This window comes from Arachis stenosperma, chromosome 8, assembly GCF_014773155.1.
Source record: "Arachis stenosperma cultivar V10309 chromosome 8, arast.V10309.gnm1.PFL2, whole genome shotgun sequence".
NCBI classification, from domain to species: Eukaryota; Viridiplantae; Streptophyta; class Magnoliopsida; order Fabales; family Fabaceae; genus Arachis; species Arachis stenosperma.
In genome coordinates this window covers 19,913,592-20,056,775 of record NC_080384.1, presented here as the reverse complement: position 1 = coordinate 20,056,775, position 143,184 = coordinate 19,913,592, and the positions used below count along the sequence as shown (strand labels likewise).

At 33.8% G+C, this 143,184-nt stretch overlaps 14 protein-coding genes, 2 non-coding genes and 1 pseudogene across 41 annotated transcripts; 8 read left to right on the top strand and 9 right to left on the bottom strand.

Annotated features, from left to right (window-relative positions):
* Window positions 1–695: 695 nt before the first annotated feature.
* LOC130945542 (protein FAR1-RELATED SEQUENCE 5-like) lies at window positions 696–10,672 on the bottom strand. Its single transcript, XM_057874249.1, has 3 exons — window positions 9,974–10,672; window positions 9,701–9,904; window positions 696–806 (listed from the first exon to the last, which is right to left on the bottom strand). The coding sequence occupies exons 1-3, from the start codon at window positions 10,670–10,672 to the stop codon at window positions 696–698; spliced, it is 1,014 nt and encodes a 337-aa protein (XP_057730232.1).
* Window positions 10,673–10,888: 216 nt separating this feature from the next.
* LOC130945541 (protein FAR1-RELATED SEQUENCE 11-like) lies at window positions 10,889–11,626 on the bottom strand. The gene has a single exon (XM_057874248.1). It carries the CDS (start codon window positions 11,624–11,626, stop codon window positions 10,889–10,891), a length of 738 nt encoding a protein of 245 aa, XP_057730231.1.
* Window positions 11,627–12,574: 948 nt separating this feature from the next.
* On the top strand, window positions 12,575–18,868 carry LOC130943426 (uncharacterized). 24 transcript variants are annotated; one of them, XR_009071802.1, is made up of 11 exons: window positions 12,575–12,790; window positions 12,875–13,125; window positions 13,295–13,403; window positions 13,483–13,563; window positions 14,812–14,876; window positions 15,648–15,805; window positions 16,262–16,370; window positions 16,597–16,681; window positions 16,922–17,001; window positions 18,053–18,225; window positions 18,316–18,868. XR_009071802.1 is itself a non-coding variant. In XM_057871299.1 (5 exons), the coding sequence occupies exons 1-5, from the start codon at window positions 16,761–16,763 to the stop codon at window positions 18,450–18,452; spliced, it is 387 nt and encodes a 128-aa protein (XP_057727282.1). In that variant the 5' UTR covers window positions 16,688–16,760; the 3' UTR covers window positions 18,453–18,868. The 24 variants fall into 24 exon arrangements, 2 of the variants coding, with proteins under 2 accessions (XP_057727282.1, XP_057727283.1); XR_009071806.1 differs by lacking the exons at window positions 15,648–15,805; window positions 16,922–17,001 and having other exon boundaries at window positions 18,053–18,112; window positions 18,184–18,225; XR_009071795.1 differs by lacking the exon at window positions 15,648–15,805.
* Window positions 18,869–31,167: 12,299 nt separating this feature from the next.
* On the top strand, window positions 31,168–32,239 carry LOC130945540 (isoflavone reductase homolog; annotated as a pseudogene).
* Window positions 32,240–33,517: 1,278 nt separating this feature from the next.
* On the top strand, window positions 33,518–40,431 carry LOC130945011 (uncharacterized). Of its 2 annotated transcripts, XM_057873648.1 has the most exons (12): window positions 33,520–33,891; window positions 35,458–35,632; window positions 35,795–35,878; window positions 36,129–36,370; window positions 36,501–36,744; window positions 36,855–36,934; window positions 37,132–37,216; window positions 37,669–37,800; window positions 37,888–38,001; window positions 38,561–38,608; window positions 39,332–39,419; window positions 39,709–40,431. In XM_057873648.1, exons 1-12 carry the CDS (start codon window positions 33,749–33,751, stop codon window positions 39,798–39,800), a joined length of 1,527 nt encoding a protein of 508 aa, XP_057729631.1. In that variant the 5' UTR covers window positions 33,520–33,748; the 3' UTR covers window positions 39,801–40,431. The 2 variants fall into 2 exon arrangements, with proteins under 2 accessions (XP_057729629.1, XP_057729631.1); XM_057873646.1 differs by lacking the exon at window positions 39,332–39,419 and having other exon boundaries at window positions 33,518–33,891.
* Window positions 40,432–55,094: 14,663 nt separating this feature from the next.
* Window positions 55,095–59,603, top strand: LOC130944314 (protein phosphatase 2C 50-like). Its single transcript, XM_057872588.1, has 5 exons — window positions 55,095–55,274; window positions 55,855–57,176; window positions 57,268–57,585; window positions 57,678–57,783; window positions 58,816–59,603. Exons 2-5 carry the CDS (start codon window positions 56,274–56,276, stop codon window positions 59,148–59,150), a joined length of 1,662 nt encoding a protein of 553 aa, XP_057728571.1. The 5' UTR covers window positions 55,095–55,274; window positions 55,855–56,273; the 3' UTR covers window positions 59,151–59,603.
* Window positions 59,604–60,735: 1,132 nt separating this feature from the next.
* On the bottom strand, window positions 60,736–66,440 carry LOC130944519 (aminopeptidase M1). The gene is given in 20 exon segments (XM_057872868.1): window positions 60,736–61,105; window positions 61,201–61,278; window positions 61,372–61,446; window positions 61,559–61,626; window positions 61,716–61,830; window positions 61,906–62,083; window positions 62,326–62,423; window positions 62,516–62,637; window positions 62,723–63,014; window positions 63,100–63,282; window positions 63,480–63,593; window positions 63,793–63,909; window positions 64,076–64,180; window positions 64,297–64,450; window positions 64,766–64,859; window positions 64,933–65,100; window positions 65,103–65,118; window positions 65,261–65,363; window positions 65,761–65,906; window positions 66,126–66,440. Coding segments are annotated over 20 exon segments (2,628 nt in total). The 5' UTR covers window positions 66,342–66,440; the 3' UTR covers window positions 60,736–60,919.
* A 3,920-nt stretch (window positions 66,441–70,360) lies between these two features.
* Window positions 70,361–72,784, top strand: LOC130945539 (uncharacterized). The gene is made up of 3 exons (XM_057874246.1): window positions 70,361–71,887; window positions 72,179–72,235; window positions 72,326–72,784. Exons 1-3 carry the CDS (start codon window positions 70,361–70,363, stop codon window positions 72,782–72,784), a joined length of 2,043 nt encoding a protein of 680 aa, XP_057730229.1.
* A 4,702-nt stretch (window positions 72,785–77,486) lies between these two features.
* Window positions 77,487–80,449, bottom strand: LOC130946818 ((S)-coclaurine N-methyltransferase-like). The gene is made up of 8 exons (XM_057875676.1): window positions 80,191–80,449; window positions 79,999–80,107; window positions 79,275–79,499; window positions 78,670–78,769; window positions 78,476–78,586; window positions 78,276–78,359; window positions 78,128–78,186; window positions 77,487–78,029 (listed from the first exon to the last, which is right to left on the bottom strand). The coding sequence occupies exons 1-8, from the start codon at window positions 80,381–80,383 to the stop codon at window positions 77,837–77,839; spliced, it is 1,074 nt and encodes a 357-aa protein (XP_057731659.1). The 5' UTR covers window positions 80,384–80,449; the 3' UTR covers window positions 77,487–77,836.
* A 1,318-nt stretch (window positions 80,450–81,767) lies between these two features.
* Window positions 81,768–81,841, bottom strand: TRNAI-AAU (transfer RNA isoleucine (anticodon AAU)). Its single transcript has one exon. It is a non-coding gene; the product is annotated as a tRNA-Ile (tRNA).
* Window positions 81,842–82,017: 176 nt separating this feature from the next.
* LOC130946417 (probable WRKY transcription factor 50) lies at window positions 82,018–83,886 on the bottom strand. The gene is made up of 3 exons (XM_057875162.1): window positions 83,624–83,886; window positions 83,043–83,184; window positions 82,018–82,569 (listed from the first exon to the last, which is right to left on the bottom strand). The coding sequence occupies exons 1-3, from the start codon at window positions 83,874–83,876 to the stop codon at window positions 82,449–82,451; spliced, it is 516 nt and encodes a 171-aa protein (XP_057731145.1). The 5' UTR covers window positions 83,877–83,886; the 3' UTR covers window positions 82,018–82,448.
* Window positions 83,887–95,210: 11,324 nt separating this feature from the next.
* LOC130944058 (25S rRNA (cytosine-C(5))-methyltransferase NSUN5) lies at window positions 95,211–98,887 on the top strand. 2 transcript variants are annotated; one of them, XM_057872193.1, is made up of 13 exons: window positions 95,211–95,534; window positions 95,610–95,668; window positions 95,761–95,811; window positions 95,926–96,061; window positions 96,158–96,243; window positions 96,527–96,625; window positions 96,771–96,824; window positions 97,248–97,392; window positions 97,622–97,683; window positions 97,830–97,917; window positions 98,156–98,230; window positions 98,305–98,466; window positions 98,572–98,887. In XM_057872193.1, exons 1-13 carry the CDS (start codon window positions 95,273–95,275, stop codon window positions 98,712–98,714), a joined length of 1,422 nt encoding a protein of 473 aa, XP_057728176.1. In that variant the 5' UTR covers window positions 95,211–95,272; the 3' UTR covers window positions 98,715–98,887. The 2 variants fall into 2 exon arrangements, with proteins under 2 accessions (XP_057728176.1, XP_057728175.1); XM_057872192.1 differs by having other exon boundaries at window positions 98,551–98,887.
* Window positions 98,888–99,572: 685 nt separating this feature from the next.
* On the bottom strand, window positions 99,573–100,409 carry LOC130943760 (17.9 kDa class II heat shock protein-like). Its single transcript, XM_057871771.1, has one exon. It carries the CDS (start codon window positions 100,254–100,256, stop codon window positions 99,780–99,782), a length of 477 nt encoding a protein of 158 aa, XP_057727754.1. The 5' UTR covers window positions 100,257–100,409; the 3' UTR covers window positions 99,573–99,779.
* Window positions 100,410–112,168: 11,759 nt separating this feature from the next.
* LOC130946790 (17.7 kDa class II heat shock protein-like) lies at window positions 112,169–112,749 on the bottom strand. Its single transcript, XM_057875635.1, has one exon. It carries the CDS (start codon window positions 112,658–112,660, stop codon window positions 112,169–112,171), a length of 492 nt encoding a protein of 163 aa, XP_057731618.1. The 5' UTR covers window positions 112,661–112,749.
* An 8,208-nt stretch (window positions 112,750–120,957) lies between these two features.
* Window positions 120,958–122,521, top strand: LOC130944970 (uncharacterized). Its single transcript, XM_057873590.1, has one exon. The coding sequence runs from the start codon at window positions 121,342–121,344 to the stop codon at window positions 122,386–122,388; it is 1,047 nt and encodes a 348-aa protein (XP_057729573.1). The 5' UTR covers window positions 120,958–121,341; the 3' UTR covers window positions 122,389–122,521.
* Window positions 122,522–124,488: 1,967 nt separating this feature from the next.
* LOC130943586 (protein SAWADEE HOMEODOMAIN HOMOLOG 1-like) lies at window positions 124,489–127,561 on the bottom strand. The gene is made up of 9 exons (XM_057871521.1): window positions 127,226–127,561; window positions 126,941–127,026; window positions 126,811–126,856; window positions 126,631–126,724; window positions 125,986–126,049; window positions 125,575–125,626; window positions 125,314–125,457; window positions 125,102–125,221; window positions 124,489–125,014 (listed from the first exon to the last, which is right to left on the bottom strand). The coding sequence occupies exons 1-9, from the start codon at window positions 127,280–127,282 to the stop codon at window positions 124,970–124,972; spliced, it is 708 nt and encodes a 235-aa protein (XP_057727504.1). The 5' UTR covers window positions 127,283–127,561; the 3' UTR covers window positions 124,489–124,969.
* Window positions 127,562–134,654: 7,093 nt separating this feature from the next.
* LOC130947127 (small nucleolar RNA R71) lies at window positions 134,655–134,762 on the top strand. The gene has a single exon (XR_009072536.1). It is a non-coding gene; the product is annotated as a small nucleolar RNA R71 (small nucleolar RNA).
* The last annotated feature ends 8,422 nt before the right edge of the window (window positions 134,763–143,184 follow it).

Sequence of the window (143,184 nt, the reverse complement as noted above, 5' to 3'; positions counted from 1 at the left end):
TAACATTTTCATCCACCAAAATGAGCTCCATTGAATTTGGAGAATCTGGATTTCCAAAGCTTGGAACAATCCAAGCTCTAATTACCCTCACTTTAAGCCTCCAAGAGAGGCTTGGAGGAACTATCTTGCTAATAGCATCAAAAGATGGACTCATTTGAGCGCACTAAAACACTTGTAGAAAAGAAAACAACAATATGAAGATATATGAAAGATGAACAAAGCCAATGATCTGCACTACTCTTACCACTTCAACCCTCTTTTATAAACAACGCTAGATGAATAGTTTCAAATTTGAATTCAAATTTTTTAGCAAAATGGGGGGAAGTAAAGATTTTTCACCTTGCAAATTCAAAAAGAACTGAGGTTTCTCATAGACTAATTTAGGGTTTTCTTGGAAAAAGAAATGATGTGATAAGGAAACTACCATTTTTGATATCACAGAAGTTTATACTGACAACCACTAACTACTCCACATTCACATATCTCACATCTCCATAAAAGATCTCTATCAAACATCAAATCAAGTAAGCCTTCATTCTATAGAGCAGACACAAGCAAAGAAAGATGAAATGAAAATCACAAAGCATTTACATGATGTATAATAAAAAAAATCGAATTTAAAAATAAAAAAAAAAACAAAACAAAAGAAGAAATCTACAGGATCAATGACACCAGATCTACAATCACAAACCTTATCACTTGTCAGAATCGAAATCCAAATTTTGGGAGAAAACCAAACAACCACCAATTACGAAAACCACTTCTACGTCATACATCACAAATATCTGAATGCTACAAACCACATCCTAAAAACAAAACCATAAATAATCTTTCAATGAAATAAATGAAAAAATTCGAATTTAAAAAAAAAAAAAGAAGAAGAAATCTACAGAATCAATGACATCAGATTTACAATCACAAACCCCATCCCTTGTCAGAATACAAATCCAGATTTTGGGGGAAACCAAACAACCACCAATCACCAAAACCACTTCTACATGATACCAAAAAAATATCTAAATGCTATGAACCACATCCTAAAAACAAAACCATGAATAATCTTCCAATGAAATAAACGAAAATATATCAGAGAGGAAAATATAAGTAAACAATTGATGAATTGAACTTCTAAATCCTGAGATCTCTGCATCAAAGAGCACACCTGTGTAACCCTTCTCATTCTTAATATTTAACCCTAGCCACTCTTTCTCAATACAACTTTATCTTCTGGTATAGTTCACTTTTATTACCACATCTTTATAAGAGATTGGATTGTTTTTATTTTGATTTTTTTTAAACCTAATTTGGTCTTTTTTTTTTAAAAGCTTGTAACCATATTTTTCTGAAATAAGGGCCTTTAATCTTTTTGATCCGTATACACAAGCACAAAAACATGAAGTGTGGGCCAAATATAATGAAATGTCATATCCATTACTTTTTTTTGTATACATTAAAGCCTAAAAAAATTACCAACCCTACTAAAACCTATAAATATAATTGGTAGTGATTGAAACCTAGGACCTACACTACAAATAGATACATAATTAGATACATAGATATACAACTGAGATGAAACTTGTGTTAAAAATAATTTTACAAAAAGTCTAAATTATAGGAAAATTCCATGTCAGCTTGAGCTCTTCCTAGTTTACTAGTTTAAAAGATTACCCTCACTTTAAGCCTCCAAGCCTCTCTTGGAGGAACTATCTTGCTAATAACATCAAAAGATAGACTCATTTGAGCGCACTAAAACACTTGTAGAAAAGAAAACAACAACAATATGAAGATATATGAAAGATGAACAAAGCCAATGATCTGCACTACTCTTACCACTTCAACCCTCTTTTATAAACAACGCTAGATGAATAGTTTCAAATTTGAATTCAAATTTTTTAGCAAAATGGGGGGAAGTAAAGATTTTTCACCTTGCAAATTCAAAAAGAACTGAGGTTTCTCATAGACTAATTTAGGGTTTTCTTGGAAAAAGAAATGATGTGATAAGGAAACTACCATTTTTGATATCACAGAAGTTTATACTGACAACCACTAACTACTCCACATTCACATATCTCACATCTCCATAAAAGATCTCTATCAAACATCAAATCAAGTAAGCCTTCATTCTATAGAGCAGACACAAGCAAAGAAAGATGAAATGAAAATCACAAAGCATTTACATGATGTATAATAAAAAAAATCGAATTTAAAAATAAAAAAAAAACAAAAGAAGAAATCTACAGGATCAATGACACCAGATCTACAATCACAAACCTTTTCACTTGTCAGAATCGAAATCCAAATTTTGGGAGAAAACCAAACAACCACCAATTACGAAAACCACTTCTACGTCATACATCACAAATATCTGAATGCTACAAACCACATCCTAAAAACAAAACCATAAATAATCTTCCAATGAAATAAATGAAAAAATTCGAATTTAAAAAAAAAAGAAGAAGAAATCTACAGAATCAATGACATCAGATTTACAATCACAAACCCCATCCCTTGTCAGAATACAAATCCAGATTTTGGGGGAAACCAAACAACCACCAATCACCAAAATCACTTCTACATGATACCAAAAAAAATATCTAAATGCTATGAACCACATCCTAAAAACAAAACCATGAATAATCTTCCAATGAAATAAACGAAAATATAAGTAAACAATTATTGAATTGAACTTCTAAATCCTGAGATCTCTGCATCAAAGAGCACACCTGTGTAACCCTTCTCATTCCTAATATTTAACCCTAGCCACTCTTTCTCAATACAACTTTATCTTCTGGTATAGTTCACTTTTATTACCTCATCTTTATAAGAGATTGGATTGTTTTTATTTTGATTTTTTTTAAACCTAATTTGGTCTTTTTTTTTTAAAAGCTTGTAACCATATTTTTCTGAAATAAGGGCCTTTAATCTTTTTGATCCGTATACACAAGCACAAAAACATGAAGTGTGGGCCAAATATAATGAAATGTCATATCCATTACTTTTTTTTTTGTATACATTAAAGCCTAAAAAAATTACCAACCCTACTAAAACCTATAAATATAATTGGTAGTGATTGAAACCTAGGACCTACACTACAAATAGATACATAATTAGATACATAGATATACAACTGAGATGAAACTTGTGTTAAAAATAATTTTACAAAAAGTCTAAATTATAGGAAAATTCCATGTCAGCTTGAGCTCTTCCTAGTTTACTAGTTTAAAAGATTACCCTCACTTTAAGCCTCCAAGCCTCTCTTGGAGGAACTATCTTGCTAATAACATCAAAAGATGGACTCATTTGAGCGCACTAAAACACTTGTAGAAAAGAAAACAACAACAATATGAAGATATATGAAAGATGAACAAAGCCAATGATCTGCACTACTCTTACCACTTCAACCCTCTTTTATAAACAACGCTAGATGAATAGTTTTAAATTTGAATTCAAATTTTTTAGCAAAATGGGGGGAAGTAAATATTTTTCACCTTGCAAATTCAAAAAGAACTGAGGTTTCTCATAGACTAATTTAGGGTTTTCTTGGAAAAAGAAATGATGTGATAAGGAAACTACCATTTTTGATATCATAGAAGTTTATACTGACAACCACTAACTACTCCACATTCACATATCTCACATCTCTATAAAAGATCTCTATCAAACATCAAATCAAGTAAGCCTTCATTCTATAGAGCAGACACAAGCAAAGAAAGATGAAATGAAAATCACAAAGCATTTACATGATGTATAATAAAAAAAAAAACAAAAGAAGAAATCTACAGGATCAATGACACCAGATCTACAATCACAAACCTTATCACTTGTCAAAATCGAAATCCAAATTTTGGGAGAAAACCAAACAACCACCAATTACGAAAACCACTTCTACGTCATACATCACAAATATCTGAATGCTACAAACCACATCCTAAAAACAAAACCATAAATAATCTTCCAATGAAATAAATGAAAAAATTCGAATTTAAAAAAAAAAGGAGAAGAAATCTACAGAATCAATGACATCAAATTTACAATCACAAACCCCATCCCTTGTCAGAGTACAAATCCAGATTTTGGGGGAAACCAAACAACCACCAATCACCAAAACCACTTCTACATGATACCAAAAAAATATCTAAATGCTATGAACCACATCCTAAAAACAAAACCATGAATAATCTTCCAATGAAATAAACGAAAATATATCAGAGAGGAAAATATAAGTAAACAATTGATGAATTGAACTTCTAAATCCTGAGATCTCTGCATCAAAGAGCACACCTGTGTAACCCTTCTCATTCCTAATATTTAACCCTAGCCACTCTTTCTCAATACAACTTTATCTTCTGGTATAGTTCATTTTTATTACCTCATCTTTATAAGAGATTGGATTGTTTTTATTTTGATTTTTTTTTAAACCTAATTTGGTCTTTTTTTTTTAAAAGCTTGTAACCATATTTTTCTGAAATAAGGGCCTTTAATCTTTTTGATCCGTATACACAAGCACAAAAACATGAAGTGTGGGCCAAATATAATGAAATGTCATATCCATTACTTTTTTTTGTATACATTAAAGCCTAAAAAAATTACCAACCCTACTAAAACCTATAAATATAATTGGTAGTGATTGAAACCTAGGACCTACACTACAAATAGATACATAATTAGATACATAGATATACAACTGAGATGAAACTTGTGTTAAAAATAATTTTACAAAAGTCTAAATTATAGGAAAATTCCATGTCAGCTTGAGCTCTTCCTAGTTTACTAGTTTAAAAGATTACCCTCACTTTAAGCCTCCAAGCCTCTCTTGGAGGAACTATCTTGCTAATAACATCAAAAGATGGACTCATTTGAGCGCACTAAAACACTTGTAGAAAAGAAAACAACAACAATATGAAGATATATGAAAGATGAACAAAGCCAATGATCTGCACTACTCTTACCACTTCAACCCTCTTTTATAAACAACGCTAGATGAATAGTTTTAAATTTGAATTCAAATTTTTTAGCAAAATGGGGGGAAGTAAAGATTTTTCACCTTGCAAATTCAAAAAGAACTGAGGTTTCTCATAGACTAATTTAGGGTTTTCTTGGAAAAAGAAATGATGTGATAAGAAAACTACCATTTTTGATATCACAGAAGTTTATACTGACAACCACTAACTACTCCACATTCACATATCTCACATCTCCATAAAAGATCTCTATCAAACATCAAATCAAGTAAGCCTTCATTCTATAGAGCAGACACAAGCAAAGAAAGATGAAATGAAAATCACAAAGCATTTACATGATGTATAATAAAAAAAATCGAATTTAAAAATAAAAAAAAAAACAAAAGAAGAAATCTACAGGATCAATGACACCAGATCTACAATCACAAACCTTATCACTTGTCAGAATCGAAATCCAAATTTTGGGAGAAAACCAAACAACCACCAATTACGAAAACCACTTCTACGTCATACATCACAAATATCTGAATGCTACAAACCACATCCTAAAAACAAAACCATAAATAATCTTCCAATGAAATAAATGAAAAAATTCGAATTTAAAAAAAAAAAGGAGAAGAAATCTACAGAATCAATGACATCAGATTTACAATCACAAACCCCATCCCTTGTCAGAATACAAATCCAGATTTTGGGGGAAACCAAACAACCACCAATCACCAAAACCACTTCTACATGATACCAAAAAAATTTCTAAATGCTATGAACCACATTCTAAAAATAAAACCATGAATAATCTTTCAATGAAATAAACGAAAATATATCAGAGAGGAAAATATAAGTAAACAATTGATGAATTGAACTTCTAAATCCTGAGATCTCTGCATCAAAGAGCACACCTGTGTAACCCTTCTCATTCCTAATATTTAACCCTAGCCACTCTTTCTCAATACAACTTTATCTTCTGGTATAGTTCACTTTTATTACCTCATCTTTATAAGAGATTGGATTGTTTTTATTTTGATTTTTTTTTAAATCTAATTTGGTCTTTTTTTTTTAAAAGCTTGTAACCATATTTTTCTGAAATAAGGGCCTTTAATCTTTTTGATCCGTATACACAAGCACAAAAACATGAAGTGTGGGCCAAATATAATGAAATGTCATATCCATTACTTTTTTTGTATACATTAAAGCCTAAAAAAATTACCAACCCTACTAAAACCTATAAATATAATTGGTAGTGATTGAAACCTAGGACCTACACTACAAATAGATACATAATTAGATACATAGATATACAACTGAGATGAAACTTGTGTTAAAAATAATTTTACAAAAAGTCTAAATTATAGGAAAATTCCATGTCAGCTTGAGCTCTTCCTAGTTTACTAGTTTAAAAGATAAGAATGCATTGTGGTTTATATAGTTCGTCATCAAGAAAATTATATTTTGATTGGATTAAAAAAACCAGCAAAATTTGCGTGAACATGATTGATCATGGAGTAGTGAAGAACGGTTGACATATTTTAGTCTTAGCCATAAAATTGGTGAGAGAAAAATGCCTTCTTTTACTTATTCGCTAAATTTTTTTTAAAAAATGGTTGAAATAAATTTTGTTTATCTTTTTTATATTTTAAAAAATAATATATATTTTAATTCTTCTTCGTTTAAACATTAAAAGAATAACTAGTATCCAAGATTATAATAACTTTTATGACTCCAATCTAAATAAAATAATTTTATCCCCAAAAAAGAATAATCTCTTCGTATTCATTTTTTTTACAATACGTTGGCATATAAATTATAACATGTAAAAATTTAGTTTTAGACTACGAGAATGTAAAATTATAGTTTAGTTTTTAGTGTCCAAGTTTTTAAAAATATATTTCTTTCAAGAAATTCGAATCATAAAGAAAAATATATCATAAAAAAAATTTTTTTAAAAAATAAATTCATTAACCCATTAATTAAAATAAAATGAATTTGTTATTGTCATATAAGGAAGGGTTATTTAATTATGGGATGTTTCTGTTTTTTATTAAAAGTTAAACTTTCGAATAAGTACACATTTATTATTATAAAATTATTGTGAGAAGATAAAAATAAATAAAAATAAGATATGATAATAAGGTTGTAATTAATTGTTATACAATCCTTTGAGAAGAGATTTAAGATATCATAACGTAATGTTTATTATATATTTATTTTTAAATTTATTTTTTCTTCTAATTAACATGTTTTTTTCCTCTTTTATAGTTTTCTTATTACAATTTTGTATGAATTAAAAGATAATATAAATTATTAACAAAAATATATTGTGTATACAAAAAGTTCTCACCAATTCACTAACAATGTATTTTTATATGAATATATGTATTGTTTAACTTATTTTTTTAATGTGTATTTTATACTTCAATATATAATTTTATAACTATAAATTTTTTGTGTTCAACATATAATATTCCACAAAATCATCAAATCTTATTCATAACAAACATTAAACAAAAATATATTATGTATGTTACACATAGTTTTGTGAGGGCCAATATATATATATATATATTTGATATAATTATATAATTATATTTTATCTGAAAGTGATAGTTATAGTTTTATTTTTATAAAATATTTCGAGGACCATAATAAATTGTTTATCATATTGTAATAGACATTTTTGAATTACAAATATATTTTGACTCATAGTCATGATTATATTATCGAGAAAAATAATCAATTTTTTTTCGTTTTGCAAATTTTGTTTCTTCTTTCGTTGAATCGTTGTAGAACAACGAATTTGGTTCTTCATAATATATGCTAATTGTTCCGAGGGTTACCTGAAACATTGATTTGTGTCTGAACGTAAGGTCTACACTCCTTATGAGATAGTGTCCGACTTGTTCTTGCACCAATGTGCCACCGTCCGAGTTCCACGTGAGGAGGTAAGGGCCAAGGGGTGGTACCTGCAAGAGACTCCGATACTTAAGTTAGTAAGGACTTTAAGCATGATTTTAGTAGAATAGAATGTGTGTATACATCAGGGGGTGTTAGAGTTTAATGACCACCTTTTTTAGAGTAGTTCTACCTTTAATTGATGGATAACCGTTCTCTTTATCTTTAAGAGTTTGTTGGGGTCTATCTTTTAGGAGAGATAGAAATAGTAGAAGAGATTCGAGGAGACAGTTACATATTTGGATAAGTAATGCTAGTACTTGTCGCCATGTCCAACCTCTTTAAAGAGGTCGGGTAAATGATAGAGGCCACCCTTTTTGGGTGAGCTTTTTTGTCCTTGTTGGGCCTGGATCTATGTTTTGGGTCAGAGTATGAACAGTGCCCCTACTTGAGTCCAAGCTTTCATGAGGTCAGGTTCAAGCATTTTGCGGCTTCAATTTACCTTGTCGGGTACGTCACCTTCAAGAGGTCAGATTCTCGATGTGTTTTGAAATTTTGAATGTTACCACTTTAAATGAGGGGTGATCATTACATGACCATTTCATTGGAATCCGCGCATAGCTCTAAAGAGGGGTTCAAAATACCTTTTTTCCCCCTTCACTCTTATACAAGCTTCACGCCTTTCTTCTTCTTCCTTATTCCATATCTGAAAAGCTCTCTGTGTTGCCATCTTTCCTTCTAGATGCAAAAAAATTCTTCGCTTCACTTTTCCCTTTCGTTCCTTGTTCGTCGTTTCGACCCAAGATTTCTCTGTCTTGGACTCTTTGAAGGTCTCTTTTCACCCTTCGGAGAAGAACGTTTGTGGTTGCTTGCTGTGAGACGTGCCTTTCCCTTTTTGCACCTCATTAACATTGGAATTCTTGACTTCTTTTTGTGTAACTGTTCTGGGCTCTTTCAATCTCTTTCTTGTATTTCGGTGGACATTTCAAGTAACAATGGAGATTCTTACATTGTCGATTTTGTTTGTGTCTTGAAACTTCTTTGGAAAAAGTTGTTCAATGCTGCTGCTTTATTTACTAAAAACCCCTTTTTGAAATTGTTTTTGTCATTTGATGTTACTGTTATAAACGTTTGGCTCTATATTTGGAATTTTGGAGAAACTTGTTGCCGTTCATTGCTTGTAGAATATAATCGCATTGTCCCCCAATGGTGTCGCTGCTAATAGTGTAGGAGGGACGCCATTTATATTCGTTCTGTTTTGAAAATATCTTGTGAAATCGTGTGTTGTGTTTTGTTGATTTTACCCGACTTCCTTTGGATTTGACTGAGTTCTTTTAGTGATGATGTTAATTTGTTGCATTTGTAGGTATAGCTGTATGTCTCGATCCATTGTTCATGATATGTCGACAAAAATCCCCCTTCTATTTTAGCTTGGATGGGTACTTTTATGCTGACCCCGTTCTTGTAATTGATAAAGAATACACTGTAGCTTTTGGTAGACACCATAGGCTATGTGAGAATCGGGAGGATGAGTGGAATTATGAGATAGTAGTGACTGATCCCGAAGAGAGGGTATGCTTCCCCCCTTTAGATGAGTCGGACTGACCCTTTTTCTATGATTAGGACTGCTTTTTCTCGAAGTTAGATGTCAGACTTCCTTTTTCTGATTTCGAGAGCAATGTTATCTGGACCTGCAATGTTCCCCCTACCTAGCTACACCTGAACTCCTATTATTTTTTGAAGATATACTAGCTCAAATGTTGGGCGCTGGATGTGATTTAAAATATTCTTTCCCATAGGCATATCAGTATGAATGACGTGGCTATTCAAAACTACCTTCGAATCATTACCCGAAATGGAAATTGGGCCACTGGTGTGTGCACTATCTTGGCCAGGGAGTTGGAGAAGACTCCTCTTAATGCACCCATCCGCATCAGAATGCTCCTTTCTTCATCCTCTTTTCCGTTTATGTTACCTTGATCATCGTCAATTTTTTTAACGTCTTTAGTCCATCTTTTCAATATAAGAGTTTCTAGCAATTCCTTGATCTGTTCCTGTTTCATCACACAAAACATATGAGAACATGGAATGCCATAACTATCCCATCTTTGACATTGACACACCATTTTTTGAGTATCTTGATCATATAAAACAATGTACTCATGATCAGATCTTCCATACTTGATGATCTTGTACTCTGTAGTTGTTGAACGACTACCAGACCACACAATATCCAAAGCTGCCACATTTTTAATCTCTTCTAATATTTCCCAAAATATCTCCCTAGTATACATTGACGCAGCATGACGCTCAAGAGAATGTAAACCTGTTGTGGGCACATGTTCTCCATTTATTGTTTTGAATTCAGCAACAATTTCATTATTTCTGTAGTCCCTTAAAGCACGTTCTAGGTTTCGCACCAATGCAAGTATACTATCCCTTGAGTCAACAAAGCTTTTAATGAAAGAATTTATGCCTTCACATCTGGATGTAGTTCTAAATCCAGCGCAGAACTTGCTACTCAAATAAGCAGTAGCCCACTGTTCTTTCCTTCTATATTGTTTCTCTACCCAATCATTTCCCACAAGATTAAACCTTTTAACCATGTCATGCCAATACTCTTCAAATTCATCACATTCAAATTTGGCATACAAGCATTTCTTAAATTCCTCACGAAATTTTGGGTCCTTGATATGAGATACTGCATTTTTATACAGATGCCAAGCACACAATCTATGGGTAGCATTTGGAAAAACTTCTTCAATTGCACTCTTCATGGCATTATCACCATCTGTTATGACAAGACTCGGATGCTTATTCATCATCGCCTTTGAAAAGTTATCTAGTAACCACTTGTATGATTTTGTTTGTTCATCTGCTAGCAAACCGAAGCCAAAAATACAAGTTTGGCGATGATGGTTTGTGCCTGAAAAGATAACTAGCGGCCTATTATACTTATTTTTTCTGTAGGTAGAATCAAATGCTAGAACATCACCAAAATATTGATAGTCAAATCTACTTAAATCATCCGCCCAGAATCAATGTTCCAATTTATCGTCATCTGTTAAACTATGTCTCACAATCATCATAGGTTCATCCTCTGCTTTTCCATGCAAATAAGTAAGAGTTGCATTTACATCTCCTTCAATGATCTTTGAACGTAGATTTCTTTCAATATAGTTATCCAAATCTTTTTTTGTAAAACCAGCAAATTCATAACCACCGGCTTGTCCATCATTAAGACCCATGATCTTCGAAGGTGGGAGGCCATGTCTATGCATGCTATCCACTTGTGCCTTGTCTGCATCTGATATTGTACGATGATTTGGAATTTGGTGAACTAATTTAAACGGTATCAAAGGATGGTTATGATCCTCCACAATCTTTCTAACTTTCCACATTGAACAACTCTTGTCAAGATAAATTGACAACATTGCATTACAATTTGTTCTGGTCTCAGGCTTCTGCTTTCTTATCTTACTAGTAGTTGCATAGCATTTCTTCTCTCTCACACCTGCTCTGTTGCACACGAATTTATGTCGAACATAATTGCCAGTACTATCAGCAGCTGCATCCCTCTTTCGAACTCCAAACCCCACACACTTGGCATACCTTACATAACATTCGTAAGCTTCTTCATAATTTACAAATTGCTGATTCAAAAAATTATTTGCACTCAGAACAGCAGCTTCCACCTTACCATCAGTAGTTTTATCATTATCGTATTTATTTTCCTCCTCCTCTATATAACAGTCATCCTCTTCAGAATGTGACATATTTTTCATATTTTTTCTTTATCCTACATCAGTATTAAAACAAAATAACTTATAAAATTAACGAATTACAACAATATAATCTCATGGTTTATTTTCTATTGTTTTCATATCTTTTCTACCAGTAACAAAGAGACTAGAAAAATAAATGAGAAGATATATAAAATTTAGTTTTAAACATCTTTCTAGTCATATACCTTACTAATATTATATAGGTCAAATTTTGTTTTAAGCAATGTTAAATTTTAAATTACTTTTAATAAATTGTTAATAATTTAAAATTTGTTTCTATAAAGTTAATAATTTGCTCACATGATTCTTTTCAAAAAAAAATATACACAAGTTAAACCTATTACTGTGGCAAAATTAAAAATATACTCAGACCTAGTACTACATTATAGTTATATTTGGAGTATTTTGGGTTATATATGTTTTTTTTATTCTAGTACTCATTGTTGATACTAAAATTTTTAACCATATCAACTATATATATATAAGAATTTCATTCAAATTCAAGTGACTATAATTAACCTCTTAAAATTAATTTTGCCAACTCCTTAAACATCTCAAATCATCACCAAACTAAATAAAGAGAATAAGATAGGTTTTATTCAATTAGTTAGGTATTCAATTGAAAAAAATAATAATTTACTGCTCTTTAATCAAATATCTATTAATATATAATAGTTAACTAGCCAAATAGTAAATCTACACATTATTTAACACTGTTAAATGGTTTCTGAGAGAGTGACAGGTGTCTCCCAAACTTTTTCTTTCTTTTGTGTTTTGCTCCTTAACCTTTTCTTTCTTTCGTGTTTCGATCTTCACCAAAAAGCCAAAACCTTTTTACCTGGTGGAAGGTTATCAGAGAAGATTTTGTCCAATGGGTTGAAGAAAGTTAATCCGGCAGCAATCCCAAAACCACCATTTAGGAAAAAAAAACAAAAATGATAGATTCTGATTGGATGATTAGAGTAAACAATGGATTGAGAACTCATTGTCCCTCAGGTAATGAAGTAGAACTCTCTTCTGCAGCAATTTGAGCGCGATCTTTTCCTTTCAAATCAGGATTTGAATACCAAATTTTGAGAGCAATTTTTTCATTTGAAATCAGAGTTCAAAATGACATCCTCAAGCGCCTCTACCACACCGAAGATGCTCCTCAAGGTCTTTTCACTCACAATTTTTGCTTCAGTTTAGCTTTTGAGGGATTTATTATTAGCATTATTAATATTCTTTTTGTGGGTTCAGATATGATGGAGATGAGGGCAGAAATCGTGGCGATGCTGAAGTCGCTATCGCTGCACCCCTGGCGGCATTCCTTCATACCCCGTTGGATGTGCAGGAGTTGAAGGCTAACAAGGAAGAATTGTGAGTAGAAAAGTTAAAGGACAAAGGAAGACTGGAAATGGAAGACTGGAAAAGGCATTAGTTGAAGAAGAGGGCAAAGGGAAAGGTCTGCGAGTTTGACGGTGTTGTAGTTGGTTGGTATGCATGTTGAGGTTGGTGAACGAATCTTTCTGTGGGAAAGGAGGCTGAGACCCTGCAGCAGCAGCGGCGGGTTTTGCCTTAGGAGTCGTGTTTAACCGAAGCACGACGCTGTGTTTGCTTTTGATTTTACCTGCTTAGTGTTTCGGTGGAATAACTGCTGCGTTTTCAAACTTTGGTTAGGGTTGTGGATCTCCTGGTAATGTGAAGGCCGATGAGGTTTTCGAAGACATCGTTGCTGTTGTTGCTTGAGCTTTGAGAAGTTCTTCATCGCTTAAGGTCTCTAAAGATGGTTAGTTTTGGGTAACTTAATCACTTTATAGAGTTTCAATTTTTCTTTTTTATTTGTGAATAATGTCTTATTTCAACAGATATGATGAGGAGGCAATATTCTTTGATGAATCTATTTTAGAAATGTAAAACGAAAGCAATTGAAGTCGAAGGCATTGGATGTAAGTCTTTCTGCTACCTTCTAATTGTTTTATTGATTTATTTTTATTCATTTAGATTAAATTTGAATACTAGCAACAAGTATGGTTTGAATAATTCTGTAGTTTACTATTGGTTAATTAAAATTAATTAATTAAGTATACTATATATACTGACCCCTAATGTTCCATTGGGGAATTGTTCATAGAAGACAGTAGAGCCTGGTAGGAAGTTTTGATCCTTGAAGGCTTGTCTGAATTCATGAATAGCTTTATCTTCTGCATCACTGAATGTTTCTACAGATTTCATGTATGCCACACAATTTTCTGAAACCTTCCTTAAATATTCAGGACCATCCAATGTTTTAAGCTTTGACCCTCTAATCAGTTTCTCAAATGGACCTAATTGATCATAACACACCAGTCCGATCAATTAATTCACTTCATTATTCAATTGGTCTAAGAACAAATTAAAATTATATAATGGAAAACAAGGCGGAAGAACAGCATGCATCTAATGAAAACAAGGCAGTATTGGAGACCATGATTTAGGGAGATTCCTGTTACCCCTGCTTTAAAAGATAGTTTGACTACAAGGCTTTTTCAGATTCTGAATATGGCCAACCCCTGCATTGAGTTCTAACTTCAGTTAAAGAAAGATTCCATCCAACTGTAAAAATTAATGCCAGCTTCTTTTCTGAATTATGCTTGTACTTGGCTACTTGTATCATAATATGATGACAGATGTTGTATCAAGAGCATCAAGCTTCTTATGTTCCCTAATTTCCATCATTTTTTTTCTTTTGGTGTCTCATTCAATATATACAGAAAGAAAACCATCATAATAACCTGAACTCTGCATTATATTCACACAGATCCTTAACCATCTGTGCTATATTTGTTCACATATCATAGTAACAAAACAAAGAAATTCTACATTTTCACCATTCATTTTATTAATACACTAGAAGCTGGTGAATGATAGATTGAATGTGCTCCTAAGGTAATTTTTCTGCTACATCTTCGGCAACCGAATTTCCATTTTTCGTGTGATGTAATCCATTATAAATTAATTTCCCCTGCTTTTAGTTTATAAATTGTTCTAAAATCTTAAGCTAAGCAAATGAATTCAATCATATAAAAGTAACAATGCAGCAATATTCTTTAATCTAAAAAAGTGTTATTATGCTTGCTCTTTTGTTATTACTTTCTATAATTTAGCATTCTATCTAAACACATGATAATTAGTTTAATTACTTGCTCTTCTTTCAGTTTATACTCACCAAATAAAGGAATGCAAGGAAAATTTTATAAATGAAGTTCATCAGAATTTGAAGGTTAGTTTATTTGCTTTTGTATTAATAAGTATTTTTTAAGGGGATAGGTTATATTGGTTAGTGGTTACTTTAGGTAGAGAGGGCTGATGTGTTAGTGTAATTTGAACTTATTATTCTTATTATAGTAGATATTATAATTATGCATTTGGCCTTTCTTTTATTAATTAATATGTTTCTTTACTAATCTATTCGGATTTAATTTTTTCGTTCTGTTGATAAGGTTCTTGCTAATTTGCTTTTTTTTTTCTATTAATATTTGATATAGTGAAGTTTTGCCTAAGGAGTTTATTGCAAAGCATGTTAATGATAAGAAATGATATTTTGGCTCTCCAAAAATGATCTCTGTTTGATAGAAAGTACTAAATATGGTGTTTTTTGTTTTAGAATTTATTTGTGGAGTTTAATTCCTTTGCTTTTGCAGTGCAAAGATTATTATTATTATTATTATTATTATTCATTTTTAAACCTGTCTTTAGGATTTGACTTAGAAAGAAGGGAAAAAAAAGATAGAATAATACTATAAAGAAGAACTAATAGGATTACCATGTCGGTTTCCCTATGATGAAAAGCTCCTATCTGCTTAAGTGTTTTCTCCTAACTAATGAAAAAGGATAATCTAACATTGGTACATGGCTTATCCCTTTAGATTTTAATAATATATTTTTGTATTTATATGAGGATGTCTCATCTCTTTTGTTTCTCTTTCTGATAAAATTTTTTTCTATAACAGAAAATAATTATTATTTATTGTTTTGTATGTGTGCTATGCAGATAATATACATGTATGAGGTTTCATGATTTCTCAACCAATCCTAATTTGATTTTATTTGATTTGCTGTGCCTCAACTTTGTTATGAACATACCTATTAAGAGAGTCACATTGCTATTATCATTATCTCCCCTTTGGCAAAGGATGATGCGGAGTTGGGGTGAGGTTCAAACAGCAACCGTGCCAACTTTCTATTTGTGTGTGTTTATTCTTTATCTTTTCTATCACTATTATTAGTATTTTTTATTTGTGTTCATTTGAAAGGTAAATTGAGTGTTATGTTATTTTATTTGAAAATGATTGACAAAAATTAAAACCTTAGAAATTATGTTAATGGATGGTGGTTGATATTGACAGAATTTTTTTGCATATTTGAATTATGGATCAGATACATCATCGTGTGTTTAAATTGTTAACTGCCCTAATAGTTTCTCATAACTCTTTAAGTTTGCAGCACCTTTAAATTAGTTTTGGACTTTTGCAGGATAAAGTTACTAGACTTTTTTTGTTTATAAATTTAGATATCTGAAAAACAACACCTTCTCATGTATTTTTATTTTTATTTTATCATAGCATAAATTTCACTCTAAACAAGTAGGGTGTTTTTTTCCTCCAGAGTTTTTGAAGGCGAAGTGCTTGATGAATGGCGAAGTTTCATTGATTCTTGAGCACGAGTATGAGCAGCTTCAACAAACTTATGATGATCCCATGAATCAAGTTTCTCAGTGAGTGAAAACCTTTATCTTGCTAATGTGTGGGTTCAGTTGAGTATAATGTTTGGGAGACAGATCTCAAGCATTTGAAAATTAAAACTCAAAATGCATTTGGGTCATATGGTATATTTATGGATTTTCTTTTTCTTTTTATAGTTCAGGTATAGATATTCTTACTATGTGTTGCTATGGTTTCAATTTTCATCTAATCAACTCTTCTATTAAACGAGATTTGAAGGTATTTATTGTAACCAGAAACTAGCCATTAAATTCTCAAGCGTGAGCATGTAAATTCAGATTTGCAAAGAGTTCTACATCATGAGGTTTGCTCTATTAAATTTGTTCATTCTGATAATCTAAAATCTATATACTATTAAATTTGCTCTATTAAATTTGTACATCATGAGGTTTGCTCTATTAAATTTGCTCTATTTCCTACTCCTGTTTAATAATTCCCTAAATTTGAATTCTCAATTCTCATGTGTGCCTTTTAATTTGTTATTTTTGAGATCTTTGTATCTATACATTTGTAATGATTTAGTTTTTAAACTTATACATGCTAGGGTTGTGTGGGAACTTAATGATGATCTAGAAAAGACTTCAATTTTGTTTGAGCAAGCAATTCAGGCTACCTTCGGGATAGGTATAAATTTTGATTAATAGTAAATTAGGATATAAAATAACTCAAGTAGGTTTCATGCATTATTATTATTATTATTATTATTATTACTATCATGTCATCATTGTTTGAATGTATAATAAAAATGGACATAAAGTTTGCTGGCAAGGGATGGGTGAGTGGTGATTAGATAATTTAGAGGCTGCAACTCCGTGATAGTTTGTGGTTAGGGTCTTAATGTCATGGCAGGTGGCTATTTGTTGTATGAATAGTTTGTTTAGATATTCGATGTAACAGTCTTTTGTTGGTTATTTTAGTTTATGTTATTTTTCTATATCAGTTCATCTTTGGGGATATACATTGTGAAACTGATCTTGCTCATGGTCTTTTGGCTTTGATGAGTTGAACTTATTAGAAAAAAACATGAAAAATAATTTGATAGCATATTTTGTGTTCAAGTTTTCATAATATGAAGCTATTTAATTGCTTGCTATATGTTTGTGTTTAGGGTTAATGTCATGGGTGTTATGTTGAACACATTAACAAAATAATAATATTGTAAAGTATATTTTGAGTCTTTTGATATATGTAATAAGTTGGTGCCCCTTTTGGTTTAACCCTCCTGATCTTAAACATTGAACATCTGATGTTGTGATTGACCTACAATTATAAAATTTGTTCTAAACATTTTGTTGTTGAATACCTTACCATATTTGTCTTCTATTAACTATATTGCTGATTTTTTTACTTTTATGTCTTATGTCATTTTTTTAAACATGGAGGATCTGAGATTTTGATTGACTTGCAACTAAAATTTTAGGTCTCTAATTATTTGTAGGAAAAACAGAATCCAAAGATATAGAAAAGGATTGACAAATGTGTAAAAGAAAAACAGATGTCGAAATTTGCTTCTTTGTGTTTGCTTATAAGACTCTGATTGGAACTATGTTAGCATAATTGTCCAAAATTTAACTGGCAGTTTTCTTCTATGCCTCAACATCAATGAATTTTGTATTTTTTATGCTAGAGTAATATATTTTGTGATAGAGTTTTATATCTTCTATTGAATATGCAGGGCTAAAGAAGCAAAAAGATTTTGAAACAAAGAATGAAAAATTGATGAGCAGAAGCTTTGGTACCCTCACCACACTGTTTTTTCTTTTGTTAAAAAGCTATCTTAATTTCTTATATACATTTTTTTGTTAGGCTTTGGCTGTAAAATTATGGCACACAAGTTTGATTTGTTGGGTTAGTAGTATAAAAATCTCATCAATAATTCTTTTTTGCTTTTGGTGCACCCTTTTTTTTTAACCTGCGATTATTTCTTAATGTTTGTAGGTATTACTAAAAAGTATCATAGCTCAAAAGTTGAGAAGCAGTAGGGATCAAACAAGCTCATATTCAATTACTATTGTCAAGGAGTTAGGAAAAATCATTGTTTTTAACTTGTGTTGCTCATGTGATGGCACAGATAGTCTTCCTATAATGTTTCCCATCAAGAACATTTTGATGGACTAGCAGAGAGGATGAGAGAATTTTTTTTGAAGATTCTAAAGATGCTACCAGTTTATAAAAGCTACAGAAGAAAAAAGTAGCACAATTATTGATTCAAAGAACTAAAAGAAAATATTTGTTTCACTAGATATAAGGCATTGACAACTGAAGTAGTCGATGATTTATATGATTTATGCTTTAAGGCACTACACTTTATTCTTTTTTTGTTTTCTTTTGTGTGTGTGTAAGGATATTAGCATTTGCTTGAATGTTGATTTGTGTTATTTTAATAGATTAGGCAATTATATATGCTTAAGTAGAACAAATGTTGATTATGTTGTATCAGTTAGTTGATTATGTTGTATCAGTTACTGTATTAAGTAATTATACATCTCAACTGTTGCTTTTATTTTTAAGGTACAGAAATTCACTTTGATATTGGTCTATGTTGTCTTGAATTTTGTTAAAGCTTTCAATTTTATTCGATGCCTAAAATAATTTGTTCTTCCATATAAATTTTATCGGAGTTCTTATAATGCCAGGTGCATGTAATATATATAAGTAGAAATTAATGTAATTTTTTAATATCTATGTGAAATATCCTATTTATTTTTATCTCTAAGTGAAAATAATTGTCTTACTGCATATTCAATTTCAAATGCAAAAGTATAACATTACATCTTTATACAAAATCGAATGTTTAATATTTAAAAAAATATTAATTAATCTCGATGACTTAACTACAATATTTTTTTTCATATTTATAGACCAATAAATCATAACAATGAATATCAAATATATATGAATAATAGTTAGTGTACTAAAATGAAATTCTAAATATTTAAACTGTAAAAATTCTTGCATTAAATACATAAATAATCAATTCTAATAAGGTGGTATAATAAATCGATGTGCCTTAAATGATACCATATTAATCAATTATAAATTATACCACATTAATCAATTTAAGAGTATAATGTAGTTTATCCGATTTATAACTAAAATCGACAACTCATTAATATACATTTCACTTGGTTTAATAAAAATACAAACTTTATCAATAAGCTATTAACTTCTTTCCAAATTTAACGAGGTACTTCAATAATTTATATAACTTTTTAAGTATTAATACTTTTTGCAAAATATCTTACATAGATAATTATAGAGATAACAAATAAATAATTATAAAAAATAACAAAAGTCCATCACAGAATTATTTAAATATTTTAAGCAAAATGGTTACAATACAAACACTACTACTATTACCCGCGCGTATGCGCGGGGGCTTCTGCTAGTAAATATTAAATTAGAGTATATAGTTTATTACTCCCTAATTCAATATCTTCTTTGTGAATTAATATATTTCTTAAAATATAATACAAGACTAAATCACATCTTTGTTAATATAAAATACATTCATCAAAACTAGTTGAGTCTAAATAAGAATACAAAGAATACATACATCTTTAAATATTAAGCTTAAATGTATATATAGTTTTATTGAAAAAATTATCTCTATTTTTATAATACAGTTAAATCTCATACAATTACCTATTATATTTAATTGGGTATTTGTATGGACAACACCAACAATGTTAATTTTTACATATTGTTGATATCAAATTAACACTTACTACAATTATATTTCACAAATTATTTATATAAAAAAAACATAACTCAATAATTCAATACTTGCAGAATAAAGGTACTAACTTTACCTCTAATGACTTGAATTTGAGAAGTAATACAATCCAATCAATTTTTGTACTGACTCTAGCCAAAGATGTGAACCAATAGAAATCCTAAAATTGTTGTTTAACGTCCAATCAATTTCATCCTGAACATTAAAATGGTGTGATGACATAAACATGTACGTATTTATTAAATAATTTTCATTATTCACAGAGGAATGAATAAAAACATAAATTAAGAAATACATTTGAAATAATAAATTTGATTAAGAATCAAAACTAGTTGAGTTTAAATAAGGATACAAAGAATACATACATCTTTAAATATTAAGCTTAAATGTATATACAGTTTTATTGTCTATTCTTATAATACAGTTAAATCTCATACAATTACCTATTATATTTAATTGGGTATTTGTATGGACAACACTAACAATATTAATTTCTACATATTGTTGATTTGAATCAAATCAACGGTTACTACAATTATATTTCACAAATTATTTATAAAAAAAGCTCAGTAATTCAATACTTGCAGGATAAAGGTACTAACTTTACCTATAATGACTTGAATCTGAGAAGTAACGAACAATCCAATCAATTTTTATACTGTCTCTAGCCAAAGATGTGAACGGTAGAACTCCCAAAATTGTTGTCTAACATCCAATCAATTTCATTCTGAACATTAAAATGGTGTAATAACATAAACATGTACGTATTTATTAAATAACTTTCATCATTCACAGAGGAATGAATAAAAACATAAATTAAAAAATACATTTGAAATAATAAATTTGATTAAGAAATATAAATAAAAGGAACATACTTAATTGAAAGTTTGATATTAGTTCTGAAAAAGGGATTGAAAAGAGAACGAATTTTACGTGTCAAACGAAGAAGAAGGGAATAAAAGTAACTCCTTGGTCTAATTCAAACCGGTTTTTTTAAATAAACTATTTGTATAAAATAAACCGATTTTTTTAAACCATATAGTAACACGTATCAGCCATCCAAAAGCAACTTCACCTGCAGTCGATTGCAGGTGAGTTTTTGCCTTATATGTATTAATGTGTAGTGTGAATGAGTTGTTGTAATATGACTAAAAGAAATTTTAAGTTATTGATTTATTAGCACCGGAAGGAATCAAATGTGTAGGTTATTATCAAATATAGAAATCGTTCGTTACTTATAAAAAATTATATGTTTTATTATTTTTATTATATTTTTAAATCTTTTGATCAAAATCTCGTTTGTCTTTTACATTTCAGCCATATGAATTTTCACTTATCATTTTAATAATCACTTTGATTTAAAAATAAAAAAATTGCACATTTAGAATAAAAAAGTAATGAATATTTTTATTTTTCTTAAAAAATATTGAGGAAGCTCATACTAGTTTTGACCAAAATTTAATTAAAAGAAAGTAAATACTCAAAAGTTAGTAAAATTTATTTTTTTTTACCATATTTTTAGCTATTTATCCAATTCTTTTAGTCTTATAATCGATCAGTACTTTTAACCTATATTTTTAAATATTAATAATTAACTGTTGACAAAAAATAATAAATTTTATTAACTCTCTAATATTTTTCTTAAAAGAATTATTATAACTAAAAAAAATGTATTGAATTTTTTTTTGCCAAAAAAAAATTGCATTTCTCAAAATGGATGGATTATATGAGTTCAATAAGACGAAAATAAAACAACAGATGGGGTCTCCCAACTTACTATGAAGTGAAAAGAAAAGATAATTAAACTTGAAAGAAAGAAAATTATCTTAGGTCATGATTTACTGTTTTTATTTTTTCTGAGTTCTCTGCAAAGCCTCACCATTGCATCAACTACCCTTGAAATTCTTGTATCCTTTTTTCACAAATTTAAGTAAGTTCCAAACTTTCAATAAATTTCAAAGTAGAACTACAACTATCACGAGAGTTTGGCTGTTTGAGTACCACTATTTCTTATAGAATCAGGCTCAACATTTGTAACCACCAAGAAGTAAAATCCACGATATGAACCTCTGAGTCTGCTTCCTCTAACAATGAAGTTCTCCAAGCTTCCATGGCAAAAGGGGAGGTAACCAAACAATATAAGGCTGTTTCTGAATTTATTTGACATTTTGGGAAAGAGGAGAGGTTGAAGAAAAACGTTGGTGAATATTGCTGAAGACCGACAATCTCTTATGGACTAATCTCTAAATGAAAATCTGAATCTTGAAAGAAATTCGTAACTTTCAGATTGAATTCCACAACACCCTATTTCGCATAATTGGGAAGCAATGTTCAATTGGGGGGTCGAAATCCATAAGCAATCTTATATTCTGAAGCTACATCATACTATCCATTTTTGTTCCAAGACCATACCAATTTGTCAATCCCAGAGCTATTCAAAGAAACTTCCTTAATTCTTTCCACAATTTCAACAAGAAATAGATTCTGAAATAGTGGCCAATTCCAATTGCGATCTACTGTCAATAAATTTTTAACTCTGTAAGATTTAAGATGGTATCATTAGGGGCGTTTATAACAAAAGGGTAAGGCGGGAGAAGTTATAGATCATTGAAAATCTTCACATTGTCTCCAGTACCAATACTCCGTCTGAATCCTTTTTCTACCACCTTTCTGCCCTCGAGTAAACTCTGCCACCACTAAGATGACTAACAATTTTTCTCCACTGAAAGTATTGATTGAGCCTGAAATACTTGTCATTCAACAGTTGATCCAACAAATTATTTAGTTTTGTAAACACACTCCATAATTGCTTCTCCAATAAAGCTAGATTGTGGGATCTTAAATATTTGCATCCAAATCCTCCTTCTGGTTTTAGTCTAGTCATCTTCTCCCAACTGATCCAGGTCATTTTTCTTTCTATCATTTTCTGTCTCCACTAGAACTGATTGAGAATTCTATGGATATCATCTAGCAGGTTATCAGGCAATTTAAAACAGGACAATGTGTATATCGGAACCGCTTCTACTATTGCTTTTATGAAAATTTGCCTTCTCCCAGTTGATAGAAAGCTTCTTTTCCATGCTTGTACTCTTTTCTGTATTTTTTTTCTTGATAATTCCAAATGTGGCCTTCTTAGAACGCTGGACAATGGAGGGTAAGCTCAGATATTTATCTTGTGCTCTTATGTGATTAATTTGTAATTGTGCAGCTAGTTCTTCTCTTAACTGAGGTGGTGTATTATTACTAAAAAAATTGCTGATTCATTGAGATTGATTTTTCGTCCACTGATAATTCATATTGCAGGAGGAGGGTTAAGATATTGTTGCACGACTCTGAGAAAGCCTTGTTGAAAAGTATAGAGTCGTCGGCAGAAAGTAAGTGATTAACTGATGGACTATTTCTATGTATTTGAATTCCTTGAATTGTACTGTTTTGTTCTGCCATGTGTAGCAAACAGGAAAGACCTTCTGCACAATTAGAAAGAGATATGGTGATAAAGGGTCATCTTGTTGAATTATCCTAGATGGCCTAAAAAAGTCATACGGTTGACCTTCTACAAGAACAAAATAAAAAACAGTAAAGATAGGTTCCCTAATCCTAGAAATTCATTTCTGATCAAAACCCATCTTTTTCATCATAAACCATAAAAAATTCCATTTGACTCTATCAATGCATTACTCATGTCAAACTTTATCGCCATGTCAAACTCTAACCTCTTTTTTTATTTTTCATATAGTGCATACATTCATGGCAATTAAGATATTATCTGAAATTAATCTACCTTTTAAAAAAGTACTTTGATTCAAGCTCACAATATTATTCATCATAACTTGCATTCTATGAACCATAATTTTAGAGATAATTTTATAAAACACCAAAGATAGATTTATAGGTCTCACCTGTATCATGTCTTTTGCATCAGAGACTTTTGGAATTAGGCAAATTTGCATGTGGTTAAAGTTCTTAAGAATTCTACCGCTTCCAAAAAAAACTTTTGACAGCCTTGTACACATTGTAACCAACCACTTTCCAATAGTATTGAAATAACTTCGTCGTGAAACCATCATCTCCTAGGGCACTGGTAGGACAAACATTGAAAGTCGCTTTCTTAGTTTCCTCTATAAATACAAATCTCAACAATCTACAGTTTATTGAAGCTGTAACCTTAGGTTGAAATTCTCCTATAAAGTCATTAGGGCCAGCTTGATTTGTAGAAGAGAAGATGTCCCTGAAGTATTCTTCTACTACTTTTGGAATGCCCTCCGGGATGGAAACAATCGCACCATCATCCCTTGCTAGTCCCCAGACTTTATTTTTCCAGTTTCTAGCATGAAATTTCTGGTGAAAAATATTTGTGTTGCGATCCCCTTCTTTTAGCCATTTGCACCTCGACTTCTTTCTCTAATAACTTTCTTCCCTCTCATACGCCACTTCTAGTTGGGCTTCTAGTTCATCAATCTCCCTTCTTCCATGAGTTCCTGCGCCTCTCAATTCTTCTAGTTTCATCAAAATATCATCAATTTCTTGTTTAGAATTGATCTTATTTTGTCTTTGTTAATGGAACAATTTGTGTCTGCATTCTTTAAGTTTTTGTGCCAAAACTTACACCGGAGATCCTTCCACCTCTATCTTCCAAGCGTCTTCAATAATTTGCTTAACCTCACTTCTTTTGCACCAATGTTCTTGAAATTTGAAGCGTCTCTTGCTCGGCTACCTTGGTGGTTCGGTGTCAAGAAGTAGTAGAATGTGATATGAACTATTTTCAACAAGTCTTTTAATCACCGCTGCATTATATATCTCCTTCCGCTGCACTCCTGCCATCACTCTATCCAATCCCTCCTTGATTAGGGTATCTTCCTTTTGTCTATTGGTCCATGTGAAAGGTTGGCCAATCATTCCTAAATCAATCAAGGCATTATCATCAATAAATCTATTAAAGTTTTCCATAGAACTAGGGGATTTTGCACTACCTCCATATTCCTTAATTTAGTACTTAATTGCATTAAAGTCCCCAAATATCACAAAGTTGCCTAAATCATTGTAGTTTCATAATATATTGAAATTGTGTCTCTCTAGTAGCTTCGTTTGTGCTAAAGTGAATTCCAATCAATCCCTATTCTTGTCCCTTAGTACCATCCTTCACTTGTGCTGTCAGAAAAAAAATGATGCTGGATAATCTGCACTTCAACACTCTCTTTCCATGCTAAAGTCATGCCTCCAGATAAACCAACCGGATTAATGAGTCTCCAATAATTAAAATCACATGATCTAAGCTTTTTTTTCCACCAAGCAAGATTGATTCTTTGTTTCATGATGCGTGAGCATCTTTTCTGTATTTTCTATTTATTTTAAGTCAGCATTTAATGAGTTTTAATCTTATTTTAGTGTTTGAAACCTCTTTGGATGATACTTTGAGTTGCTTTGGTGCTTTAATTATTTCAGGTGAAGTTCGAATCAGTTTGGCAGAGTTTGTGTGCAAGAAAAGAGAAGAATTCAAATCTGCCAAGCTGGCGCTAAACGCAGACTTGGGCATTTAGCACCAACAACTCAGTAGCGCAAGGGAACTTTCTGCCCACTAGGGTGCTAAACGCCAAGCTTGGCGTTTAGCACCAACAAGCTAGAGACGAAAGAGAGCTTTCTGCCCACAAGGGCACTAAACGTTGGATCTGGCGTTTAACGCCAATGATCCGGATCACATTCTCATTTATGAAGTATCTTTAGTTGGATTCAGCTTTTAATTATTCTATTTTATTTTATTTTAGCTATTTTTAAGTACAAACAAAATCTTTTAGGTTTAGAATTTATTATTTTATTTTAGTTTCAAATCAAATTAGGTTAGATATAAAAGGGAAAAGATTCAACCCTGAAGGATCTTTTGACTTTGGCACTTTCACATTTTCAGAACCCTAGTTTTCTCTCGAAGTCATGACCCACTAAACCTCCTTGGTTAAGGTTAGAAGCTCTGTTTATTTCTATGAATTAAGACTATTATTGTTCTATTTTAATTAATGTATTGATTCAGTTTTAAGGATTATTTTCGGTCTTCATCTTATGAATCTAGTTAAATCGGAAGAATAAGCCTTATTCTATATGCGTTCTTGTGATTCTTGGAAGAGTTATCTCACGTGAACACTAGTTTGAAAGTACATTCATCCCAAATTGCTAATTACTTGGACTTAACAGGATACGCGACATATAATCCTCTTATATTTAGGTAATTAGGATTTTTGCGGCTAATAAACTAGAATTGAACCTAACCCTATACTCTATATTAAGTGACCAAGACATTGGCAGTTGATTAGGTTAGAGGAGACTAAATCACTAAGGAATTAGGATTTAGTCAATTACATTTTGTGATGAAATGAATCTTGCATGATTAAAATAGTTGATAAGACAAATTAATCCAGAAGAATAAATAACTCTGAAACCTTAACTATTTTCTCACATATATTTCACACAAATTCTACTGTTTGATTTTTTACTATCTGCGTTAGTATTTTAATGCTTTTGACTCTCAAAATACCACTTTCTGCTTGCCTGACTAAGGAGTCATTCGACCATTATTGCTCAGTCCATCAATTCTCATGGGATCGACTCTTATTCATTTGAGGTATTACTTGGTACGACCCGGTGCACTTGCCGATTCAGTTGTGGATTGCGAAATCCGCCACCATTTCACATAAAAAACAACCTCGGAGAGTGGGATTGACATCCCTTTAAGGGAATGGATTATTAGGGTTCTCCCTAAATTCTGACAGTTCCATGCTATTATTCTCATGGTGACTTGGGTGCCATTGAATGGCTAGCACCCACCACCATCTCAGCATAACCTTCGTCTTTGTCAAAAACACCTCCTCTTTGGACTTCCCATTTCAGTATCCACCCTAGCTCCCCTCTTTTCTCTTATCACACCTATCAGTTCACACCATTGTTTTTTGTTAGGTTCTTGAATTTTCTCATTCTTCCAAGTTGTTGCCCCGTAGTCTTCTCACTATTCTGGATGTTGATTAAATTATCTTGCAGTGTGCTTTTCTCCTTGTTTATGTTATTTTTCTTAACACTGAAACCTGAAAAGCATTCAACAAGGCATTTCGGCATGGGCTTCTTCTTCCTTATACCATCACTTGCTTGTGATTCCTGACAGCTTGACCCCTTAAGCTCTTTTTCTTGTTCCAACCTTTTTTCTATTTGATTTACTTTTATCCATTCTCCAATTTTGTTTTAGCCTTCCTTATTGTTGCGGGTATCCTCCATTAGCATCCTATAAGCTCTATGGTCATGTTCAATCTTTGTGCAATACATGCATACCACCCCAACCCACTCATATTGCAGAACCACATCTGCCATGGAATTGTCTGGCTTGATTACTTTCATACGGTCTCTGATTCTCTTCTCGGCATCTAGCTCTACTTTAGCCTTCACAATCTATGTTTCTTTCTGTTTGACATTAAACATTCCAACCTCCAAAACTGTGCCAACTCTTGCGCCCAGCTTCTTTGCCACCTCCATTGTCTTGAGATACTCTGGGAGTCTCCAGAATTAAATTCAAACTGGGTACTTGTGAATTTTCTGACTGTTAACAGTTGTATCAGCTGTCCATCTATGTGTATGGAGGACAAAGTCTTTGAACAACCATGGTGACCGCTTTTCTATTCACATAGCATCTATTTCATTATCAAAGATAAATTGAAAATAATTATGATCAATCTTACTTACTTTGAAACCGTTAGATCTACCTCAAATTATCTGAAATGCTCCCTCCAATGTTTCAACAGAGAGAGTTTTGTCTGCATACAGTCGGCCAACTAAGTTATTGAGCATGCCTTGAGGCCATCGCTAAAATTACCTTCTTTTAATTAGATCAGGTTGTCATCATCATTGTCACTCTCATTGTTTCGTTCTATTTTTCCTCTTCTTGTATCAGCCATGCAGATGATACGTGATTGCTTAAAGTAGTGGAGAATTCTTCTATTTCTAACCAAGAGTAGACGTTGACTCGTCGGCACTTAAGACTATCACAAAAAATCTAACAGAATAAAAAAATCTTAGAAGAGCATTTTAATCTAACGGCGCTTAATCTTATATACTGCAAATGTAAAAAAAAAGTACTAATTTTCTAGCATATAGTCGATAATTTAATCACAATCAAATGTTCAAAAAGTTATATGTAATTTTTTTTCACTCTCAAATATTTACATAACTATTTTACAAAGTGCCAAACTAGCTTATTGTTGATTATTACTTGATTCCATCTATAAGTAGAACCATTTGTTTTCTGGTCAAAGTTTCTTTCATCACTACTTCACTGGATCATGGGGAATTATGCGAATAGAGATACCGGTTACAGTAAAAAGAAACCAAAATCTGGGACCAGAAGGCGGAGATAACAAGGTTTCTCCCTTCTAATGTTGATGTCATTACCTCGCTCCTACCATTGGTGTCATTTTTGTGTTACTATGATCAATACCGACAATAAAATTTGGCCGATTAATCTAATAACGATATTGAATTAAAGTTTAAGATTTCAAATCAGTAGTAATAAATCAAAAACCATGCTAGCAGCGTTTTCTATCTCATTTTGTTTTCTTCTATGTATAATATATTACTAAGTTTTAGAACATTTAATCGATCCATCTATTTTGCAGAAGAATCAAAAGATATTAGCAGGCTGAGATCTATGGTACACTTGCAGCGTATTTCGGAAAAAAATATATATTCAATTTATATTGTTATTGCTATTTTGGCATGAGATTAAATGAACCAGCTTGACAAATTTAGTTCACATTTGTGTTTTGTTATGGGATGATGTTTGGGAGTTTTTCTTAGTTGATTGTGTATTTGCGATTTCAATTTAGATATTCTTCTTTTCCTCTTATTTTTATATTCAATTGCGCAATACGCTTATAGAAAATAAACTAAATAGATAATTTTAGTAGATACTCTTCGTTTAGCACTCTATTTTTATAACTACAGTCTTTTCAATACATGCAGGGCCAGAGAAATATTATTATAGGGATTAATAATATATGATATTAAAAAATTATATAAAAATTATATAATATAAGATGTATTATAAAAATATACCGATAGAAAATATATTTTAAAATGTAAAAAATATGTGTACCTTTTATTAACAAAGTGATCGATTCTTCGTATCATAAATTTATCGATAATAGAATCGGTGTCAAATTTTTCAGTAATTTTTTTAATATAATTAAAAGACAATTAATAAAAAATTTATTTTTTATTTTATTTCTAAGTCATTCTTTACAATATTTATAACTAAAAAAGATATTTCAATTGTAACCATTACAGAGAGAATTAATAGCAAATAAATAAAAAAGACGGTTATATAAAAAAAAAGAATCCACTTTATGAGTTTTGAAAAATTTTATTTAATTAAAAAAATATTAGTAATAATATCTTTTTCAATTTTTTAAATATTAAAAATTATTAATATTTAATTTAGATTGAATTTTTATTTATAATAGACTAAATATTAAATAAATTTTTAAAAAATTAAATCATATTTAATAAATTATTACTATTAATTTTATTTTTAAAAAAAAAAACTGAGGGATCGAAGCCTCCACTCGTTCTCCGTATGTCCGTTTCTAAATACATGTGAGTAAAAGCTGAATGCTCCTGTCCCTAGTTCATATATATCCTGAAAGTATTTATTTCAATGTAGTTGAAGAATTTATTTCAATAATCACTAACAAAGAAAATAAACAAGATACGAATTGAATTGAATTTAAATAGAAAAGATAAATTAAAATTGAAATAAAATAAAAAAATAGGTTAAAATTAAATATAAAGAGAATTATTCTATTTTTATTTAATTTCTTAATACAATAAAAAATGACTTTTCAACCTAACTTGTTCATACCATAGTTTGAGAATTGAATCGAAAGGACTCTTCAACTTTCTACTCAATTTTTTGTGAACAAGAGAGGAACTCACTCAACCTCACTTGGCCACACTATGATTTCATCGCAAAACCAAAAGATACTTTGACACCTCTAATCACTCAGTATTACGACTACAATAGCTAAGGAGGTATTTATAACATCTTATTATATTAAAACAAAGATAAACCTAATGCCCATAAACATAAAGTCCAGTCTAATAACTAAATAAACAAAAATAAAAGTACATCAAAATAAACTAATAACTTTTAAATAATATTTAATCTCTTCATATCACGAATATTTGAAGCACGTCTCAATCACCCTTCTCATATTTTGGTCATCATTTTTTTTACTATATCTCCAAGTTCAACAGGCCAAAAATTATTCGTTACGGATTTGAGTTTTATTTAAAAATTTATCGCTAAGCTATATGCATATGTGAGATACAAACTATCGACGCTTATTTAAGCATAACAATCAACTAATAACTAAACCAATTTAATTTTAAAAATGTTTAATAACTAAAATAAATTAACTAAAAACAGCTAAAATTTGTCTTATTTAATATTTATTAATTATTACAATAATTAATAAATATTAAATAAAATAAATTCTGATAATTTTTTGTCTATCTAATATTACTGTTAATTTATATTCTAAACATAATTAATCCTCCATAATTCAATTACAGTCAACATTTCCCATTTAATCTACAAGAAAAATGTAAAAAGTATTAAGTTTTGTTTTTTTTTTTTTTACGAACAAAATTTGAATGAGATTGAATTATTTGATACACTTTTTCAGAGTTAAACCCCAAAGTGATCTATGATATTTACGGATTGTACCGATTTAGTATCTGACTTATTAATTGCACTATTTATGTCCCCAACTTTGTTAAAAATGTACCACGTTGATCCTTCTCTATATCTCCGGCCAATTTACTTGCTACCGGTAATGAGATGCCACGCTGGCGTATATAACGGCTAGCTGACGTGGCAATTGGAACTATTTGACCTATTGTGGTTCTTCTACCTATTTTCAACCCTAATTTCAGCATCCCATATCTATCGTTCTTCATCTTCTTCGAACGTTCTTCTCCTGCTTCTTTGTTGTTACTCTTTGAAACAAAAAGTAAAATCATGATTGGATATTGTCCACCTCATAGAGGCATCCTTCTCCGACCACCAGAGCCTTGTGGATGCCGTCAAGAAGGTGGATGTTGTCATCAGTGCCATTTCCGGTGTCCATATCAAAAGTCACAGCATTGGCTAACAGCTCAACCTCATTAATGCCATCAAGGAAGCCGGCAACCTCAAGGTTTCATTCAATTCATTTTAGTTTCTAATTTCATCATCAATCAATTAATAGTCTAGTCTTATATATTCATAGTGCTTCTTGCTGTTGGAGTTTGGACTAGACCCACCGAGGATGGGGGAAGCGTTAGAGTCAAGAAAGGTGACATTTGAGAACAAGATGGTTGTGAGAAAGGTGATAGAGGAAGTAAACATTCCTTTCATGTACATCTTCGTCAACCTATTTGTGGGCTACTTTACGGGTAGCCTGTCTCATATGGGATCTTTTGTGCCTCCCAGGAAAAAGGTCTACCTTTTCGAAGATGGCACAGTCAAAGCCATTTTCGTCGATGAAGACGATGTCGCCACCTACACATAAAGACCATCGATGACCCCACACCCTTAACAAGACTCTCTACCTCAGGCCTCCCGGCAACATTTTCTCGCAAGGAGGCGGTCGAAATACTAATTGTTTCACACTGGTCGCACGAACAAGGTCAGTGAAGACAAGAGCTTTAGCTGCGTTAAACAAGAAGATGATGTCAATGAAAAAGTTGGTGTCACATTATCGAAAGAGAAAAGACCTTATGACGATTGCAGGGGATACTTTGAAAACCAACATCACCACATTAAGCCCTCTTGTGCTTCCAACATCTCAGCAGTTGCTATTCTTTGCAATATTCGTTGCCAAGAAACTTTTAAAGACGAAAGTCAAAGCATATATTTTAGATTTCAAGTTTGCATTCGAACATTTTTGCATTCACGCAGGAGACAGGGCCGTTTTAGATGAGTTGAATAAGAACTTGCAGCTATCTCCATGGTATGAATTGGCTTACATAGAAGCTAATGGACGGGTCAAGAAGAGTGATAGAGTATGGCAAATAGCATTTAGTTTTGAATTTAAGTGCAATAGTGCACTATGAAAAGCTCTCAAGACCATTAACCACAACTTCCCAATTGAGATTCCAACCAAGGGTTTCATCATTCTAATTCTAAACAATGCAATTTCACATATCATTCTTTGACCCTGACTCGCACATCTAATCATGATTTTGCTTTCAGTTTCAAAGAATAACAACAAAAAAATAGGAGAAGAACGTTCCTGATTAAAGAGAAGAAGATGAAGAGCGATAAAGATAAAATGCTGAAATTAAGATTGAAAATAAGTAGAGAGACCACAATGGGTCAAATAGTTCCAATTACCACCTCAGCTAGCCGTTATATACGTCAGTATGACATGTCAGCGCTATGTCACTATTGATGGCAGGTAAACTTGTTCGGAGATTTAAAAAAGGACTAACATAATGCATTTTTAACAAAGTTGGAAACATAAACAATATAATTGGTCAAAAACTAAATTAATATAATCTGTGAATCTCAAGAACCACTTTAAAATTTAACTCCACTTTTTTACTTATTTAAAAGTTAGTTATAATTTTATTAATACTCTTATAAACTTTTGTGGGAGCAGGTAGAAGATCCAATTAGATTTTTTTTCTTTAATTAATAAATTTATCTATTAAAACTTTAAAAGATAACAATAATAAAAAGGACTAGTACAACTCAGATCTAGTGAAGAAGATGCAGATACATAAAAGGGCGATAACATACCGAGAAAAACAAGCACGATGCACCGGTAGCCATACCCATAATCACAACATAACACGAGTCAGATACAGCCAATGAGGTTGCAGATAAATCAAATTTCACAAACAAAAAAAAAATAAAGAAAAAGGTACCTGGCATGGAGAGTGAATGACACGACCCAATCAGAAAGCTAAACAAGAGTGGGACCCTTTCCTCGTTGTTTTCATGTACTAAAAATGCGCTCATTTCATTTATGATGGTGACAGCGACACTTTCTCCTACTTTATCATCGCCCAACGTGTTCCACACCTTCCTCCACTAGCGCGTCACGCCCCTCCCCTCCTGCTTCCGGGCGCGTTTCCCTGCGCCACTTCCCACGTGCCTCTCCTGAACACTCACACCCGGATCACGCCACGTAAGCGGAGAGCGAATTCACGAAAGGGACGCCGGTGACATGGCAGTCAAGCATGAGGCATGACTGTATAGTGCATTGGATAACGCTACTGGTGTTGCCTCGGATTCGAGTCCCTCAGCCCCTGTTCTTTAATGCATCATCTCTCCTCGTTGTTGCAATAAATAAAAACGTTCCAGAGTGTTTTTTTTTTAGAGAGAGAAAGTTGTACAGTGTGTGTCTGCGTTGGAGTAGAGAGAGGAAAAAAAAAAAAAGCTTCAGAATCCAGATAGATAGGTGAGATTATTATGCTATTTGCATAAATAAAAAAAAGAATAAATACAGTGAGTTGGATTTAACACATTATTATTATTATTATTATTATTATTATTATTATTATTCTCTTCTCTCACTCACGGTCCTCACTCTGAGAGAGAGGAGAGAGAAGAGAGAGATGGAGGATCTCGTGGAAGAAGAGAAGGGAGGAGAGGAGGTGTTAGGTTCGAGCTTGACGATGGAGAAGGTAGCTGCAGCTAAGAAGTTCATAGAGAATCACTATAGGGCTCAGATGAAGAACATCCAAGAGAGGAAGGAGAGGTACTTGTATATGAAAGTGTTTCTTATCTGCTTTGTTGTGATTTGCTATGGAATTTTTGAACTCTGGTGTGTTGAGAGTTGAAGCTTTTGCTAAGTCGAGCACAATGCAAATTGATGTGATAGATCTTGTTATTTATTTAATTAGCTTTCTAAACTTGCCAAGTTGACATGCCTTTTGTAGCTGAAGTAATCTTAGTTGCAAATCACTAGTTGAGTGATAATTTCGAGCTTGAAACTGATCCTAGAATTAATCTGTTAGGGTTGATTAATGAGATTTTTCAACTAGTCTATGATCCATTTGTTTTGTTTGGAGACTCTGGTTCTTATGTTGAATTGAAAATGCAGAAGATTTGAGATATAGTGATTAACCTGGTTCTTACAGTGTGACCCTTCGTATCTCTTGTTCTACAGTGTAATGCTCGTGTCTGATCCTGTTTTTCTTAAGTTATAATCCTTTTTCTCATTCAGTTATTTTCTTGATTCATGCTTCAATATGCTGCAGCATCTATAATCTGTTTCTTTTGTAAAGTTGATCAGTGTGGAGAAGCTTTAGCATGTCTTCTAGCATCATGTTTCACACAGTCCTTACCCCGTCCATGTTTTGGTCGAATAATTTTTCTTAAGGTGTAATTAGCAAATAAATTAATTACCTCCTCTTTTTTATGGTTAGACATACTTTTTGCCATGAAGTGGTCCCAATCTACCTGCATTTATCAATAGAGGCCAAGTAAGATTTATAGAATTGATTCCGGTTTACGAAAAAACTTGGCTAGTTTAAAATTGCTTTACTTAAAAAGGTTCAAGTATAATTAAATAACCCCTATAGTTTAACAAAAATTTCACACTTTTTCCTATGTTTTCTTAAATCCTTTCAATATCTTTCTTTGGCTTCCCATTTCCATGCGGCTTGATAAGCATGGCTAACAGCTATACAAGCACCTGATGTGATAATTTGACATCCAGGACCAAAATGAGTTGGAACTAAAATTAAATGGGAACACTGATGCAATAAGAGAACATCACTACTAAATAGGGACTAACATTTGTCTAAGTCCACTGAGGATCTGAAGCAGGCCATTAAGGGTCCTGAGTAGAGACAAGATGTGCTTATGCTATGGATTGAACACTTAATTCTTGAATTTATTGCTTTGGAAATATCTGTGCACAATGAAGTGAAGGAGAAAAGTGACGTTGTTTCAATGTTTTTGCATTGGATAGTATCATAAGACGGATACTTTTCTGGCCATTAATAAATGAGATCATAATATTTATTGACTTGATTGTAACTTTGTAAGAGGTCTCAGCTTCTTGTTATAGACATTAAGCTTTGGTCTAAACTGATTGGGGTGAAACAACATAACACACATTCTTTCATGTCTGAGCTTCATCTTGGAAAAAAAGGGAAAAATAAAGGAAGTTAAAGACGTTAAGATTTATATTGGCATCTCTATTAGTAATCATGCTTAAGTGTTACGTAAAATAGTCTCAAAGTCTCAATTCTGATGAAGTTCCTTTGTTCACCTTCTGTTTTGAATGATCCTGACACATTTTTTTTTTAAATTCTAGGCGTTGGGTTTTAGAAAGACAATTAGCTTCTTCAGATGTGCCAAATGAGGAACGTGTTAACTTAATCAAAGATTTAGAGAGGAAGGAGACTGAATATATGCGATTGAAAAGGCACAAGATTTGTGTTGACGATTTTGAGCATTTGACCATCATTGGAAGGGGGGCCTTTGGAGAGGTCAGATTTGTCCTTGGCATACTTATTTGTGCATGAAAGAATTCTTGTAGGATATGCAATAGATCATTAATCAGTTCTGTTTAGAAATAGAAAATTTTTCCAGTGCTTTCAGTTTTTACCTTTATTTCTGTTACTATTTTCTCCTAAATTGTCCAATTACAGGTTAGACTGTGTCGGGAGAAGAAATCTGGAAACATTTATGCCATGAAAAAGCTGAAGAAATCTGAAATGCTGAAGAGAGGCCAGGTAAGATATATGTAACAAATTGAGTGGAACGAGATTTTTGAAAAAGAGGTGCATAATCTGGATGAAAATAACAGACCTGACATTTGATTTATTACTCTACATTTGCATTTCATGATTGTTGCTTAGATGTTTTAGTCTAGAGATTATAAACCCATTAATAGGTGATACTATCTCCCGTTAGAAGGATCACCAAGTCATTGGATGTATGCTTAGCTGTTACTTTACTTACAAGAGATCTTTTTTTCTACAGGTGGAACATGTTAGAGCTGAGAGGAACTTACTAGCTGAAGTTGCTAGTCATTGCATTGTGAAACTTTACTACTCATTTCAGGATGCTGATTACTTGTATTTAATTATGGAGTACCTTCCCGGGGGTGATGTGATGACGCTATTGATGAGGGAAGACACGTTAAGTGAAGATGTTGCCAGATTTTACATTGCACAGAGTGTTCTAGCCATAGAGTCTATTCATAAACACAATTACATTCACAGGTTCGATTTGGATGTGCTGATAAAGTTGTTGGCTTAATTTGTTAAATCAGTGATGATGGTTTATTGGGTGGTGAATGGAATATTTTTACATGCTAAACTGTCTTATCAGTTTCCTAATTCATTTTATCAGGGATATTAAACCAGATAACCTTCTCCTGGATAAAAATGGACACATGAAGCTCTCAGATTTTGGCCTCTGTAAGCCTCTTGATTGTACTACCCTGTCTACACTGCATGAAAATCAAACTATGGATGATGAAAATGTGGCAGAGCCCATGGATATTGATGGATGTTTTCCTGATGCGGACAATCGGAGCAGCTGGAGAAGCCCACGTGAACAGCTTCAGCATTGGCAGATGAACAGGAGGAAGTTGGTAAGCTCTAAAATTTTAACTGATGTATTGCTGTCAATATGTAATATGTAATATGTATCAGAAATATCTTGCATTGTGTTTCTCATAGTCATCCTGTTTCTTCCTACTAGGCATTTTCAACAGTGGGGACACCTGATTACATTGCTCCTGAAGTACTTTTGAAGAAAGGATATGGAATGGAATGTGACTGGTTAGGTTTTACCTTATGCTTTATATCTTTTTATCTAATTTTTAAGAGCTGTGATTCCGTTAGTTTCTTTTTTGGATAATATCTTGAAATTGTATTTTATCTGTAAATAAATTTGTATAATTTTCAATTAGCGTTATAAGTTGTAAAAGTCTACTATCTTTCTTTATTAATTGGTTTTCAATTTTCATGTTTATCAGGTGGTCATTAGGAGCAATAATGTATGAAATGCTAGTTGGTTATCCTCCATTTTATGCTGATGACCCAATAACTACATGCAGAAAGGTACATCCTAATTGGCAAAATTTAATTATCAAGAATAATTCATGAACTATTCCTGCATCCCATTTGCAGTTTAAGCTGATGCATGAGTTAGCACTATTTTCTGCTTATTTTGGAGATTCTAAAATTCCAAGTTCTTTTGCTATCTCCTAGTGAGTGAGAGAGAGATGGTAGTTTAAACTGCTGCTGACTTGACTACATTTCCTATCGTTGCTGTATAGGTTCTTTTGGATACTTAAAATGATATTCATTACCATAGCATCGTTCAAAAGTCAAAACTCGTTTGGTATAACTGAGTTATGACTACTCTCAACTGCTAATACTTTTATTCATGACCGTAATATTTAAAAGCCCTTTTATTTATGTTACCCCGACTCCCCGAGTCTGTGTTTGTATAGTCTTTTTCATTGAGGCTGCATTCATTAATTGTTGTAACATTCATCAATTGCTGATAGATTGTTCATTGGAGAAATCATTTACGATTTCCAGAAGATGCACGCTTGACACTTGAAGCCAAAGACTTAATCTGCAGGCTGCTGTGTGATGTTGATCATAGGTTAGGTACTCAAGGGGCACAGGAAATCAAGGTAATGTGTTTGTTTTCTTAGAGTATGTCTGTTCAACTTTTTTTACCTTCCTTGTTGCCATTGATCATATATTTCTATGTATACCAGGTTCATCCTTGGTTCAAGAACGTGGAGTGGGATAAACTATACCAAATGGAGGCAGCATTCAAACCTCAAGTCAATGGGGATCTGGATACCCAAAACTTCATGAAGTTTGATGAGGTTAGCATGAAGATCATCTTTTTTATGCTATCCCTACTCTTCCTCCCTACTTTTATAAAATCTTATTGTGGAACTGCTACCAACTCTTGGAGCTGTAAATATCTGATTTTGCCCATAATCATTTGACAAGAGTATCTTTAATGTCCGCTGGATTATGATAACACTTGACATCAATTTACTATTATCAAATTTAGGCTTGGCTGGGTTATAGTATTTTCAACTTTCAATGCTTTTTATTGGGCTCTGGAATTTTGAATGATGAAAAGTGATTTTACCCTAGGGTTTTGTTTTGATAATGGTAAAAGTTATGTTTTATGGTATGTAGCATAGCTTGTGAGAAACCTTTTACTATCGATTTTATGCTTTTGTAATATCAGGTGTAAATATAGGTGTTAAAAACTTGTATCTTTGCTTTATTGGGTGAAAACACATTAATCTCTCTACTTCTTTAATGACATTATATATTCTTTATTTAGTACAAAATCTACGATTTCACATTGATGGGCCGTTCAACCTAACCGACAAGACTTTCTAATTGTTTTCTTTATTGGATTATTAGGTAGATCCACCAACAGGAGCAAGAACTGGATCTGGATCCTCCCGGAAGGTACACTTCCTTATATTGGTTTGCTTGTCATTATCATTTTCTTCATTTGTATCAGAAAGTGTGATATAATTATCAAATTAAGTAGGAAACAAAGTAAAAAGCTGAAAATTTATAACTCTAGTATCAATGATGCTTGTTCCTAGGTTGCAACACTTTTTTTAAGAGTCAGTAATATGAGATGAAAGGCACCGTATTTGATAGTTTATGGTTAATTTGATTTTTTCAAGATAAATTTCAGCACATAGTTTCTCATAACTGAAAAAAAATTTAAAATTTGTTTATTATATATATATCAACAGGAAAAAAATGGGATATGCTGTTTACCAAGCTTCCACCTTGGCTTTCTTGAGATACATTTACTTTGATTTGTGTGTATGATGGTTAAATGAATAATTTGGTTGTTACATAGCAAAATTTTCTTAGGTCCTTTCCAACAAACTTTGTTGCTTGTATGGTGGCACCAAACAAATTGTATTTTGGATTTTGAAAAGGCTAATTATGTTGTTTATATTAAGGCCTCATTTGCAGTAAACTGTCTAATTTGTATTTTGAATTAAGATGGGAAAAATAAATAGCAAATTATTGATTCTCATTCAGTAGCTTTTTATCTGCACATCTTTTTGGTTGACATGTATTTATACTATTAATCGTTCAATTTATTATTTTTTTTATATATTACCCAGAAAAATGGCATAGTTTGATATTCCAACTTTTATCCTGCAGATGCTTTTGACTCCCAAAGATCTAAACTTTGTTGGGTATACTTACAAGAACTTTGATGCTGTAAAAGAAGGGCTTAGGCAGTCTCTTAGTATGTAATCTAACTCAACTCCTAAGGTGTTTTCTTGCAAGATGACTTGCTTGTATTCTTTCAAAGAACATAGGCATATCACTTTTGTATTAGACTCAAGTTAGTCTTGACCTTGGTTCTTCAAACTGGTTTTATTGTTCACGAATAATAAACTGACATTGGGGTCAAAATTCTACTGCTGGATTATAATTACAGGCATGTATCAATCTGAATGTAAGTTAAAGAAGAGACAGACAAAGGCAACAGTTATCAAAGTTGAATTATATATTAATGATCTAACATTTTGCAGGTGATTCCATGCAAGATTATGCTTCTAAACGGGCAGCCGAGGAAACAGGTTTGCAAATGCTGGCAACAACAGGAGATCCTATGCTACCTTAACTCAGAAGTTCACAACATTCAAGTTGAAGCCAATCTTACTGAGTTTTTGTGCACCTGCTTTGGCTCTAAATATTTGGCCAAGAGCATCCCTTTCTTAGTACTGGATTCCCATGCCATTAGCAGGAATGTTGTGTACACTGTACAGGAAGTAGTTGAACAGCTTTGTCAAAGCTTGTAGGGCAACATCCTCTTTGTGTGTGTGAATTTGAATTCTGAAAATTAGGAAGAGTTGTGCAACTGAGTGCTCCCTATCCTGGCTGCCCAGGTTGGCTGTGGAAGAATTATTGCCTTCTCTAGTGGCAGTTGCTGGTTAAAATCTTTAGTTATGGACATATTACTAAGGAACCATGACCAAGAAGAAAGCATCCTGATAAAAAAAATTATTCCATGTGATGTGTACATTTATTGGAAGATAGCAGGCATTTTTAACTACAAAAATGGAACACTATGCTTGTGGTATGGGATTATGAACGTTGTCTTTTAGCTGTTCAGCTATCTTGCCCTAATACCCTTCACATTGTTGTACTAGTATCTATTTTATGTTGCAAATGTGCTATTTTAGTGATGTTAACATGATTGTGCCTTGGTGAGTGACTAATGCTTATATGAATACAATTACAATTTACAAGCATCTTTTTTGTTTATTCTCCCCTTACATCGACTTTTAGATAGCCATTCATTTTGCGGTTTATTTATCCACTGTTATTTTTTCCTATATATATTTTAAAAAGTTAAATTATACAGTTGATCTCTACACTTTCAGTGAAATTACAAATTGGTCCCTACATTTTAAAAATTTGTAATTGGGTCTCTAAAGAGAATTAAATTTTGCAATTTAGTTTCCGCCGGTCAAAAAATGTTGATTTAACAGAATATTCTCAAAATATACTGAGAATATTTTGTTAAAATAGAGAATATGATGATAATATTCTGTTAAATCAAATACTTTTTGAACGATGGGGACTAAATTGCAAATTTTAATTCTCTTTAAGGAGCCAATTACAAACTTTTAAAGTGTAGAGATCAATTTGCAATTTCACTAAAAGTGTAGGGATCAACTGTATAGTTTAACTATTTTAAAATTTTAATTATCAAGACCTTTTTTAAAATTTTTGACGGTTAAGATTGGAGATAAAATCTTCAAGGGGAATGTATGGTGAGGATGCATTATAGAAATAAGTTTGCCCCATCGTCAGGAATATCAGTTGTATTTTATCCTACATAAAAGCCTCCAGGATCAATGCTTGCTCTATCCAGTGGTGGAGCTTAGTTCAGACAAGGGGGGGTCATGGCCACCCCAAACTTTTTATAAAAAAATTAGTAATACTTTACTATGACTTAAAGTAATCAATAAGTTCAATAAGCAACACTTTCTCTACCTTTAAGTTTAAATATAAAAAATTAGGTATTTTTATTTATTTAATTTAATATTATTTTATATTTTACTATTTATTTAATTTAATTTTTTATATGATAAAAAATAATAGAATATTCAATAAGTATTAATATTATTGTATTTGTATAAATTGATAAAAAAATTTAATAAATATTATAAATTTTAATATTTGTCCTTCTAACTTCTTCTTTACATATTTTATAGGATATATATTCCAATTTTTATATAAAATAATAATAAAAATTCAAATAATTGATGATTTTTTAAGAGGAAGGCTAATATTTAAGAAGGAGAACATATAATTTTTACAATATCAACACATGTAGATAGTTCTTCTACTTTAATGAATCACGAAAAAAGTAAGATACAACCTTCAAAAGTTTAAAAGTTACACCTGATGAGTTTGACCTTAATTTTTTGGAACGAGACATTGAAAAACGGCTTTAAATTTGGCAATATTATCTAAATCAGAGAGATGAAATTAGACGAGTTTATCTTAAATGGGGTTTATATCAAAAGCTTTTTAACAATTATTTTCTATCATGGCCCCCCCAAAATTTTGTTTCAAGTTCCGCTACTGGCTCTATCTATGAATTAAAATCTAATTTGGCTCTTTGATGTTGAGGTAACAGGCACGAAAATACTTTTAACTTGACGTATTTATGTATGGTCATATGAATACAAATTTCTCAATTTATGGATGACGAAAGTAATGGAGGGATGCCCTTTTTCTGTAGTTGTGGAACTTCCATTTCATTGGTGGGATATAGCTGTCAGGGCAAGTCCAGCCCAAAATCATATTTAATGTAATCTGGATTGAAAAAGACTTTATAGGTTAGTCCCAAAAAAAGGGTTTGTAGGTAAATAATGTTTTGAGGAAAGCTGAAGGCCCAACAGAAAGTATTATTTTTTATTAATTCTTTTAATCATCAATTTAATTTTTTTTAGTCTAACAATTTAACAATATATTTTTAACTGATATTTTTAAAAGAATTAAATTAATAATATAAAAAATATGTAAAATAATATATATAAAAATACACAAAACATAATCACTTATTTTTAATACACATATCATATATAAAATAATATTCCCCACTTATCTCCCCAGGAAACACTCGGACTAGGGCCCAAAGATAGGGAATGATAGTATGATACCTCTGGAGACGAAAATAAAGGACATATATTTGAGGACTCAAACTGAAATTTCTGTTTCACTTCTCAAAATTTCAGTTGAGCTATACACCAACTTTTTAGGAATTCAGACCAAGCTACCTGTAAAAGAGATTCCAACGTCTAAATTAAATAACTATCCAAAAACGAGTAAAGAAGCAAAGCGTTGTGTGTTGTGTATTGACTAAATCTCTTCTGCTCGACTCTTTTTCGTATATATAGATTGTGTTTTGAATTAATAACCGTTTTTGGGAACTATGTTGAGTATAAACCGCGAGTGGTTATAGCGGTTTTTTAAGAAATATTACCTTGCATAAACCGTAAGAGGGTACTACAATTTACATGTAGTTTGCCTATAAAACTGCTTTAGCCAGTAGCAAATTCTTCATTTGGTATGCTAAGAAAGTTTGGTTAGAGAGAGAAAACTGTGGATTGAGAGAGGGAGGAGGAGGCTTGGAAAGGATTTGGAATTTTTAGAGGGGCCATATTCAAGTGAGTCCATGGCGGACGAAAACTGCTTGCACCGGCTCAATGGCGTTGCTCACGTTGCCAGCGGCATTAATGAAGAGGTTAGTTTGCTTTCTTGTAGGTATTAGAGTTTATAATATAAAATATAGTATTTAGGGTATAGGAATTAGAATATAAAATTTAAGGTTTGTAGTTTTGTATTTGAAATTTAAGATTTAAAATTTAAAATTTAGACTTATAAATTTAAAAGTTGCACATTTTTTACTTGTTTTAAAGTACATTAACATTCGTTCTAAATTTTTATATAGACAATCATACGTGTTTTTCTATTTTAATAAAATTAGACTGAATTAAATTAAATATTTAGTTAATGTATATTAGTTGGAAGTTAACAAGAAGCACATAAGTTTCAGTATCCTGAATTTGATTCCTGATTTTAGAAAAAGTATGATAGCGTTTACTATACTGTGAGAAAAATGTGTCTTCGTTCTTCCAAAGCAAATAAGATTAGTATTTTTTTACTAGTAATTTATTGATTAGGTTTTAATATATTGGTCTCTTTATTTTTTATTCTCACTTCTAAAAGATTGGATAGATAACACACTCGTAGTTTTTGTATTGGCTTAGAACATTTTTATCCTTATAAGTATTAGAATTTAATTAGGGTGTGGTTGTTTTTCTCATATTATGCAGTCAAGTAGGTGTATTTACAGCGTTCGGAAGTAACAGAATATGCCTATGCATGAAAAAATCATACCTTAATTGAAAAGAGCTGGTTTGTACCACTTGTCTAGGCTGAACACTCATTGGTTCTGGTTGGATGAGTCTCTGTAAACGCATTCATTGAGAGGTGACGTCCTGAGACACACACTTTTCACATGTCGTTCGAAGAGTGCATCATCACGCTGCAAGATGTGGCGTATCAATTGGAGTTGTCCGTGGATGGAAAGGTTGTTAGTGGGTGCCTCACAGACTTCGATTAGTTTATAGAAGATGGTAGACCGGCTTGGGAGTGATTTCAAGAGTTATTCGGCGAGCTGCCGCCGCCGAATAAGGTCAAGTAGTTCACAGTCCACTTCACATGGTTACATGAGAGGTTTAGAGTGCTACCAGCTGATGCGAGTGAGGATACTGTACACATATACACACGTGCATATATCATAATATTACTATCCACTCAGTTATTTGGTGACAAAAGTGTAAATCGGATACGTATTCGGTGGTTGCCATTTGTAGTGAGGCTTGACAAGATGGGCAGTTATAGCTGGGTTCAGTTGCATTGGCATGGCTGTATCAATGCATGTGTCGGGTAGCCAACAGAAACGTCACCAACTTGGCTGGTCCCCTTCAACTACTACAGTCTTGGATCTTCTGGCAGTTCTCGATGCTCAGGCCGCATGGATTTGACGACTTTTCTTTTCTGTTAGCATCTAGGTATCGATCAATGCACTGAGCTCTCGTTCATTTGTTTCAAGTTATTAACCTTTTAGATCCTGGATTAAACATTGATATCACATTATATTCTTCAAGTGGGCCACTTTTTACCCATATCTGATGGAAAGGAGCAAAGAATTATCCAATTTCGTCTTGTATTAGATCGATTGGGTGGTCAAGATGTAAGTTAATTGTGTGTGGTTCGAAATTTCATTAGTGGTTCACCGACCTGTCTGTATATAGTGTTCTAATGCCAGATTCTATTATCCTTTTCAGATTGTGTGGGAGCCTTATGCTGCACTTGACGTACTTGTCATGGTTCATCTGAAAATACTTACTGAGGAGCACAGTCGATTATGGTGGGCAGTCACTAGCCTGGTATATTTTGTCGTAATTGAGTGACATCAAGTTGATAGAGTGGTCCCACAGCTTGGCGACGTACAACATGTGCCTGAGCCAGGCCTGAACATAGACTGGCTTCATGCGAAGGACAATAAAAGTGGAGATAAGTGATTTTCCTCTTATTTTCAGATATGACATATGCATTTGGGGTAATAGAGTTGATTCCATCTTGAATATCTAGAGAATGGTTGATTCAGGTCCATCCGCAGAGTACCTTGACTGGTGGTACCGTGTAGCACATAGGGTTCTGTCACCGAATGCTATATTTGCTGATCCTAGGCAGGTCGAAATTTCGGTCGATGCTTTTCACAGAGGGTTCTCGCAGGCACCTGCTAGGGTACAGGTGCTTGACGTGCCTGATAATAGGCGTGTGGAGCGGCGTCGACGCATTAGTACATGGACTACTGGTCAGGAGTGGCGATGGTTACATGATATGATGTAGGAGGATGAAGCTCGTAGTGGCGGGGGAGGACTTGCAATCATCGTGTATGTCGATCTAGTGCTAGACGTCGGGGTGCTAGAGCTGGCAGTGCATCGGTTGGACACGATGATAGCCCCGCTGGTAAGTGCATGGTCACCAGTTTGATCATCGTATGGTTAGAGACACAGAGACTAGTGTTGGGGGAGGCACATTTATCCATGGTTCGAGCTCTCAAGTATTCTATGATCTCACCACCCAGATATATGTTGATTTTGCTACCACTATCATGATCATGAACATTGACGATTAGCTAGGCGGTTCACAGCTTGACCCCTAAAGGTAGGATCTATGTTCAGTTGTTGGCCGATGGCTTTCAAGTTCAAGATTGAGAAATGTGGAGGATGTTGCTATGTGCTGAAACTTGATGGGCCGTGATGTATAGGTGGATTGCTCCAGGTATCCTCATGACTGTCCCCAACAATGTCAACAGACTCTTCATATGAATCATCCTCTCGTATCGCATTTTCAACTCGATCCGGTTCACCATCCATTGCAATATCAGGAATCAGACGGGGTGACCTAGCCATCCTAACTGCAACAGATGGAGGATCAACCAACAGTCAAGCAGGTGCAACCACAGGCATCGAGGTAGAAGCACCTCCCAACGTAGTTGACTGAGGATTTGGCGTTGATGCCCCAGAACTGTCGACACCATCTTTCAACTTGGCATTCAGCTCGTATATTCTTACTTCTGGAAAACTTCGTCGACAATGAAACAAAACCTGGATATCTTTGTCGGATCCTATCATAAATGGTTCATACTTCATACCAGTTGACACAACGACAATAGAAATCTTGTAAAACAACTTCTTTGTCCATTTTGTCTTATACACTCCCAACTTTTGTAATATATTGGTTTTTAGCTCTAACAATATATTTGATGATCGGATAAATACACTCAGTGATTCCCTATCAGTAAACCTAACACCATGCGTTTTGGTTTTTTGAATTTTTCCAAAACAATGCACTAGAATTAGAAAATTCTTAACACTAATATAAAAACTTAGAGGATTTTAACTTTTGACTTTTGAAAAAGAATAACTAGTCTTGAAAGAACTTCATCACATACCTTTTAAATCTAATACGTATTCTCTAAATTAATATTTTTTCTACCATAATTGTAATTTTTTTTAATAAAATTTTCGAGTTGGATATATTTGTTATGAGAAGTGTTAAGGGGCTAGTAATTTTTGTGATTTGTAATCATCAAGTAGTTATTAAAGATGCTTTTAATAGTGCGAAATTTTATTCAATAGTGTAGAATTACTCATTTTTTTGCTAATTATATGTTAGCCAAAATTTAATAAAGTTGTTCACGCTAGATTTTTTTAAACTTTTTCATTTGTTATTATAATTTTTTTTTGCATATACAAGAGGGCCAAGAGCCACTAAACTATTTGAATATTTGATAGGATGGCTAGAACGCAAAATTTTTCTCTCTTTCAAAGACATGTTATGCCGAATTTCTCACATTTCAACTTTTTTATGTATTTTGTTTATTAAATATTTGTTATATTTATCTTCAAAACAATATAAAACACTAAAAAAATGACAAATAATTTTGTGAATAATTTTCAATTTTTTTTAATAATTGCACGAATAAATGAAGTGACAAATATTTGTGAATAGGTGAAAAAAATTATCAAACAATACTCAATGACTTCTCTTGGTTAATAACAACTTCCATGTTAACGGTCGGGCTCAAATAATAAACTTACATATATAACTGTTATTATTTTAGTTTATAAATTCTATAATATCATTTAAGCAGATCCGTCAGGCTCAAAATTATTTTAATAACCCGAAGCTGTTTTTTAATGACAAAAAACAAATGCATCATGATTTCTAACACGATGTATGTGTCGAGATGTCTCATGATCTCATCCTTCTTCTGTGATAAGTAATAATTATTTTTTATGCTTCTTTGATAATAATTTTCCTTTCAAAATATTACTAAAATGTTATACTTTGCGGGTGGTTGAAATTTATGACAAAAAAAAAAAAAAACCGCAAAATCATGGCAAGAGTGGAATGTGAAAGTAAAGTAATTAAATTAACGGTAATATTAAGGAAATAAAAAAAAGTCAGAATTTTTTTATTTAATATTTATTAATTATTATTAAAATTATTAAATGTTAAATAAGATAAGTTTTAATTGTTTTTTATTTTTTTGTTAATTTTTTTTTATCTATGGTCATTTTTTTAATTATTTTTGGCTTTTTCTTTTGTATGAAATGCCGACTTCATTAAGTTGATGATATTAAGTCACAAACGAGTTAGATTATGGCTAATCAATTGAGCTTTTCCAAAATGATTACCTTCATTTGAAGTTTAATATTATATATGTAGACCCAAAAAAAAAAAAAAAGTTTATTATATTTCATTTAAGGTTAGACTTTTTCTTTAGTCGTCAGGCTTACTCTGTGAATTAAAGAATATTTAATTGATCCAACTACTAAATACTAATCAGCTAATGAACACTACAAGACAAAATTAAGTTAACCACCTGTGCTCAAAATTCAGCCAACAATCTTTTTCAAATTTATCTATGGATCCACGTATATTATAAAAAACAAAAAAATTTAAAAGTGGCTTGACCTGACGAATAAAAAAACATTTTAATTAATACGTATTTTAAAAGTATATATAAAAATTATTATTAGCAAAATTTTATATTTTTCATTTTAATAAGTATATAATAAATATATCAAAAATTTAATTTTGTATATTTATTATCCAAAATTTTCAATTAATTAATGTGTCTTAAATAAAAAAAAAGTTGATTAACTTAGACATAAATGATAAAACTATAAAAGAATAAAAAAATATAAAAATTTTTTATTAATTGTTGATTGAATTGAATTGAGTTGGATTATAAATTATGAAAGTAAAATTAAATATATATAGAATATTGATCTAAAAAAGATAAAAACAAATAAAGATAAGATAAGAATAAATAAAGATAAAATAAAATAATAAAGACTAAAATTATAATTTAGTTTATATATTCTGTTGAATTGAATTTGTGAATTATGAGATTTTTTTTATTGTTGTCATAGACTACAATAAAAAATAATTCAATTAACGATACAATAATATACGTATTTCTACTTGACATCCTTAGCTTGTAGAATGTAATGGACTATTCAAATATATTAACATTTATTTATTTTTGGTTGTTTAAAATTGTCACAACACAATTTAGTCAAATTTGTGAATCAATTGTTTAAATTTATGGGTTAAAAATAAAGCTTGTGAAGTGATTCAACACCTGCATCATGCATTATATGATTATATAACTCAGAAGTATTTAATTGGAGATTTCAATAATGCGCAGAGCTAATATAATTTTAAAGAGGTCGACGTCATCATTACATTAAACTTATATGTATGGAACAAAAAAAATGCTATACGGAAAAAAATAGTAATATTAGGAACATAATAATTTAAAGTTATTATATTTAATTTATAATTTTATGTATTTAATATTTAAAATTATATATTTATTATATTTAATATTATGTATTTATTTTTGAGGTAATTAATTAATAAAAATAAGAGAATTTTAGATTAATTTGAATTGAATTTTATTTTATTTTTAAATACTTTTGACAAAAAAATTATTCATTAAATTAATTATTATATATTTATATATAAATACTATATTGACGTTTAATTTATTTTTTATATATATATTATATTTTAACTAATATTTTATATGAGTGACTAATTTTTAGTTTACATATAGTATAATTGCTAAAACAATTTAGAAAACAGGAGATCAAATTAAGATTAAATACTTATAAGTAATTGTAATTTTTTTGTAAAGCAAAAATTTGATGCTATTCATTGTCCCGTAGATCCACAAGACTTTCATTTCAGTTGTGTTATAATAAAACGGAAAGAATATGCAAAGATAATAAAATTATGAAAGAATAACAATGAAAGAAAAGAAAAGATAAAGAAATTTTATTAATTGTTGATTGATTGAATTATTCACTCTGAAGGTAAAATTAAGTATATATAGAGTATTGGTCTATAAAGATAAAAGTAAATAAAGATAAGATAAAAATAAGATAGAGATAAAGATAAAGATAACTATAGGATAAGATAAAGACTAAAATTATAATTGAATTTGTGTAATCTATTGGGCTGAATTTGTGGGTCGTGAGACGTCTTTATTGTTGTCATGGGTTAAGGTGGAAGAGTAATTTAATACGCACCCGCAAACTGGAGGATGAAAGATGTCAAGAATACTAAGCTTATTCAGATTAAGATGGAAGGGTTGAGGAGACAAAGGCTTGGTGAAGATGTGTTGTCCAGAAGAGGGAATTGGGAGAAGTTTCATCACTTCAGCTTGAGCTTTTTGTCGAACCAAGTGACAATTAACCTCTTAATGTTTGGTCCGTTCATGAAAAACCGGGTTAGCAACAATATGAAGAGCACTCTGATTATCACAATATAAAACTGGTGGGCGGATAGGAGAGATGCGTAAAAACTGTAACACATTTAGTATCATTGAAGTTTACAAGTTGTGTTGGCAAGTGCACGATATTGTGCTTCCGTGGATGAGCGGGCAACGGTGGTTTGTTTCTTGGTCTTCCAAGAGACTAAAGAACTGCCTAAGAAGAAACAATAACCTGTTAAAGATCGTCGAGTGTCAGGACATCCGGCCCAATCAGAATCACTGAAGCCAAAAGCTAAATTTCTGATTCCCTTGGAAAGAAAAGTCCTTTGCCGGGACTAGTTTTCAGATATCGTAACAAATGTTTGGCAGCTTGAAGATGAGATTTAGTAGGAGATGCCATGAATTGACTTAATTGTTGAGTGGCATACATGATGTCCGGTCGAGTAGTGGTGAGATAGATGAGACGGTCAACCAAACGGCGATATACAAAAGGGTCGGATAGCAAGGGACTTTTGTCTTGATATAGTCTCATGGTACTATCCATTGGAACAGAGGCAGGTTTAGCACCTAATAAACCAGAATCCTCTAAAAGATCAAGACAATATTTTCTTTGAGATAAGCAAATTCCCTTCTTTGATTGAGCAACTTCAATACCTAAAAAATATTTTAATGGCCTAAATCTTTAATTCGGAAGTGTTTGGTGCAAAATAGACTTAATGGCAGCAAGTTCAGAAATGGAATTACCAGTGAGAACAATATCGTCAACATAGACTAAAAGGATAGAAATTTGATCACCAATAAATTTAACAAATAAGCTATAATCAGATGAGGTCTGCTGATATCCATGAGATAGCAAAAGATGAGAAAGTTTGTCATACCACATACGACTAGATTATCGTAAACCATACAGTGACTTTAGTAGCTTACAGCATTGATTCAGTTGAGGAGATGTAAATCCGGGTGGCAGAGTCATATAAACATCCTCAGAAAGATCCTCATGTAAGAAAGCATTATTGACATCCAACTGATGTATGGGCCAACGCTTCATAGAAGCAAATGCCAAAACTGATCTGATGGTGGCAGGCTTGACAACAGGAGAAAAAGTTTTCAAGAAATCAACACCTTCAGTTTGAGTGAACCCTTTAGCCACAAGGCGTGCTTTATATTGATCAACTGAACCATCAGGCTTGCGTTTGATGCGATAGACCTATTTACAGCCAACCGGCTTAACTCCTGCAGGGCAATCAACAAGACGCCAAGTTTTATTCAGCTCAAGAGCATCCAACTCATCTTTCTTAGCACTACGCCAATTAGAGTGTTGATTGGCGTCCTTAAAAGACTTTGACTCAACGTCAGAATGTAGAGATAAAAGAAACTTTTTATGTGAAGATGAAAGAGAAGAAAAAGACATGACCGAAGATAAAGGATACTTGCACTTTGAGGGTGATTGATTTGTAGATATGAGAGAGGAATTACACAAGTAATCAGAGAGATATGCTGGAGGTCGGTGAGGCCGGTCGGAATGACGAGGATGGGGTTACTCAAGTGGTGAAGAAGGTGACGGGGGATAAGAAGGTGATGATGGACTGTTGTCTAGTGCGGAAGGAGAGATGGGTGTCTGTGTTGAAAGGGATTCGGTTGTCATGGGTTCAACTTGGCTAGGTAACGATAGTGAGGAAGAAGGAGAGGTTGTTGGAGAAAATAAAGAACTAGGTGGAGTTGGGTCAATGGGTATAGGTGAGGGTTCAACTGGAAGACTAACTGAATCTTGTTTTTGAGAAGGTGTGTTTGGCAATGTTGGGCTGAATGTATGGAATTGGGCATTTTTTGTGACTAAGGGCAAGATCATTTCATAAAAAATTATGTTTCTAGAAATCTCAATTCTTTTATCTTCTAAAACATAAACAATATATCCTGTAAAACCACTTTGAAAGCCAATAAATACAGCCTTTTTGGCTCTTGGATCAAATTTTGATCTATTTGCCATTAGGGTAGAAACAAAACATAAGCATCCAAAAACTTTAAGGTTATGATAATTTGGTGGATGATTGAATAAAATTTCAAATGGTGTTTTAAAATTAATTGCGGATGATGGAAGTCTGTTAAGTAAATAAATAGCATGTTTAACAGCATAAAACCAAAAAGATTATGGTAAATTAGATTGAAACATAAGAGCACGAGCTATATTCAAAATATGTTGATGCTTGCGTTCTACCCTTCCATTTTGTTGAGAAGTTTCAACACAACTACGTTGATGAATAATGTCCTTTGAAGCATAAAAATCAGGTAAAATAAATTCTAGTCCATTATCGGAACGAATACTTTTGACTTTGGAGTTGAATTGTGTTTCAATTAAAGTAATAAAATTTTTTATTTGATTTTGCACTTCTTCTTTTGATTTTAATAAAGTAACCCATGTAAAGCGGCTAAAATCATCAACAACAGTAAAAAAAATATTTATGATTATGAATAGAATTTTGTCGAAATGGACTCCAAATATCAAAATGTAATAAATCAAAACTTGCATTGGCTTTGTTAAAACTTTGAGAAAATGAAAGTTTCTTTTGCTTAGAAAGATGACAAATGTCACAAGCCTCATCATGATGCATAGAGATAAAAGGAAATTGTTTATGTAAATGATTAAGTCTTTGCCCAAAAAGGTGTCCTAAACGAAAAATGTCATATATTGGAAGGTGTAATGGGTGGAGATTGGATTGAATTTATGGAGTGTGTAATGGATGAATTTTTACCGAAATTGGGTTCAAAGACATATAATCCCTCTCTCATTCTGGCCAGATCAATCGTTCCCAAATTGTTGCTCTGTAAAGTGCAAGAAGAAGATAAAAAAGTGAGTTCACATGTGAGTGCTGAAGTAATTTTTGAAATAGAGATAATATTAAAGTTGAAATGAGGTAAGTAAAGAACATCATGAAGAACCAAAGATGGTGAAAAATTGAACGATGCCTTTATAAGAAACAGTAGTTTGAGAACCATTTGGTAAATGAACAATAATAGGAGAAATTTGTGTGTAAGAAATAAACCAAGACAAATTTGATGCAATGTGATCTATGGCACCAGAATCAATGATCCAAATGTTCAAGAATGAATCTCGATTTGAAGAATTGTTAACAGTAGAAAAAGTATTGAAAGAACAAAGATAATGAGTAGTTGGACTTGGCAAAAGCTCAAGTTGGTTTGAAGGACGAGCTTCTTCATTGAAAGGAAGTGCCATGAAAGAAAAGTGTTGGGCTGACGAAAAGTCCAAAAGAGGCTCCGAATGAAATTGCTGGTGTGCCCTTTCTCCTTGATCCATGGATGTCAGCAGAACTCAAGAGGAACTCTGATATCATAATAAAACGGAATGAATATGCAAAGATAATAAAATTGTGAAAGAATAACAATGAAAGAAAAGAAAAGATGAAGAAATTTTATTAATTGTTGATTGATTGAATTGTTCACTATGAATGTAAAATTAAGTATATATAGAGCATTGGTCTATGAAAGATAAAGATAAGATAGAAATAAAGATAAAGATAACTATAGGATAAGATAAAGACTAAAATTATAATTGAATTTGTGTATTCTGTTGGGCTGAATTTGTGGGCCGTGAGACGTCTTTATTGTTGTCATGGATTAAGGTAGAAGAGTGATTTAATATGTTAATTATTAAAATCAAAATTATTAGACGAGTAAGAATATATATATATATATATTATTTTATAACTAAAATATGTCACATATTATTATTTTATTATAATTTGAATCAAACATTTTTTTTTTAAATTAAGGAGTTCTCCTCTATTTCTTATTAATTTTACAACTAAAATATGTCATATGTCATTCCCTCATTATAATTGAAAATAAATCTTTCCTTCTAAAATTAAGAAAAATTCTTCCCTCCTCCATACTAATTTTACAATCAAAATATGCCACATGCCATTCCCTCATTACAATTAAAATCAAATTTTTTCCTCCTAAATTAAAGAGTTCTCCCATCCTCCTTCTTCTTTTCTCTATCTCTCTCATTCCTTTAACAACTCTATTTATTTTATATATCATTATCAATATCAATGACTAATTACTAATTTGAAAATCAAAATGTACATCATGACATTCTTTAATTGTATTAAAATTAAAATTGAAATATTAAAATTGAAATTGAAATGTACCTATATTATGTATCATATATTACTATCTAATTTAATAATTAAATGTGTTACATGACACTTTCTTATTAAAATTGAGAGAACATATTTTTCTCCAAAATTAATAAATTTCCTTCCTAAATTCTCTCATCTACCTCTCTCCATTATCTATTTCTCTATACCATTTTCACCCTATATATAATTTATATTTTATATTAGTAATTTGACAAATCAAAATATGTCATCTGATATATTTTTATTACAATTAAAATAAAATTTTTTCTTCCAAAATTAACAAACTCTCTCACTCTCACTCTTATTCTTCATCTTTATCTTTCTCTTTTTTTTCTCTCATTATCTATTTTTTTTACTTTTTGTTCTACAGAAAACAAAATTAATAAAATAATATAATTTAAATAAAAAATTATACTTTTCATATTAAAATAATAACTAAAAATTTTGTTATTTGATTTTTTATCTACAGAGACTTTGATCTTTTTAGCCATAAACTTTTGTCAACCTACAATTTTTTTTTGTAAAAGTAGTTTGACTTTATAAATATATTGCGACATACAGAATAAAATAGATCGTAATTTAAAAAAAAATTATATTCCTGTAATATTATTACGGATAAAAATACTAATATACACTAAATCATTCTATTTTCCGTTTCTTTCTTAATTGGATTAAGAACTCTCAAAAACGATAATCCTTTAAATTACACTATGCATAGAAAGAACAGAAAGATGGATAAATAAATAAGTCAACTTCTTTGAAAAAGAACTTCCATTTGTGTTAAGAGGTTCCATTGATGTCCATAAAAGAAGACCAAAATTAAGCAATAATGGAAGTGGCTCAATTTATACATAAACTTCTAGGAATGTGTGTATAAAAAGAATAATGGTAAATTATCTGGTAGTACTAGTATAGTACACATTATTTTTGAAGTGAGATTATACATTAATGAAACTATATAAAGTAGTAGTTTAGTAAAATAGCAAAAGATAACATAGCATGGTCATGGTTACATTAGACAATAACAATACGGTAAAAATTTAGGTGGAGTCGACTTCACGTGAAGTTGATATTTAAAAGTCGTTAAATGATTTGAATAAATTTTTATTTAACGACTTTCAAATATCAACTTTACATAAAATCGACTTTATCTTTCCACGAACGATACACACTATGATTCCGTTTGGAAGAAATAAAAATTGGTGAAGATTAGATTGGATGATGAAAAGTGGAGTGAATGGATGGATGGGTGGAGATGCTTTAATGTGCCCTTCAAGAATTGACATCTGTCCCTCTTTCTCTCTCCTTCAACTTCAAGCCTTCAACACACACTTCTTTTCTTTTTCTTTTTCTTTTATTTTTTCTCTATTGCCCCGTTTCTCTTTTTCAAACCCTTTTTTTTCTTTTCTCCCATTAAAAAGTTCCAATTTTTTTAAGCTGGGTCATTTTTTTTTTTAATTTTGTTTTTCTTCTTCGTCTCTTTCTTCTAATCTTCTCCACTTCCTTTCTCGCGCTTCCAAGTCTCAACACCCCACTCACCCACTGAACGCAGGTAAGCTCATACTTTTATATCGTATTGGAAGAAATTATCATGGCTCAGCTTTGATTATCATTGAATGTTTATGATGAACAAAATCCAATTTTTTGAGGTAAAAATGAATTCTTTACTTTTTGGGGTTGTTGAAGCCTTGTTACTTGTTCAATCCGTGGGTTTTGGGTGTGAAAGTGAGGAGTGAGTAGTAGATAAGGGAAAGAAGGAACAAGACCCTACACATACACGGTTGACAAAATTAGGTAGTGAATCCTGTTTTTTCTTCTGTCTATTCTCTTTTTCTTTCTTTCTACCCTTTCATTCATTTCACTTTGTAATTATTGTTATTAGAAGGGGCTGAGATGTGTTGCCTTAGATCCAGGCAACTCATAGTGTTATGTGGAAAAAAGGGTGCCATCTTTTTTGGCCATCCATGTGATTCTTGAGACTGTGCTTTTTTGCTGGGTTTCTTTCTCATGACTTTTTCCTCTCTTTCTTGTGCTTAGAGATAATGAGAGTTGGGTAATTTCTATTTTTCTTCCACTTTCTTTTGGTGGGGTTTTATTTACTCTTTTTGAGCTCAATCTGTTTTCTTTTGCAGATAAAGTTTGGTTCTTTCAAGCTGTTTCTCTCCCTCACTAGAGTTGATTGGGGGGTTAGACCGAGAAGAATCCAGAGAAGGATATGATTATGTTTGAAAAGCATGTAGTTTAGCTATTTTTGGTTAAAATTTCCACAAATGGAAGTTAGGATCCGTTGTTGTTGACCAGATCTGACTATTCCCCATTTCACTTTCACCACCTTTTAACTAGCCCATGCTTTGCACAGACTGAATTGCCTCCATCCTTGGCCTTATAAGGCTTCTTAGACATGGAAAGTGATCTATTAAAGTCCACGCTTCACATTCCAAGATCATTTTCAATCAGTAAAGCTGGCAATCAATTAGTTGAAATATGAAGGGTTGTGTAGTATCAAAAGGGTGGGAGGGTAACTTTTCGTACTGCCTGGATAAGGATTCTGATGGAGGAGATGTCGACTACGGTTGCAGTGCCATTAACAGTAGGTAATTCGGTGTGTGATAAGCCAACCATAGCTACCCACATGGATGTATCTAGACTTAAGCTGATGACTGATACGGGGTTGTTAAGTAATTCTGTAACAGCGGTTTCTACTGAAACGTTTATAGGCTCTAATGAGGATCATAATGTTGGCAATCTTGAGGATGAAGTTGGTAGTACAACAGTCACACCATCAAAAAAGGGAAGTGAAGGAGAAATTCCTCTGGATGATATGATATCCCAGAATAAAAGCACTTTGGTTGGTGGTGATGAAGCTTCAACCCCAGAAATCGAGGAGGATGATACCTTATCATTGGAAGGTGATCCAATTATTGATAGCTCCTGTTCTCTTTCAGCAGCCAGTGAGAACAGTAGTATTTGTGGAGATGAGTTCATCAATTCGGAGGCCAATCCGGATTTAGGAACAAGAAGTTCCGTAGACATAGGAAAGAGCATGTGCGCTGTTGATGCTGTTGCCAGGGCTGCTGATTTAGGGGAGTCCAATTATGAGGCAGATATTATGAGTGAACCCCTTGCTGTAACGGTGAGCCTTGAAGAAGAGGCAGTAGTTGGATCTGTCACAAAGCCTACTACAGTTGTTCTTCATCAGCTACCGCTAGAAAAAGCGGTGGCTGGAACAGGTGGTCGAAGTGTTTTTGAATTGGACTGTACCCCGCTTTGGGGATTTATATCTTTGTGTGGAAAAAGACCCGAGATGGAAGACGCATTTGCAACAGTACCCCGATTCATGAAGATTCCTATTGAAATGCTAATTGGTGATAGGGTAATCGATGGACTGAATAAAAGTTTGAGTCAGCAAACAATTCATTTCTTTGGAGTCTATGATGGCCATGGTGGCTCTCAGGTAAAGTTTTTTTTTTTTTTTTTTCTTATGTCCAAAAATTTAGGGTTTTCTCTGGGGAACTCCACATTGAGAGCTTGCCTTTCTCGTTCAGGTGGCAAACTATTGTCGTGAGCGTATGCATTTGGCGTTGGCAGAGGAAATAGAATTAGTCAAGGAAGGTCTAATAGTTGGAAGTAGCAAGGATGATTGTCAAGACCAATGGAAAAAAGCTTTCACCAATTGCTTTTTGAAGGTTGATGCTGAAGTTGGGGGAAAAGTTAACAATGAACCTGTTGCACCGGAGACTGTCGGATCAACTGCAGTTGTTGCTGCTATCTGTTCATCTCATATCATTGTTTCAAACTGTGGTGATTCAAGAGCAGTTTTGTGCCGTGGCAAAGAGCCCATGGCTTTATCTGTTGACCATAAAGTGAGTTTCATCTATTGTATTCTTCTATCTCCTTTGACTTGTTGAGGTTTAAACTGATGTAAAGAAATTGATTTCTGTTTCTTTTGTGGTAGCCCAATCGAGATGATGAATACGCAAGAATTGAGGCAGCAGGAGGGAAGGTGATCCAGTGGAATGGTCATCGTGTATTTGGTGTCCTTGCAATGTCACGATCTATCGGTATGTCCTTAACCTTAACTGTACTTAATTTAGGAGTTTCTGATGTGGAAGCCTTTCTGTGAGGTTGGCTAATTATAGAAGGATATCCTTTTTATCAATCCACTGTTAATTTTAGCATCTTTATTTATGTTATGAATGAAAAAGTGGTCAGCTAGTGAAATTATGTCCATACACAGATAGTGAAATTTAATATAGGCTTTTAAATCAATGTGATGCATGTCATTTGGTTACACATGAATCATAATTCTTGTAAAGTTCCAATGGTGGTAAAGGTTTCCTTACATATGGAAGGTTGGTTACTCTTTTTTTTTTTTTTTTTCGGTTGAGGCAACATAGCATAGGAGTAGCCTGGTAGGTTAGCTTTTATACCATCTAAGAGTTTTTTAATTGGAATGTTTATAAATAAAAATTTATTTTATGTTTGCATTTATTGCATTTATCCCATCGCAAAACATAGTGTTGAGTTCATTTAATGCATGTGAAGTTCTTCTGCCATTATGTTGCAATATCCTAGGTTCATCCTAGAAACTACTTGAGTCTGTTTGGATGAGGGATGTTGAATGATATGAAGAGAGTGATTCGACGAGAGTTTAAAAATTTACGGGAAAAAAGATAGTGTGAGGAACCTTCCCCTAAGACACCCCATTGAACTTGTTGCCATGATAGGCTGCTGGTATGTAGGGAATTTGATTGTTCTTCCAAAACCTGTTAAATGCAGTTCTGAAGTTAGAGCCTACTGCCTCTCCTTTAGGCTGCAACTCTTCAGCATAATGAGAACACTTGTTCCCCCATTCTTTATATCTAGAAAAAAAAGGATGTATTCATTAGCTACGTTGTGATTTGATTGGTCTGTATATGGTCTTGGTTTCAAGGCCAGTTTGGAAGTCGGATTTCTCGATGATATTCTTTTCTGTCAGTAGTTTTGGAAGTTGGAACCTATGCTTGTAAACATCTATTTTCTGATTTTATGTTGACGAACGTTCTTTCCGGTTCATCTTATGCTGTTTGTGTATCACATGCTGCAATTTTCAGGTGATAGATATTTGAAGCCATGGATCATTCCGGAGCCGGAAGTTACGTTTCTTCCCCGGACGAAAGACGACGAATGCCTCATTCTGGCGAGTGATGGCCTGTGGGATGTCATGACGAATGAAGAGGTGTGCGACCTAGCTAGGAAGCGAATACTTCTGTGGCACAAGAAAAATGGCCTGACACTGCCACCAGAAAGGGGAGAGGGAGTTGATCCTGCAGCACAAGCGGCCGCAGAGTACCTATCGAGCCGTGCCCTACAGAAGGGAAGCAAAGATAACATCACAGTAATTGTGGTGGACTTAAAAGCTCAAAGAAAATTCAAGAGCAAGACATGACATCTTCTTTCAACCCCAAAACTTGGGTGTTTGAAGATGATCATTGTACTATATAGAAGAAAAGCTTAAACATAATCCAAAAATATATAATAGCTTTGCCCTTTAATTTTTTCCCCCCTTATTATTTGGGCATCTTCTTGGATTTAAGAATAGAACTGTGTACTATATACAGCATCCATTTCCCTGTCTCTTTCCCCTTAGAAAAACTGTCAACTGATCAAAAGAGTCTCCTTTTACAATTGTGCCACATTGGGGCTATGTAAATCTTAGCTGATTATTGTAGGAATAGGAGACAAATTCCAATGCCTTTTGACATATCCGTGTCAGCATATTGTATTCATTATTATGCCTCCGAGTGTGAAATGCTCGGTGAGATGTTTTACTGAATATTGTTTGTCTCTGTTGTTTATAAAGAAGAAAAAGTGGTAGCTAATTGGCATTGTGATTTTTTCATCTTGTTATCTATCTATCTACTGTAATTTCTTTCTCCCTTTTTTTGGTCCCATAGAATTCCTACACAATAAAGTAATGTCGGTGACACGTTGATATCAATTGCTATGCCCCAATTCAGTGGTTGTACTGCAATAATGATGATGGCGAAAACCGACCGACAACCTACCTTGTGAAAATCCCCTTTTAATTTTGGTGAAAACAATTTTGGTGAAAACTCAGGTGCAGTCGACTTCACGTGAAGTTAATTAATAACTGAGAATCGTTAGATAACTTGACTGATTTGATTAAATTTTTATCTAATGATTCTCAACTATCAACTTCACATGAAGTTTACTGCACCTGAATTTTCACCTTTAATTTTTTGTTATAAAGTGTGTTAATTCGGAATATCATGGAAGTTTAATTTGTAATCTGGTTAAAAGTTCTACCTCCCAAGTTTATTTAAAGGTGAAAATTCGCGTAACAGTTGATTTTATATTAAAAATTGGAATTAGGCATGAAAAATAAAACAAAAATGAACTTGGTGTTATGGGATTCTGAACCTGTGCATGTGGTTTTCCACTATGCATGAATTTCAGATATTTTATCGTTTTGACTAAAGCTTTGTTGTTGCTTCACGAAAGCAGGTAGCAAAGTTTCAAGATGCTTACACATCTGCGAATATAATTCTGTTGATTGAACCTAGTTTTTTTATGGTTGTGATTTGATGGCTCCAATAAATATCTCAACCTCGAAGTTCTTCTGATTCCGATTGCCGCGAGCAAAGACAAACGAAAAGGTCCTACGTGTCTGCCTGAGTGTTGCGCTGTCATGTTTTTGCCTTCAATGAAAACTGGGAGACAATGACTTCTCAACTGTCCACGCAAAGGTTGTCGTTAAATTTTACCCCTTTCATCAAATTGCTTTACCCATAAAATCAAAATTCTAAATATTAATATTTTAAGCATTTGTTTTGTTTCTTAAAAAAAATCGCATCACATATATTTATATTTAAAAAACAAAATTATTTAACAAATGTTCTAGGAGGATAGAGTAGGGACACGGGAGCCGCAATTTTGTGATCACAGAATTGCAAAACAAAAAAAGGGAAAAGAAAAGTACTTGGCAAGACTCCTTAAAGAAAACAGAAGACTAGTTTAAATCAACGGTCTCATGCATTAATAACAAAGAAACTCCCAGAAAGTCCAACTTTAAGTGTGAATAAGAAGACTCGAATATAGAACAACTTAACTTGTACACATGCTCAGCAGTAACACAAACATTGAGAAACTCTGAAACTTTTCAGAGAATGGAGGAAGAAGCAGTGAAGCTCACTGCTAGTATTTCCTATATGCCAACTCTTTGACAGCATCAACAAGGTTGTTCTCGTTCTTAACACTCTGAACCCAGTTTGCATTGATGTTAACCCTCTCCAGGCTCTGCTTTAACGTCCTAGCAATTGACTGTGTACCATGGCTAACAAAGAATTCCTCTACTTCCTTCGCTTTCTCAACGGAAGCAAACTGCACCCATGATCAACGAAATGATCCAATTACTAAATGTGCTAAGAAAATCAATAGAACAAACAAAGCATTATAGAGGGACACAGCGAACAAACCGGTGAGACAACTGCACTGACAAACCGAGTTATCAAAAATCCAGAGCCATATGTCTTCAATATGCGTTCCCAGTTTTCCTGTATAGGGAAATTGTTAAGACGATGAATGTTAAATCCAAGGTTTGGTCTACCTACAATTCCAAAACCTATTGGTTGTGATGTGTTCCTTACCTTAAGCCATTCCCAGGCTACATCTCGTCCTTCCGGACTAGTAGGAAGCCCCATAATCACGTCCTGGCTACGGACCTGACCAGATAAACCAATATATCAATCAATCTCCAGTATTTATATATAACCATTTACCTGGTTTTTAATGTATGAGTTGACATGAAGTGACTTAGTATTTGCAATTAGATACCTCAGGAGACAGCATGAAGTTAAGAACTTCAAGAACTAGATCCGGATCAGGTGTATCAGACAAGGAGCCTACAAACACATTCAAGATATTGGTATGCTTTGACTCAGAAAAGTAATGTTATGCTAATTCTCACTCATAGATTATGTATTATTATTACCCAGAATGCGTATTTTCTCTTGACTTAAGTCAGTTTCTCTATATACTTTCAGAAGGGATTCATAACCCGATCGGTTGGATTTGCTTGCCTGTTGCATTACTGCCACATATGTTGCCTGCCAACAATTTTACAATAATCATCAACAGAAGTCCGTTAAGGGTTTCAGAATTCCAATGAAACTGCAGCTAACCTTTCTTATATCAGGTGAACAAAGTGGTGTATTTCTGTCATTCAAGAATGCCTGAAAACGCTTGTTTGCTTCTTCTAGAGTCGGATCATGTCCAAACTGAGCTAAAGCAGTCAAAATTTCTCCTCTCAGCATTGCATCGAGATGACTTTCTCCTGGTTTAGGTTCCCAACCAAGCCTCCTGCAGGGACAATATACAAGAGGGTTAAGAAGTTAAAATCTGAAACACAAGATAGAAAAACTAGTTATCAACGGACAAAGTTAATATTGACTATGTAAACAGACAAGCTGAACCTCTTTTAGGCTATCCACACTACCACAAGCAACATTACCATTATACAAGCATGACCTCTATCTAGCAAACACTACTAATATATTTTAATTAATTGAAACAAAATATTCCAGGATCTATGTCAAACTTACTCCGCAGTGTATTGGAAAAGGTTAATAAAGAATTGCTTGAAATAATCTACCAAGTCTGGTACTGCATCAGCTGCAATCCTTCTGACTTTATAGCTAATCTGCACAAATTAAAGAATTGGATTTAGATTATAAAATAAAATAAAAATAAATTTTTAAGTAAGAAAACGCAAGACTAGGTAGATAACATTACAGAAATCAAGTTTGAAAGCACAATATATTCAACTTCCCCTCTGTAAGTTCCCATCAAGTTTATCAACGATGTCAATGATTCTTGGCGAGCCATACAAAGTGCAAATAAATCATCCAAAATTCCTGACACAGTAAATTACTCGCAGGTTAAGTATCTTTTCCTTTTCTACCATAAAAAATAAATTGCCTTAGATAATCTCTAATTTACCATATCGGTCTGCTGTAGATAATAACTGTTTATCTATGGCATATCTAAGTCTAGCCGCAAGAGGCTCGTCATATTTCACCCTATAGAAACCTGTCTGATCCACATTAACTTTAATCCAAGAATTTGCAACTTGATCTCCAGCAATCTGTGAACCCACTAACTCCTTAATGTCAAGTGCTTCAGATTTTGCTTGCAACAGGAAATTCTTGCGAACATCATATGAGCCAAAGCATAGTGTTACTGGAACAACCCATTGTCCTTCTCCGTTGGCACCACTTGACAAGAATTGTGACTACCAATTAAATGCAAAGCTAGGTCACAACACATGTAATGGATTTTTCACGCTGAAAGTAATCATAATCAAGAACTCAAGAAACCTGATTAAACTCCAGTTTCTGATCATTGACTTTAACTGATACAACAGGATATCCCATCTGCTTTGTCCACGAGCTCATTAACTTGTTGACAGGTTCGCCAGATCCCTCCTCAAGTGCATTCCATAGATCCACAGTTTTGGCATTTGAATAAGCATGCTTTTTAATATACGAAGCTAAAGACCTCTGGTTACATGAATAAGTGATATATAAAAGCAATTTGAGTAACTTCATATAAAAATACTAGAAACATACATTTCACTAATTTCGCATATATAGTATACTTGTAAGAATTTACAGTATGCATATGGTCTGTCTTATGGAATGAGAATACTGATTTATTGCATTCAAACTATAGCCTTTTGTGGAATGAGAATAGTGACCTGAAAGCTTTCAGCACCAAGATAGCTTTGCAGCATCCTAATTACAGATGCACCTTTTCTATAACTTATTGAATCAAATATTTCATCAATCTCGCCAGCATGATTTACTTCTACCTGCAAATAAAATTTATATAAAACTCGTAAGACAAACTATAAACTTGTTAACCAAGGATTACCCAAAACTTCTTTTTAGATTGATATAACAAACAATACAAAGAATTACGTTACATGTAATTAGTCCGTGTATAAAAATCCAATGTAAGATAAACTTAACCACATTAAAGAAAGGCTGACAGATTAAATGATACAATACCTCAATTGGGTGGGATTCTGCAAGCCCATCCAACCTGAGACCCTCAGTAGATTCATTTACGAATTGAGACCATATTTTCCAGTCAGGAAACAAGCTATCAGTTGCTAAATAGCTAACCTGGTCACACCCAAGAGAGAGGGGGGTGGAGGTAGAGAGAGAGAGAGAGAGATAGATTAGTTAACTTATAAAATTAAAGAAACAAAAAAAAATGAAAACAAAGAAAATTGACAAGCAGACTCTGGAATGACAACAATATATGGATCTATGACACAACACAACTTACCCATGTTGCAAACCCCTCATTCAGCCATAGATCCGTCCACCACTCCATTGTAACAAGATTACCGAACCACTGGTGAGCCAGTTCATGGCCAACAACAGTCGCAACCTTAATGGCAACCAAAAAGATAAGTTTTCCTCGAGTTGCAAACAATGTCATTTTACATAGAGCAAAAGAAACTCAAGTTGTCAAGATTATAGCATCATTATGAATAGGATGATTACCCTCTGCTTGTTAACAGCAGCAGAATGCTGCTCATCAAAAAGCAAAGCAGTTTCGCGATATGTAACCAAACCATAATTTTCCATGGCTCCAGCAGCAAAATCAGGGATTGCAATCATATCCATTTTTGGTAGAGGGTAGGGTGTGGCAAAATAGCTGTTGAATTATCAAAGTTAGTTGACTATTGAATAAAAAATGATGCCAACATGCCCACAACAGCAGTCAAGCAAATGGACTGACATGGAAACAAACTTAGCATATTATACACTTATGTTGCCCATTCTGAAAATGATATGAGCAGGATGACCATGCTTTGCATGAAGAACAAAACAACATAAATTCTTAAAAACAGTTGCATGTTTTGCACCTACAAGGTGAATTACTGGAATTTGAAAGAAATTGAATTCTGAATCATTTCTGATAACATTCCCGTCTAAGAAACAAATGATTTAACGGTTCCACACTACTTACTCCTTGTATAGTTCCAAAGTTCTCGTAGCAACATGTAGTGCAAATTTCCCTTGGTTTGCCTTGCCAACTTGACAATATACTCGAACTTTGACCCCTGTCAAAATGTTAGATTTCATTAAGAATAGAGAAGTCAGGGCTAACAACACCTGGAAAAAAAGAAGTTTTACCATCGGATGTATGATCTTCCACATAATCAAATAAACCAACAACAACAGCAACCAAATATGTAGACATGATTGGAGATTCCTGATATGAAACTGTTTTCAGACTTCCATCTACTTTTTCTTCCACAACAGGCATGTTAGACAGAGCAACAAGCTCAGAAGGCACATCCAAGTGATCTTGAAAGTAGCCTGCAAAATCAAACATCTATGATGGAACACAGGCCAACTTCGAAAGCACACCTCAGTGTGTTGTTGCAACAATAAAATATTCTACCCTTATGAGTGCTTAGACGAAAGGTCAATTTAAGGAAGAAGATGTGCAAAGTAGGACCTTGCATGCAGGTTCATCCCAGCAAGGAAAGCATCGCCTGGCATCAGCTGGTTCAAACTGTGTGACTGCCATATTCTTCTTCTCACCATTATGCTCATAGGTACTGCATGCATGAAAAAATAACCATAACAAATAATCATAAAAAAGAAATGAGCAATGATACATGACCAACAAAATTTATCATTTTTTTCCAACACTTGGTCAACACTCTAAACACTAAGTACTAAATTCTAATTGTATAAAAATAAGGTGTTGGTCTGAAGTGTTGACTAATATTGATACAAGGTGTTCCCCTAACATTTCTCTAAAGAATATCAGGAAAACAGCACATTGACTTGAACAACGTTGCTTGTCACTACCAAGTAAGGTCATGAAACGATCAATTTCAATTTAGTCAGTGATCAAAATGCATGCAACTCAAGCATAGTTCAAGTTGAATTTTTCACCCTTTGGAAACCCATGAAAAACGAAGAAAACCTAACAAGAAACAACGCACATACCTTCTGTAAAACCCTTTCATTCTATCATTCAAGATTCCCTCAAATTGAATGGCCAACACACCCAACCCAATCGGAACCGCCTCTGCAAACTCCAGCACCAAAATCTCATCACTTTCGAACAACTCAACTCTCGAAGGCTTGATCACCTGCATACACATGCAATTTTTGTCTACATGATCAAGATCAACACACTAAAATATCAGAATGAATACGAGAGTTGCGTATTTATCAACTTAAAATGAGGCAAAGGAATGAGTTTAATTATAACAAACAGGTGGTAGGGATAATCGAGAACAGAACAAGAGTTGACCATTTGTTTCGTTAGTCGGGGAAAACAAGAAGAGTTTAAAGAGAGATTCAAGAACCTTCGAAGAGTCACGGTGCGTGAACGAAACGGAACCGGCAGCGACGGTGAGCTCGGCGGCATTGAGAACGATAAAAGAGGTGGCGGCGACGATGTCAAGGTCGACGGCAACAGAACCAGCAAAGCGACAGGAAATGAGGTCCGGTTTGAGTCTTATGTCGTAGCGTTTTGGAATGGCGAATTTGGGAAGACGAGGTTGGCCTTTGAATTGATCCATCTTCTTCTTCTTTTCTTCTCTTGCTCTGTTTCACTCTCAGATTCGGCTTCTAACTTGTGAGTGACACTTCCACCGTGAAGTGGAATGCCTATTTATACAGATGGCTTCTTCTATTGAACTTCGCTTAAACACGACGTCGTGTTTCCTTCTCTGAACGCCACCTTGTCTTCTATTTATCTCAGGATTTTATAAAAAAAAAATTCTATATTATACTTTAAAAGACAAAAATAAAAATAAAAATAAAAATTATATTATATGTTTTTTTAATCGGACGCTTTAATCCGTAAAATTTTAAAATATATAAACAATTTTATATTTATCTCTATTAGACAATATAATTTTTTCTTTTTCTTAATTTGATCTAAAAAGTAAAATGTAAAATAATTTTTAAAAATTTTAAAATAATTATTTTAAAATTTTAAAAATTCTAAAATAGTTATTTTAATAAACAAATCAAATTAAAAGAAACTTTATTATTTAATGAAAATAAATATTAAAAATATTTTATATATTTTAAAACTTAAGACATTAAAATATTTGCTATTATCAAATAGATCAAAACTTAATTTATAGTAAATCTAAATTTTATTTAAAAATTTATAGTTAAATTTATCAATTTTTTAAATTTATATCTATATTATACTTAGGTTTAATTTGGATAAATAATTTAATTAAATTTTTTTTAAAAAAATAATTTAAATAATAAATATTTATATTAAAAATAATTTATAAATAAATTATTTTATGTTTAATATTTTAGTTTAAAAAACACTTATTTTAAAAAAGATAATAAAAAAATTTATTATAAAAAAAATTATTTTTTTAATTTTTCTGTAAATACTAAAAATAATTTTTTAAAAAATTATAATTTAATTTTAAAAATTATATCAAACAGTATTATTATACTTTTTTTATAAGTTAAAAATAAAAAAAAATAATAATTTATAAACCTATCCAACCGATGTTTAATAGCGCAATCTTTATAGCAGATTAAGAGGCTTTTTTTTAGGTGTCATCTTCTCAATTGTTTACTGTTTTCCATTAAAAATATTTATTTAATAATTTATTTTTTTATCAAAAATAAAGAGAGTAGAACTTGCAATATAAGTATAAAAGACTATACACATTTAAATTATAATTTATTGATATTTATTTAGTAATTTAATGAGTAATTAATAAAATAACAAAATTAGTACATAAATAATAAATAATAATTTAAATATTTCGCATACGATAATAATTAAATAATTAGATTTATATTATACTTAATAGCATAATCTTTACTGCAGACTATTATTTACGTGTCATCTCAATCCTTTTCCTCTATGCCTCTGTCTATCTATCTGTCAATACAGTTTTGAATACCTCCAAGTCTTTTGAAGTAATTGTTGTCAATTATTAAAAACAATTATTTAATAATTTAATGAGTAATAAATAAAAGAGTAAAGTATTGTTTTTGTCTCTGAGATAAGTCTCAAAGTTATCTCTAACGTTTTAATCGTCCTATTTAAGTCTCTATTGTTTCAAAATCGACTCAATGTTGTCCTGTCGTTAGGAATCCGTTAACAGAATTGACGACGGGACAAAATTGAGATGATTTTAAAACGTTGGGGACTTAAATATGATGAAAACGTTGGGGACAAAAATGATACATTGAAATAAATTTTAGTTTTATCCTTCAATAGTATCAATTTTTTTTTGTATATAGTATTCAATTATTTTTTAATCACATCTAAGTAAATTACACTTATTCACATTATTTTCATTCTAAATAAATTTATTGTTTTATAATTTTACACTTAAAGTTATAAGTTAATATAAAAATATAAAAAATTATTTAGATGAAAGTAGTATGATTAAGTGTAATTTACTTAGATATGATTAAAAAATAATTGAATATTATATACAGAAAAAAATTGATATTATTGAAGGATAAAATTAAAATTTATTTCTATGTATCGTTTTTATCTCCAACGTTTTCGTTCTATTTAAGTCCCTAACGTTTCAAAATCATCTCAATTTTGTCCCGCTGTTAATTCTGTTAACGGATCCCCTAACGGCAGACAACATTGAGTCAATTTTGAAACGTTAGAGACTTAAACAAGACGATTGAAACGTTATGCCCAACTTTGAGACTTACTCCAAACGTTGGGGACAAAAACGATATTTTACTCTAAATAAAATAATAGCATTAATACATGAACGATAGATAATAAGTTTAAATATTTCACTTATGATAAATTCTGAATTCTTATTCCTCTATTCATCATACGTCTATCTATCTATTTATTAGTGTTAAATTCGTACAATGCATATAAACTTATATTTTAATTTGATGTAGTAAACTAAAAATAATATTTTATAATTATAAATTTTTTACTTTAGTATAATATTATTATTGTTATTATATAACAAATATATTAAATATGTTATTTATATTTATTCAAAATAAAATATAAATAAAATAATTTAAATTTTATAATATATTTAAATCATAAAAAAATCTGAGAAAATAAAAATATATATAACGGTATTAGTATTATGTTAATTTTACACTAAATTTTATATCAAAATACTAACAAAAATTTATCAACAATCTAATATTTTAGTAATCTTATTAGATAAACAATATTCATATGATGTTATACTCTATGTTTAAGGATGGTAATACTACCTGATTTGTGGGTACTTTTCCCACTCCCACACTGAAGTGGGTTCTTGGATAGTACGAGACGAGTCGAATTTATGTTAAATCCGTCCCTATTTATTAGTAAAATAATTAATAATATTGTATTATATTTAAATTTTTACTTTAATTTATGTTAAATCTATAATCATAGTTATATAAATTTTAAAATTTAATTTTATTTGTTAGATTTTAATAATTATAGAGGCGGATGGGGCGAATTTTTGCCCTACCCGCCTCATTGCTACCCCTATCTATGTTACACATTTCATTTCAAGTCTGAAAATATAGTTATATATAAATTAGTTATATTTACGACAAATATTTGTACAACAATGTAAATCATAACATATTACTAAAATAAAAATACTATTTTTCTTATCTAAATATTATTAAAAATTTCTTTGAACACGACATTTGTGGTTGATGACTTTGGATTGCTATTTTTGTTTAGAATTAAAACGGTTCAGCCTATTGCGACTCTTAACTCTTGACAAAGCAACATAAAGTTGTCTATAGGTGAACACTAATTTTAACAAGTAAAGTCCTACAAGTGATAATGATTTACCACATAGTGAAATTCTGAAAGAGAAAGTCTAGGGGGCAGCAACTTTTGTGTTTTGTGACAAGCACTTAACCATAAAAAAAAAGTGAGTGATCTTCTATCATTGGATGTAATCTCACACCATTAAAAACACTATTGGTGGCCAATTGATGGTTACAAAACACAAAGTTAATGCTCGTGGTACTTCTCATTCTGAAATACCTTGGTTTTTCAATATTTTTCTTCCCATTATATAGTATCTCGTCAGCCAATAATATCAAAATTGCATACCAAATACGATTTGATTTGCTAACATTATTACATATTAATAGCATCACAATATCACAAATAATTTTCTCAATTGCTCTTCAATTTAGAGTTTATTTGACTTAATTTCTTAAAGTTACCATGTTATCAGCTAATTAGAACTATTAGGTGTGTATTGTAATATCACTTAACGTGTCATATCAACAAACTTTAACGCCGTTAGCAACGAAAGTGACATAAAGACTAAAATAACTAACTCAAAATTTTCGAATGATAAATTTGATTAAAAATTTTTTTAACAACTAATTTAAAAAATAAGTGATTTTTTAGAGACTAATTTTGCTATTTACTCTAATTTCGTATTTACTATTTAGAGTTTTAGACACAATACCCAAAAAAAATGATTAAACCTTGAACAAGGTAAATTAAACCCTAGCAGAGAAAGAGTACGTACTCCGTACTCAGAGAGAATGAGAGAAGGAGAGAGTGGGAACGAGTGTTTGAGGGCGAAACACAGTGAGGATGGCGGCCATGCCGTCGGAAGAGATAAGGGGGAGGGTGTGGGGGGGTGCATCCGGTGCCAAGGAGGGTTTTTCAAAGTCTACAAAGATCTCCTTTAGAGATAAAGTCATTGGTCCAGGGAAATCGAAAGCCTTTGCACTTGCAGGATCTCTATCTGGGGATAGTATAGCGACAGTGGTGGGCAAGCAGGGCGATCCCCAACCTCCATGTGTAAACTTCACTGAAGAAGCCAAGCTTTGTTTGGCAGAGCCTTATCGAGAAGCTTTGGTGATAAAGGTTCTTGATAAAAATTATAGTTACACAGCTCTTTCACACAAGCTTCGGATGGTTTGGCGCATCAAAGGTGGCTTTGATCTGCTTGATGTGGGGTTTGGGTACTTCATGGTAAAATTCGATGCAGGTGAAGATCGTGAAAAGGTCATGCTTAGTGGCCCGTGGTTGATTGAGGGACACTATGTTGCTGTAAAACTGTGGGATATAGATTTTCGGCCATGTGAGGAATCCTTCGGGTCTACACTTGTATGGGTTCGGATTTCGGGGCTCTCAATCTGGTGCTATCAGGAACAAGCCATGATGCGTATTGCTTCTGCAATAGGAGTTCCCATCAAAGTGGATTTAGCCACTAAGTTGGCTGAGAGAGGACGATATGCCCGAGTATGTGTTCAAATAAATTTAGGACTGCTAGTGATCAAGCATATCATTGTGGAAGGCGTAACTCATGTAGTGGAGTATGAAAGTTTAAATTTAATTTGTAACTCTTGTGCACGTTATGGTCACGATATGTCACAATGCTTGGGTAGAGACTCTAGGGAAGGAAAGAGTGCTGATTCCGATGCCACCAAGCCACGAGACGGTACAAAGGCAGTGCTACATCCTGAGACAAAAATTCACAATTCAAATGAAGTAGAACCTGATGTGGTAGGTGGCGTTACTGGCGAGAATCCTACACCGAGTTTACAAAAGGATTTAGAGGCTAATAATTTGGAAGGAAATAATGTTGAGGAGGCTTGCATGCATGATGAACCAGGCTGGGAGCAAGTTGTGAGAAAAGGTAAAACCAAGCTGGGCCAGAAGCAATCTAACAAGGTCCAAAGAGGCACTCAATCCAGAACCGATTCGGATAGAGTAATCAGGCCCACCATCCACTTCTCACACACGAGTGGATCCAGCTCTTATCACGCCAGGGTCGGGTCACGAGTCAAGGTTGGACACAGCGCTTTCCGTGTTGGTGAGACGTCGATCTCCTCAACCCGACACACCCCAGTGCCTTGCGGGTCCTCTCTCCGGAAACGACCAAGGCCGGGGTCCCTACAGAGCTCGCCAGTTGAGAAGAATGGAGGCACGGTGGTGGAAGCATCGTCATGTCTTCCTGCAACCGTGAAGGAGGATGTTACCGTGGTGGTTCCATTGGTGAAGGAAGGCACGTTGTCGGCTGTTATTGCGTCGGTATGCAAGAATAAGGAGACATTCCATGGAGATCCGGAAAACCTGAAGGTCACGGGAGTCACTTCTGCTGGGCAAGCCTCGGTTTGAGGTTGGTGAAGCACTTTGATTTCCTTGTTTTATAATTTTATATTTTATATTATGGATAGCTTAAATATAATAGTTTGGAATATTAGGGGTGCTTCTAATAAGTTAGCCTGGGTGAATTGTAAAGAGCTGGTTAGGAAATTTAAACATGTAATTTTTATTGTGGTTGAAACTCATTGTCCTTTTCAACACTTGAAACTATTCTGGGAAAGACTTGGTTATCACCCTATTGGTATAGTGGAGGCGTCAGGACATAAGGGGGGTATCTGGTTCCTTTCTGCAATGCAGGGTGTTCACTGCAAATGGGTTGATGCTTTCGATCAGTGTGTTACAGTTGAGGTTCAGGTAAATAATGTGATTTGGAGGTGCAGTGGTATCTATGGTAGTCCTCAATTTAATACCAGAGTTCTGCTATGGGATTATCTTGTTACTCAGTCTTCGTCTTTCTGCGGGCCATGGATTGTTCTTGGTGATTTTAATGAAGTACTATTCTCTCATGAATCTAAGGGTTGCCTCTTCTCGAGTCGTCATGCAGATCGGCTTGCTACATCTCTAGGGGATAGTAATCTGTTTGACTTGAAGACTATTGGAAGACAGTTTTCTTGGTACAGAAGGGTTAAAAATGGTGTTGAGGTGGCGAAAAAATTTGACCGGGTCTGTATCAATAGTGGCTGGCTATCTCTCTTTCGAGAGGCTTATGCAAAAATTTTAAATAGGCTTCAGTCTGATCATTGTCCTATACTAGTGCACTGTGCAGGTCGTCCCCAACCGAAAAATAATAGACCTTTTCGGTTTATTGCGGCTTGGACAACTCATCCGGAGTACAGAAATATTGTGAACCAGTCATGGCAGGCTGGCTACAGAGAGATGCATGGCAAGCTTTCAGAAGTGTAGAAGAACTCTTTGGAGTTTAATTCTAAAGTGTTTGGCAACATTTTCGTTAGGAAATGCAAATTGGAGAGACAGATTAATTTCCTTCAGAAGCGACTTGAAGTAATGGAGGATTTGTCTATGCGGCAAAAAGAAAAACAACTGATTGAGGAATTTAATAACACGCTTGTGCAGGAGGAACTTCTATGGTTTCAAAAATCTAGAGAGCAGTGGGTAAATTTTGGGGATAGAAATACCAAATTCTTTCATGTCCAGACTCTTGTGCGGAGAAAACATAATAAGATTCATGGTCTCTTTCTTCAAGATGGGGTATGGGAAACGGACCCGGATGTCCTTAGAAGGGAAGCTGAATCCTTTTATAAACACCTATTCTGCCAGTCGGAGGATGTAGACTTAGGTTGTCTTGGTGATGTGCCGCCTTCCCTGAATGATGAAGCCTGTTGTAGCCTCACAGCGCCAGTTATTCTGGAAGAAGTTAAGTCGGCCGTTTTCAGTATGCATTCTTTTAAGGCGCCGGGCCCTGATGGGTTTCAAGCTTTATTCTTTAAAGAATACTGGGAGATTGTTGGTTTTGATGTTTGGACTATGGTTCGTCATGCGTTCTCTGGTTTGGATATGGATCCAAGGATGATGGAAACTCTTGTGGTTCTTATTCCGAAGGTAGAAAACCCGATTTCCATGAAGGATTTCCGACCAATTAGTCTCTGTAATGTGGTTTACAAAGTTATAACGAAGGTCCTGGTCAATAGACTTCATCCCCATCTCAAAGAGATTATTGGGCCCCTTCAAGGAGGGTTTATCCCGGGGAGAGGAACCCCAGACAATATCATTGTAGCACAAGAGGTTCTCCATTTCATGAAGAAGACAAAGTCAAAGAAAGGCACCTTGGCCTTTAAGATTGATCTGGAGAAAGCGTACGATAGAGTGGATTGGGGATTCCTGAAACAAACCCTGGTGAGTTTTAGCTTTCCTCCTCCGACAGTCAATCTGATTATGCGTTGTGTCACTGCTTCCTCACTGTCTATCCTCTGGAATGGGGATAGATTAAATAGCTTCACTCCGAGCAGGGGTCTTAGGCAAGGAGATCCTATATCACCGTATCTGTTTGTGTTGTGTATGGAGAGATTGTCTTGTTCTATTAATCAGCAAGTTGATAAGGGCTTGTGGAAGCCGGTTGCGGTTTCTAGAGGGGGTCCAAGAATTTCTCATTTGATGTTTGCCAATGATTTGCTTCTTTTCTGTAAAGCTAAAAAACAGCAAGTTCAAACTGTAATGGTAGCTTTGGAAAATTTCTGCAGAGCCTCTGGAATGAAGGTTAATGTGGAGAAATCTAAAACGCTATGCTCTAGGAATGTTTCAGCACCAAGAAAAGAGATTTTCACTGGAGTTTCCTCCATCAGATTTGTCCAGAACTTAGGCAAGTATTTAGGGGTGAACCTTAATTACTCTCGGGTGACACGCGCAACTTTCAATGATGTTCTGGACAAGATTCGGGGAAGGCTAGCCAGCTGGAAAGGGAGATTGCTTAATAAGGCAGGTAGACTCTGTTTGCTCAACTCGGTAGTGACTACGATTCCTACTTATCGTATGCAAGTATCTCTCTTCCCTAAAGGGGTAACTAATAAGATAGAATCCATGATGCGAAACTTTCTATGGAAGGGTCAAGCCGATGGTAGAGGCCTGAATCTAGTTAACTGGAAAGTGTTGGTCACCCCTAAGAAGTTTGGAGGTCTGGGAATTAGAGATCCTTTTTGTGCCAATATTGCTCTTCTTGGAAAACTAGTTTGGCAACTTTTTCACCATCCCGATAAGCTATGGGTTCAACTGTTGACGGAGAAATACCATTCTTCTAAGGATGATTGTCTTAGTCGGTCTCGAGAAAGGGGATCTTATGTTTGGAAGAGTATATGTCGAGCTTGGGATATCCTGAAGGAAGGTTTTATTTGGTGCATTGGGGATTTGGAACAGAACTTTTGGTTTTCTAAATGGAGAAGAGAGGGGCGACTGTGTCAGGAGATGGATTATGTTCATATTTCTGATTCGGATCTCAGGATCTTGGACCTTTGGTCATCTGGACGGTGGAACCTTGAGAATATCTATTCTCCTCTGAATCAGTCTCTGCAGAGCAACATTAACTCTTACAACCCAGATGTTCAAGCTGGTTCAGAGGTCGGTTGGTGTTGGACTGGTGCGGTTTCAAAGGTTTATGATGCTCATAGTGGTTATTTGTGGCTCAGTAAGAAGATGTTTAGTTGGGAGGATAGGGGTAATTGGCTTTAGCTTTGGCGTCAACATGTTCCGGAAAAGCACAAATTTTTGGCCTGGATATGTCTTCGGGAGGCTCTTCCTACTGCTGCATTTCGTTTTAGGAGGGGCATTTCGCACACGGATAGCTGTCCACGATGTTTCTCAGGTCAGAAATCGGTATTACATTGTATTCGGGATTGTCCAAAAGCCCAACTTGTTTGGCAAGCTTTAGGGATCTCCGATCAACCAGTGGATTTGATGAGTTGGTTCTTACATAATAGCAAACAGCGCCCCTTTAGATTCTTTTCTGGTCTCTGGTGGATTTGGCGTTCCAGGAATAACGAGATCTTTCATCCTCACGACCATTGACCACAGACAAGGTAATTGGTATGGCTTTGTCCTTGGAAAAGGAGCTCCGAAATATTTTTGAATTGCAACGACTGTCTATCTCCTCAACCATTAGTGGCTCTTGGATTCCCCCGGGTACCTTTAAGATTAATTGTGATGCTAGCTATCCTGGCAGTGGTGCTCGAGTTGGTTTTGCTTGTGTTAGCAGAGATTGGAAGGGAAGGTGGCAACGAGGCTGTCTGGGAACAATTGAGAGTCGTAGCATTTTGCAAGGAGAGTTGTTTGCTATTTAGAGAGGCTTTCTTTTAGCATGGGACTCGGGACAAAGAGACATTATATGTGAGACAGATTGTGTGGAGGCTTTTACTATTGTCAATAATTTACAAGATTGCTTTGGGTTAAAAATTCGAGATATCATGTCTTGGAAATGGCGTGCTGATCTTCGGTTGATCTTGAGAAATGCAAATACAGTAGCAGACATCATGGCAAAGACCGCAATGAGGACCCTTTCTCCCGAGCTTCCGTTGCCTTGGAAAGAATTTGAGAATAGTATTGAGCGAGACTGCCTTTCTTAAGTAATTTTTTGTTTTTTTTCTCGTTCTTAGTTTTTGTTTATTTTCTTTTAAGTCAACAAAAACACCTTGAACAAGGTTTTATAATATGATGACACGTGATGTGTGCGGCGGCAGAGAGGGGTGTTGAAATTTTTTCGCCACCGCCGCACTGAGACAAAGACTCCAGAGAGAGAGGGAGACTGCGTTCTGCGTTGTAGCTCTAATCAATGAAATGAAAGAGAAGAAAACAAGTTCCAAATCCTCTTCTTCAACCTCTCCTTGTTCCCATCTTAGAGACGCATACAACAATTGCTTCAACAGGTTTCATCTACATCAAATCAAGCTATTCACCAATCCTCCTTTCATTCTTATCAGTCACCTTTTATTTACTATCTTAAACCCTAATTTCATTCTTCAAGGTGGTACTCGGAGAAATTCATGAAGGGTCATTGGGACAAACAAGAATGTGTTGCGGAGTGGCAAAAGTACAGAGCTTGCCTTTCTGTATGTCCTCTTCTATTCTTTTTGTTTTATTTGTTTCTTTAATTTGTCGAATGAAATGAACCATGAGGCTTTTTTTTTTTTCTTTTTCTGTAAATTTGGCAGCAACATCTGGATGATAAACTCCTCAGTCATTTCTTGGAAGCTGAACAAATTGATCAAAACCATTTGAGTAAACCTTCTAATGAGTAAGGTGATGATGATTCCTTCACTCATTAACTACCATTTTTATTCTTTAGGTTCATAGGTAGCTGTTGAATAATTAGTAATCAATAATTTTAAGTGTATATATAGTATGGTAATACCCACCAAATATAAAATATATTTTGAAATATAAAATACACATTCAAAATAAGGTAAACAATAATTATAGCAACATAGTATTTTGAGTGAATACCTAATTCGGTCTCTGACAATTACCTCGAAAGGACAATGAGACCTTGACAAAAAAAATACCCAACTCGGCTCTTATTCTTTGTTTTTTGGGACTGATTAGCCCCGTGCTAAAAAAAAAAATTGACTTTTTTTTGCACAGGAACTAATCAGTCGCATAAAAGTAAAGCTCAGGGCCGAATTGGGTATTTTGTTTTCAAGGGTTTTGTTGTTTTTCGAGGTAATTGTGAGGGCTGTTTATAGTTTTTTCTCTAGTATTTTTTGTGTGCACATAGTACTTTTTATTAGCAACTAGCCAAGTAAGTTCAATGCTAGAAATTTAGCAACATAGGTTAAAATCCTTCATATAGGCTATAACATGATGGATGGAACCAAAGTAATGCAAACACTGAGATATCAAGTCACAAGATTTGCAGCTGCAGAATTTATATGTTCTACTAATTGTGGGTTTGAAAATTTGATGCAGAAAGAAGCTTATCCATGTGAAGGCCAATCTTGATGTGGTATCATGCTCCGGTACCTGTTTGTTAGGTCTTTGAACAGAGCAAGTGATCTTGGAGGCTGCGATCTATTTTCTAGACAAGGAAATGTAAAGAACAGATGAAATTTAAGGATTCAATATCCTATTTTTAACCTCGGATAAATTTGTCTCATGGACCACATTTTCAAAATAAAATATTTATCTATTCTATATAACATTTTGAAGATGAACTTATAAATCAGAATCAGCGTCAAGATATAGTACTAGTTTAAGAGGAACCACCAGTGTTGATATTGGCATTAGGTTCCTTATTTAAAAAAAAGATTGAGACATACTACATGATGGGCAACCAAATAGAATCTAAAGATGATAAAATTACAGAACAATTAGTAAGGCATGTAAATGTTGGGGAACCAATATTTTTTCTCTTATTTGTCTTGTATTTGAGTTAACACTAGCCAACTCTCTATTTTATTCTACTAAAAATGTTGGTACCCTAGCAATCTCCTTTTTTTATTTCAGCTCTTCTGTTTATTTCTTTTTGAAAAGGAAGTGTGCAACCATCCATTCTTCACCATCATTGTATCCAAAGAGTTCTGCAACAGCTATAAAGAATGTTCTCCAATATACTGTCCACTTAACAGCTGAATCCTTGCCATACGTTGATTCCATAATAGGCTTTATGGTGGTGATATTCTTGTCCATTCTTTTGAGCCATTCTTCACTGCAGGATATGTTCTTGCTTCAGTTCAAATTAGCTTTAAAATCAAATTAACCATGGATGGAATATAACAAGATTGCTGTAAAATAATTTATTTTAACCTGGTCTGTGCATAGTGTTTTCCATTTACTAGCCAATGGTTGAGGACAGTAACATCATCCTGCATACATGAGTCATATGTTAGTTAAATCTGAATGCAATTTATAAGTGATTTGAACAATGATAAAAGAAGTTACATAGCAAGCTCACTTGGAAATAAAGTAGTAGATTTGCTGAAGGCATAGTTCCTCCTGTGAAGAAGTATCTAGTGATCCAGTCATCATCATTTTTGTCCTATACACACATATGAAAACCTTACTAGTTTTTCTAATGTACTGTGTTATAGACAAATCAACCAAGAAATCAAGATGGTTAAGTTGTTTATCAATATTATATCAGGTTTAATTTACCTCAAAATGATAAGCAAATACTTTGTGGCAGAAATAATGAACAAATAAAAGGCTATCCTCTTTCATCCATGAAGATATCTTCTTGAGAAGATCTTTATAGTTCTTCATATGCTGCATCAAGGTCAATACTGACTTTAGAATTTGAGAAGGTACAGATTCAATGCAGATTATGAATTGTATGCCCAGATTCTAACCTCAAACATTTCTATGGAAAATATTCTGTCATAGGAACCTTCCATTTCAAACGTGCTAATATCTGCAACAAGGATGTCCAAATTCTGCAGCTGAAGATCCCTGACAATACAACAGATGGAATAAAGTGATATTTTATTATCATGCAATTGAGGCTAAATGTAGAAGCCATATGTAATGCTGCGTTTGTTTGATGAGACACGGATTTTTGAAGGACACGGTGACAACAAACATACATAAAATACATGTATTTAGTGTCTTTCAAAAAAGATGAGACACGGAGACACATTGATGAGACACAAATATTTACTCTTTTATCCTTAGTAATTTACTCTTGTCCTTATTCCATTGGTGATGATATAAGGGTAAAATTGATATAGTTTATACTATGTGTCTCGTTCAGTATCACCAAACACAATAAAAAATTTGTATATCTTTGTGTATATGTTTCTTTGTGTATTTGTGTCTGTGTTCATATATTTAAAAGACAATAAACAAACGCAACCTAAGAGTCATCTAGTCAAATTATTTGTGAACTATATGACAAACACATTAATTGCATAAAGCACATGAAATGAAAGTATATAATATCAAAAGGAATGTGTACCGGGACTGCTCATCAATATAAGCCTTTTGGGTTGCGGAATTGCATATTCCTGTAACCTTGCAGTTACTGTATTTCTTGGCAATATAAAGAGCCAGTGAGCCCCAACCACATCCAACATCAAGGACTGTGTGACCATCTTTCAGGTTTGATCTCTCACAATAGAGTTCTAACATTGCTTCTTCAGCATCTTCCAGCGTCTGAGAGTCAGAAGAGAAGTAACAGCAACTGCACCAGTACATCCATATAGGGTTTGTTATATTAACCATATAGGTTCTCTGTTTGTCTTATTATTTTATATTTTTTATGCACAAGAAGGGTAGTCCGGTACAAATTTAAAATTTAGAGGATCCAAATTCTAGATAGTCTCACCTGATAATTAGTTAATTACATTGGTGGATGTTTCCACCATTTGAACCTGTGACTTTGAGGTCACACAGAGACCACTCAACCGTTGCTCGAAGACTCTACTTCTTTTTCATGCAAAGGAACATGCCCTTTTATATACATTGTCCAACAAAAAGGATTCATTTATAACTAAATTTTACACACACTATATTTTTCAAAGAAACAGCACCATTATGCACGTACATGTATCTTTATAAGCTAGAGTAGTGACATGGGAAAATTTGGAATCCTAACTTCTAACCATAATAATTGCAGTGTTCTCTTCCAATTTGAAGTTACAATTGTGTGAATTAATGAAGATTAAGATAAAAGGAAGGACCTGTATTTGAGATTGGTTCCAAGGACGAGCTTGAAGAAAGAGGTTGGCAATTCATAGTGTTGAGATTTGGGCTTATCAGTGTTGACTGCAATAGGCATCTCTCGCAAAGCTGAAGGAGGGAAGTGGAAAGTGAAATGCGTTAGAGATGGAAATGGAAGCAGTTAGTTAGTTAGAGAAGAGAAGAGAAGAGACAATGAGCAAAATGGAGAAGGTCAGAGAGCTGAAGGTGGGAGGAAGGCCTGTAGGAAGAGCGAAGGCGCGTGGACAAAAGGACGCGAGTGAGTGTCCGAATGAGTGCATCTGGGAGGAGGTTGCGCTCAAGTGACGCCAGCATAAACTTCACGGTGGTATCATACGGCAGTTTCAATAACCCTTTGCCTTCCATCGCCACGCGCTGTGTTTTCTTTTCTCTTTCTTGGTAGTTGCTACGTACCTCGTATCACGTTATCGCTTTATATTGCTCTTCGTCTCGTCCCTACGTTTCTGCCTTTTTACTTTTTTTTTTTTATTTTTTTTCTCTCATTTGAAAAGATTGGGCTGGGCAGCTGGGCTCTTCCTATTTCATTTCGGGACTAATTGCATCAAGTCCTTTTTCTACTTTTCGGCCTAGGCAACGTAATCTATATTAACAGCTAATAGATGTAACCAACTTAAGTTTGTCGATTCCTCTAGAATTTGAATTTTGTTTTGTACATACACTAATTTATTGATGAATGATAAATTCTTAAATAAAATTTTAATCTGTAACAAATTAATTTTTAATCTGTTTAGCTGAAAAATAATACTTGGTCTCTTGAAAAAAAGATATCGTAAAAAAAAAATTGTGATTTCTTAACAATTAAAGCAGTTTAATTTTGATCTTGAAACAGAATACGAAGAACTATAGTATATAAACATCTGTCACAAAAACACATACTTAACGCTTGAGTTGACTTGTGATATAATATATATTGTTATAAGTTATAACGCTGAGCCATTTTGGATTATTATCATTATGATAAAGAATAAGAAACCAACGTTCTAGAAAATTTAATGTAATAAATGTGTATAAAATTTGAAATGGTTTAATCATTAAAAATGTTTTTAAATTATTTAAATACTAACAAAAATATAATTAAATTTTATTATCGATAAAAATATTTTTAAATAGTTTAAAAACAAAATAAAAATATTTTACAATAAATATATATTTTTAAAAATATCTTAAAATTTAAATTTTGATACAATTTTTTACAAACATAATTATAAAAATAAAATATTATTATATTTAAAATTTAGTAATTTTTTGTTAAGTATATATTTTTTTAATTTTTTTAACAACTAATAATATTTTTATAAAATTACAAAATAATATTTACTTAACAAAAAATTACCACCAAATTTTAAGAATAATAATATTGTATCTTAAAATATTAATTTTGGGGATTAATCCATTTGAAATTAATATTTTTTAAATATTCTTAGTGCTACCTTATTATATGTATGTATGTGTAATGAAAAAAGTAAGTGGAAATAAAATATTATTATATTTAAAATTTAGTAATTTTTTGTTAAGTATATATTTTTTTAATTTTTTTAACAACTAATAATATTTTTATAAAATTACAAAATAATATTTACTTAACAAAAAATTACCACCAAATTTTAAGAATAATAATATTGTATCTTAAAATATTAATTTTGGGGATTAATCCATTTGAAATTAATATTTTTTAAATATTCTTAGTGCTACCTTATTATATGTATGTATGTGTAATGAAAAAAGTAAGTGGCCGATGCAGGTCTCGAACCTGCAACCTTCGCGTTATTAGCACGACGCTCTAACCAACTGAGCTAATAGGCCAGTTGATAATATTTTATTTCAATAATTTTTTTTCGATCATACTAACTCTGCATCAAGTATATGTGATTCTGTATACGTAATTGTGTTGTTTCCCGTGTGAACATCTTAGGAAAAACACAATCAAAATCTTCATTGTGATGTTATGTTCGATTTATCACCAATATTCACGTTGAAATCAAACGGTTGATTCGAATATATATGCTACACAAACTATATAATATACGTTGGTGTTTTTTGGCTGGAACTTCTTAAAATCTATATTTTTTTTTCCTTACCAAAAACATAATCAACAAAAAATTGCGGGGTTACCACAAAATTCACAAACCAATTCCAATAAGAAACATATTCGGTGATGAAAACTAAGTAAAAAATACTTGGGGAATGAACCTATCCTAGCTAGGAGATGGGGAGAATCAGCGAACATTACAAAGCATGCATATATATAGGGAATACCACAAGCAGAGGTAGTAGATATCCGATTGATGATTTTGGTTTCAAAATTTGATGGTTAATCTGTTTCTCCGGAGAGCTATGTATGTCTAGCTAGATGAGTTTGCTCTGTTTGGTAATTCCTTATAGTATGCAATGGTTGTTGGTTGAGATTCTTCTACGATGTTGGGTGAGTATGATTTCCTTCGTAGGTTGTAATTACATATGTGGGATCTTCCCTGTCTCTTTCAACTCTCTTCTTTACCGGACATCCATCCACTGTACACCTATAGTAGTTTCTGCATCATCATCATCCACATCTATATATTAACACTCTACACTTTGGAGTTTTTTACAAGTCTCTCATCTTTTAAGAATAAAGTCTTTAAATAAGATAAAAATTTAGTTGCAGTCAATTTCACGTGAAGTTGATAGTTAAGAATCGTTAAATGATTTGATTGATTTGACTAAATTTTTATTTAACGCTCTTAATTATACATGAAGTTGACTACACATAAGTTTTTATCTTTAAATAATTTATAAGTGCGAGATATTTTTTACTCTTACTATTTGAACTAATTTTGGAGATTGAATTAAACATACTCAGTTTCAATTCTAATATTATATCCAAATCTATCTGCAAATGTTCATGCTCCAGATAATCATTTTGGACATGCATTTTTCACCTTTTGAGCTAGTTTTAGAAGTTGAATTAGATCAACTCAATCTGAATTCTAATAGAATTTAAATAAATAAGCAAATTACCAAGTACCTTGGGTTTGGGCTGTTCTTAACCATTTTCTTTCCATACTTCCTCCACCTGTAACCATCGTCTAGTATTTCAACCTCGGACTTGGTTTTGAATGCAACTCTCTCCCTACTAGCATCTTTCTTCTCACTTCCACTAACCTCTCCTACATGCCATAAATACAACCAAACAAGGATAAGTATGTATATAATTATACTAATTAAATAGTTTAATTACTCTATCGGTCTCTATAATTTCACTAAATTTTCAATTAAATTCCTATAATTTTTTTTATTGAGTCTCTATACCGTATTAGATTTTGTAATTAAGTCATACCGTGACAAAAATGTTAAAATTAATAAAATATTCTATCAAACAAAATGAATATGCTTCACACTTGACTGAATATTCTGTATAGTTAAATCGAATATTCCGTTAATTTTAACGTTTTTATTATGGTAGAGATCCAATTAAAAAAAAGGTATAAAAACTTAATTGAAAATTCGATAAAATTATAAAAATTGAGAGAATAATTAAACCTAATTAAATTAAAGATACTCTGGTATATGTTCATGCATATATGATCGATCAGTTAATTATATTACGAGCATTAGAAGACCCTTGAAGGTGGTTACTGCCGCTGCTGCCACTTGCTCCAAAATCTCCAACTTCATTAGTATTGGGAAAAAATAATGGCTCTGCTTCTGGTAGTGGTGGTGGAACATTATCATCGTCTGGCCATTGATCATCATCATCATCATTCAGCTTCAAGTAGTCAGAGAGCTCAAAGAACCACTGGTTGCTGGAATCACCGCTTTCAGGTGAATCTGCTGCTTTTTTATTCTTATCACTACTCATCTTAATTAATTAATTGCTACCATTAATTTCATAATGCATGCATATATATAATATATATATAGGTAGGTAACTTCATGGTAACCTTCGTATGAATCATAGTAGGAAGCTTTAATTAGAGTGGTGGGGCACATTTAAATCAAGAGATGTTGATGTTGATGCCGTTGCCAAATAATTAAAGTAGAAATTTAAGTACAGTCGATTTCACGTAAAATTGATAGATAAAAGCGGTTAGATGATTTATCTAATTTAACTAAATTTTTATCTGACAACTCTCAGTTATCAACTTCCCGTGAAGTTGACTGCACCTGACTTCACGTGAAATTAATAGGTGAGAACGGTTAGATGACTAAATTTTTATTTAACAATTCTTAATTATCAACTTCACATGAAGTCGACTGACCTGAATTTCCACCATAAATTAATTAACTTTGGTACTAAGTAATGATATTTGTAAAAGTTGAAGATGCAATCTCGTGGTTGGACCAACCCCTTTACTATGTTCACACATAGTTAAGAAGAAATACAAGTCAAAACTCCAAAGTGATGGTGACTTTGTATTCTTGAAGCTTGACTCAAGTTTCTTCAAACCACAAGTTCTTGCTTCCATCACCACGCCAATAAGGCTTCATGCTTATCTTAACTTGTGCTTGCTAATAATTAATAAATTAAATAAATGTTTTTGCCATTAATTTAGAAGAATAATATACTATTTTAATAACAATAATTAGTCTCTCTATAGTAATTCATTAGCCAACGATAAATTCTTAGATGGTGTTCAGTATTGTAACGGATTAATCTTTAATCTATCAGATTGAAAATATTGTAAAAAAGAAGAAATAATCAGTCTTTCTATAATAAAAAAATGCTAAAAGACTATTAAAATTTATTATTTTTAGACATCGATTAACCGTTAATGTTTAAAATATAGAATAAAATACGTTGTTAGATTACTAGACAAAAAAAAAATGAATTAATGGCTAAATAATGGCCAAAAATAATAAATATTATATACAAAAATTAAAATTAAATTTGACTTTAGACTTTTTTTAAATATTTTCTTTTCGCACAAAAATTAAAAAAAAATCAGTTAACTTAAACTTACCAAATTATAAAGATAAAAAGTCTATTTTTTTTAATCATTCTAGCAAAAATTACACTAAAATTTATTCTCTAATTTTTTTTAAATATATATCTAATATCAAGTTATTATTATCATATTTTAAAATATTTTAAAAGTATTTAATTTTAGAATTTAATTTTAACACACTAATATTATAGAATATTTTATACATTCATACAATCATATTTATTTTTTTAAATGATTATTCACGTAGTTAATGTGAAATATAATTATTTATATTAATGTGACGTTATATAATTAAATGCACATATAGAACTATTGAGTATTTACCCATTTTGGTCCCAAAGAATTTCGGACCAGACACTTTAGTCCTTAACTAAGATTAATTATTCAATTGGTCCCTAACAATTAACTCAGTCAATCACTTAGGTCCTTTGCTCTGTTAACTCTAACGGAGGACAAAATAGTCTCTGACAACTCTAACAGGGAATAAAATGGTCCCTAACCCCCTCTGTTCGAAAATAACACCGTTATCCCCCTTCCATTTTATCTCGCATAATCCTAACATTCATACTTTCCTTTTTCACCTTTACAGTCTTCTTCTCCATATTTTCCTTCCTCCTCTTCAGCTTCAAGATCAAGCTATGATGTAACTGCCACGCGTGCCACATTTACCTCAACATGTCATGGACCACACACTTTTCAAATATCTGTGATTGGTACACCCACCTCCTCTGCACTTCACCCACCAGAAACATTTACCTCCATGTCTCGATAATAGCATCACCTCCAACCTCAACAATGTCCACCACATTCTCAAGACCAAGTTCCACAACTACCCCAAAGACACGTCTTTCTCCACTCTCTGGCACGTAATATAGATTGTTGGACATTATGACATCATGAAAAGATTTTCATTTGGAATGAATCCCGATACTTCATTTTTTCTCTCTCGGAGTCCAAATTGACAGACAGTTTCGACCTCACATCCAAGCTATCAGTACAACAAGCTATATGTCGTCGTTGTCGCTCATATGAAAACTGAAACGCTTACTGAACATTGGTTTAGATAAATAGCTGAAGGAAGCAATCGGAGTGGTGGACAATGTGGCCATGGAGATGATAGGACAGAAGAGAAAGGAAATGGTGACGAGGACGACGGGTCTTAACAAATCGGATTTGCTGTCTAGATTCATGATATCCATCGAAGACAACAAGTACTCGAGAGTCATAGTTATTAGTTTCCTGAGTATGAATGAGTAGAGAACAAGTTGAAGATTTTTCTTCTTGTGAACATTGAAGTTGTAGAACGTTGAAGTTATAGAATGTACATCACTTGAAGTTGTAGTGTTAAACTGTTAGGGTTATGCGAGATATGATGACAATTGAAGGAGAATAGTATCATTTTCAAATATAGAGGTCAGAGATTATATTATCTTTTGTTAAAATTGCCAAAGACTATTTTCTCTTTTGTTAGAGTTGATGGAGCAAAAGATCCAAGTGAGTGACAAAATTAATTGTTAAAGATTAATCATATAATTAATTTTAGTTAATAATTAAAGTGTCTAATCCAAAATTCTGTAGGACCAAAATTAATAAATACTCAAAACTATTTTATATTGTATATTAAATTAACTATTTATTTTTATTAGCTAGAAATATATGCCGGGGAAAGTTCAGATGTATCTTCCACTGAGTTCTATTATTTTGGAGTACCATGACGATGACTGAAGGACCTTATTTGATTCGAAAAAATACAGCTACCAAAAATCATGTATGATGTATTTTGCATCGAGTGTCTGTCGCAAGAATTAAATATTCCAACACAAAGTATGAATTTCATTGAGTTGAGGTTATGGTCTTTGTCAATTTCGCATCATAATTAGGAAAATGTCAAATCATAAACCTTGTTTCTTGGAAGCACCCTCGCACAAATGACTATCCTGGTGCTTGTGTTTGTTTCTTTTTAAGGCTTAAGTGTCTCTATCTTCTAGATTTAATTTATACTTCCACATATATATATATATATATATATATATATATAACGATTTAACTTTTGTGTAAAATGACTCCGAGACTCTCCATTATTTTTCAAATGTTACAATTAGAGTTATTGATCATAATCATTTCTAGGTAATGCAGAAATAGACACATCAATAAATAAATAAATATCATAGTTGAAGTATAACAATAAAACTTTAACTACGTGGAGAAAAGAGCAACAGCATGTTGCTCGGCCAACCATATGATTTTATAATTTTACAGTCAGACATGTAGAAATATGATTTCGGTGGCCATATAAAAACGAATCATCTCTTTTTCTTTAATATTAAAAAACTTTGAAATGGGTGTGTCCATTAATAAACCTTTTATCAGTTTTTTTTTAAATATATTTAACAGTAAACCACATAAAATATTTTAAAAAATTTAACGTTAACATAATTATTCTTGAAAAATCAAAGCGACAAAAGTTTCTTAAAGAATATTTAAAAACATACAAAAATAACTCAATATTAGATATTTAGTATTACTAAAAGATTTTAAAAATCGAATTTTGATTTTGTTTTTTATAAGTATGATTAAAAAAATTTGACATTTTTGTCTTTAAATTTGATAACTTTACGCTAAATAAAGTCTCTTGTATTTTTTGAATGGCTGAAATTTAAAAAAAATGAGAAGAGAGGATTAAAGGATGAATTTTGTTTTGTTTTTTTGCATGCATAATCTAAATAATTAACCAGATTTTTCTACAAAAATTCGAATAAAATCCACATGCTCTTGCCTCTTTGTGACATGAAAAAAAAAAGATTTTTTTTATTATTTTTGTCACTTTTTAAAATTCTATAAAAACTATTTTTGTCATTTTTATCTTTGGAAGACCTTGGATATTTGAAGGTTATATAATGTCCAAAGCAAAAATTCACATCTATAAAAAGAAGTATGCTACTGACTTGCTTAAGAATTTTGGAAATCTTGATTGCACCACTCTCCACACCAATTGATTACACTAAGAAGCTGACTAAAGAATCACAAAGGCCTTTTGTTTTGTCGTGAAAAATATGGGCCTGTTGGGTCATAATTTTGGGCTAACTTTTTTGGACTGGACTTGAGTATCTTTTCGTGTCTTTGCAGTTACAAGACATTAAACGACAGTAAAAATATTGGATTCTTTTTTAATATAAATTATAAAAAATATTTATTTTTTCAAAATTTATTTTTGAACTTTATATATAGAAATATACTTTTTTTTTTGTATTTGGACAAATTCGTCTATCCTACAGCAAACTCTATAAAAACTAGCAAGTTTACTGTGTCTTCCAATAAACTTATCCAAATACAAAAAAAAAACATACATTTCACAAAGGTTTAATTATTCTGCAGGTCCCTATAGTTTCACCAAATTTTCAATTAGGTCCCTATACTTTTTTTCTTTTCAATTGGGTCCCCTGTACCTTATTTTTTTTTCAATTAAGTCCCTATTAACGTTTGACGTTAAAAAAAACGTTAGTGAGCTGTGGAATGACTTATTTACCCCTGTATTCTCCCTATAAACACTCGCATTGCAGTATCTGAGGTTTCTCTTCTTCTCCCTTCTTCAATTTCAGTTTTCATATTCTCCAACTTTATGGCTCATAGTCAAGGAACCTCATTCATTCTCTCTTCGGGAAGCTGTGTTTCCAGGAGCTCGTACTCGAAGGAAAGAAGACACTTGTGTTTCTGTGGAGAGGCAGTAACCGTCCGCCGTTCCTCAGCCGTTTCTGACCATGGTAGAAGGTATGTTACTTGTGGGAAGATACCAAAATGCAACTTTTTTGAGTGGATTGATGATTTTGATTGGATTGAGGTTGATGATGGTGCAAAGAATGGGTGGCCAAAGGAAAAGGAAAGGCGGGTTCACTGTCTGTGTGGTGACACTCTGAGTCTTCAAATTTCAGGAACAACAAAGAATCCTAATAGAAGATTTGTTTCTTGCCCTAACAGAAGATGCAAATTTTTTGAGTGGGTTGATGAAGTTGGTGCAAGAAGTAACGTGTCTGCTGCTGCTGTTGGAGTTGTTGGAACACAAAATTCTGCTAAGCTGGAAGCTGAAATGTGGAAATTGGATGCACAAGAAAGAAAGATAGAGAGGCTAAACGTGGAGATGGAGAGATTAATTGTTGAAGGCAAAGAAATAGATGCTTGTGTGAGTAGATTATGTGATGAGTTGAATATTCTCCAAGAACAAGTTGGGAGGTTGGATGACAATATGAAAATTCAATGTAAAATGCAATATATGCTATTTATGTTTTTGCTAGTCTTAATAATTGGAATGTGGTTTGCAAGAGTTTAGAGTTATGTGTGATATGAAGTTGTAATATAAGAGATTGTATGGCTTCAATCCAATTAAAGTTAATTAAGTTTAGTTTGAATCAATTTTACACTTTGATGTATTTTGTGTGTATAATAAATGATAGTTGGGAAGCAACTTTATCAATCTGAATAGTTAAATTTTCACAATTGACAACAACTTACAGCAAGAAGTGGCTAGAAAATATGCTACATATATTTTCATTAAGTGTTCCTGTAAACCATACTTACACAAAATATCATAACATAAGTGGTCATATAATATGCCACATATAGCTAAGCCAAAATAAAGATCCAAGAAGTGCAACAATTAAAAGTGGTCCAACCTGATTACAAAATATCAAAATAGTGGTCCTATCCACATAATAAACAGTGGCCACATAGACACAATTCATCACAAGATATACTATTTAACAGCAACCCCAACAACCCTAACTATAAATATAAAGAGACTTCAGTCATCACTTAGGTCTATATGTAGACTAGGTGCTCCTTTTTGCTTCATCACTCTTAACTTCAGCCGCCCACTTCTCCTCACACCAAACACCTTTGTCTTTGGTAAAGGTTGAGAAGATGCTTTAGGTGCTTGGTCAGATTTTGCAGTTGCCACAGCTAGGAGAGGCTGGGAGGCTGGCCCTTCAAGAGGTAAGGCTTGTTGTGAGGTGACTGTGGTTGGAGCCACTGCACCGGTGGATGTGGTTGGAGCCTGAGAAGCTGAAGTTGCAAGTATGGGAAGTGGTTGAGTGGAGGCAGCAACAGCAGGTGTGGCAGGTAGCTGTTGGGAAGATGCAGGTGTGGTGGGGAGTGGTTGTGAAGATGTAGCTCTACCCCTTCCTCTACCCCTTCCACTGCCCCTTCCTCTTCCCCTGCCTACCCCTGTTTGCCTTATTCGCTCAGATCTACGGATATTCACACCGGATCTGTTGTCGGCAGCAGGATCAGTGTCAACAGCAGCTGCAGGATCAACAGCAGCAGCAGTAGGCACAGTGTCAACAGCGTTCGAACCTTCTCCGTTGGCGGCAGCAGCAACACCAGGTTCTGAAATCAGGTAAACAGCAGATTGCAACATGAATATTCAGCTCTTTTTTTCAATGAATTTATAATCCATTTACAATTTATTTATAACACAGCATAATCAATTGATAATCATCTTATAGTCTATTTATAAGGCAGCATAATCTGTTTGCAATCCAAATCAATTCACAACAATTTATAACACAGCATAATAAATTTTCATACACCTCAAATACCCTATAATTTCGAATTTAAAACAGTAAAACAACAGTTTGTAGGTTCAGATTTTCATGATACCTGACACTATTGGATTGGGACAATGCCTTCTATTATGTCCATATTGGCCGCAGTTGCTACATGTAACAGATGAACCCGTCCTCCTTAGCTTTGTCTGAGAACGGTTCTCATCAGGTTCTCTGATCCTCACCATCCGTGGTCTTCCTGGCTTCACCCTAAAGATGGGAGGTATGATGGTGTCACACTCAACCTTCGGCCACATATTTTCTCATTGATTGGAGAAACTAAGTTACCATAAGTTGCAACATAGGCTGCTGGGCTATAAAAGTTGCTGCAATAATCTTCTGGACTGTCCCCTTTCTCGAATATGGCACAACAAGCATGCGGGCAGGGCATTCCACATAATCCCCAAAATCTGCAGCTACACGTTCCAGCCAACAAGTCAACCACAAACCTCTCAACAATCATCCGGTTCTTATGAGAAACTTCGTATTTCAGTCCTCCAGCCCATCTTGCTTGCCACTCCATAGCTCGCGTAGCAATGACATCAAGCCTCTTTTTGGGTTTAGGCATGATTGTACCCTCATATTTTTCGGCCTTCTTCTTTTTTTCAGCAAACCGAGACATCCAATAACATCGAATCCACTCGAACATAGTAAGTATGGGCTTGTCTCTTGCCTCCAAGATCCTACCATTGAAAGCTTCAGATATGTTATTCATCAACATGTCGCTCTTAGCAAGAAACGTGAAATGGCTCTTGCACCAGAGCTTTGGATCCAATGATGATAACTTTTCATAGCATTGACGGTTGATGTTCATTAGTTGAGTCATCCTCCTCTCCCATTCCTCAACATATGTAGCTTTAGCTATTGATAGAATTAGATCCCGCAAAACAGTCCCACCTCCATATGCTTTCTTGCAATTCGCATACAGATGTCTCAAGCATAGTCGATGCTCTAACGCCGGCATCATCTCTTGCATAACTTGCATCAAACCCTACAGCACAGCATATATAATTCAGATTCATATAGCTGCATCATATCATATATAATAACTTTTTATAGAGCTGCAACATAGCATATATAATTCAGTTATAAAACGCAGCAACATATGAGCTAAATTTCAATTTTCAGTAGCTACAACATATCATATTAAAAGTAAATAAATTAATAAATAAATAAAAAAAGGTAAATTCTTATATCACTGTTTTTGTTTTTCCCCATAAAAAGTAACTTTTCAAATTTAGACATAATTAAATGATAAATCGATGCAAAAGAAATGAGACTTGTGCATCTATGATTTAAGGGTCCACCATGATTACTGACAGAACATTTCAATAATCTCAAAAATCAAATAAAGAAACTTGATAAAAAAAGTGACATGCATTATTCTGGTGCTTAATGAGGTCTACACTATAGATATATTTTAACAGCAATATTTATTGTGTGGCCAATGAGGTCTACACTATAGATATATTATTCACATCCCTTTTTCTTTGTGGCCTTCTTTTCCTAATTGTATGCTCTGTTTTGACTTTTGACTATGAAATTGATTTTAAATTTAGGCAAATGTTTCCCATCATTTCCAATTCTTATCTATTCTAATCTGGAAGTTAGGCTGTGTTCCGTTTTTTGTTCAAACACAAGCAACAAATAATACATCTAATTTTATGGCATAGGCCTTTCTTTGCATTGTTTGCTAACTTATACTATAGCATTCAGCATGGGAGGATATATTTGAATTGTATTAAATGGAAGAAAAGTAAATGTTAACAGAAATTTAAGAGGCCAAAGAGACAAGATCTAACATCTTTTATTTTTTTTTTCTGCACACAAGTTAGAAAAATCACATTTACCAATGGAATTATCAAACACAAATAACAACAGGATAAAGATATACAAAGAATATATATATGTGACATTTTGAAAGCTTGCAGCATGTGCCCGCCTACAAGATTTCAAGAACATAAATCATACACATGCTACATTGCAGCTTTTATAAGCCTATTAAAATAGATTTAAATAGCAAATGCTAACCTTTTGTTGGTCGGACATGAATACCCACTTCCTTCTACTGACATCTCCAATATCATCCAATAACAAGTTTATAAACCAACCCCAACTGTCTCTAGTCTCAGCCTCTACAACAGCAACAACAATTGGAAAATAGTTATCGTTTGGATCTCTTCCGACAGCCACCAACAGTTGTTGATCATGATCACCCTTCAAGTGGCAGCCATCTATTCCTATGATAGGCTTGCAACCAGCCAAAAAGCCTTGCTTGACAGAATTTAGACACATGTACATCCTCATAAATCTTGGCTGGTGTGTAATTGAAGGCCTGTCAACCAAAATCTGAGTAGTAGACCCGTGATTTGTCCTCATAATCTCTGCACAATAATCTCTGAGCTTGCCATATTGTAGAATAGCCCTGCCATGTACTTCTTCCCGCGCCTTTCTCCTCGCCCAATAAGCCTTTGTGACTGAAATATTAGCCATGTATTTATCCTGAATAGTCTGAATTACTGTTGCAATCTTCATCTCCTCCCCCCTACTAATATTGGTAACAATCTTCTGAGACACCCAACTACTTGATGCAAGCCTACCGCTGTAATCTCATCCACAAGTGTGCTTTCCGTTAAGGGTCTTCAGCCGAAAGCAATCGGAACCACCAACTTTGGATGCAAACGCCATCCACCTACACTTCCCTTTCTTTCATCTACAGCCCACTCTACATCTAATCTTATCATTCTTGATATACCTAATATCCCTTCCATTCAACAGAGCATGCTCCCTAATAGCATCCTTAAACTGACCAAGTGACTTGAACTCCAATCCCACCTTAAACACATATTCCCTACTCATCTCAGCCTCATTGTATTTAGGATATCTTCTCTTCTTAATCATATCATCCGAATCTCCCTCATAGCTATCAATATCTTCAGTTTCATAATCCTCGAAAATCTCTCCAACCTCAACATCATCCCTAACGGCTGCGTCTTTCACAGCAGCATCAACACCACCAGTTTGAGCATTGTCATGTTCATTTAAAGGGCCATCAAATCCCCCAAAAGCATTTCCAACTCCACCATCATTTCCATCTTCAACGTCAAATCCAAAATGATCCTCGTGGTCTCCATCGTCTGCACTGTCATCAAATCTATCCTCCTTACTAGACGCTTCTGATTCACATTCAACCTCTACTTCTACGAAACCACTCTCATTGTACTCAGCTTCAGTTGGCACATAGTCCTTATCATTCGAACATATCTCAACACCGTTACCTTCCCTACAGCCATCAACAACATACACCGAGCAATGCTTAATAGTTTGCGACACTAATAACCTACCCATTCTCATGGCATCTCCATCACTCATCAACTCTCTGAGACCCGAGCTCAATTGACAGCCTGGTTCACAGTACCAGATCCTGGCATTTCCTTTGTACCCTAACTTTTGCAACTCACTAACTATTTCTTGCAAACTCCATTCATCGAGCTCATAATGCATATCTTCCAACACCTTTCCCCCCAAATATTCTAGCCCGTTCCCTAAATCATGAAACTTGCCACCATGGTGTATGTCTATGGTAAAATCCTCCTCCCCCATCCCTACAGGTATTAAAAACAGAAACATAATCTATTTAAAGCAACATCGGCACAACCACAATAATCAACATTCAAGAATAAACAAAATTCATCATCCAATGTCATAGTAGCTCCATTCAATCACATAATTTGAAAAAAAGGTCGAGACTTTCATAAGCTGAAACCATCAGAATACATTACACTTTTACAAATCTCCCATTGAAAGCAAAATCTATTTAATAAAATAGAAATAGAATCAATTCAAAGCACCACCATCACAGCAACAACAGTCAAACAATGCCATATTTTTTTTTGCAAAAAATTAACATAAATATCAACTTTTAACATTGAAAAAATTAGGGTTTTTTCTTTGTCACTTACTTGCAGAAACTTCGACTGCAGGGAGATGGAGCAGAGGCGTGGTCGGAGGCTCGGCAACGTGCGGCACGGTGACTCCAGGCGAGAGCCTTCACCGCGACGGAAGGAAGACGCCTTGGCCGGACAAATCGTGGAGAAGACCTCAGAGAAGAACAACGATCAAGGGCCCAGCGCAGAGAGAAGGCAACGAAGGGGACACCAGCAACCGTCTGTCGCAGTCGATGGCAGACACACACGCCGTCGACGGAGGCAGGAGACGGAGAAGACAGGAGAAACTTAGTGTTTCTTTTTTTCTTAGGAATGAAATGTGAGGGGTTATTTGGGTATTAGGAAAAAATTCAGATTACTTCACCAAGCCTCTACAGCTAATTGCCAAAAATATTCCTTTTTTATGAAGAATATTCTGTTATCTCAAACGGTACACCGACGACAGGGACTTAATTGAAAAAAAAAAATAAGGTACAGGGACCCAATTGAAAAGAAAAAAAGTATAGGGACTAATTGAAAATTTGGTGAAACTATAGGGACCTGCAGAGTAATTAAACCTTTCACAAATAAAGCTTTAAAATGAGTTTCAAAAAAAATAAATATTTTTTATAATTTATTTAAAAAAAATCCTAAAAACATTTGTCGTTTCACGGTAAAACGACAACAAAAACAAAGAGGAAGCGGTTGTTCGCAAAATGCGATTACCGGTGCGGTGTTAGTCATTTGGTTGAGCTCAGCTCAAAAACCCTCGAAAAACCCTCGGGAATGGGTCGTGTTCCGACGAAGCAGCAGAAGAATAACAGATCGAAGGATGGCGGCGATGGAACTCAAGAAAAGCAGAAACCGAGTCTGAAGGGTGCAGAGAGGTCGGCGTACTTCGCTCGGAGAGAGGCGGCGAAGGTTCTCAGAGTGGTTCTGCAGGGCGACGCCAACCGCCGTGCACTAGCCTCCATCAAATCCCTCATCTACAAACCCTCTGTCAGGAACAAGAAGGCCACTTTCGCCCTCATTTGCCAGACTCTCAAACGTAACCGTTTCTCACATTTGCTTCACATTCTTCACACACTTTCTCTTTCTTCAACTTTTTTTGTTGTCTTCTCAGATCTTCCCATTATTAAAGATGTATTGGAAGCTTCTTCTATACTCAACACCAAGTGGAAGGTATACAAGTTAATAACCACTTTCAAGTTTCAATCACATTTTTCTTTTTAATAAAAAGAAACTTTAGATTTCAGCTACCGTTGATTTTGCAGAGACAACAAGAATTGGTTTACATCATTGTGTATGATATTCTTTTCGGCCAGGTTAGGGGTTTTTACTTTCTGAGTTCTCTTTGCCATTTTATTTCACTGTTTACTATTCATTCATGGTTTGATTTATAATTATGTGAGTAGATTTCAGTGAACATGTATTTGTAGGCAGTTGCAGTGGCTGGTGATGCAGAGAAGTATCTCATGCGACATAAGAACGCACTACAATCCACTTTGAAACAGCTTTTGTTACGGAGAAATGTGAAGAACGTTAAACAGTTGATTGCTCTGAATCAGCTTCCTGGTTTGTTGTCATATCTACAATGTGCACTCTTTTAAAATATGGTCTAATTTTCTATGGGTGCATAGTTTACTCAGTAGATTCCTTGTTCTTATGCAGATGTTTCCCTGCCTCGTTATGTTCGCGTCAATACGCTCAAGCTGGATGTCGATTCTGCCTTACTTGAGCTTCAGCAAAAGTACTCGGTAATTTCGTCAAAATCCTTTTCATAGATGAATTCATAAAAGAAAAAGTATAGAGAGCCAGCACTTCTATTAAAATTTGGCCAGCACTTAACTAGCAAAAGAAAAGTGAATAATTCCACGCATTAGATGTAATCTCATACCATTAAAAACACTAACAATAGCTAATTGGTGGCTACAAATCATAAAACCTACTGGCCCTTTAGCACTCCTTTTCATAAAATGTTAGTAGCTATACTTCATTTGTTTGAATGTATGCTCACTTAACTTTGATGTGTCAAAATAGGTTGAAAAAGATGATTTACTGCCTGACTTGCTGATACTCCCACCGGGCACTGATTTGCATGATCATCCCCTTGTCAACAATGGAAGTATCTTTATGCAAGTAGGAATTTACCCTTCCTCCTTCCCTCATTCCTTTTCTAATAAAAGCATATAGTGAATAAATTCCATGGGATAAACATGGCAGTGTTTGGTATCCATTATTATTGGTAGCCCTTTAACTAACATTGGGACAAACCTATGTTAAGGGTAAGGCGAGTTCCATGGTAGCACCGGCCCTCAACCCTGAACCAGGATGGGAGGTGAGTTTCTGCATTACATACAATGATTTAAAGAAGTTTAAATTGTGATACAAATTTTAATCCACTGGTAGGTGCTCTCCACTCTATGCCCTCTCTAATCTTCTAGGCTCTAACAAAGGTTAAAGAAAGTGAAATAGGTATATTTTAATCAATGTTGACAGAAGTTTATATAGGTCAAGGGTCAAGTCCTTTTAAGATAAGTAGCATCCCGTTGGAAATTTAGGATATCATATAAAATATCATTTTTGTTACCTGGTCAAATATTTTTTACTAGTTAGTTTATGGTAAAACATCATCAAAGTCATATAGGAACCCCACTCCCACCTAGTTTTTAGGAAAGACAAATGTGATATTGCATATTCAACGTTTAGGTAATTACTTCTTACAATCCTATCTAATCTTGGCCTTTAAATGTATTTCAAGGTTATTGATGCATGTGCTGCTCCAGGAAACAAAACTGTCCACCTAGCTGCCCTTATGAAGAGGAAGGGTAGGATTATAGCATGTGAACTGAATAAACAAAGGATTAAGCGTTTGAAAGAGACTATCAAACTATCCGGGGCTTCTAGTATCCTTTAATGTTTCTAAAATTTTTGAGGCTTTTAATCTGGTAACTGGCATGGCCCTTATGATGTCATAATTATTGACACTAATTTTACTTAATCACTTGTGCAAACTGGTTATGTGAATTGCTTTTTCTGCATTTATATCATGGTGCCTCCATGGTAGTGAGAGAATACAATTATACAAATGAATTGTCAGTGTGTTGCGATCCCTCAAACTTAACCCAAGTTCAGACATACATGTTCTCAATGAGGATTTCTTGAACATAGATCCCAAGGCACCTTCATATTCTAAGGTGGAGTATTTTCCTGATCTCTAGTTCTGGGTTCTTAAATTTCATTTGGCATATAGTGGAATGACCTAACGAGTTTGACCGGTTGCTGTATTCATCTATTCATTTTCACCTGCGAATTTTAGTTATTATCATATTTATCTTTGCAGGTGAAGGCTATTCTTTTGGATCCTTCCTGTTCTGGTTCTGGTACTGCTGCTTCAAGATTAGACCATCTGCTCCCATCTAAAGCAGCAGGTTACATTTAGTTCTACCTTCTATATTTAAATTGTATCTACAGAGCTATCAACTTCTGCACATAATAATATTACCTCTGAATGAGGTCAAATTCTCCAATTAGCATGCTATATTAGATTTCTAGATCATGAATAAGCTGTGCAATGGCTTGTTTGTAGCACTCCAGAACTCAGGTTTCAACTTGCTACAATTCAAGGAGAGCATTCTCTTTATAATTGTCAACTTTTGATTGCAATAGGTCAGGATACCGATATGGAAAGATTGAACAAGCTTGCAGCTTTCCAGAGAAAGGCTCTGCAGCATGCTTTAAGCTGTGAGTTAGAATCCTTATTTGATTTCTGGCGTAGATATTAACATAGATTTTAACACCGTCTTGCATGTTCCCAGTTCCAGCAGTTGAAAAAATTGTGTATAGCACATGTTCAATCAACCAAATTGAGAATGAAGATGTCATCAAATCTGTTCTTCCCATTGCCGAATCACATGGATTTGAACTTGTGAACCCTTTCCCTGAATGGCACTGTCGTGGCCTACCTGTGTTTAAAGGCTGTAAGCACACCACTCTTATGCTGTTGTTAAATGTCAACCTACTCTGAGGTTTTAACTATGCTTGTTCTTCCGTACCACAAACAGCTGAAAACTTGGTTCGGACAGATCCTGCCACAGACGGCGAGGGCTTCTTCATTGCTCTGTTTGCCAAGAAGAAAAATGTGCAAAAGAAGAAGCAACACTTCTTTCCCCGCATTCATACTGATCCTTTCAGAACCTGGTTGTATTACCGGCTCAACGGCCCTTGATCCCGTTGGTGGTTACAATTCAAGAGTTGGACAAGACAGTTAAGACACAAAATGTGACATTCTTCAAGTCGATGCGAATCTCCCTAAAACAAAACATGCTGTACATACAAAATTTTGGCGATTCTGATTTCTGAGATGTTTTAGAATTGGAAACAAAACATATTTCAATGAAACTCGGTTGTTACACTTATTTCATTCTGCGGTTTTAAAAATAAGCTTTCTTTTAAAACTTTGGCTCATTAGTAGTAGTTAATATTTTTAGAATATAGTGACAAATTCAACATATTAATCCTTAAAAAAATATACTATACAGCTCTCAGAATAAAAAATATAAACATTATTTTTAAATTAATCTCAATTTTAATTTAAATTAATTTATCCACATTAAAAAATTTTATTAGTACTTTATGTTTAAAGATTAATTTATTTAAAATATAAATTTTCGTATGTATTTGTCACTTTATTCTTATCTTTTAGAGAAAAAGATAAATCAATTCTTAATTTTTGGTTTAAAAATTCTGAATTTTTAAGCTCTTTAAAATTTGAAGAGATTTTTTTATTAAATCTAATAGACCAAATAAACGGGATCGATATATCCAAAAATCTAAAACTTAAATGGTGAAATACCTATTTGTCTTCTTTTTTCCATTTTTTAAATTATCCATGTTGATGAGTTCGTTTAGCATCACAGTTGATTTTGTCGTTTAGCTTATTTTATTTTATGTTTATATTCACATTCTTATCTTATTCCCTGTTCCTAATCAATTTCTAAACCGATTATTAATATCGCAAAAAGCTGGTGCATTACCAAGATCGGTAAATAACGGAAGGATGTAAGAAACAAGAGGGACAATCATATGCATTAACAAACATCATATAAAATGATCACATCAAATGATCATATTTCTAGTAATCACAACCAAGAGGCATACACAGAACCTAAAAAGAAAAGGAAAAAAAAAAAAGAAGCACAGAACACAAAGATGATGACGATGAGGAAGAAGAAAACCCTAGATAGTTATTTAAAATGGCCGTGAAAACCGAAGATAGCTGGGTGGTCAAAGCTCAAGCAATCTTAACCTCAATAGTCTTAGGCTTCTTAGGCTCAGGAGGAGGAAGCTTCTGAACGGTGACGGTGAGAACTCCGTCTTGACACACAGCAGAGATAGCATCAGTGTTTGCATTCTCCGGTAACACAAACTTGCGCATGAATTTTCCAACCCTCCTCTCCATCCTCAAATACTTAGCACCTTCTTTCTCTTCGTCCCTCTTCCTCTCGCCGCTGATGATCAGAACGTTGTCGTCCTCCACCTGAACCTTGATGTCACCGGACTTCAGTCCCGGCATGTCGATCACGAACACGTACGACTGAGGATACTCCTTCACGTCGGCCGGAGTAGCCGCCATCGCCTTCGCGTCACGCACGTAGGTCCTTGTGGGAGCGTTGATGTTCTTGGCGTCGGCATTGTCGTCGCTCATATCCATCATGTGGTGAATGGTGCTCAGCAATGGAGAATCGAGTCCCATCAACCTGAAATCCATGGCGATTTTTGTTGCTTCTTCTTTGAAGATTGTTTTTGTTTGTTTCTATGCGGTGAGAAGAACGTGACAGGTTTGGATATATAAGGTGAGAGAAGAAGAAAATAGGAGGTTCTGGAAACGAAAAGAAGTTCTGGGAGGTTCGTTTCGTAACTTCCCCCATGCTTCTAGTAGGATCCAGAACACAGGACTTCCTCTATGGACTCATGACTCATCCAAAATTCATAATTCCAATTAGATATTTATTTTATAATTCTAGGATCCGATTTTTTCTTTTTTAAAAGCCCATCTCCTACCTATCTATTTCTCACCTATTACATAGTGGATCAAGATAATTAAAATTAAGAGAAAATGCCATTTCCCTCCCCTAAGAGATGTTAAAATGACACTTTCCTCTCTTCTATTTATAAAATATATATTCCCCTCTCCTATAACCTTTAAAAAAATCCCTCTTTAATCCATTTTAAATTTTGTATTAACTAATGTTAACTTTATTCATTTTTTTTGAAAAACAAAATTATTTTTACAAAAATATCCTTTAGTAAAAAATTTTATTTTTTTGTCATTAAATTTTGCTTACCCCTTTAATAAATTATTTTTTTATTGATTAAATTATATTTTTACTAAAATATTTTTAAAAAATTAATAATTAAATTATTTTTTCTAATATACCCTTCAATAATTTTTTAATTATTAAATTGTGATTTTACCAAAATTTTTTGTTAATAATTATTTTTATATTTTACTATTATTTTAACATTAAATAAAAAATCTTACCACTGCTAATATGTATAACAATTAATATTGATAAATAATTTGTTTCATACAACTATTGAAATTTATTAACAACTTTATCAAACCTTATTACTTGAATTGATAATAACGGCGATGATTACACAAAGCTATGCAGCAATGGCAGTACCTAGGTAGCGATGGCAGAGACAACCAAAGAAAATTGAAGAGATTGAAAGAGAAATAGCGCTGGAACGCGACTGTGAGGGAATTGGAATCCTAACTCAGAAATTGAGTTTAGTTAGTAAATAAATATAAAGGGATAGTATGGTAAATTAGAATATTAATTTTATTGAATAAAATATTTAATTTTTTTAAATAAAATATTCTGTTAACATTTTTAACTAAATGGATTAAACTGTACATTTTACAAATAGAAGGGAGGAAAGTGTCATTTTAGTATCTCTCAGAAGGGAGTGTCATTTTCCCTAAAATTAACTCATTGCAAATAATGATTCATTTTGAAGGGTTTTTTTTTTGTTTATTTTAATAAATTTAAATAAAATATTTCTCTTTCTTAATTAATAAATGTAATATTTGTTAATGATGTGTCCTTAGCAATCTTTTTTTTTTTTGGTCAGACTTAGCAATCTTTAAAAAAAAAAAATTATAATAACCATCAACCATCTCATGAAATGGGGCGGAACCTAGATTTGTATTGGACTTGTTTGCTTGAAAATAGAGTGGGCTATATATCCGCTTATTTAAAAAACAATTTCTACTTTCTTTTTAAATATGATGTAATTTTATATAAAATTAAAAAGATATTAATTAAGATACTTGTTAACAATATATATAGTAACTTTTGACATTTTTAATTCATTTCTTACATTTTTAATGTATTAAATAATATAAAAAAAATTGCTATGAAATTTTTTGTTTCGTAACTTTTTTACGGTGAACGTTATGTCGACAAGACCAAAATTAAAAAAGGAAAAAACTACAAACAACGTCATTTTTTAAAATATATACGAAACAAATATAATATACCATTAATTTGACAAAAATATTTTATGCAATTGAAAATTAATTATCAAATTAGTCATTATATATTTGTATATATTTATATATATTAATTTATATTGTTAATTAAATAATTAGTTATAGGATATACAAATCTACTATTGTAAAAAATAAACAAATCTACAATAAAAAAAGTAACGAAACTTATTTATATACTATAATAATTTTTTTAAAATACTAAATACGTTTTTTTTTGGTAAACTAAATACATATTTTAATAAGCAATAATAACTTATGATAACTTCTATTTTTTTATCTATGATAACTTATATTTAGTATAACATATAAGATGTTGATTTATGTGAGGAAGCATTTACACCAATTGTTGCCACTAGAGAAACATAATAACATATATGGGAGAGTGCGTAAACAAATTATCCATAACATACGCATATATGAGACATGCACGTAGAGTATATACGCTCGAAGAAGAAATAAGAATAAGAAGACATCAAGAAGAACAAACTGCATGAATAATAGGACACAAATATCACGGTTGAACACAAAAAAGATGTGAATAAACATCCTCATTATCGGAGGAAGCAACATGAATAGGCCTAGAGCCTAGGGTGGCAATATGTACTCTATCCGCGGATATTCAATTTGACTATATTCGATCGGGTAGGATTGTCAACTCGATCCGCAGCGAGTAAGGTAGGGTGTGGGTAGGATTTTTATGCGGGTCGGATAGAGTGCGGGTTGAGCCTCAATCCTACTCGACCAACCCGCACTTTATATATGTTTATGTTATATACTTATATAAAAATATGTTTTAAGTGGATATTGAATTAAAGACCTCTCACTAAATGCAAAAGATCTTTAACCACTAAAAGAAAATCATTAATTGATAATTTAATATATTTTTTTTACATAAAAATCAGTTCTATTTTAAATTATCATAAAGTTATATAATAATGTTGTATATTTTTTGTAACCCGTGGGTAGAGTCGGGTACCCGCAGGTTAAAAGCGGATAGAGTTAGGGTTGGGATATTCTCAACCCGCGAGTAGGGTAGGGTTGAGTTTATATAAAAATTTCAACCCGCAGATAGGGTTAGGGTTGGATCCAAACCCTACCCTATCTTACCCATTGCCACCCCTACTAGAGCTGAATGGTCTTGAGCTTCTTGGACTCGGGTGGTGGGTTAACTTGTTAGGAAAAAAAAAGATAAATAAGTTTTTAATTTTTTAATTTGAAGTTATATAAATTTTTTACTGATTAAAATATAAAAATATTTTTTACTTTCTAAAATACAATATATTTTGATGTCTCATATTTTTAAAAGTAAAAGATGTTTTTGTATTTTTAATTAGTCGATAACTTATTTATTTTCGAAATAAAAAATCAAAAATCTCTTTTGCGTTCTTATTGCCTCCTCTTCATCGGTTTCTATCTCTGATCAATAGATCTCAAGATAGAGATACTTCAGGAAATAACATTTATTTTAAGTTTTTGGTTTATGATTTTTGGTTTATGGCTTTTAAATTTTGGTTTATTATGATGTTGTTTTATTTTTGAGTTTATTCTGATAGATTTATTATGAGTTTCTATAAGCCAAACTCTAACTGCCCGGAGCTTTCACTTTTTGGTTCTTTGTTCTTCAAAGTTTAATTTTGTCTATTCAAGCACGTTGCTGTGTTCTGTTCTATTCCATTTTGCTTCTATTAATTGCTTGCTGGTATTTATTTTTGAATTAATTTCCATGACTTCTTTGCACCCAAAGAATGTGGAAATTCTTGATATTTTTAGATAAAGTTCAATTTTTAACGGTTTTGATTTGTGGGGTGTTACGTGATTCTGATGCAGGAAGCTTTGGAGGCTCACGATGGAGCTAGCAAAAAAAAAAAAATACACTATTAGACTTCGACAAGATTGCTTAAAATTTTGCAGAGGTTGAAGATGTTATCTCTAAGAGATCACTTACCAATTTTTCATTACCATATCCTATATATCAATCCTACTTATTATTAGTTTGAATTTTTTAATAGTTTGGTTAGAGCATAATATATTATAATGAGATTCTAAAGAGAAGATAAATTTTATTTAGGGATAAGTACGATTTTGGTCCCTAACGTTGAGGGTCAAAATCGAAATCGTCCCCTTCTAATTTTCGATTTAGAATCGTCCTTAACGTTTATTTCGTATTAAAATCGTCCTTTTTATTTTTTTTGGACAAAAATACCCTCACCACTACCAACATAATTACCTCTTCACCACCACCACCACCAACTGCCACTCCACCACCATTATCAGCATCATCATCACCATCATCATCATCATCAACACCCACTGCCACTCCACCACCACCAACACCACCACCAACGCCACCGGCGTCCCCCTCCCACCTTTCCCCTTCCCCCACCCCCACCCCGCATCCCCTCCCCTCCCCCTCACTGCCTCTTCCTTCCCCCCACCCAGCGTCCCTACCCATCCCCTCCCCCTCCCCGTATTCCCTTCCCCCACCCCCAATTAATCAATAAGCAGAAACAATAATATTCCACAACAAATCAACAAATTAACAAGCAGAAAACAACAAATTCACAAATCAGCAACAATAATATTTGACAACAAAAGAAGAAGAAATCTAGAAATTCACAGAATTCACAGAAGAAGAAGAAGAAGCGGCGGGCGACGGTGCGGCGGTGAGTCGGCGGTAAGAAGAAGAAGAAACGGGCGGCAGTGCAGCGGCGGGAAGAATAAGCGGTGCGAAAGAAGAAACGGGAGGCGGTCGGCGGCGGGAAGAAGAAGAAGAAGAAGAAGAAGAAGAAGAAGAAGAAGAAGAAGAAATGGGCGGCGGGAAGAAGAAGAAGAAGAAGCGGGCGGCGGGTGGCGGTGCGGCAGCATGGCATCCCCCTTCTCTTCCCCCTCCACCCTCCCCCACCCCCTTTCTCAGCCCCCCTCCCCCTTTCTTTCTTTCTCTCCCCAGTCCCCACCCACCCCGCTTCTCTGATCCCTTCTTTCTTTTTTTTTTATTTTATATTTATTTTATTTTAAAATTTATTTTATTTATTAAAATATGGGTAGTTTAGGAATTAAATTAAAAGTTTTATTTAAAAGGACAATTTTAATACGAAAAAAACGTTAAAGACAATTTTAAATCCAAAATTACAAGAGGGACGATTTCGTTTCTGACCCTCAACGTTAGGGACCAAAATCGTACTTATCCCTTTTATTTACTAGAAATTAAATTTCTTTTGTATATATTCAGATGTTTGTGTTGCATAAATATGAATAATACATAATTAAGAGAATTCTATTAAAAGAAATCAATCACAAATTTAACATGTTTAGGGTGATAATATTTAATATACATAAACATAGATGAGTGAAAATTAAGTATTTGTGCATCAAAAACGGATGTTGCTTATTTCAGCTTTGATAGTTAACCAGTGCTACTTTGTGAACTTGTATGATGGAGCTGCAATGGCTTGGCTTACACTGATTTTATTTTATTTTCTAATGTTATTCTTTTTGCTTTTTTTTTGGGCTATTAAACTGCAGTTTGATAGTTGTATCCTCGCTTCTTCAAAAGTATAAGATTGATCCGAAACAAATTGGACGCATGGAAATTGGTAGTAAAACTGTCATTAATAAAAGCAAATCCATTAAGAACCTTTCTTATGCAACTCTTTGAGGTATCTCTATCTCATTCTCTATTTTGGTTTTGAGTATCGATCATAGGAAACAAATAGCATACTGATGGAGATTCATTTTAAAAGATTGTAAAACTCTCTGCTTATAATATTTAAATATTGACATGTTGAATTTTACAAACATAGAAGCTTGTAGCAACACTCCCTATGGCCCTATTCCTTGCCACTTTTGTCCTAATTATTATTTTTTGAAATATAAATGAGCCAAAATTTAAAAGGATAAAAAGGAAGAAAATATATCTGTATGTGCTTATATGATTCATACATCTTATATTAACTCATGTAACAATCAGGAGAGTGATAATACTGACATCGAAGGTATTGATTCAACAAATGCATGCTATGGTGGAAAAACAGCTCTGTTCAATTGCGTGAATTAGGTGGAGAGTAGTTCATGGGATGGTCGCTATGGACTTGTTATATGTGCAAATAGTGCGGTATGAACTTGAAACTATTTCATGGAAATCCAAGAACTTGTCACTTGTGACTAGTATTTTGTAGAAATCAATAATTACGTTTAATTACTCTGTCCGTCTCTATAGTTTTATCAAATTTTTAATTAGATTTTTATATATTTTTTTTTTTAATTGGGTCCCTATGCCATATCAGATTTTGTAACTAAATCCCTACCGTGATAAAAACATTGAAATTAACAGACTATTCTGTTAAACTATAGAGAATATTCAGTCAAGTATTAGGTATATTCGTTTTATTTAACATAATATTTTATTAATTCTAATATTTTTGTCACGTTAGGGATTTAATTATAAAATCTGATACGATATGGAGACTCAATTGAAAAGAAAAAAAGTATAGAGATCTAATTAAAAATTCAATGAAATTATAGAGACTGACAGAATAATTAAACCCAATAATTATTTTAACATATATCAAATGATACTAACTTGAAGAAAAACATTGTTGTGAAAGAACTTAAAATTATAGAAATTCCTAGCTAATGCAAGTTAGATGTTGTATTTCTGATCTTGCAATTTTCTAGAATTACCATTTTAGGTTTGAGTTGGTCGTGAAATTTTTGTGGCACAACCTCAACTTATAATTCAATTCTATAATCTGCATGTTTGTAAGTGAATTTCACCATCTTTTGCTCATTGATGGTACAAATTAACTTCATAGGACAACGTTTTAGAAAGGCAGTATATAGCCAAATTTCTTATTTAAAAGTCTTCATAGTTCAATGATAATTTAAATTGTTAACTTCACACAACATCATGTTCATAGTTTTAAATAATTGTTAACTTTTTTGCCGTGGATATTAATGCTCATTTGTATATTTCCTTTTATGCAGGAACTGCTAGTGACAACTAAATTGGCAATCCTATACTATATTTGATTAAATTGGTTTCAATTTTTCATCAATCCTTGCAATCCTATACTATATTTGATTAAATTGGTTTCAATTTTTCATCAATCCTTTGATCTCAGTGTAAATTTTATGACACATTTTGTGAGAATGACATAGCAAAAGATTGTTTTAAATAGATGTATTTAATTAGTTTGTTTGATATTATAAATGTTTGAATCTATTCTTGCTTTTTTTTTTAATATTGGGTCACTAATTTGCGGGAGTTTTAAACTTCCGAAATTTTTTTTTATTCTGGCTTACCAAATTGTAAGGGTTTTAAACCGCCACAAAACTGAAAAAAAATGTCTCTAATTGCATGGGTCAACAACCGCCGCAATATATTTCAGATAATAGTAGTTTTTTGAACCGACGTAATTTTTTGCAGTAGTTAAAAACCACTGCAAATTAAAAAAAAAACCGCCGCAAATTAGCACTTTTTATAGTGTTTACTCCACTTGTTAATGCAATTAACATCATATTCGCAAAATTGTCCCAAAAAAATTCATATTCGTAAAGAACCATTTCTTTTTTTTTTTTTGGGCTAGGCCCGAAAATTCTACTCGAACCCCCAACCCCAACCTACCTGAACCCAAACCCCAAACTAATCATATCTTACTCGATGTGTTGAACTTGAATCTCAGCGCCGACCACAAGCTCCATGGCTTCCATGAGATGCCCCTAGTTAACTCCACTTTTGGTGGTAGATCAATGCACCACCTTTATCCCAGTTGATTTGTACTTGCTAATTTTGCTATGATATGTACTTTTTTTGTTGGAATCCAGGTGAATCCACAATTATTGAAGCTTTCCTGTAGCTTAAAAATATCTTGCAAAATCGGATTAATTTCTTAGAGGCTACTCTTTGATTTCTTGGCCGATACCAAAGGTAAACAATCATACTCAATTAGTATTTTATCTAGCTATAATTTTTTTGCTAAAATTAAGACATTCTTTGTTGCTAACGCTTCTGCTATAATATTGGATACAGATTTGATTCTATCTGTAGATCTAATAATAAATCTTCCAAAGTTGTCCCTCGTAGCTAGTACCGTTTCTCTCTCGCCCGAGACTTTCTGAAAAGCTGCATCAACATTCATTTTTAGCCAATTTCTTAGTGGGAGTCTCCAGGTAAATAGCTTCCCTTTTAAATTTTTTATTTTCTGCTTGCTTCTGAATTGATTGATCAATTATTTCTCAATGTTGTTTTTTTAATGTTCTGGCCTTAATAATATCCTTACTATTGAAAATGGCATGATTCCTGGATTTTCAAATCTCCCATATTAGGAAAGCCGTCTTCTGTATCCTTTCCTCTTTGTCAGCTCATCCTTCTTCCTTAATTCTCTATTTTTTTTGCAATAATTATTTTTCCAAAACTTGTAATGTGTTACTGAGAGGGACAATATTAACATTGATTACCAAATCAAGTTGTTCTCGTCTATGAACATAATAACAATGTATGTTCAATGGTCTCAGGTTCCTTGAAACAAATTTGACACATAAGAGAATTGACCATTTTTTTTAAATACCCTTTCACTGATAATATATTCTATGCTACTCTCCAAATGAAACTTTTAATCCTTTGAATAGTTTGGACATTCTATATCTTTTTTCATAATTCTTCCAAATTCATACTTGATGAAGCTTCTTCCAATCTGCTACGCTGGCTTTCCATTTTAGCTATGTGGTATCCAGTTCTAACACTATAACATCCATCCTTTCTATACAATCAGACAAGTCTATCTTATTTTTTCTAAAATGTTTGTAGGAGTCTTAAGAATTTAAGACTTTGACTATATCATTAAATACTCCCTCAATCTTACCTCATATCCCACCTTTCTGTTGGGAATAAAACACCATTCCTCCTTGAGAAAACACCTTTGACAGAGAAATAAAATAGACACAATCACAACACAAGAATTTAACGTGGAAACTCCAATTACCGGAGAAAAAATCACGGCCGTTGTCAAATGACAACCAGAGAATATCACTATGTGAAAATTGTTACAACACATAGACTTCTTTCTCTCTAACACCGGCATCCCAGTACACCCACATTCTCTCAAAGCAAATATCTAACTACACCTCACAACACTCTCTAATCAAAGAGTACAGAGGAAAAGAAAAATTAGATACAAGCTTAAAGTGTTTCTGACTGGTGCAAAAACAAATGGAGAACTTAGCCTCATATTTATAGCCTAGGCCACCCACTCCATTTGCTATCCTAAGCAATGTGGGACTAATTCAACCAAATCCTAACAATCTTCACCTTGATTGAAATAGTCACATATCTTCAGCTTCTATTGTCAATACCGGTAATTCTTTGCTGCCATTGTCTATACCGACAATTATAGTTCAGAGAACTATCATACTCCACCATGAAAGTATACTCACTTGGAATTAGACCACTCCAAGAATTTTGCCTTGGTACAGATCGAAACCTTGCTGAAAATTCATGGTGCAACTTCCAAATTGGCTTTTTCTGGAAGTTTTTCAGCCATCGACCTAACTCCGCCACACACCCTGCATCTCAACGCCAACCAATGCCCGTGTGCAATTGTGGACCCGATTGCCACAACTTATCCTTATCCATGGCAGTGCGGCAATACCATGAGGATACTTCTTGTCTTCTAGAGAACATCATCTTCTCTCATAGAGAGAGCAACCAGAGATCTTCTCCTTCAACGCCTTGTGCAAACCTGATTGTATCAACACATCCTTGACTTGTATTTGCCACAAGCCAAAATTAATTATTCCATCAAATTTCTCTATTTCAAGCTTCACAGCACTTGAATATCCTGACATTGTTGCAACCGTATACTGGAATAGTATAACTCAACTGTAGAGCGTGCACTAGGAAGAGTCCCCAGGAAAGAGAGGTGGGTCACAATGGACACACTTAAATACCAAGTCTTTCCTTAGCCAGAACCTTTCCAAACTGCACTCTCACAGTGTCACACTGCCTTCCAGCAACAACAACAGCAACCAAAGATCAACCTCAAGCCACAGGACAAAATTCTTTTCTGATGTGGAAGGTCAGACTAGGCAGCAACCACAGAGCATACTAAGAATAAATCTCACCGAACCAGGCTTTGATACCACTTGTTGGGAATAAGACACCATTCCTCCTTGAGAAAATACCTTTGACAGAGAAATAAAATAGACACAATCACAATACAAGAATTTAACGTGGAAACTCCAATTATCGGAGAAAAAACCACGGCCGTTGTCAAATAACAACCAGAGAATATCACTATGTGAAAATTGTTACAACACATAGACTTCTTTCTCTCTAACACCGGCACCCCAGTACACCTACACTCTCTCAAAGCAAATATCTAACTACACCTCACAACACTCTCTAATCAAAGAGTACAGAGGAAAAGAAAAATTAGATACAAGCTTAAAGTGTTTCTGACTGGTGCAAAAACAAATGGAGAACTTAGCCTCATATTTATAGCCTAGGCCACCCACTCCATTTGCTATCCTAAGCAATGTGGGACTAATTCAACCAAATCCTAACACTTTCTCCATCTTTCAACAACTCACTAACATAATTCAACTCAATTCCTTCTTGTCGTTGAATTTTTACCTCACCAACCACCCAATAATCATCCTAAATGTTAATCGTTAACCCATCTCCCATGTCTTCAAATGAAGTCCTTTTCTTTTTATTATACTCTTCCAAGATGCATTACTATAACATTTAGCCTTCCAAAAATTTCCTTTGAAAAAATAGACAACCTTCAAAATACTTACCCATATCGAATTAGAATTTTTTATTATTCTCCAAACTTATTTTGTGAAAAGAGTTAAATTTTGATCTTGACGATCCTTGAAGCTTAAACTTCTATTTCTTTTGCTTACATAAATTTTGTCCAAAATTTTCTAGTGTATACCTCTTTTTTCAAAATTCACCCATCAAAATCTTACAATTCTAACATTTTATCAAAAAAATCATTTCTTAACCTGTTAGACTAAAAAAGAACGCGAGTACAATATGCAAAACCTTGGCAGATGTGACACTCCCTTGCTTGCTTCATTATTGTTGTTATTATTATAGTAGCTACTTAATCTTTCCTAGATAATAGTTACAAATTATAAAAAAAAAATATGTTTAATTTAATCAAATTATTTAATATAATTCATTTAACATAAAAAATATTAAAATGTATTATTTTTTCTATTATTTTTAACTATTTTTTAATTTAGTCATTTAACATTTTATTTTAGTCTATATTTTTAAATATTAATAAATAATTAATAACAAAAATAATAAATTTTAATAGTCTTCTAATATTTCTTTTAACATAATAAATATCATCCTCTTCTAAAAGATTTGTCGTATTTAATTTAATTAAATTATTTAACAAAACCATAATACTGAAAAACAAAAAATATCTTATTTAATATTCGTTAATACTAACAACAATAATAAATATTAAATATAACAAATTTTAATTATTTTTAGTTATTTTTATTAGTTACCAAACATAAAGTTAATATAATTCACATTAACATAATAAATATCATCCTTTCCCCTAAAAACATGTGAATAACCACTTTTATTATGGTGTTCATAGGAAGTAAAAATCCGTAAACTCATTTTACTTGTGTGGTAGCATTTGCTATAACATATATCACCTTGTTCATTCACAATTTTTTTTCTTAAGGCGACAACATTAATTAGGTTCATTACAAAGTGTGACCTTAGCTGCTTGATTCTTCAGTTCAAAACTTCAAATTAAATATAAGAGTAACAAGAATTGCTTGCAATGCGTTACTTGAAATGAAAATCTTTAATTATATTATAAATAATTTACAACAAAACCGTTACATTCTTTAAAAAACACATCATCCTGAAAGCTAAGATCACACCATATATTAACCAGTCACCATGAAGAAACCATTGTGGAGGTAATAATAAGGGTAAAAACTCAGCTACAGTAATTAATAACTAAAAATCAACAAATAAAAATTTAATTAAATTATTTAAATTATTTAATAACTCTTAATTATTAATTTTACATAAAATTGACTTCAGACACATACATGCATGAAATCTTTATTTGTTGATTAGTCGATTAAACAGACTTGACCTCAATGGTCTTGGCCTTCTTGGGTTCCGGCGGCGGAAGCTTTTCGACGGTTACGGTGAGCACGCCGTCAGTACAAAGAGCAGAAATGGTATCCTTGTTAGCGTTGTCAGGGATAGAGAATTTCCTCAAGAACTTGCCAACCCTTCTCTCCATGCTCAAGTACTTCACCCCTTCATCTTGTTGCTCCCGCTTCTTCCTCTCACCGCTCACCACCAAAACGTTTTCGTTCTCAACCTGCACCTTTATCTCGGACGCCTTGATCCCCGGCATGTCCACCACGAACACGTACCTGTTCGGGTACTCCACCACGTCCGCCGGCGTCGCCGCCATCGCCTTCGCGTCTCTCACGTATGCCCTCGAAGGGTTGCTGTTCTTGTTGCCGCCTCTCTCTCTTTCGGGTTGTTCTTCCGCGAAGTCGAGCATGTCTTCCAAGATTGAGAATATTGGGGTGTCCCAACTCATCTTCCTCAAGTCCATTATTATGGCTTTGCTTGCAATGCAACCCTCAGCTAATCTTATTTTGTCACGTTCGTTTAGTTTTGGATGAAATTAAACGATATTTATAGATAAATGATGAAGAAAACAAGGTACGTGAGAGTTCTAAGGAGAGTGTGAGCTGTGAGGATCGGAAAAGTGGTGTCAAGTGGTGTCTAGAATGCTCTGCCCAAGAACACTCTTGAACCTTCCAGCGTATGCCGTATTCTTTTTCAAATACTGTTAAAATAAAGGTAAAAATTTAAATTTAACTTGATCTAAAATTGATAATTAAAATTTTTTAGATAAATATTATTTAATATTTATTAATCATTAAGAGTGTGTTTGAATTGCATTGAAAAAAAAGAAGTTTGTTTGAGCAACTTGAACGCTTTTATCTTTATGTTTGGCAATATTTTTATTCTGTAAACGTAGAAGTGATTTTTATCTTCAACCCACGTTTATCAAAAGCTAAAAATTCTAATTTTTTCGTTCAGTTTTTCATGTTGGGTTGAACTTTATGTTTTATATACTAATTATGTCCTTTATTATTCATATATTTATTGTTTTCTTTTTTATAATATATCTTTTTAATATTTTCTTATGCATATTATTTTTTATAAAATTTCTATTTTTTTATATGAATTCTTTTACTGTTATTGTTATTTTTTTTTGTATGGAATATTTTTTTACTTTGTATTATAATTCTATTAATTCTATTAGAGTACTAAAGAATACTGAGAATACTAAAAAAATATTAAAATTTATTTAAATATTTAAAATAAATTATAAGATAACATAAAATAATTATTTAAATTTATGTCATTTTCTATAATTTTTTATCTAAAAGTGATTTTGAATAATATAATCCAAACAATATTTAGTTTACTATAATCCATTTTAAATAAAAATTATCAAATATAAACCACATTAATACTAACTTATTTTTTTATCAAAATCACTTTTACAAAATCAATTCTATACAAATTTTCGTTTACAAACGATAATCCAAACACATACTAACTTTACCTGAAATTAATAGTACCTAAACTTTTATCTAAATTAAATATCACTCACCCAATTTTTTTTCTCTCCTACAACTTACACACACTTTAACACATCCTATTAAAAGATGCTACCTTTTTTGCCTTCGTTCTTGCTCTACTATTTTTTAATTTTTATTTTTAATTAATTATAAGAAAATGGGCTAGGCCTTATCATGGACTATATTAGTTTTTTGACGTATAAAATATTATTTTAATTTTTAATACTTTTAATATTTTATTTTAATTTTAAAAAATTTTAAACAAATTTAATATTATTTTATTATTAAATTTGACACGAATAATTAATATATTAAAAATATAATAATATTTGAATTTAATTTGAATATGTAAATAAAATTGATTTTCTAATGATGATCAATTAAATTTTTTTTTAGATTTTAGAGTAAAAAAAGAATGAAGAGAGAAAGTATGTCAAAAAAATTTTAATTATATTTCTGTAATTAACAAAAATAAAAAGATATAATTTAATTAAAAATGTTATTAATACTCACGTCATTCACTTTATTAATTATTTATATTAAATTTAAAAGTATAATAACATTAAATTTATTTAAAATTTTTAGAATTAAAATAAAATATTAAAAATTAAAATAATATTTTATACGTCAAAAAATTAATATAGTCCATGATAAAGGCTAGCCCATTTTCTTAGGAAGGAATTGCAATAGCCCAAATATTTGGACAAAGAATGGTTCGTTTCATTTATCTAGTGAAATACTAAAGCCATAAACTGAGGTACTAATGTACACGTCCAAGAGGAGTTTAAAAAATGAATGGTACCCCAAGAGTGAGTAGTGAATTTGGCCCACATACCGGAAATAAAAAAGAAAAGAAAGAATTAAAGCTTTATTTATTTATTCAGCCTTGGTTTTGGATTTTTTATTTAAATAAATAAGTTAAATATTTTATTTACCAAAACTCATAATGTGAGAGGTCTTTATCCAGTTATGTAATATTACTTATTTCGTTCATAATGAAAATGAGATATAATGTGAATACATAAATGATTACTTTTTTAGTGGCTAAATTTTTGGTAGTTCTTGATAATTACATGTTGGTTGACCGTAAAAAATTGATATATAGAAATATTTATTAATGGAGTTAATTGAAATAAAATTGCTAAGTCATTTTTATCTGAAAACAACACAACTCTAATAAAAGAAAATTCAAATGTCATCTATTAAATTCATTATCCTTAAAACGAAACATTGTATTTTTTAATACTATTAAAATTTTCGGACTCAATCTTTTGTTACAATAGAATCTGACTTAATCGTAAAAGAATGAGTAAATACTCTATTTGGCTCTTGATAATTATCTCAAAAGGACAACGAGCCTAAAATAAAAAACATCAAATCCGGCCTCTAATATTTTTTTAAGATTGATTAGCTTATGTGCAAAAAAAAAAAAATAACATTGACTTTTTTTGGTACAGGGACTAATCCGTCCCATAAAAATAAAGCTCAGGAGTCAGGTTGATATTTTTTTTGTTAAGGATCTCGTTATCTTTTGAGGTAATTATCAGGGGCTGTTTTAGATTTTTTCTCTAAAAGAATCTTCAACCACCAATTTGCCACAGCCTAAACTTCTCAATAATACCGCGATATTAAAGGCTCAATCTTCATATTCACAATTGAATCTCCACCCTTAATCGGTGTCGATCGCAAAGCTTCATAACATTGCCAAATTACAAATAAAAACACTAAAGTGACAACCGTGCACGATCCGAATACTCCAATGTGTCTCTAAACTGCCATAACAATAATTTTATGAAATCCTTCTTTCAGCTGTCATAGTGTTTATCCTCAATATTCCCTTCAAAATTTTAATTTACTTTAAATTTATGTTTCATAAAAAATTTGTTTATTTTTCTTCTCCTCTGATAATATTAATTAAAAGCAGCAACTTTACTTAGTTAGATTAATGTATTTATCATTTTTTAAGATATCACAATGATAGTCAGCACAACAAATGCATCTAGGTGTAAAAAAAAAATAAATATCACATCCCTAACCACTCTAGCCACTACATTGGACATGTTTTATGAAAAAATTATTTATTTTTCTTCTCCTCTAGTAATGTTAATAAAAGGTAGCAACTTTATGCGGTAAGTTAATACATTTATCATTTTCTAAGACGATCACAATGACGATTAGCACAATAAAATGCATCTAGATGTCAAAAAAAGATAAATGCTACGCCTCTAACTATTCTAGCCACCACACTTGCCATGTTTCATAAAAAAATTTGTTTATTTTTTCTTCTCCTCTGATAATGTTAACTAAAGGTAATAAATTTATCCAGTTAGATTAATGTATTTACCATTTTCTAAGACATCACAATGATTATCAACACAAAAAAATGCATCCAATGTCAAAAAGAGATAAATGTCTTGTCTCTAACCATTCTAGCCACCATATTAACCATGTTTCATAAAAAAAAAATTGTTTATTTTCCTTCTCCTCTGGTAATCTTAATCAAAGGTAGCAACTTTATTCGGTTAGATTAATGCATTTACTATTTTCTAAGACTATCATAATGACGGTCAGCACTGTTAGAATATAATTAGGATCAATTAGAATCAATTAGCATTATTTAGCATATCTGAATATTTATTATAGGATATTACGTCTTTATTATTTCGATTCTCTTATCACCTATAAATACTATTCTATGTTGTATCATTCTAGGCGACTTGAATACACTCAATAATACACAAATCCTTTTTCCAGTTTAGTCTCTTGTTTCTAACATGGTATCAGAGCTATGGTATCCTCCTTGAAGAGGATAAGTTGTTTTTCTTGCGTTAAAATTACCATAATTTTTGTATCTTTTTTTCTATGTCATTCTTCTTTCCCTATTGTCACTCCTTTTATGCTTTTTTCACTTCACCGACTAGCCTATTTTCTCTGTCTTGTGTTTTTTTCGAGTCAAATGATCAAACACCATTATCATCCACTACTTACCTATTCTCATGAAGAAATCATATAGTTTTCGCTCTCTTTCGGCAGTTCTGTCTGCGTTCTCTCGTGGCAGTTTCGTCTGCGTTCTCCCGTGGCAGTTCCATCTGTGTTCTCTCATAACAGTTTCATTTGTGTTATCTCGTGGCAGTACCGTCTGTATTTTCTCGTGACAATTCCGTTTGCCTTTCGTCTGTATTTTCTTGTGGCAGTTTTGTCCGCGTTTCTTTCTGGCAGTTCTGTCTGCACTTCCTTCAAATAGCGGCAGTTCCGTCTGCGCTTCCTTCAGACAAGCGACAGTTCCATCTGCGCTTCTTTCTGGCAGTTTCGTCTTCGCCCGTTTCTCCAGTTTATGCAGTTTTTTTTCTCTCTTTATTTCGTTGTTTTAAATATGTTTCAAACTCAAGTTGTCACTTGAGTTTGAGGAGGGATGTTAGAATATAATTATGATCAATTAGAATCAATTAGCATTATTTAGCATATCTGAATATTTATTATAAGATATTACGTCTTTATTATTTCGATTCTCTTAGCACCTATAAATACCGTTCTATGTTGTATCATTCTAGGCGACTTGAATACACTCAATAATACACAAATCCTTTCTCCAGTTTAGTATAGGGAGCTAATGAAATATTTGTACAATGTGTACAATGGAAGTTTAGGGAGTATTAGAGATATAATCATTAGTGTTACCTTTTCCCATCAGCTGAAGCTTTTGGGATGAGTAATATCATGACATGATATTAAAAATTCTATATCCGAAAGGTTAAAAGTTTGATTCTTGGTGAACTCCAAAATCAATTTAAATTTTTGGGATGAGTGATTTCATCCCTAGTACTTGGACTATGTCACAACAAAATCTATTAGATGGCAAAAAGAGAAAAATGTCACATCTCTAACAATTTTAGTCACCACACTGGCCATGTTTCATAAAAAAACTTATTTATTTTTCTTCTTCTCTGATAATGTTAATCAAAGGTAGCAATTTTACCTAGTTAGATTGATGTATTTATCATTTTTCAAGACTATCACAATAAAGGTCAGCACAACCAAATACATCCAGGTGTCAAAAGGAGATAAATGCTATGTCTCTAACCATTTTGGCCACCACATTGGTCATGTTTCATAAAATAGACTTGTTTATTTTTCTTTTTCTCTGATAATGTTAATTAAAGATAGCAACTTTACCCAGTTAGATTAATTCATTTACCACTTTCTAAGACTACCACAATAACGGTCAGCACAACAAAATCTATCATGTGTGAAAAAGAGAAAAATATATCATCTCTAACAATTTTAATCACCACATTGGCCATGTTTCATAAAAAAATTTGTTTATTTTTTTCTCTAATAATGTTAATCAAATGTAGCAATTTTACCTAATTAGATTGATGTATTTACCATTTTTTTAAGACTATCACAATGATGGTCAGCACAACAAAATACATTCAGGTGTCAAAAGGAGATAAATGCGACGTCTTCAACCATTCTAACCACCACATTGGCCATGTTTCATAAAAAAGATTTGTTTATTTTTCTTATTCTCTGATAATATTAATCAAAGGTATCAACTTTACCCAATTAGATTAATGCATTTACCACTTTTTAAGACTATCACAATAACGACCAGTACAACAAAATATAACAAGTGTCAAAAAGAGATAAATGTCACGTCTCTAACCATTTTAGTCACCACACTAACTATGTTTCATAAAAAAACTTGTTTATTTTTCTTCTCCTCTGATAATGTTAATCAAAGGTAGCAAGTTTACCCAGTTAGATTAATACATTTACCACTTTTTAAAACTATCACAATGACGGTTAGCATAACAAAATGCATCTAGTTGTCAAAAGGAGATAAATGCCACATCTCTAACCATTCAAGCCACTACACTGGCCATGTTTCATAACAAAGACTTATTTATTTTTCTTCTTCTCTGATAATGTTAATCAAATGTATCAACTTTACCCAATTAGATTAATGCATTTATCATTTTCTAAGACTATCACAATGATGGTCAACACAATAAAATCTATTAGGTGTCAAAAAGAGATAAATGTCACGTCTCTAACCATTTTAGTCACCACACTGGCCATGTTTCATAAAAAAACTTGTTTATTTTTCTTCTTTTCTAATAATGTTAATCAAAGGTAGCAATTTTACCTAGTTAGATTAATGCATTTACCACTTTCTAAGACTAATAAATGACAGTCAGCACAATAAAATGCATTCAAGTGTCAAAAGAAGATAAATGCCACGTCTCTAACCATTCTTGTCACCATACTAGTCATGTTTCATAAAAAAGACTTATTTATTTTTCTTCTTCTTTGTTAATGTTAATCAAAGGTCTCAACTTTATCCACTTAGATTAATGTATTTACCACTTTCTAGGACTATCACAATGATGGCCAGCATAACAAAATACATCCATGTGTCAAAAGGAGATAAATGCCACGTCTCTAACCATTTTTGTCACCACATTCGTCATGTTTCATAAAAAAGACTTGTTTATTTTTTTTCTTCTTTAATAATGTTAATAAAAGGTATAAACTTTACCCAATTAAATTAATGCATTTACCACCTTTTAAAACTATCACAATGACGGTCAGTACAACAAAATCTATCAGGTGTCAAAAAGAGATAAATGTCACGTGTCTAACCATTCTAGTCACCACACTGGCCATGTTTTATAAAAAAAAACTTATTTATTTTTCTTCTCCTCTGATAATGTTAATCAAATGTAGCAAGTTTACCCACTTAGATTAATGTATTTACCATTTTCTAAGGCTATTACAATGACGGCCAATATAACAAAATGTATTTAGGTGTTAAAAGGAGATAAATGCTACATCTCTAACCATTATAGCCACTACACTGGTCATGTTTCATTAAAAAAAAAAACTTGTTTATTTTTATTTCTCCTTTGAAAATATTAATTAAAAGTAACAACTTTACCCAATTAGATTAATATTTTTATAATTTTCTAAGATATCACAATGATGGTGGACGCAAAAAAATGTATTCAGATATTAAAATGAGATAAATACAACGTCTTTAACCATTCTAACCACTATATTAGCCATATTTTATAAAAAAAATTTGTTTTTTTTTCTTTGTTAATATTAATCAAAAGTAGTAACTTTATTCAATTAGATTAATGTATTTATTATTTTCTAAGACTATTACAATAACAAACAACACAATAAAATATATCCAAATGTCAAAAGGAGATAATGCCACGTTTTTAGCTATTTTAGCCACCGCATTGGCTTTGTCATCACATACTGCACCTATATAAATATATTTAAAAAATATGTATATTTAATATTTTTTATTTTTAGTATTGGAAGTTGTTAATGAAAATAGTAAAAAAAGATATGTTTTTTATATGATAAAAAATATATAAATAATAATAGAGATATTATTACTTGAATATTGAATATGCTGCTTAACTTACAAGGTGCGGAATAATACGGACAAGGCATAGTTTTGTAACCTTCGCCTTTTGTTGTTTAGTGATTTAAGTCGACGGTTGTGTTGGAAGATGTTTTCCTTCTCGTATGATATATGGATAAGACGGAAGAGATTTTCGCTTCTATTTTTTACCGCATCAAAAGATTTTATCCATTAATAAACAAGACACACAATTTAGCACACCACCACAGTAACAGTGAGTTCAAATCCAGGAAATTAAGCAACTCAACTAATACAATTTTGATAGAATTACATCAAACAAAGAACGATGTGCCTCAGCCTCCAAGTTGTTGCTGTTTGTTTTGGATGATGGGCCCACCAGGCCAGGTGATTTAAGTGTTATAGATCATGATTATAATAGTAAAGTAATAGAAGGTTGATAGTAAAAATTTAAGTGCAGTTAAATTTACGTGAAATTAATAGTCAAATTTACATGAAATTGATAATCGAGAGTTATTAGATAAAAATTTAATTAAATTAATTAAATTCACGTGAAGATTGGGTCACGTTAATTACACAGCTAAACGTAATAAAATTGAGTAATGGGAGTAGTGATGAGTCATGTGTGTTAAGTAAGTGTGAGTGACCACGTTCCTCTTATTTGCCATGCTTTGATTCCCGAACCCCATTTCCCAAAACAGTACACACAGACACACTACACAGATAAAACCATAATTCCCAAAAAGGGCTCACCGATATGGCAACCGACACGTGTCCGTTTCTTCCATGATCCGCAAAACCCTCACACTTCTTCTCCTCCTCCTTTTTCTTTTTCTTCGATGTCCCATCCTTCACACTCTCTTCTGTACGACCCCGCCACACCTCTGAAAATTCCCCTTACTAGGTTTTACTGTTTCAGCAACCACCACCACCACTTCAACCAAAACCGCCGCCATGCCGTGTCTGCTACTAACGCCCATAGTTTCCTATACATACCAGTAACAAAATCCCTCATTATTTGACCTTTTTTCTCTGATCCGCCGCCCCAAATTCTGCCCTTTCTTTAATCTCAGCACTCTGCTGTTTTTCCCCATTTCTTCTTGTGTCCTCTACTAGAATTAGAAACCCTAAAAATCTATTCTTTTTGAAAAAAAAAAAAACAGCTCCAGAGGAGGAGGGTGTTGTTCTGCCGAAGCGGTTGGTGCTTGGTGAGTTGGTTCGTTGTTCAAAGTGGCGAAGATGAGTTTGAGAACCGCAGAGGACGATTCTTCGTCGCCGGAGATTCATCTTCCGGCAGAGATAGACTGGCACATGCTCGACAAGTCCAAGTTCTTCTTCCTCGGCGCCGCCTTATTCTCCGGCGTGTCCGCCGCACTTTACCCCATGGTTGTCCTGAAAACTCGGCAGCAAGTTTCTTCTGCAAAATACTCGTGCCTGAACATGTCCTGCGCCATTATGCGCTACGAAGGTTTCAGAGGCTTCTACAAAGGTTTCGGAACTTCTCTGATGGGAACTATCCCAGCTCGCGCACTCTACATGGCGGCACTCGAAGTCACAAAGAGCAATGTCGGAACCGGCCTCATCGAATTGGGTTTCTCCGACACCACAGCCGCCGCCATGTCTAACGCCGCCGCAGGTGTTACCTCTGCCATGGCGGCGCAACTCGTGTGGACCCCAATCGATGTTGTGAGCCAGAGACTCATGGTTCAAGGATGCAGCAGCAGCAATGGCGGTAGCAACAACAGCATGCTGAGAAACCTCAACTCAGAGAATTACAGGAACGGCATTGATGCTTTCAGGAAGATTCTGTGTGCTGATGGAGCGAGAGGGTTCTACAGAGGATTCGGTATTTCGATATTAACATACGCGCCTTCGAATGCAGTTTGGTGGACTTCATATTCAATGGTGCATAGAGTTATATGGAGTGCATTTGGTTGTTACATGTGTGACAATAGCAGCAATAATTTTAGGCCTGACTCAAGGGCCATGCTTGGAGTGCAAGGTTTGAGTGCGGTTGTCGCAAGTGGGGTGTCGGCGATTGTCACAATGCCGCTTGACACCATCAAGACCAGGTTGCAGGTTTTGGATGCGGACGACAATGGAAGAAGGAGGCCGTTGACTTTTGGTCAAACCATAAGGAACTTGGTTAAGGAAGGTGGTCTTTTAGCTTGTTACAGAGGCTTGGCTCCAAGGTGGGCTTCAATGTCCATGTCTGCTACAACCATGATCACTACCTACGAGTTCTTGAAACGCTTGTCTACTAAGTCTCAAGAAAAATTTACTTGATTTCATTTCCTTTGCTTTTTTTTTTTCCTTTTTAGAAAAAGAAAATAAAATTGTAATAGTCTGTATGAGTTAGTTAGTCATCACCAAGATATGATGAGAGATTATTGTATATATTCAACTCTTGTGTTTTCCATTTCCTCTAATCCTACAAACTTTACCTACAAATTTGTTTAATTTCTCATCAAAATTTTATAAAAGGATTAATTTGTCTAAAAAAAATTTAAAATTAAAAACCGTTGAAAAGTACTTGTTTTTCATGTCATAGATATATATTGTTATTCTACCATTTGGTTTCTCTTTTGGTCAATTGTGATTTGTCCTTGGACTTGGCAAGTGTGTTGCAATGCTAATTACTTTAGTTTACTGAAATATTGGGACTTAAGGCTAAATTGGCTATGGCCCTTGCGTCCTTCAAAAGACGGTAAGAGTTGAGGAGACCATTGACAACAGAGACGTCAATGCAGGGTCGCGTTTAAAGGACAAAATTCGTTTATTAACCCACGACTGCCCCAAATCCACTTAAGAAACCAACACTTTTCTTTTCAAATTTAATGTGTATTCGTCCCATGTTTTGCTAGCTTATTTCATTTGTAGCTTCCTCAAATTCATTATTTTTTTATTTCGTGGTATCTTCAAATCTAACATGTCAAGACTAATCGTTGTGAATCTAAACTCTATTTAAGAATTTATTATTGACCAATATACAAAACGAAATTCAAATTTTCAATACTTACTGAAGAGACTAGTGAGTTAACTATTAGACCACTGATTAATAGAATATAAAGGTGAAAAAAAGGTTTGATACTTACAGAAATACACTCAAGACAGAGACTCATACGATTTATTATTATAGGTCATAAAATTTTCTAATATAACCACTTTCTTATTTATATGAAGCCACTTAAATCAAAGAAATGTTTAAGATTTTGTTGACGGAAGGAGTAGCATCCATAGAATGGTAAAAAAAAGGGGGTGATAATTGGTTAGAATGGGTGTATATAGTGGGAGAGAGGAATCCCACATTAATTGGCGGTGGCAAGGGAACGAGAATGGAGAGTATATGCCAATGAGGTGCATGCAAGTTCTGAATATATTGTCCTTTGTTGAATGTTGAAACCAGGTGCCCAACATTGATGAGGAAAATACCATTTTTGAATTTAACCAAACATCATGGGTAGCTGTTTTGTTTCTGCCCCTGCACTGCACCGCACCAAATAAATAAATAATTAAATTGCATTTTCTATGGACCATCGATCTGCCAAAACGGTGGGCATCATCTTCTATCTGCAACTGCAACGTCTCTTGCAAAAGCTACAATTTTTCCGAGGCCAAATTCTTGCACCTTTATGAACCCACCACATATTGCGGCGTCAGACTTTGGATAAGGTAACTATCTACCACTCAGTAAAAAATGATGGTCAAAACAAATATTTTTCAAATGGCAGTTACAATTGGTACTAACAGCATGACACTTTTGGTAAATTAGTACAATAGTACTACTTTGTACTAATAATTTAAGATGGATTAGTTTAAACATTAATATTCTTGCAAAATAATCAACTTCTATTTCTGTGGGCTACATTACACTGCATCGCTTTGTATCAATTATTGAGAATGCTAATTAAGTAATTAATATGGCTATGCTAATTATACTAATAGCATCGCCCTTAAGAATTTTCAGTTGGAAAATAATTTTCTAATGAATTTTTCATCCCCATAACAAAATTGAATCTAGATCAAGATGGGTGGGATTATTTAGTAACCAGATGAACATTGACAAAGTTCAACTGATTATTTCTCTGTATTTTCAACATGAATGCTAGAATATGAATGCTTGATTAATCAAGCACTCAACAACAATCAAGTTAGAAAAAACGTAATTAAATATACTAATTTTGGATGGAATAAACGAAAACTTAATAACTTAGCAGTCATATGATTGGTACTTTGGTAGGATATTGGATATAGAACAATCACCGTATTAGACACCATTTAAGAATACCAATTTTGTTAGAATTTGGAGAAACCTGTAATTTGATTAATTCCCAACATTTTTGTTAAATGCTATCTAGACACTAAATTAAAAAGATTATTTTTACATGTAATATTATTATAAACTTAGAATTCTTATCTTGTGCAATTTAAAAAAATAAAATAAAATTGTATCCTTATAGATGACATTTAAGACAAACCAAAAAATGACTACAATATTTTTACATATATTGAATGTTCTTATATTAGTTTAATTGGGATGAGTTCAAGAAGAAACAGTCCAGCTCGTTCACTTCCACTCGCATCTACAAGCTCAACTCAACAGTGACAGAATGTAAACAGTTTCCAACCAACTTAGTATTGGTTTGGATTGGCTTTTTTGAGTTAAAACAAAAAACAAAAGCAAAAGACATTTTTAATATTTCAAATATTTTTTAAAAAAAGCCTATTCAAATGTAAAATCGTTTTTGTCAATTAAAAAATATCTTTTTAAAAAAGATGAAAAAAATAAGTACTTTTTTCGAAAGCCAATCCAAACTGACCCTTAATAAGATATTAGTTGTCAAAAGTGAATTGGTATTTGATACACCTAAGATCTTGGTCTTCTGCAAAGTCTTCTTAACCGAACAGATTCCTGAAAATTCAAAATGTAAATTGCATTCTACTTCTATCACACACAAAATGGTGACAAACATATGCAGGAAAAAAAAAAAGTTCCCACCTCACTGTTGTCATGATCATACCGAACCAAAATCTGACACCTGCATCCTCTTATATCATGTATTCTCCTTTGGATCTCTAGAATGTGAGCATCATAGTAAATTGCTTGATCTTTCCTCTCCTGAATTCCAATTGAAACTTTCAAAGTTATAATGCAAGTTATGTTTTGTTGTAGGAACACTTTTTGGTAATCTAAAATTCAGATTAAATTACCTGGAAGCACAGCACATGGTCTCCAACATTCAGGTTGCAACATTCTGTGTTTTCCAAGGGAATAGAACGTTTCCTAACTGAATTTTTCATAGTGACCCATTCATCTTCATCACCCCCGAACCCAATAAATCTGACAAGCACTTCCTTTTAACAAAGGGCAGAGTTGTATCAGATGGCAAGATAATGTGTGTAAACTGATCAATCAAATATTAGATTTTGCAGAAGTATGCATTGAACATAATTACGACAATCATGTCTTACAGCTTCCCCATTACTGTTAAATCTGTGAGCTAGAAACGTCTCAACATCGTACCTGTAAAAATTATATTTGATATGGGCAAATTAAACTTGTGGACATTGCGTAATAGAATGAAACACTAATTGTCTCAAATATACGTGCATGTTTGTCAATACACACAGAAGATTGCAAATTGTACAAACTTAATGATACCAGTAACAAAATGTATTGAACACCAATCATTATCCATATAAATATCATTCTTTTCTTTTCAATTTCAATTTTCAGCTTGAGAAGTTCAACTGAACATTTAAAAATAAACTACCCACAAGTGGATAGGCAAGAAATTAGTTACTGGACACTGCATGATTAATGAATTGGGCCCACCACAGTTGTTAACGTCAGATTAACTGCAATACCACATATGTTCTCACCACGCTCCATCTTTGGATGACTTTGCTTCGAATTCCAATTCTGATAAGTCTCTAACAATTTCTCCTGCAAAGCAATCCTTTCAGGTACAATCTAACAATGCAAATTCATGCTTTATATTATAATTCACAGGCTGACACCAAATTTTTGTAACCACAAGCTAAGTATAACAGGTAACGACAGAAAAAGAAAAAGAATCCATATTAGCCCATAATGGGCCATGTCAAGTTTTCATATTTCCTTCATTGCTACCAATTACTTTGTCGCTTTCAGTCTCATTGTTTCCTTCTACTGAAGATCATCCTAGGATCATAAAGCAGCCTTAACATAAAAGTTTTATTAACACGTTTCACGTGAGACATTTTCTTTTGGTTTCTGGAATAGTCATAAACTTCAGGCCGGACATAATTATCAGACAAAGTCTTCCCTAAAGCAAAGAAATCCAGTGTTCAAATCACTAACATTTTAGGTAAAGCTTGCTTTAAGTCACAATCCATTTCCACTGCAACTAACCAAATTTCAGTTTTTATGAGACATTTTAAAGCAATAAAATAGTCAAAAAAAAAAAAATCTTAACAGAAACTACATCGGCTACAAGCACAAGCTACAAGCTACACTAAGAACCTTAGGCATTCAAGAGAGCTCACCTTCCTTATTACATTCAGGGTCTTTGGGAATCATCAATCCATTATTAGGGTCATCTGGTAAGTCTTGGAGCCTATCCTCAAACCAACTTTGTATCTGAAATCTCCCCCCAAAATAAAGGATTAATAAAGAAAGAAACGATATCAGAAACAAAAATTCATCAACTAAGAAAATGTGTGAACCTCAGTCCATCTAACTGCAGGTTTTCCGGCACGGCCAGCAGAGCGGCTGCACAAAACACACGACATTTTGAAACACAAATTCTTTAACTTAAGATAAAACTAAACAATAACTGAAACAAGTGAAACTCACTTGAAGGCTATAGCAAGCTTATGGCAAAACTCCTTATCCAACGATTTTTCTCTTGCCTCCCTTACCAATCTCTCCAATTTCTCAATCTGTTTGCAAATCACACATTCAAACCCAATACTCTAATCTACAGAATAGAAAACCTTGTTTCCACAATCAATGCTGTTTCTGATTCCTAATAATAACTCCACTTATCAGTAAATTCCCTTAAACTCCTATCTATTCCATCTCAAACGAGCTCAAAAGATAAAAACAAACTCAAAAATTGAATGCAAAGGATGATAATACCTCGGAATTTGTAAATCCAGAAAAGAGGGGTCGGTTGCGGGGACGCAAGCGGTCCATGAACCGAAAAACGAGTCCCTTTTTTATCAACAAAATACTAAAAACCCTAACTAATCTCTCTAAAATTTCGTTTCCTTCTTCAATGTAGCTATAAACTAAAACCCTAACTGTAGTTTAATTAGTCGGTGTCTTTATGGGCGGTTAAACCCAACAAATAGAAACAGAATCCTAACCCATCCAGAAACCCGACCCATACACCCGCCCCAAAAACCCCCTCTCCCAACGCATCTGAGCAGCTTCGAGCCTCCCTGCCGGCTGCAACTCAACGCCAGAACTCTGAAGAACTACAATGTACAATGACAGATTATGAAGTATTTTTTTTTTTTTTACATACACACTCACACATGGGCTTTTTTCTATGGGCCACAACTTCTTTTATTTGGCCCAATTTCCCTGCGTTCTCCTCATATTTTCTTCTTAATTGTTTTGGTGAAGATACAAAAGTTTTGATTGAGTGGTAATGATACGGAACAGAATTTAGAATAAGATGGAAAAATTAAAGTAAGAGATTTTTTTATTATAATTTAATTTTTTTTATGTGACAGTTAAAAAAATCACTTTGTTTTTCTTGTTTACATCTAATTTTTTTACAAAAACTCAAAAAAAATTCATTCATAAAAAACTAAAGAAAAAGTAGCTACTAAATTTTAGAAGTTTTTTATATTTTTTAGGTTTAAAATTTTAACTCATAAATTTACTAAAATAAAAAAGGATCAAATTATAATTTGGCCTAAAACAAACAAAACAAAATAAAATAAAATAAACATAAAATAAGTCTTAAAATAAATACTAAAAGTGATGTTTATTTGATTCAACTTGACTAATGAGAGTCTTCAATATAACTTGTAAATAATAAGATGTTTGGTTTTTCATAATCGTTAACCATTGTCTTGTCCAATTCTTGATGCATTTCCTAAACAAATGATTTAGTCATGTTTACAAAACCTTCTTTTATTTTCTTAGTTGTTGCTTTTGTAATTGGACTAATTGGCATATGACGGAGACGAGTTTCTGAGATGGGGCTTGATGAAGAGTTTCATGCAGATGACACTTTTGAGACTTCTTCACATACTCCATTGCATCCTTTATGACGGTTGGCCAGTAATATTCAGCTCTGACGATTTTCTGAATCAACGATTTTCTCCTATATGATGGCCACAATATATTTTATGAATCTCCTGCAACACGTATGGTGCGTGAAATTGTGATCACTACACAACTTTGCACAACTAACCAGCAAGTGTACTGGGTCGTCCAAGTAATACCTTGCGTGAGCAAGGGTCGATCCCACGGAGATTGTCGGTATGAAGCAAGCTATGGTCACCTTGTAAATCTTAGTCAGGCAAACTCAAATGGGTATAGTGATATACGAATAAAGCATAAAGATAAAGATAGAGGTACTTATGTAATTCATTGGTAGGAACTTCAGATAAGCGTATGAAGATGCCTTCCCTTCCGTCTCTCTGCTTTCCTACTGTCTTCATCCAATCCTTCTTACTCCTTTCCATGGCAAGCTTGTGTAGGGTTTCACCGTTGTCAATGGCTACCTCCCATCCTCTCAGTGAAAACGATTGCAAATGCTCTATCACAGCACGCGGAATTCAGCTATCGGTTCTCGGTCAGGCCGGAATAAAATCCATCGATTCTTTTGCGTCTGTCACTAACGCCCCGCCTGCTAGGAGTTTGAAGCATGTCACAGTCATTCAATCATTGAATCCTACTCAGAATACCACAGACAAGGTTAGACCTTCCGGATTCTCTTGAATGCCGCCATCAGTTCTTGCCTATACCACGAAGATTCCGGTTAAAGAATCCAAGAGATAAACACTAGAGCCTCGTTTGCTTGTAGAACAAGAGTGGTTGTCAGTCACTTTGTTCATTAGTGAGAATGATGATGAGCGTCACATAATCATCACATTCATCATGTTCTTGGGTGCAAATGAATATCTTGGACAAAGAACAAGCGGAATTGAATAGAAGAACAATAGTAATTGCATTAATACTCGAGGTACAGCAGAGCTCCACACCTTAATCTATGGTGTGTAGAAACTCCACCGTTGAAAATACATAAGTGATAGTGTGATCATTGGTTTCGGCCCCAGAGAGGGAACCAGAAGAACCAAGATGAAAATACAATAGTAAGAGGTCCTATTTATAAGAAACTAGTAGCCTAGGGTGTACAGAGATGAGTAAATGACATAAAAATCCACTTCCGGGCCCACTTGGTGTGTGCTTGGGCTGAGCAATGAAGCAATTTCGTGTAGAGACTCTTCTTGGAGTTAAACGCCAGCTTTTATGCCAGTTTGGGCGTTTAACTCCCATTTAGGTGCCAGTTCCGGCGTTTAACGCTGGAATTTCTGTAGGTGACTTTGAACGCCGGTTTGGGCCATCAAATCTTGGGCAAAGTATGGACTATCATATATTGCTGGAAAGCCCAGGATGTCTACTTTCCAACGTCGTTGAGAGCGCGCCAATTGGACTTCTGTAGCTCCAGAAAATCCACTTCGAGTGCAGGGAGGTCAGAATCCAACAGCATCTGCAGTCCTTTTGAGTCTCTGGATCAGATTTTTGTTCAGATCCCTCAATTTCAGCCAGAAAATACCTGAAATCACAGAAAAACACACAAACTCATAGTAAAGTCCAGAAAAGTGAATTTTAACTAAAAACTAATAAAAATATACTAAGAACTTAACTAAAACTACTAAAAACATACTAAAAACAATGCCAAAAAGGGTACAAATTATCCGCTCATCACAACACCAAACTTAAATTGTTGCTTGTCCTCAAGCAACTGAAAATCAAATAAGATAAAAAGAAGAGAATATACTATAGACTCCAAATTATCAATGAAACTTAGCTCCAAATTAGATGAGCGGGACTAGTAGCTTTTTGCCTCCAAACAGTTTTGGCATCTCACTTTATCCTCTGAGGTTCAGAATGATTGGCTTCTTTAGGAACTCAGAATCCAGATAGTGTTATTGATTCTCTTAGTTAAGTATGATGATTCTTGAACACAGCTACTTATTGAGTCTTGGCCGTGGCCCAAAGCACTCTGTCTTCCAGTATTACCACCGGATACATACATGCCACAGACACATAATTGGGTGAACCTTTTCAGATTGTGACTCAGCTTTGCTAGAGTCCCCAATTAGAGGTGTCCAGGGTTCTTAAGCACACTCTTTTTGCCTTGGATCACAACTTTATTTCTTTCTTTTTCTTTCTTTTTCTCTTTCTCTTTTTTTTTTTCGTTTTTCTCCTTCTTTTTTTTTTTTTGTATTCACTGCTTTTTCTTGCTTCAAGAATCATTTTTATGATTTTTCAGATCCTCAGTAACATGTCTCCTTTTTCATCATTCCTTCAAGAGCCAACAATTTTAACATTCATGAACAACAAATTCAAAAGACATATGCACTGTTCAAGCATACATTCAGAAAACAAAAAGTATTGTCACCACATCAAATTAATTAAGCTAGTTTTAAAGATGAATTCGAAATCCTGTACTTCTTGTTCTTTTGTAATAAAAACATTTTTCATTTAAGAAAGGTGATGGATTCATAGGACATTCATAACTTTAAGGCATAGACACTAAGACACTAATGATCACAAGACACAAACATGGATAAACATAAGCACTAAAATTCGAAAAACAGAAAATAAAGAACAAGGAGATTAAAGAACGGGTCCACCTTAGTGATGGCGGCTCTTTCTTCCTCTTGAAGATCCTATGGAGTGCTTGAGCTCCTCAATGTCTCTTCCTTGTCTTTGTTGCTCCTCTCTCATGATTCTTTGATCTTCTCTAATTTGATGGAGGATGATGGAGTGTTCTTGATGCTCCACCCTTAGTTGTCCCATGTTGGAACTCAACTCTCCTAGGGAGGTGTTTAGTTGCTTCCAATAGTTTTGTGGAGGAAAGTACATCCCTTGAGGCATCTCAGGGATCTCATGATGAGTGGGGTCTCTTGTGTGCTCCATCCTTTTCTTAGTGATGGGCTTGTCTTCATCAATGGGGATGTCTCCCTCTATGTCAACTCCTACTGAATAACAGAGGTGACAAATGAGATGAGGAAAGGCTAACCTTGCCAAGGTAGAGGACTTGTCCGCCACCTTGTAGAGTTCTTGGGCTATAACCTCATGAACCTCTATTTCTTCTCCAATCATGATGCTATGGATCATGATAGCCCGGTCTATGGTAACTTCGGACCGGTTGCTAGTGGGAATGATTGAGCGTTGTATAAACTCTAACCATCCTCTAGCCACGGGCTTGAGGTCATGCCTTCTCAATTGAACCGGCTTTCCTCTTGAATCTCTCTTCCATTGGGCGCCCTCTTCACATATGACTGTGAGGACTTGGTCCAACCTTTGATCAAAGTTGACCCTTCTAGTGTAAGGATGTTCATCTTCTTGCATCATAGGCAAGTTGAACGCCAACCTCACATTCTCCGGACTAAAATCCAAGTATTTCCCCCGAACCATAGTAAGATAATTCTTTGGATTTGGGTTCACACTTTGGTCATGGTTCTTGGTGATCCATGCATTGGCATAGAACTCTTGAACCATCAAGATTCCGACTTGTTGAATGGGGTTGGTAAGGACTTCCCAACCTCTTCTTCGGATCTCATGTCGGATCTCCGGATATTCACCCTTTTTGAGTGAAAAAGGGACCTCGGGGATCACCTTCTTCAAGGCCACAACTTCGTAGAAGTGGTCTTGATGCACCCTTGAGATGAATCTCTCCATCTCCCATGACTCGGAGGTGGAAGTTTTTGCCTTCCCTTTCCTCTTTCTAGAGGTTTCTCCGGCCTTGGATGCCATAAATGGTTATGGAAAAACGAAAAAGCAACGCTTTTACCACACCAAACTTAAAATGTTTGCTCGTCCTCGAGCAAAAGAAGAAAGAAGAGAGTAGAAGAAGAAGAAATGAGGAGAAAGGGAATGGCTTTGTATTCGGCCAAGGGGAGAGATATGGTGTTTAAGGTGTGTGAAAATGAAGGAGTGAAGGAGGGTTTATATAGGAGAGAGGGAGAGGGATGTTCGGCCATTTGAGGGTGGGTTTGGGTGGGGAAGTGGTTTGAATTTGAATGGTGGGGTAGGTGGGGTTTTATGAAGGATGGATGTGAGTGGTGAAGAGAAAGAAGGGATTTGATAGGTGAGGGGTTTTTTTGGGGAAGAGGTGTTGAGGTGATTGGTGAAGAAGAGAGAGAGTGGTAGGGTATGTGGGGATCCTGTGGGATCCACATATCCTGAGGTGTCAAGAAAAAGTCATCCCTGCACCAAATGGCATGCAAAATCACGTTTTGTGCCTTTTCTGGCGTTAAACGCCGGGCTGGTGCCCATTCCTGGCGTTTAACGCCAGGTTCTTGCCCTTTTCTGGCGTTTAACGCCAGTCTGGTGCCCCTTTCTGGCGTTAAACGCCCAGAATGGTGCCAGACTGGGCGTTAAACGCCCAACAGCTAACCTCACTGGCGTTTAAACGCCAGTAGGTGCGTCCTCTAGGGTGTGCTGTTTTTCTTCCTGTTTTTCATTCTGTTTTTACTTTTTTCATTAATTTTGTGACTTCTTATGATCATCAACCTACAAAAGACATAAAATAACAAAAGAAAATAGTTAATTATAAAACATTGGGTTGCCTCCCAACAAGCGCTTCTTTAATGTCATTAGCTTGACAGAGGACTCTCATGGAGCCTCACAGATACTTAGAGCCATGTTGGGACCTCCCAACACCAAACTTAGAGTTTGAATGTGGGGGTTCAACACCAAACTTAGAGTTTGGTTGTGGCCTCCCAACACCAAACTTAGAGTTTGACTGTGGGGGCTCTGTTTGGCTCTGCTTTGAAAGAAGCTCTTCATGCTTCTTCTCCATGGTGATAGAGGGATATCCTTGGGCCTTAAACACCAAGGATTCTTCATTCACTTGAATGATCAACTCTCCTCTATCAACATCAATCACAGTCTTTGCTGTGGCTAGGAAGGGTCTACCAAGGATGATGGATTCATCCATGCACTTCCCAGTCTCTAGGACTATGAAATCAGTAGGGATGTAATGGTCTTCAACTTTAACCAGAACATCCTCTACAAGTCCATAGGCTTGTTTTCTTGAGTTGTCTGCCATCTCTAGTGAGATTTTTGCAGCTTGCACCTCAAAGATCCCTAGCTTCTCCATTACAGAGAGGGGCATGAGGTTTACACTTGACCCTAAGTCACACAAGGCCTTCTTGAAGGTCATGGTGCCTATAGTACAAGGTATTGAAAACTTCCCAGGATCTTGTCTCTTTTGAGGTAATTTCTGCCTAGACAAGTCATCTAGTTCTTTGGTGAGCAAAGGAGGTTCATTCTCCCAAGTCTCATTTCCAAATAACTTGTCATTTAGCTTCATGATTGCTCCAAGGTATTTAGCAACTTGCTCTTCAGTGACATACTCATCCTCTTCAGAGGAAGAGTACTCATCAGAGCTCATGAAAGGCAGAAGTAAGTCCAATGGAATCTCTATGGTCTCATTTTGAGCCTCAGATTTCCATGGTTCCTCATTGGGGAACTCAATGGAGGTCAGTGCACGCCCACTGAGGTCTTCCTCAGTGGCGTTCACTTCCTCTCCTTTCTCTCCAAATTCGGCCATGTTGATGGCCTTGCACTCTCCTTTTGGATTTTCTTCTGTGTTGCTTGGGAGAGTACTAGGAGGGAGTTCAGTAAATTTCTTGCTCAGCTGTCCCACTTGTGCCTCCAAATTCCTAATGGAGGACCTTGTTTCAATCATGAAACTTTGAGTGGTTTTGATTAGATCAGAGACCATAGTTGCTAAGTCAGAGGGGTTCTGCTTAGAATGCTCTGTCTGTTGCTGAGAAGATGATGGAAAAGACTTGCCATTGCTAAACCTGTTTCTTCCACCATTATTGTTGTTAAAACCTTGTTGAGGTCTTTCTTGATTCTTCCATGAGAAATTTGGGTGATTTCTCCATGAAGAATTATAGGTGTTTCCATAGGGTTCTCCTAGGTAATTCACCTCTTCCATTGAAGGGTTCTCAGGATCATAAGCTTCTTCTTCAGATGAAGCATCCTTAGTACTGCTTGGTGCATTTTACATTCCAGACAGACTTTGAGAAATCAAATTGACTTGTTGAGTCAATATTTTATTCTGAGCCAGTATGGCATTCAGAGTATCAATCTCAAGAACTCCTTTCTTCTGACTAGTCCCATTGTTCACAGGATTCCTTTCAGAAGTGTACATGAATTGGTTATTCGCAACCATTTCAATTAGCTCTTAAGCCTCTGTAGGCGTCTTCTTCAGAAGAAGAGATCCTCCAGCAAAGCTATCCAAAGACATCTTGGATAGTTCAGAGAGACCATCATAGAAAATACCTATGATGCTCCATTCAGAAAGCATGTCTGAGGGACACTTTCTGATCAATTGTTTGTATCTTTCCCAAGCTTCATAGAGGGATTCACCATCTTTTTGTCTGAAGGTTTGGACTTCCACTCTAAGCTTACTCAATTTTTGAGGTGGAAAGAACTTTGCCAAGAAGGCATTGACTAGCTTTTCCCAAGAGTCCAGGCTTTCTTTAGGTTGAGAGTCCAACCATATTCTAGCTCTGTCTCTTACAGCAAAAGGGAATAGCATCAGTCTATAGACCTCAGGGTCAACCCCATTAGTCTTGACTGTGTCACAGATTTGCAAGAATTCAGCTAAAAACTGATGAGGATCTTCCAATGGAAGTCCATGGAACTTACAATTCTGTTGCATTAGAGAAACTAATTGAGGCTTAAGCTCAAAGTTGTTTGCTCCAATGGCAGGGATAGAGATGCTTCTCCCATAGAAGTCGGGAGTAGGTGCAGTAAAGTCACCCAGCACCTTCCTTGCATTGTTGGCATTGTTGTTGTTTTCGGCTGCCATGTCTTCTTCTTTGAAGAATTCGGTCAGGTCCTCAACAGAGAGTTGTGCCTTAGCTTCTCTTAGCTTTCGCTTCAAGGTCCTTTCAGGTTCAGGGTCAGCTTCAACAAGAATGCCTTTGTCTCTGCTCCTGCTCATATGAAAGAGAAGAGAACAAGAAAATATGGAATCCTCTATGTCACAGTATAGAGATTCCTTGAGGTGTCAGAGGAAGAAGAAAGATAGAAGACAGAAGTAGAAAATTCGAACTTATCAAAGAAGATGGAGTTCGAATTTTGCATTAAGGAATAGTGTTAGTCCATAAATAGAAGGATGTGGGAAGAAGGGAAGTAATTTTCGAAAATTAAGTAAAAGATTTTGAAAACATTTTGAAAAACACTTAATTGATTTTCGAAAAACAATAGTGGGAAAGAGATCAAGTAATTTTTGAAAAAGATTTTGAAATTAGAAGTTAAAAAGATTTGATTGAAAACTACTTTGAAAAAGATGTGGTTAAGAAGATATGATTGGTTTTAAAAAGATGTGATTGAGAAGATATGATTTGAAAACAATTTTAAAAAAAAGATATGATTTGAAAACAATTTTAAAAAGATATGATTTGAAAAACATTTTAAAAAGATTTGATTTTAAAAATTAATAACTTGGCTATCAAGAAAAGATATGATTCAAACATTAAACCTTTCTCAACAGAAAAGGCAACATACTTGAAATGTTCAATCAAATCATTAATTGTTAGCAAGTATCTTTGAAAAAGGAAAGAAATTGATTTTGAAAACATTTGATTGAAAAGATATGATTTGAAAAAGATTTGATTTTGAAAAACTTTGAAAACTTGAAAAAAAAATTGATTTGAAAACAAAATCCTCCCCCTTGTGCCATCCTGGCGTTAAACGCCCAGAATGGTGCACATTCTGGCGTTTAACGCCCAAAACTATACCCTTTTGGGCGTTAAACGCCCAACCAGGTACCCTGGCTGGCGTTTAAATGCCAGTCTGTCCTTCTTCACTGGGCGTTTTGAACGCCCAGCTTTTTCTGTGTAATTCCTCTGCTGCATGTTCTGAATCTTCAATTCTCTGTATTATTGACTTGAAAAGACACAAATTAAAAATATTTTTGGATTTTTTTATAATCAAAATGCAACTAAAATCAAATAACAATGCATGCAAGACACCAAACTTAGCAGTTTGTATACTACTGACACTAATGAGAATGCATATGAGACACACAAAACACTCAAGTCCAGAGAATTCAAAGATCAGAGTAAGAAATAATCAAGAATTACTTGAAGATCCTTAAGACACATGAATGAATGCATGCAATTGACACCAAACTTAAGATGAGACACTAGACTCAAACAAGAAACATAAAATATTTTTGGTTTTTATGATTTTGTAATTTTTTTGTGCTTTTTTTTCGAAAATTATATGGAAAGAAAATAAAGGTATCAAAATTCTTAATGAGAATTCCAGGAATCATGCAATGTTAGTCTAAAGCTTCAGTCTAAAGGAATTAGACATGGCTAGCCAAGCTTCAGCAGGACATTGCATTCAAGAGCTAAATTGATGAAGATCAATCAGCTTTGGTGATGATAAGAACATCACCTTGAAACACTAGAATTCATTCTTAAGAACTCTGAAGAAAAAATACCTAATCTAAGCAACAAGATGAACCGTCAGTTGTCCATACACAAAACAATCCCCGGCAACGGCGCCAAAAACTTGGTGCTGTTGCCGGATTTTGGCACTGATGTTACCGGACAAAGAGCTTGCTCAAAACTTGAACAATCCCCGGCAACGGCGCCAAAAACTTGGTGCGCGAAATTGTGATCACTACACAACTTTGCACAACTAACCAGCAAGTGCACTGGGTCGTCCAAGTAATACCTTGCGTGAGCAAGGGTCGATCCCACGGAGATTGTCGGTATGAAGCAAGCTATGGTCACCTTGTAAATCTTAGTCAGGCAAACTCAAATGGGTATAGTGATATACGAATAAAGCATAAAGATAAAGATAGAGGTACTTATGTAATTCATTGGTAGGAACTTCAGATAAGCGTATGAAGATGCCTTCCCTTCCGTCTCTCTGCTTTCCTACTGTCTTCATCCAATCCTTCTTACTCCTTTCCATGGCAAGCTTGTGTAGGGTTTCACCGTTGTCAATGGCTACCTCCCATCCTCTCAGTGAAAACGATTGCAAATGCTCTATCACAGCACGCGGAATTCAGCTGTCGGTTCTCGGTCAGGCCGGAATAAAATCCATCGATTCTTTTGCGTCTGTCACTAACGCCCCGCCTGCTAGGAGTTTGAAGCACGTCACAGTCATTCAATCATTGAATCCTACTCAGAATACCACAGACAAGGTTAGACCTTCCGGATTCTCTTGAATGCCGCCATCAGTTCTTGCCTATACCACGAAGATTCCGGTTAAAGAATCCAAGAGATAAACACTAGAGCCTCGTTTGCTTGTAGAACAAGAGTGGTTGTCAGTCACTTTGTTCATGAGTGAGAATGATGATGAGCGTCACATAATCATCACATTCATCATGTTCTTGGGTGCAAATGAATATCTTGGACAAAGAACAAGCGGAATTGAATAGAAGAACAATAGTAATTGCATTAATACTCGAGGTACAGCAGAGCTCCACACCTTAATCTATGGTGTGTAGAAACTCCACCGTTGAAAATACATAAGTGATAGTGTGATCATTGGTTTCGGCCCCAGAGAGGGAACCAGAAGAACCAAGATGAAAATACAATAGTAAGAGGTCCTATTTATAAGAAACTAGTAGCCTAGGGTGTACAGAGATGAGTAAATGACATAAAAATCCACTTCCGGGCCCACTTGGTGTGTGCTTGGGCTGAGCAATGAAGCAATTTTGTGTAGAGACTCTTCTTGGAGTTAAACGCCAGCTTTTATGCCAGTTTGGGCGTTTAACTCCCATTTAGGTGCCAGTTCCGGCGTTTAACGCTGGAATTTCTGTAGGTGACTTTGAACGCCGGTTTGGGCCATCAAATCTTGGACAAAGTATGGAGTATCATATATTGCTGGAAAGCCCAGGATGTCTACTTTCCAACGCCGTTGAGAGCACGCCAATTGGGCTTCTGTAGCTCCAGAAAATTCACTTCGAGTGTAGGGAGGTCAGAATCCAACAGCATCTGCAGTCCTTTTGAGTCTCTGGATCAGATTTTTGCTCAGATCCCTCAATTTCAGCCAGAAAATACCTGAAATCACAGAAAAACACACAAACTCATAGTAAAGTCCAGAAAAGTGAATTTTAACTAAAAACTAATAAAAATATACTAAGAACTTAACTAAAACTACTAAAAACATACTAAAAACAATGCCAAAAAGGGTACAAATTATCCGCTCATCAACGTACATTGTTTGTTGGGGTGTCAAGCATTTTAGTAGGGCTTACAAAATGTCCCTTTTATACAACTGACCATTAATCATGGTGTAATTAGTTACTTTTATCTGTAATTTTTCAGCTTCTCTAAAATTACGGGGTAAAATCTCATGCTCTAGATACATGCAAAAAGTGTAACCAAGTATCTTGATTACTAGAGTGTGAAATCATGACACCAAAAATGCTAACGGAAGGTTCTAAGAGTACCTCTTATATCAAGATTCGATTACCACTCCTGGGATTGACACTTGCTAGTTTTGATATGATAATATATCATCCCGTGCATTTTGTTTCCTAGGCATATGCTTAATGCAAGAGGAATTAAAATGCAAAATCTCATCTTATACCTTCTTCAGGTATAACTGTAACAGAGAATCTCAAGTTTGATATTTGTCATTAACTTGAAAAATTACAATATGAGAATCAATGAATGTTGTGAGTTCTGTTACGCCCACTTTCCGAACTAATGTCAATCCTGCAATTAAAGCTTCATATTCAACTTGATTGTTTGAAATGGAAAAGTCAAATTTAATGGAAGTTTCAATAACCATGTCTTTTCCCTTAGTGATGATAAGACCGGCACCTCCATTTTTCACGTTTGAATCCCCATCTTCATAGAGCTCCCATTTAGGTAAATCGATAGCTAAATAAGTCATTTCAACTAACAAATCAACCGTTATTTGAGCCTTTAATGCCAGAACGTGGCTTATATTGAATATCAAATTGTGATAATTCAATTGAACAACTTACCATCCGACCTGCCAAATTTGGCTTTTGCAATATTTTTTTAATCGGTTAGTCGATTCAAACAATTATTAGGTGACTTTGAAAATATTGTCTTAACTGACGCACCAACGTTAATAATAGAAAAGCTAGTTTTTCTAGTTTTGTGTATCTTAATTTTGGTCCTTGAAGAACCTTATTGATGAAATACATAGGTCGTTGATGCTTACTCTCACCTTCTACCGAAGCCATAGACTCATTAGTTACTGACAAATACAAGTATAATGGCTTCCCTGGTTCCGGCTTTGCTAGGACAGGAGGAGATGATAATAAATTTTTAAAATATTTAAAAGCATTTTCACATTCCTCTGTCTATGTAAAAGTCACTCCTTTCTTCACTAAATTGAAAAAAGGCATTGCCTTTTCAGCAGAAGTACCCAGAAGCCTGGATAAAGCTGCCAAACGACTTGTAAGTCTCTAGACTTTTTTAAGGTTCTGAGAACTTGCCATGTCTAGAATAGTTTGACACTTCTCAGGGTTGGCTTCAATACCTCTTTGGATAACCATAAGACCCAGAAATTTTTCTTCCCAGACACCAAATGCACACTTATCAAGATTCAATCTCATCCCATGTAGTTTGAGGCTCGTGAAAATATCGCAAAAGTCAATTATTAAATTGGCATCTGTCTTGGTCTTTATCAACATGTTATCAATCTAAACCTCCATGTTCTTTCCGACTTGATGCTTGAATACCTTGGCTATCAACCTTTGATAAGTGATCCCTACATTTTTCAAACCAAAAGGCATTATAGTATAATAATAAATTCTTTCTGGCATAATAAAAGTAATTTTATTCTGATCTGGTTGATGCATTGGTATTTGATTGTAACAACTATATGCATACATAAAACTTAAAATCCGATAACCCAATGCAAAATCGATCAAATTATCTATGTTTGGTCAAGGAAAATTATCCTTTGGGCAGACTTTATTTAAATTAGTGTAATCAACACACATTCGTCATTTTTTATTAGTCTTCTTTACAATCACAACATTAGATAACCATGTCGAATAAGTGAGTTTCCTGATAAACCCAGCATCCAGTAACCCCCAAACTTACTTTTTGACATCGTTAGCACGGTCTTGTGACATCCGACGTCTCTGTGAGACCAGCTTGAACGTGGGATCAATCGCAAGCTGATGAGACATGAATGCGGGATCAATACCTAGCATATCGGATGGTTCTCAAACAAATAAATCTGCATTACCTCTTAAGAAATGCTGGTGTTCTGACTTTAAGGGATAGGGTAGGTCCTTGTTTATCATGGTGTACTTCTCCACATTTCCTCCAATCTAAAATTTTTCCATATTTCCATTAGGTCTTGGCCTACGCTTTTCCTGAATTCGGAAGTCTAGGTCCACCAAAAATACTCCTGTAGAGTTTTTTGCCTTATCCTTGAAAATCAAGCTTGCCTTACTGCATCTAACAGTGGCTATCCAATCTCTACGGATTGTAGCTACACGGCCTTCAGAGGTTAGGTACTTTATAACAGAAAATTTTATTAAAATGAACGCACAAAGATCATTGAGCGTCTTTCTTCCAAGGATCACGTTGTAAGCTGTAAAATTCTTTAAAACAACAAACTCGACTTACACTACCCGAACGTTGGCTCCTTCCCCCAGAGTAAAGAGGATGTCTACTACACTATTAGGCTTGATAAAATGATCTTCCAAACCCACCACACTAGGAAGATGCGGCTTCAGGTGCTGATCTGTCAAACCTAACGCATCAAAGGCATTTCTAAAAAGCCAATTTGAATTTGCCCCCTTATTAATCAAGAACTTTTTAACTATTCTATTTCCTAACTTGGCAGGAATCACTAAAGGCTTATCATCGTCCGATGTGGCATACTAAAAGTCTTCTATAGTAAATTAAATATTGGGAAAACTTTGCACCCTCAGCACTTCGGAGCTCGCCATCTTGATGTCCTTTTTTACCACATTTTTTATTTCGCCAATCTATTCTTTCCTACCACCACGTTTACTGTTACTCGAGTAGTGGTGTCTTGGTTCTTACTGGGCTTAGCATTTCTAGGGTTCCTGGCTTCCTGATCTTCATCATCGTTATGCTGTCGATGCGGCCTAACGTGTTGAACGATCTCGAGAAGCTTTCTATCCTAAATAGCATGTTTCAAAGTATCCTTCAAATCTATACAATCCTTTGTCTTGTGACCGTAGGACTTGTGATAATCTTATTATTGTGATTTGTTCAAGGAAGCCCTTGGTCATATTTGTCTTGCCTTGGGAAATATGCCCTTATGTGATACTTATTGATAAACTTTTGCCAAAGATGCAACTAGAGGGGTATACGAGGAGAACTTTCCTACACGAAAAACTGATAATTTCGGAGTAGCTTGACTCGAGCTCCCAGCCTTATTAGGCGAGGGGAATGGATTCTTTCATTTCGTCGAAACTATCTAGAAACATCTTCATCCCTCATGTATTCCAGAGCAATCTGATGAATTTTTTTCGTGAATTTGACATCTTTAAAAGTGAGATGCCTTCTAAAATCTCCCTCAAGTAATTCAGCAACGAGACAAAGACACACAACCTTGGGAGTTTGTGTGTTAACCTCCAAGAGTGCTTTAATAAAGCGATTCAGGTAATCTTAAATGCTTTCACTTGTTCTTTACTCCACACCTAGTAATGAGATGGGGTGCTTGGCTAGAGTTCGCCTTGTGGTGAAATGAGCAAGGAACTTTATCTTAATATCATGAAATGAAGAGATTGAACCAGAAGGTAAAGTATTAAACCAAACCATCTTTGGTTCAGACAGGGTAATTGGGAATGCCTTGCACCTTATCGCATCTCCTACACCTTATAAGTTCATTCGTGCCTCAAAGGCATCAATGTGTTCTTGAGGATCTGATTTGCCTTGGTACTTGAGGTCTATTGGCTTATCAAAATGTTTGGGCAGTCTGACCTGAAGGACATGCAAGGCGAATGGATTTTTACCCATAATAATGTGTTCCCAAGAAGCCCTGCGCCTTTTAGGACTCGAACTCCTTTACGGAGTTCATTTCCTTTTAGACTGGGCGGATTGAGAATTAGTCATTCCTTGTCTCTCATGATCCTGATGTACTTCCTCACACCGGGGGGACTCTCTTCTATCCCTCCGTGGCGAATAAGAACGTCGGCAACCGTCTTCATGTTGACAATCTCGAGATTTTTCTAGGGTTCTCCTTTCTCGACTGTTACGCCACCCGCTTGTCATTCGCCGACACTGGGAGCGCTAAGATTGCGAGCGTTCTTCAAGTCCTTGCTCTAACTCATGCATCTTATGACGCATCTCTTGCATCGCATGAACGTAATCTGCCAGACCCAAGCCAACAAAATGCTGAACTTCGACATTGTGGCCCTGATGCTGCCCAAAACTTGGAAGAATTTGATGTTCATCCATGGTATTATGATCAATTTCATGTCCATCCTCGTGAAACGTTTTTTTATGAGGCGTGGTTTGGTTGATGGTTGATGGTTGATTGTATTTTGCGTTCAACTATGGTGCCAAACATCTTAGTATCTCCAGAGATGGCATCAAATATTCATACCTTTAGTTGGTTACGAGCTTATGAGTTTTTGAAACTCTGACATAAGCTATTTGGATACCAGGCCGAAAGAGCAACCTACGAGGCACTCCAAAATTTAAAACAGTAGTGCACTAAGGATGATTGCATTGATAGAATGTGTCTTACCTCAAGGTTTTCCTTTTTCTCTATATATTGTCACTATGAGACTCTTAGACCTTTTCCAGTCTTGGGTATACATTTCGATATTGTGATTTTTCATATTTCCGAATTATAATCTTATTTATTTTTAATGTGTTATTCTTGTG

Bases quoted from the DNA above. Each gene is read 5' to 3' on its own strand.
- LOC130943586 (XM_057871521.1), bottom strand. From the start codon at position 127,282: ATGGACCGCTTGCGTCCCCGCAACCGACCCCTCTTTTCTGGATTTACA. The intron at 126,725-126,810 runs GTTCACACATTT...GGGAGATTTCAG, and splicing joins CTGCAGTTAGATGGACTGAG to ATACAAAGTTGGTTTGAGGA. The intron at 126,050-126,630 runs GTGAGCTCTCTT...ATTGCTTTGCAG, and splicing joins CCCTGAATGTAATAAGGAAG to GAGAAATTGTTAGAGACTTA.
- LOC130945541 (XM_057874248.1), bottom strand. From the start codon at position 11,626: ATGTCACATTCTGAAGAGGATGACTGTTATATAGAGGAGGAGGAAAAT.
- LOC130945539 (XM_057874246.1), top strand. From the start codon at position 70,361: ATGGCGGCCATGCCGTCGGAAGAGATAAGGGGGAGGGTGTGGGGGGGT. The intron at 71,888-72,178 runs GTTTGAGGTTGG...TCTGCAATGCAG, and splicing joins CTTCTGCTGGGCAAGCCTCG to GGTGTTCACTGCAAATGGGT. The intron at 72,236-72,325 runs GTAAATAATGTG...CTTGTTACTCAG, and splicing joins GTGTTACAGTTGAGGTTCAG to TCTTCGTCTTTCTGCGGGCC.
- LOC130945011 (XM_057873646.1), top strand. From the start codon at position 33,749: ATGGAGGATCTCGTGGAAGAAGAGAAGGGAGGAGAGGAGGTGTTAGGT. The intron at 35,633-35,794 runs GTCAGATTTGTC...GTCCAATTACAG, and splicing joins GAAGGGGGGCCTTTGGAGAG to GTTAGACTGTGTCGGGAGAA. The intron at 35,879-36,128 runs GTAAGATATATG...TTTTTTCTACAG, and splicing joins AAATGCTGAAGAGAGGCCAG to GTGGAACATGTTAGAGCTGA.
- LOC130946790 (XM_057875635.1), bottom strand. From the start codon at position 112,660: ATGGACTTGAGGAAGATGAGTTGGGACACCCCAATATTCTCAATCTTG.
- LOC130944970 (XM_057873590.1), top strand. From the start codon at position 121,342: ATGAGTTTGAGAACCGCAGAGGACGATTCTTCGTCGCCGGAGATTCAT.
- LOC130945542 (XM_057874249.1), bottom strand. From the start codon at position 10,672: ATGAATAAGCATCCGAGTCTTGTCATAACAGATGGTGATAATGCCATG. The intron at 9,905-9,973 runs GTGTGTCAATGT...GTGATGAAACAG, and splicing joins ATCAAGATACTCAAAAAATG to GAACAGATCAAGGAATTGCT. The intron at 807-9,700 runs GTAATGATTCGA...TTTTGTTTTTAG, and splicing joins TGGCCCAATTTCCATTTCGG to GATGTGGTTTGTAGCATTCA.
- LOC130944058 (XM_057872192.1), top strand. From the start codon at position 95,273: ATGGGTCGTGTTCCGACGAAGCAGCAGAAGAATAACAGATCGAAGGAT. The intron at 95,535-95,609 runs GTAACCGTTTCT...TTGTCTTCTCAG, and splicing joins CATTTGCCAGACTCTCAAAC to ATCTTCCCATTATTAAAGAT. The intron at 96,062-96,157 runs GTTTGTTGTCAT...GTTCTTATGCAG, and splicing joins TGCTCTGAATCAGCTTCCTG to ATGTTTCCCTGCCTCGTTAT.
- LOC130943760 (XM_057871771.1), bottom strand. From the start codon at position 100,256: ATGGATTTCAGGTTGATGGGACTCGATTCTCCATTGCTGAGCACCATT.
- LOC130946818 (XM_057875676.1), bottom strand. From the start codon at position 80,383: ATGGAAGGCAAAGGGTTATTGAAACTGCCGTATGATACCACCGTGAAG. The intron at 78,187-78,275 runs GTGAGCTTGCTA...TCATGTATGCAG, and splicing joins ATCTACTACTTTATTTCCAA to GATGATGTTACTGTCCTCAA. The intron at 78,030-78,127 runs GTTAAAATAAAT...CATATCCTGCAG, and splicing joins AAACACTATGCACAGACCAG to TGAAGAATGGCTCAAAAGAA.
- LOC130944314 (XM_057872588.1), top strand. From the start codon at position 56,274: ATGGAGGAGATGTCGACTACGGTTGCAGTGCCATTAACAGTAGGTAAT. The intron at 57,177-57,267 runs GTAAAGTTTTTT...TTTCTCGTTCAG, and splicing joins ATGGCCATGGTGGCTCTCAG to GTGGCAAACTATTGTCGTGA. The intron at 57,586-57,677 runs GTGAGTTTCATC...CTTTTGTGGTAG, and splicing joins CTTTATCTGTTGACCATAAA to CCCAATCGAGATGATGAATA.
- LOC130943426 (XM_057871299.1), top strand. From the start codon at position 16,761: ATGAGGTTTGCTCTATTAAATTTGCTCTATTTCCTACTCCTGTTTAAT. The intron at 17,002-18,052 runs GTATAAATTTTG...TTGAATATGCAG, and splicing joins TCAGGCTACCTTCGGGATAG to GGCTAAAGAAGCAAAAAGAT. The intron at 18,226-18,315 runs GTTAGTAGTATA...TAATGTTTGTAG, and splicing joins ACACAAGTTTGATTTGTTGG to GTATTACTAAAAAGTATCAT.
- LOC130946417 (XM_057875162.1), bottom strand. From the start codon at position 83,876: ATGAGTAGTGATAAGAATAAAAAAGCAGCAGATTCACCTGAAAGCGGT. The intron at 83,185-83,623 runs GTAATATAATTA...TATGGCATGTAG, and splicing joins TCAAGGGTCTTCTAATGCTC to GAGAGGTTAGTGGAAGTGAG. The intron at 82,570-83,042 runs GTACTTGGTAAT...ATGATGATGCAG, and splicing joins AAGAACAGCCCAAACCCAAG to AAACTACTATAGGTGTACAG.